The sequence below is a fragment of the Balaenoptera borealis genome, assembly GCF_965194805.1.
Source record: "Balaenoptera borealis genome assembly, chromosome: 3".
In the NCBI taxonomy this organism is placed as follows: Eukaryota; Metazoa; Chordata; class Mammalia; order Artiodactyla; family Balaenopteridae; genus Balaenoptera; species Balaenoptera borealis.
In genome coordinates this window covers 166,587,299-166,731,477 of record NC_138866.1, presented here as the reverse complement: position 1 = coordinate 166,731,477, position 144,179 = coordinate 166,587,299, and the positions used below count along the sequence as shown (strand labels likewise).

At 40.0% G+C, this 144,179-nt stretch overlaps 1 protein-coding gene and 1 pseudogene across 7 annotated transcripts; one reads left to right on the top strand and one right to left on the bottom strand.

Annotated features, from left to right (window-relative positions):
• The first annotated feature begins 9,855 nt into the window (after positions 1-9,855).
• Positions 9,856-11,931, top strand: LOC309626052 (ester hydrolase C11orf54 homolog pseudogene; annotated as a pseudogene). The gene has a single exon. The product of its transcript is annotated as an ester hydrolase C11orf54 homolog pseudogene (transcript).
• A 35,565-nt stretch (positions 11,932-47,496) lies between these two features.
• CUL2 (cullin 2) lies at positions 47,497-130,161 on the bottom strand. Of its 6 annotated transcripts, none has more exons than XM_082385409.1 (22): positions 130,014-130,147; positions 116,902-116,969; positions 112,506-112,646; positions 104,786-104,888; positions 97,366-97,460; positions 91,164-91,269; positions 86,838-86,920; positions 76,089-76,185; positions 75,882-75,992; positions 72,930-73,092; positions 68,319-68,443; positions 66,288-66,395; positions 65,499-65,558; positions 64,306-64,434; positions 64,118-64,204; positions 62,964-63,116; positions 62,603-62,680; positions 57,706-57,772; positions 53,639-53,841; positions 51,243-51,344; positions 48,848-48,964; positions 47,497-48,080 (listed from the first exon to the last, which is right to left on the bottom strand). In XM_082385409.1, exons 3-22 carry the CDS (start codon positions 112,622-112,624, stop codon positions 47,949-47,951), a joined length of 2,238 nt encoding a protein of 745 aa, XP_082241535.1. In that variant the 5' UTR covers positions 112,625-112,646; positions 116,902-116,969; positions 130,014-130,147; the 3' UTR covers positions 47,497-47,948. The 6 variants fall into 6 exon arrangements, with proteins under 6 accessions (XP_082241535.1, XP_082241533.1, XP_082241532.1 ...); XM_082385407.1 differs by lacking the exon at positions 130,014-130,147 and adding an exon at positions 129,744-129,956; XM_082385406.1 differs by lacking the exon at positions 130,014-130,147 and adding an exon at positions 129,799-129,956.
• Between the last annotated feature and the right edge of the window lie 14,018 nt (positions 130,162-144,179).

Genomic DNA, 144,179 nt, shown 5'->3' with positions numbered 1-144,179 from the left:
GGAGCTTCCCCGCCAGGCACAAACCCTGCCCCGACCCCGCCTGACTGCAGAGCCTCCAGGGGCCCTTTCCTTCCCACCAAGTGCACTTGCTCGGAAGCGGCCACCGAAGGCTAGGGCTTGGCTGCAGCGTCATCAGTCAGCATATAGGAAAGAAGGATTCAGGAGATGACGCTGCAAGTGTCACTGTCTTTGACTTGAGTCCTTTTCCTCTGCCATTACTCCCACCTTTTATTCTTTGTGGTTTGCAATGTTGGTCTCTTTCTTGCTCAGGTGTCCCCATGATTTGACAGATGAGGACTCTGAGGCCCAGGCAGGCTCTGTCACTTGCTCAGTCACAGATCCAGCCGATGGTAGACTTTGCCTAGATCCAGGCTCCTGTCTTCAGAGCTTGATCTGATGTCCCAAACCCAAATAAACTCGATGGAGCTGGCCGACGGACTCTGGGGGAGCTTAGAGGTTGTGCGTGTGGCTGGAGTCCCGTCCAGCTCACTGAGGGGGACTCTGTGTCATATATGTATGGTTTGATATGTTCATTTATACATGGGAGAGAGAGAGAGAACCATCTATCGAGTGTCTATCACATGACATTATCTCAAGTGCTTTGCCCGTATTTTCTCGATTTTTACCCAAGCTCATCTCCATCTTGCACAGGAGAAGCTGAAGCTCAGAGGTTAAGTAATATGGTCAAGATCACACATTAATGAGTGGAGAAGCTGAGAATGGGAGCTGGGTTCCTCTCATTCCAAGCCTGTGTTGCTTCCGTATGTGACGCTGGCCCCCGAAATCCAAATTCACAGAGGACTGGCTGTGGCACTGCAGAGTGTTAACGCATTCTCTCCTGTGTATCATGAGCATACTTGTTTCAACCAGTCAGCACTGTTTCTCCCCAGTGGGAAAACACACTACGAAATGCAAAGGAAGGTAAGAACGCTACTTAACTGGATATAAAGACAGAACAAAGGAGACCGGATATCCTTAAAGTATCCCCTTTTCAGGTCCTTATGGCCGTGGCTGTCCGGCTGCAGCCGGAGGACAGAGTCAGCCTGCTGGTGCAGCCGCTTCTGACATATCCCTGGAGTTGCCCAGCAAACCGTATCCTGACTTCTCCTTGTGACCACATTTTCTCAGTTGTGATTCACTCTCCCTCACCCAGTTACAGTTGAAACATGTCACAACTCATGGCTTGTTTGGCATGGGGTACATTTTAGGTTGCCTGCTTCTTATGGAATCTGGGGAGCCTCCTCGCCCCTCTCCAGACAACAGCCAGGAAGCACTGTCTCTGGGAAATGGTGAGCTTTTAAAATCTCATCTACAGTAAGTGCATCAAGTAAATCTCACTGACTTTAGACCTTGCTTGGCTGGCTCCCAGAGCCAAGGGGAATTCTAATTCCCTTCGTTTTGTAGTAGCCACTGTTTATCACTAAAAGCCATTGGTTTTGCTTTCTTGGTTCACTTTTAATGATAGCATGTGCTCATATTAAATCTAACAGTATAAAAGGGCATTTTGTGAAAAGAAACTCTCCTGCCCCCTGACCTCCTGACCTCTGATCCTCAGTTGACTCTACCCAGAGGCAATGGGTCTTTCCCACTGTTGGTACATATTTACACGTAGTTTTTTAAATTAAAAGTAACAGTGTGTGTTTCAAAGAATGGTCATGTGTGTCTAGATTCCATAGACATTTAATAAATGTTAACTGCATTTCAGATCTAAGCCCTGGCTCTGCCTCTGCCACCCAGCTCCTGACTCGGCCTCTGTTAACCTGGACAGCAGGCAGAGCTCAGATCTGTTCGGCTCCCCGACGGTAGATAAATCTAGCAAAGGACTTAGTACAGGAAGACGTTGAATTCATGGACAAAACTGTGATTTTGGATTAAGTTAGGATATTAGGATCTAGAGCTGCTTTGTTCATACAAGAACTCCTGGCACACGTGGCTACTTATATTTAAATTCCTAAAAATTTAATAAAATGAAGCGTTCGGTTCCTCAGTTACATTAGCCTCATTTCAGGTGCTCACTAGCCACATGTGGCTATGGCCGCCACCTTGGACGGACCAGATCTACAGCACTTCCCTCACTGCAGAAGGTTCTATTAGACAGACTGTTCTAGAGGGCCCTGCAGCTTTTTCTTTACCACTGTCCCCCGAGGAGATGGCTCAGGACCCATCCTGAGCTGCTAATGGCTTCTGATTCTCTACACCTGTTTCACCTCCAGCTGCCAAGCCACCCTTTCCTCTGCCTAGAACATTCCACCCACTCCGACCCCACACTCTTTGCCTAACTAACTCCAGTTAAGGTCCCAACTTAGGAGTTATTTCATCCAAGAAAGCATCCCTAACCCCCAAAGTCTAGATTACAGCTGCTCTTCTGGCTGCCCTGTACTTTGCCCCTATCGCAGTATCATACCACTATGTATTATTATTATCTGCTTGTTTGTCAGTATCTCTCATTTATCCATCCACTCATTCATTAATTGAACACTCAGTTATTAAGCTCCAGGCACTGTGTTAGGCATGGGGATTCTCTGACGACAGACATAGCCCTTGTCACAGAGCAAGTGCACTGTGTGAGGCCGGAGCCTCGGTCTTGCCCACAGCTTATTCTAATCTAGGTGCCTAGCACATAGCAGGTGCTCAGTCCATTGCTGTTCATGGGATGAATGGAAAGTTCTTCAGGAATGGGCCCTTATGACTCTTCCATCTGGGTTTGGACTGGGACACAGACAATGGGCAGTAAAATGAAGCCATCAAGACCTATGCTTACCATAGTGAGTTGAATAGTGGTCCCCCAAAATTCGTGTCCACCCAGAACCTCAGAATGTGACCTTATTTGGAAACAGAGTCTTTACAGATGCAATTAGTTAAGAAGATGGACCCCAAATTCAATGTCCTTATAAAAAGAGGAGAAGATGCACAGAGAAGGCCATATGAAGATGGAGGCAGAGACTGGAGTGATGCAGCTGCAGGCCAAGGAACACCAAGGATTTCCTAGAGCCCCCAGAACTGGAAGAGACAAGGAAGGATCCTCCCCCAGAGCCCTGCGGGAGCATGGTCTTGCTGGCACCTTGATTTTGGACTTCTAGACTGCAGAATTGTGAGAGAACAAATTTCTGTGGTTTTAAGCCACCAAGACTGCGGTAATTTTCTTAATGGCAGCCCCAGGAAACTAATACAGCCACCAAATGTTTTCATGATTGCACCCATACTGTGGAATGGTATGCCCTGGTTGAAAAGAATGAGATAGATCAAATATACTGCTAGGAACACCCTCCTGATGCAGTGTTTTTGTTTTGCGTATGTAAGCTACAGCCCTATGTACAAAAGAAAAAGAAAAAAAAAATACCATGTGTATGTTTAATGTGGATTGTGTGTGCACTCACACTTAAAGGACAGGAAAACCTCCAGAAAGGTGCACCAAACCTTTCAACAGTGCTAACAACAGTGTCCCATGTGGACAGTGGGAGTGGAGGGCAAGAAGTATAAAGAAGGATTTCACTTTTTACTCCATACACAACAGCATTATTTTGATTTTTTTAAGCAATAATCTTGTATTTCTTTTGTGATTTTTTAAACCATAAAACCACTGAAAAGCATTTTGATTCGTGGAAGGTCACAGTTCATCTCACCTGTAAGGCAGCTCATTCCTAAGGGGCCTGTGTCTGTCTCATCTACTCTAATGGCCAGGAGCCTGGTCTGGGAAAAACGCTTGGAGCCCCTGATGGGGCACATTTCTCCGTTTGTTTGAACCAGTTAGCTTTTCCCTGGGTGTAGGGGAGGAACAGGACAAACACAAGAAGGCTAGAGCACATCACCCTTCCTGCAATCGCTCCACAAGGAAACCCCTCCAGATCAGACGCGCAGCTTTGCCTAGAGGGACCTGAGCCAACAGGGGAGGGTGACCCCGCCCACCCAGGCCCCGCCCCTCCCAATCCAGGCTCCACCCAGGGCCCACCCTTCCCAGTTCAGGCCCCACCCCTTCCTAGGCCCCACCCAACCCGGGTGGGGACTTCAGGTCCCGCCTACCCTGCCCCACCTCAGGCTCCGCCCAAGTTGAGGCCCCGCCACTCCGAGTTCAGGCCCTACCCAGGACACACCCTTTCCAGCCCAGGCTCCACCTCTCCCCAGGCCCTGCGCCTTCCAGGCTCCTCCTTATCCTGCCGCGGCCCCGCCCCCCAGGTCCAGGCCTGTCTGGAGATGGAAGCTCCTGGATCAGCCAACCTGTGGCCTGGTGGACACTGGGAAGCAGGACAGGGACTTCCGCCCTCTGGAAAGTGAGCCGGGCAGGCCTGCGACGGGCTGAGGGCTGGACCCATGGCCTGCGCTAATGCTTTAGCGACTTCAGAACAGAGGCCGTGCCCGTGCGCCCTGGTGAGACCCACCTAATGAAGGCCCAGTGGCGGTCCCTGCCAGGCCTCCCAGCTTCAAGCAGGGAGAAGAAGCAGAAAGACGTTGCATTGTAGCAGAAGTTACACTTGTGGACAAGCCTACACTTCGGAAACCGCAGATGTGCGCAGTACAAACAGGGTGTCCCCTCTTGCACTGTGTGCACTTCCAGACCCTGCACTTCCTGACTGCAGTGGGGAGAAAAGAAGGTGACGGTCTGTGCACTACGGTCACAGACGCTGCGGGACCTGTTTTCCTCACTCACGGCCTCCGAGGCCTCGTGTCTGAGTAGCCGCAGGCTTCAGGGCCCAAGGCTGTTCCCTTCCTCATCTGTGTGGGAGTGGATCGTGTGTCTGGTAGGAAAGCTGCCAGCCCCGAATGCTCCCGAGGAAGGCTGAAGGCGCGTTGGTCCAGACTAATGGTCGGCATTCATTCGCATTAACTTCCGGGTGGATAGATCAGAAAGATCTGGGAAAATCCTTCAAACAAAAACTGCCGTGCTCATCTTTGTCACCAGGTGCCCAGAGCTTTTGCTCTTTGTCTGGTAGGTGATTGCTGTTCTAAGGCATTCCTTCTCTGAACTGAGCCTCAGCGGACGGCCGGTCAGCTCTCCTTAGGGAACACAGGCAGGTTGGCCCAGGGACCACGACGCAGCCTCCCGCCCCATCCTAACCGAGGCAGACGCTGACGTTCCATTCTGAAGGGCATTAAAGGAAAACCGCACTGTGAATGTCAGACATGCCGTCAACAAGCCATTGCTCTAATATGCATTCTCAGGCTTCCAGCTTTAACTCATTCGCTAATGCATTTCCATGCTATTTCTCACCATTTAGGATTTCACTAACCAAGTGAACAATCACGACTTGCCTCCCCCAGGTGGGAGTCATCACAAACTTCAATAACTGTCCCTCCAGCCCATTAACCTCCTGGTGGACCACGCCACCAGAAGGAAGATATTTGGGGGCAAGCTGGCCTTCCTCAGACCCTTCCAACTGCACAAGACTACATGGGTGGTCTACTCACGAGGTCAGCCCTGCCTGCAAACCTGGAAAAGCACATACATCAGAATAAATTACTCATGTTAGAAACATGTTTTAATTTACCATCACACTCAAATTGTTTTTCATGATAATTAAAGGTGCTAAAAACGAAAAGAAAAACAGGCACTGCATGAATCCATCTATAAGACAGCAGACTCAGCTCAAAGCAGGCTGGGCCCTGGTCCTTCTCCAGGTAAGACGTGACTGAGCCATAGGCCAGTGCAGGGAGGATGGCCTACAGCCCCACAGGCCTCCACCAGAGCGACCATGTGATGCTGCTCCGTTAGGCAGATTGAGGCATCACACTGATGCCTCCAACAGGTATTTATCAAGCGCCTCCTGTAGGCTGGGTACCATTCTAGAGTTGGGGATGCATCAGTGAACAGAACAAAGAAAGATCCCTGCCTTCCAGAATGTACATTCCAGATTAGAGAGAGAACAGACAATAACCATAATAAATAGGCAAGTTCTACCGTTTGCTAAAGGTGATAGATAAGGGCTACGGAAAGAGGAGGAGGAGAGTGGCATGGGGAGATCAGCACTGTCTGGGGGAATGCGTTTGTGACAGGACGGTTTCCCATCCTAAATGGGAGTATTCGCACCAGGCTTCAATAAGAAGGTGAGATTTAGGCCGATACTTGAAGGAGGTGAAGGAACCAGCCAAGTGACTATCCAGGAAGGGAGAGCAAAGGCCTGGAGGCAGGGTGGAGAGGGCAGCGTGGCTGGGGCAGGGTGTGGAGCTGGGGCCGAGGAGTGTGGGCCTGGCTGACCATCGTGGGGACTTTAGCTCTGCCTCTGAGTGAGGTGGGCCATGGCAGGGCTGGGACAGGACAGTGACAAGATCTGACTCATGCTCTAAAAGAGACACTCTGCCTGCTGGGCAGAAAACAGACTGAAAGAGGACCAGGGCAGGGGCAGGAGGCCCAGACAGGAGGACAGTGCCCGAATACGGGGCCTCACTCCAGGATGGCAGGGGAAGCTGTGAGCCCTGGGAAGATTCTGGATATATTCCACAGGTTGAATCAAAAGCACTGTCTGGTGGATTGGGATGTAGAATGTGAGAGGAATCAAAAATGATTCTGAAAGTTTGGCCTCAGCAAGTAGAAGTATGCGGTTGCATCCATTTAGGCTAGAAATTATTCATACAGCATTGTCTATATTCTGTAATAAACAAAGGATGCAGTTCTCCTAAAGATACTTATAACCCGAATCTGCCTGAATCATCATAAAATAGTATATAAAGTATGAACCAATATCACTGATGTGTAGCAAACTGCCAGGACTTTAGAAAAATCGAAATCTGGAGACTATGCCTGACTCTTGAAAGTGTATACTAAGAATATGTGGTGCATAATTTTTTATGAAGTAAATTTCCAGAAATTTCCTTGCACCCAAACCTAGTTATGGAAGCTACTAAAGGAACGGGAAATAAAACGTTAAGAACATTCTCCAGGGTTTAAAGCTACACATAAACAGTGACAACTATCTGCATCTTTTGACCTGATTTTTATAATGTATCCCATTTCCCAAGTGAAAATAGACATTTGCTTTTTATGACAACTGCAGAAAATAAAGTAGATCCCAGATTGCCCCTTTTGTAATTGTCTGTGTCAGTGTGAATACAGAAGGACAGTCATTTTCTATCATGTATATTATATTCTGGGGAATGACAATTCCTTTTTGTTGCTTAGATCTAACTACCCATGGTAAAAATACTGAAATAAGTTAAAAAGTATATAGCCAGATATAGTCAATTTAAAGAGGAAATAAAGTTTTTTCTGAAATATGTTATTCTACCCTAAAGATTTTTTAATTCTATCTTTCAGAGTGAAATATAAAATAATACAACAGTCAGTCCCTGAATTGATAAAGTGAACTTTGATGTACTTATGCAGCGTTAGTTGTGACTCCCTAAAATACAAATAAACTGCCAAATTACAGTAGCATGTGGGTTTATGTGTTGGTTATCTACAGCTGATATGATTGCCAAAATTATTAATCTGCCACACTGTTTCACGTATGGACTGGAAAATTGTATTCAGTACAGTTATACATAGTGCATGTGAATGTCATTCACAACACACATATAATGTGCATTTTTATGTTTTTAACTTTAGTTCATTCTTTAAGCACTCAGTGTACCTGTTGGGCTAGATTTCTGGAGACAGATACGCAAACCCCACTAATTACATCCTAACTCTTTCTGGCTGGTCTCATCAGCCTTTGGAGCTGTTTCTCTGCCCTTGGCCATTTTCTCAATGAGTTGTCCCTCTCCCGAGAGGGGCCCTGAGCCATCCTGCCATGAGGCATCAAAGCCACAAGCAGACAGCACGTCAGCCCCTCAGGGGGGAGTGAACAGGTGGGCCGGCGCTGAGCAGGGTGAGGCCAGAGGTAGGAGTCGAGGAAGAAGCTCTGCTTGCTTCAGCAGAAGGCCTTCTGAACCTCTTTGAATTGTGTTTCTGTGACACATAATGTTTCTCTCAGTTTTTGTCTCATATTTATTTTCTTTAAAACCAAGTTTGCTCTCTGTTCTTCAATTTCCATGGTGTTGCTTTAAAATAAACATCAACCTGTTAGGATGCAGGCAGCCCCACGTAAGCCGACCCTAGTTTCTCTGAACACAACTCAGTTCTAGGAATTCGACCGAGAGGCAGCTCCGCAGGCTGGCAGGGGAGTGAGCTCTGGAAGAAATGGACCCAGATTTCAGTCTGGGCCTTGCTGCTCATGAGCTCATTGCTAACCTGGCCAGCTGCTCACGCTGCTGCCCCGGAACTTCTAGCCTTGCTCGGCCCAGTGGGAAAGCCAGCCCGAAGCTGCCTGCCCTTCCTTCTCTTTGACCGTGACCCCGGGCCCCGCAGAGCCCTGTTTGCCTGGCCCAAGCAATGCCACTGCCGCCCAGGCCTGGGCCACCAGCCTTTTTCCAAACAGCACCTCCACCAGCCGCTGACAGACTGAAACTTCACAGAGGAGCTACATAGCGATCGCTTCGTGCCAGAGGAAGGGCCCGTCTCCGTTCCTACCTCTAGTGCAATGTGGAGGCTAGAACAGTCATCTTTTGTATTAATTCACACGTTTAGTCACTAACCCAGGAATCAGAAAGTGCTCTAAAAGCCGCAAAGCGTTACCCAAATACAAAGTGGTATTTTGATTGCTGTGGCCGGTCTGTTGGAATCAGACTGTTGTTGGATTTCACAATCTCTTTCCCTCTGAAAGTGTGTGCTTGTAACGAGTACAAGGTGTGAGCTTAGTTTAAAGTGCAGGGACTTAAAATCATTTTATTTTTGGAATTTCACGATCGCCCTTGGAATAAAGACACCTGGGGGTGTCCTAAAACCGGGGCTGGGAATCATTGACTTAACCACTTGGAAAGTCGCATAAACAGGGTGGACTTGAAAATCTAGTTTGGATTTTTTTCACAGCTCTCTATCTGTAAGCTGGCCACCGTTGTCACTCTTGTGTTGTTTTTTGCTTTGGGGTCTGGGAAGTAGGGGTGGGTAGGAGTAAAGGGGGAGAGGACGCAGGGGGTTCAATACACATAATTCTCCCCTTTAGTCAGGGTCTCTGGGCAGCTTGACGAGGAGGACCCTGCTGACTCCTTTCCCTCTGAGCATCCAGAGGTGCCCATGGGCTCAATGAGACTATTTTTTTCAAGACTCAGAACTGTGATTGCCCAACTCCCCAGGGCAAAGCCTGACCCCACGGCCCGGCCACGGTGAGTAATCAACCCAGCAGCGTGTGCAGGAAGCACATGTCCGCTCACACTCGGGTCTCCTGTTAGTGTGCTTCTTCCCAGCTCTTTCTCTCTTGAAAAAAGAAACCACCCATCTTTTTTTAGATTTCACACGTGGGTCCCCCGGGCGCTCCCTGGTCAGGCCTCATCCCTGCGTGTTTCTCCTCTTCTCAGCCCCGTCCCGCTCCCAGGGCAGTGTGTGAGGGGCTCCCCGGCCGCATTCCCTAGATGGTGGACGGTGGCGGGCAGTACCTGGGAGCTGGCGTCTCTCTGCCGTGGGTGTCAGTTAATCCAGGCCTGTGACAGGCCCCAGAGGTCTGCATCCGCGTCCCTGGCCTCAAGCGGGACCCGCTCTGCACTGGGTCCCCGCAGGCGGGCAGAGGCCCACTCCCCGCCTCTCCCAGCAGCCTTTTTTCTTCCTTCAGAAAGCGGTTTCGGGGACGTTGGAGCGTGGGGTGGGGCCTAGGCGGGGCAACGTCCAAGCGTGGGGCGGGGCCTCTGCTTAGGACCTGCGCAGAAGGGGAGAGGCAGCACGTGGAAAGGAGGGCCGCTGGAGCCCGAAGTTCCGGAGTTTGGAGTTCAGCAGAAGGGGCTAACGGATAACTTTGCTGATGTCCAGGTGTCTGTAGTTGATTGCCCTAATTGGACTAAGGAGCCATTTACCTTTCCCGTAAAAGGTATCTGTGGGAAAACTAGAATTGCAGAAGTAGGAGGTGTGCCTTACTTATTGCCTCTTATAAATAAAAAAAAAGTTTATGATCTAAATAAAATCGCAGAAGAAATCCAGCTTCCTGGAGCTTTTGTTCTTGGAGCAGGAGCAGGCCCATTTCAGACTCTTGGATTCAATTCTGAGTTTATGCCAGTTGTTCAAACAGAAAGTGAACACAAACCTGCTGTGAATGGAAGTTACTTTGCTCCTGTTAACTCGGCAGAGGGAGGGTGCCTACTAGAGAAATACAGTGAGAAATATCATGATTTGGGGTGTGCATTACTGGCTAATCTTTTTGCCAGTGAAGCCCAACCTGGAAAGGTCATTGAGGTGAAAGCCAAAAGAAGAACTGGAAAACTTAAGTTTGTGACTTGTATGAGACAGACTCTTGAAAAACATTATGGAGATAAGCCTGTAGGAATGGGAGGTGCTTTCGTGATTCAGAAGAGAAAAGTGAAGATTCACATTATGCCGGCAGAATTTTCTTCCTGCCCATTGAACTCTGATGAAGACTTGAATAAATGGTTACGTTTTTATGAGATGAAGCCTCCTTTGGTTTGCCAGTTTTTATCTCCAGAGACCCAGGGTTTGATTTATGGTTGGAGCACACTCATTGTCTCAGTCATCATGAAGAAGGTGGACACTACCATTCTGACACCACCCCAGTTATAGTGGAATATCTTGGATACTTCTTACCTGCAGAGTTTCTCTATTGCATTGATCAACCAACAGAGACCCATTCATTTGGGCGAGATTAAATCAACTGATACTCGTTTGACTGATTAACTCATTAATTGATACTAATATAAAGCCTAATAGAAGTGATCTCACTACTTAAGGCCCATTTTTTTTCGGCCTTTGAAATGAAAGGTATGTCGACACTGTGCTCTGTATTACTTCACAGATCTATCTGAAAGGGATTATTGGGAAAAAAGACACATGATGGAGATGTTCTTCATTCTTTTTATTCTAAAAATCAGTCTTATGTTTATAATTAAATATAAACAGGATTAAGAATCAAGTGATTACTCCTACTAGCTAATAGTAATAATTTACATTTGTATAATAGTATTCAGTTTTTCAAATTAGTCTTACAAACCGCTAAGTGGATGTTTCTAGGTATTAGAAAAATCAGTGTTGGAAATGTTGATAGTTGTTAAATCTTTCTACTGAGTTTTTGAAATCCATTTTAGAAGTCAAAGTACACTTTTTTCATGGAATAAGGTGGTCAGAGGGAGCAACTTTACTCCTTTTGGTGATGTTGAACCATACTCAGAAGTTTGCAATTTGCCTTTAACAAATATTAGCAACCAGACGGTTAGCCATGATTCCTCCTTTGTTTGGACTGTCAATTGGAAGCAGTTTCTGCCTTGTTGGTTATTTGCAAGAAGAGAATTGAAAAGAAACAGCATCAAAATACAACCTCGAAGTGAGTATACTCTAATTTATAAATGAGGCTATTGCTAAATATGACTTCTGTCCTTCATGAAATATAAAATTACACCTTTACCGATTGTAATGGTTGAAATTTTCTTCAGTGTTTTTCTATAATAATCATTAGCCAAAAACAACTCTCTAATCTTGTAATACCAACACTGTTCAGATTTAGGAGCTTTTTAGTACTAAGCATATAATAAATTGTCAAGAAATATTTTTTGTCTTTGGATGTTAACTATAACATATCCTGTGAGTATAAATTCCTAAATATTATTTTTAAATAAACACTAGTTTGTACCAAAAGAAATGAATAAAAATTTTACATTCATTAAAAAAAAAAAAGTGGTTTTTGTAATTTGCAACAATGTTTTTACCACAAAAGCAGTTTTCTCCAATGTTCCATCTCTTTCCAGAAGCGCATTTCAATAGATACAACACAATGTACATCAGTGACAAACTTGCCAATCAGTCAACTTGTGAATAAAGAGTAACTGTGTGAGGTGATGGCTGTTAGCGAAACTTACCACCATGATCATTCCTCAAGACATATATATACATATAGCAAATCATTATGCTGTACACCTCAAACTAAGACAATGTTATATGTCAACTATATCTCAGTAAAACTTGGGGGAAAATACCGTGACTAAATGTGAAGCTCTTTGGAAAGTCCTCCCCTGCCCTGCAGATTTCATCAATGGGTTCCTGCAGCTCCCCTCGGTGTTCCACGATCTAAGCTCCAGCTGGTGAGGAAGCCAGACGTGGGGAGAGACCTCGGGTTGCCGGTGACTAGTCACCTCCCGGGACCTGTGTTCATGGCATCACAGACCTCTGGGCGAGCCGTCTCTTGGGGCTTTCTGTGGCGAGGGGCCTTCCTCCCCACCCCACTCTGCTCCTCGGCACCGTGAGGCTCACTCACCACAGAGGTCCCCACGCCATCGGGTCCGGCCCAGGCTTTGGGAACAGGCTGGTTGTATTTTTAACTCCAACTGCTATAAATACGCCCCTTGGAGTGTCCACTTCCTCCCTCCTCCATGGGCACCTGTCCCTGGCCAGGCTCAGTCAACCATCTGACCTGACACAGTGCGATTTCAGATGACTGCTTTAGGATAATCAAGTTTCACGTGTCGATCATAAGGGGCCTGGGGAAGGGGGGGAGGTCAGGAGCTCGGAACAAAACCGGGGGAGAGGCACTGGCTTTGCAAATGCCTTTCTTTCCTGGGTAAGGACCAGGCTCATGGCCTCCCCTGTACTTGACTACAGCCAGCAAGAGGGCTACACCGCATCCCTTAAGATGAAGTGAGCTAAAAACCAACCTTCAAATAACTTTCCACCTACCACGTGAAAATACCAACTCATCCTGTTAAAAGTACTTGACAAGCCTAGAAGCTGGCTCTACTTCCAGCTCACAAAGCCCTTTTCTTTTTTAGTTTTTTTATTTTCATCAAAGTAATATGTATGCTTGGCTTCAAAAAATAAAATTCGTTTGAACAGTTCCATGTCATAAAAACCCAGCTTCCCAGCAGTGTTTTAGCCTTGCTGGTTCTCAGCACCACTCCGGACCGTGGGAGGTGGGTCCTACCCATTGCCTGACCTCCCACACCTTTGACCTGGAGCCTCGCCTCCTTGGGGCGAGGAGGCTGCCGCTCTCAGCAGGGCAGTGGGCGTGCAGGCAGTGGCCGTTTCTGCAGGCCAGCGTGGAACCACTGTAGAAACCCAGCCTCTTCACATCTCCCCGTGATTCCTGGAGCTCCAGCTAGTCCTTAAACTCCTGTCTTCTTAAGAAAAAAGCTAGAGTGGATTCTGTTGTCTCAACTAAGAACCCTAACAATAAAGGATTATGAGTTCCTAATGAAAAACAGCAGCCCCACCCTAAGCCCCACTCCCAGTGGCAACGCTGGAACCATTTTAGTCGATGATTCTGGTACATATTAACTTTAGAGCCAATGTTTTCACAGGATTTTTGTGAACTTAACGCAACTACCTACTTCTATTTTTTCCTCTTTCTTTCTCCAAATATATTTATATGTTAATGATCCACTTTATATTAACTATGTAAATACTGACTGTTGAGTTAAGCCGTGTACTTCTCATGTGACTTTTATGTCTTAACTGTTTTCCAGTTGTTTAGTTTTCTGAGCAAAAAAAGATCTGTTGTTCTCAGACCCAGGATGAGAATTTTACGCACTTTGCCCAAGATGCCCCAGACAACAGATGATAAAGGTGCAATGCGAACATAGTTTGTGTTCTGAAGGGGCTTGCCATCCTTCGGGTATGCAGATTTACAAAATACACCCCCAAAATTCGTAAGGTCAGCAGTGATACACAGGAGACAAAATCCAAAACTGAATTCTGTTCCAACAAGATGATGGCAGCCAAGCCAACACCACAGACTCTCAACATCTATTGATTTACAACTATTCTCAAAAGATTATAGGACTTCCCTGGTGGCGCAGTGGTTAAGAATCCACCTGCCAATGCAGGCGACACGGATTCGAGCCCTGGTCCAGGAAGATCCCACATGTCGTGGAGCAACTAAGCCCACATGCCACAACTACTGAGCCTGTGCTCTAGAGCCTGGGAGCCACAACTACTGGGCCTGCGTGCCGCAACTACCGAAGCCCACGTGCCTAGAGCCCGTGCTCCGCAACAAGAGAAGCCACCGCAATGAGAAGCCCGCACACCGCAACTAAGAGTAAGCCCAGCTCACCGCAACTAGAGAAAGCCCACGCGCAGCAATGAAGACCCAATGCAGCCAAAAAAAAAAAAAGATTATAAAAGTCAATGACATGGAATAATGCAGTTTTGCTGAGCCTCCATTTCTTTCATTTTCTCTTAGGCTTCAAATATTTATTTGCATGGATGGATCGATCGATTTTAAAATTTTCTTGCTTCTTAAGAACTACAAAGGTAATAAATTGGCCCTGGATCAAAGTTGAATAATCCACAAACAAATAAAGTTAAAGGTGTGTCTTCTTAACTCCCTCCCCACCCTGCTCCCTACCCCCTATAGGAGGGTGTTTCCTCCCAGACTCCCCTGAGTGGGGGGCGTGAGGCAGGTGGTCACCCGGCCAGAGGCTGTGAATAATCAGCTCTGCTGTGAGGGAGCCCGAGTGCAGTCTTGCTCTGCCCTATAGTAGCTGAGTGACCTTGGACAAGCTCCTTGGGCTCTGAGCTCTAGTCACCCCTCTCCAGCACACAGACAGCAATGTGTGCCTCCTAGGCTCATGTGGGTGCATCTCACCCAGTGTGGTCCCAGAACCTTGGGCTTCCCAGGGACCCCACCTTGCTGACCTCCCAGCAGCTGAAACTCAGCGCATTCTTATTGTTCCAACTCATCAGGGATAGAACCTTTAGCTTGTGTATATATAGTACTTAAATCGTTTTTAAAAGATTAGTAGCTTTGTCGAAAATAGCCCTTAAAAAAGCCAAGGGGCTTCCCTGGTGGCGCAGTGGTTGAGAATCTGCCTGCCAACGCAGGGGACACGGGTTCGAGCCCTGGTCTGGGAAGATCCCACATGCCGCGGAGCAACTGGGCCCGTGAGCCACAACTACTGAGCCTGCGCGTCTGGAGCCTGTGCTCCGCAACGAGAGGCCGCGATAGTGAGAGGCCCGTGCACCGCGATGAAGAGTGGGCCCCACTTGCCACAAGTAGAGAAAGCCCTCGCACAGAAACGAAGACCCAACACAGCCATAAAATAAATAAAATAATAAATACTTTAAAAAAAAAAGGAAACTCAGAACCATCTGCTTTAAAGCACCAGTCCCATATCCTTTGTAAATCTCATCTTTAAAAAAAAAAAAAAAAAAAAAGCCAAATGCTCTGTGTCAGTGGTGGAAGTCTTTTAAAAAATTAAGAAAGTGATGGTCCTCAACCAAGAAATTCAAAATTGGGGGTAAACTAAGGAGTGCAATTTTAGCTACGGTGTTGCCTTGGAACAAGGATGTGGACAAATGCCTCCTGCTGTGCTGTATAAACAAAAATGAATGAGGACGGCATTTGTAGAACTCTCCTCAGCAGAGGCTCTAAGGGGTGCAGAATCGTGCAGGTGAGAAATATTCCTGAAAATCAGAGCTCTGATTGCCTCGGGGTCAGGGGCGGCGCAGGGGCGAGGACTGTCCTGGAAACCACGAGAAACCAGATGGAAGTAGGCATGGCTGGAAGTCACAAAAAACACCTCCTTAGCCAAAACGTGTACAGATGATTTAAAAAACTCCAAAATATCCCATGAAAAACCTGTCTGTTGCCCGAGGAAAGTGCCAGAGAAGGAGGGCACCTTGAGAGGCTGGACCGAGGGTGGTGCAGAGGCCGAGGAGTGAGGGCGCTGCTCTGAGCGTCAGCATCAATGCCGGGGCTGCACTGGCAGGGTCTGAGGTCCACTCCGCCCGTGGAGCACCCCCAGGTGCTGAGGGGCTCGGGTCCCCTCATCCCGCCCCAGACAGAGGTGTCCCCTCTCACCTCCGACCTCGAGGGCCCCACCCCGTGTCCCCCAGCTTTCTCTGTGTTTACTCTCACAAAAGGGTACGACGAATTCATTTACACTCGTGTGTGTGAGAAGACAGTCACCTGCACTCTAGCAAAGCTGGCACTGGTCACTGTTACCTACCCAAATCCAGATTTTTGGTGTCAATTTTCCATTTTTATTTATTAGCAACCAATCAGTTTTTGTTAAAAATACATGTCATGGGCAGCATCTGGCGACAGGACACAGGGAGAGGACCAAGTGAAGGGGGAGGGTTGGAGTGATGGGTCTGCAGGCCAAGGAACACCGAGGATGGCCAGCAACCACCAGAAGCTGGGGAGGCCTCCCAGCTGGTGTCAGAGGAAGCCCGGCCCTTCTGGCACCCGGAGTTGGACTTCCAGCCTCCAGAACCGAGAGACAATACACGGTGTGGTACCTCAGTCAGCAGCCCCAGCAGCCAGCACAGATGTGGTATTTCATGGCCTCTGGCTAACACGATGTGGAATGTCCTGTTGGGCCTCACTAAGCCACAAGCAGCATCTTGCACGCCATGTGCTGACCAGCAGGGCTTGATGGCCTCTTTCACACGGCCTCTCATTGGAAGGAAGGTCAGGGCTATGCCAGAAAGCAGTCCAAGTCACAATTGTGCAGAAAGTCACAATTGGGTATAGGTCTCTGGGAGCTAGCAGGGCATCTGGCATCATGAAGTGACTCAGAAGTGAGTTTGAATCCTATTTTCTCAGGTGACACGGTTCCCTCTGAGGACTCCGGCCCAGACTCTACTGGGGATTCACCTACTGGACCAGAATGAAACAGCAGGAAACTCACCCCAATCACCACCTGCCCCACAGCAGATGGTGTTGGGTGGAATTCAGCACGGATACACGTCTACCCCCGCCTCTGGAATCCAATCACATCTTCAGATACAGGGTCTCAGTGGAACTCGGGCCTCTGGACTGATAGCATTTCTACTAGATTCCTCTCCGAGCTGGATCCTCACACCAAGGCAATGGGTGGACCTGTCTGAAGAGGACAGAACAAATCTGGGGAGAGCCTGAGTCATGGGAACCGGAAGAGCGGATCCCATCCTGGACGTGGATCCCAGGCAGGGGGAGGAGAAGTGCTCAGGAGGGCGTGGGGACCAAGTGAGCACGCTGGGCCCGGCCCATTTGGGTTCTGAGCCTGTGGCCTAGGGTGGAGGGCTGCTTTATTTATTTATTTATTTTCACATCTTTATTGGAGTATAATTGCTTTACAATGGTGTGTTAGTTTCTGCTGTACAACAAAGTGAATCAGCTATATGTACACATATATCCCCATATCCCCTCCCTCTTGAGCCTCCCTCCCACCTGGAGGGCTGCTTTTAAGAATAGGACCAGCCTGTGAGCAAGAGCAGTGGCCTCTTGTCTCCCCTGTGGAGCTAAGGCGGATTCGTCTGTGTCCTTCACAGGCAAGGTTGTCAGATAGAATACACGACACCCAGTTACATCTGAATTTCAGATCAACAATGAGTAATTTTTAGTATAAGTATGCAAATATTACACAGGACATCCTTAGACTGCAACAACGAAAAATCTTTAATGTAAGCGTGTCCCAAACATTGCACAGGACATACTAAAAAAAGATTCATTGCTTATCTGGAATTCTGATTTAACCGGTGCCCTGTATTTTTATTTGCCAAATCTGGCAGCCCTATCCCGGGCAACAAAGACAGCAACTCCTTCAGCATCACACTTCTCATCAACACTCAATAAATATCCACATACAGGAGAAAACAATCCACAGGGCTGCAGAGAAACCAGGGATATCTGAACAGGCAGAAACATAGCAAACTAAGCTCCTCTTCCTGCCTCAAACAGCTTGAAGGTCGTGGTGATGACAGCCCTTTAGAAACTCAACCCAAACAGTCCTTTTTTCCAGACCAAATCCTAGTGAGTTGCAGGAGATCTCGATTTCTTTTATGACTCTACCCAAAGGCACCATCTTGAATGTAGCTGGCCATGCCAGGAACGTGGTTTGGGACGGGGCCCAGCTCAGTTTTTCCCAGAGCTATTATAAGGAAGTAGTCATGAAACAAAACGCATCTGTGTGGTTGAAACTGCAGTGCTGACCCAAAATATTTCTGATGTGTGGAACTAGCTGGCAAGCTGAGAACCTGAGAAAACACAAAGAGCTGTCTGGCTGTCTGAGATGCCCAGAGCCTCCAAGGGTGGCTTTTGCTCCATGCTATTAGCTGTTTTCCAACAGGCAGGAAGCCAAGGCAGGCAACTCCGGGGGAGATATGTTGGCAGACACAGTTCGGCCTTGACAGCTTCATCTGGAGGACAAGCAGGGGTGAGAGGGAGGGAGCACTAGGAGATCGGAGGGCAGAGGCCCCAGCCTGCCTCTGGGTGGCGCCCCAGAGCCGGCCGTGCAACCCACTCCCTGCAGACACCCTGTGAAGTGGCATCTGTTTTCTCCACTTCTCAGATGGGGAAAGTGAGGCTCCCTCGGTTACCTGAGGGTTAAAAGTCAAACTCAGTTCTTTGTAATCACACTATTTTTTGCACGTGGTTCAAAATCCAAAAGGTACTTAGGGATACGGAGAAAAGTTTGTCTCCCCAGGCCCTGGCCTCCTAGCTCCCCTCCAAGGAGGTGATTGACATTGTCCATTTATTATATGTCCTTCGAGAGAGATTTTATAAATATATGTTTTTTTCTGCTTTTCTTGTTTTAGACAGTTGCCTGAAACCAAGCTCTTTCAGTCTTTCTAACTAAAAAAAGAAAAAAGGAAAAAAAGAGTATTTCCCCATTACAAAATACGGTCAATTTAAGAAATTAGAGAAAATGAAAAGAATACACTATCACCTCCTGCCCTACTCCTCAGAGGCCACCACTGTTAACCGTTGGGCCTTTCACTCCAGAATTTTCACAGAGGTGTTATTTGTAAACAACTTTACGTGTCCTCTTCCTACTGCACTATAGTTACCTCTTTGGACAGAAAGACAAGGAGAAGAAGAAGAGAAGAAGAAACAGGAGCAAATAATTTGTCCAGAGGGCGTGGGGCTTGTGGGCAGGAGAGGTCAATCGGTCTAGGGAGGAAGTGAACACTTACTCATCCTTCTGAGAACACTTTTTTTTTTTTTTTTTTTGAGCCCCAAGCACCTGCTCTGTGGGAACACAGATCCGATCAAAAATCAGAGACCAGGGGAAAATAATAGATCAACAAGCCATTTCAGTGCTGCGCAGTACGTGTTAAAACAACAGGAAGCTGGGTAGCTGAAGCCAGAGGAGGTGGGAGACAGAGCCAGGTCCCCAGGAGAGGGTCACCGGAGCTGAACCTTGACCCAGAGACCCATGGGGTCAAGCCAGGTGATGAGTGGAGGGGGCATTCCCATGGAGAAAGGGACTGCAGAATTAGAGATCAGTTAGTAAGGCAGCAGGAATGGCAAGAGGCAGGAAGGGACAGGTGGGTCATATGAAAGGAATGTTGGCTTTATCCCAAGGATAACGTGAAGCTCTCGCAAGTCACAAAGCAGGAAATGGGCACAGCTGGATTTGCACTTTGACAATGACCAAGTTGGCTGCTGGGGGAGGAATACATTAGGAGTAGACATGGTGGAGGGGAGTGTGGAGACTGGAAGACTAGTTAGGGCAGTGCTGCGTCAATCCAGGTGAGAGAAGATGGTGGCGTGAACAGAGGCTGTGGTGACCCTACAGATGGAGAGAGAAGGATGAATTCTTAAAGAGGTAACGGATGTAGATATGCTGACTGATTGGGGAAAAGAATGGCTTCCAGACTGAGTCTTGGGCATTTCTCGATTCAAAATTCTTCTCTGGTTTCCCCTCTTCTACAAAAGTTTAAGCTTCTAAGCTTGACCTGAAGACCATCAATGACATCATTTCAACCTTCCTTTGATAATCTCTCTCTGTCTCTGTGTCTCTGTGTCTCTCTTTCTCTCTCAACTTGTACTTGAGCCATAGTGGAATGCTGGTGATTCCCCAAGCACACCCTCCCTTTGCCCAATGTCCTCCTCCACCCATCTGGACTTCCTGAAGCCTTCAAGCCCAGCTCAATGCCACTTCTTCCAAGAAGCCTTCCCAGACCTACCCTCCTCTTTTTCCCTGTACTCATTTGGAACTAACCTCCTCTCGGCTCCAGTAGCACTTTGCTTCTCCATCTGCTGAAACGCCACAACCTACATTTTGATTTTTGTGGAAGTGTCTTATTTTCACTACAAAGTTAAAGGTTCCTTGAAGGCAGAGACTGCAGCTCTCTTGGAAGCTCAAGGAATGTTTGTTGAGTTGAAATGAGCATTCACTGGGGAAACCAAGTTCAGAGCCAAGAAGGTTTGTGAAATAAAGGAGAATCAGGCAGGCCTGGGGTTCAGTGGGGTAAATAGGGTCAAACCTGTGAGAAGACCCTGAGGGCAGGAAGGATCGGCAAAACCATAGTTACTGTTAAGGTCGTGACCTCTGGCCTGGGACAGAGGCTGATGCCCTGAGTTTAGGCTTCCTCCTTCTGTCAAGGAGCAAAGATTCACAGATGCTGGTAGACCCTGAAGAGCAGGACCAGGGACGAGGCCTTGGGAGATGTTTGGAGTCAGACCCCAACCCCATGAACCGAGATGAGAATCCAGACATTTTCATGAATGCTCTGCAGCCATTAGATACCCTCCCATCCCCTCCTGGAATAAGAAACATGCTTCCTTGTCTTACTCTCCTTACCGTCAACTTTTACTACTTGTAGGAGCCTGCAGTGACCACAGGCCAGCCTGGCACTGCCAGAAAGCTCCCATAACTCAGCCTCAAGGCAACTCTTTCTAGTGGAGCATTTCTCTTTCAACATCGGGTTGGAGGCAGTGAGGAAGCGAGCTGCTGACATCCCCAGCCTGAGCAGAGGCCAGCGTTCTGGGCACCGCCTCCTGTGCAGGTTCCCAGAGACCAAGATGTGTCCTTGTCCCCTCCAGATGGCACCTTGTGCCTGGAGAAATGAAGGACCAAACAGGAGAAGAGAGAAGGTCCGCAAGGTCTTCTCTAAAGCACAGGAGAGAAAGCAGTTTCGGGCGCCCCACTGATAAGAGTGAACGCCTTCCAGATAAGGAGTCTGAACGGGCTCCAGGCGCTCACCTGCAGGCCTGGGGAACTGCAGGGCAGTGGGAGAAGCTTGGAAGCTGCCAGGATGGCACTTGGCCACCTCCGTGGCCTCCCGGCCGGAGCCCCGGCTCTGTGTGAGGGGCACTGGGCCGTGAGAAGAAAAGAGGGGAGTGATTAGTAGAAACATTGAGAGGAAGCAGCAAAGGGCAGGAAGGGGTGCTTCAGTGCAGTGGAAGACTGCTCGGCAGTGGAGGGGGATCCAGACATGGAAAGAAGGCCCAGCTCTGTGGTCGCTCGTGGCTGCTCCCTCAGGCAGGTCGGAGGCCAGGCTGAGGGGCGACAGGGACAAAGCCCTCAAGGAGTTCCCCGTCAGCTGTGTGCAAACAGAGAAGCCCACAGACTTACAGAACACAGATGGCTCCCGCACCGCGGAAAAGGGGCATCGGAGGATTTCCAACAAAGAGTTTTCGGCTTTCAGCTTTCAGCTCGGATTGAAGAGATCAGTGGAGATGGCTTTGAAGACGGAGAAGGATGTTGATCTGTAGTGGCTGAGAGGACACTCAGGAGAGTGAGGAGAGTGAGGAGATGAGAAGGAAGGAGATGGTAAGGAGGTGACAGCAACAGTCGGTAAAGAGATGACAGCTGAGAGGCCATGAGAGGAGAGACAGGTGACAGAGACCTTGGGAAGATTCCAGCCTCTTCTGAACTCAAGAGATAGGTGTGGCCTGAGATGGAACTAGAAAAGGTGATAGAAATGGACCTGAGGGTCAGAGGAGGGGGATTCTGGAGTGTCCAGTGCCCTGTAGGAATGTCCTACATTACATGTCCTGTGGTGGCCACTCAGGGGTTAGGAAAGGTACTGCAGACCCCCTGGTCTCCCATCTTCCCCAAGGTTCCAGCGCAGGTGAGGGACCCTCCCTCCAGCCCGCCTGCCCCGGAGGCCCCCCCTGTTCCAGCTCCTCTCGAACTTGGCCACGGGACAGGGCAGACACTGCCATGCACCCCAACTGCCAGCCCCCAACCCTGCCCCTCAGCTCCCCCGGGCCTGTTGATGCCAGCCAGCGGGGAAGGGGGGGGGGTCCTACCCAGTTCCCTAACTTACACTGAGGCCCAGAGAGGCTCAGTCACCTGCTCAAGGCCTCAGAGCCTCAGGAAGTAGAAGCCAGGTTCAGACTCGGGATAGAGGCTGATGCTGGTCCCGGCATGTGTCCCGCGGAGGCAGCCGGGCGAGGGGAAGGCGGGGACCTGACTCACCTTTTCTAAACCTCAGCTCACTCTCCTGTAAAAACCACCTCAGGGGGTTGATTTGAGAATTAAATTATTTTTAAAATAGAGGATGGGGGACTTCCCTGGCAGTCCAGTGGTTAAGATTCCGCACTTCCACTGCAGGGGACATGGGTTCGATCCCTGGTCGGGGCACTGAGATCCTGCATTCCTGCATGGCATGGCCATAAATAAATATTTAAAAAATAAAAGTTTTTTTTAAAAATACAGGGGGCGGTGGGAGGAATTGGGAGATTGGGATTGACATATATACCCTATTGATACTATGTATAAATAGACAACTAATGAGAACCTACTGTAGAGCACAGGGAACTCTACTTAATGCACTGTGATGACCTAAATGGGAAGGCAATCCAAAAAAGAGGGGATATATGTATATATATATAGCTGATTCATTTTGCAGTAGAAGCTAACACAACATTGTAAAGCAACTACACTCCAATAAAAATTAATTGAAAAAAAAAAGAAGCAATCAAGTTTAAATGAGACCATTAGGTGGGTCCCAATCCCATATGACTGTGTTCTTATAAAAAAGGGAAATTTGGACACATAGACAGACACACACAAAGGGAAGATGATGTGAAGACAGTGAATGAAGATGACCATCCACAAGCCAAGGAATGAGGTCTGGAGCAGATTCTCCCTCACAGCCTCAGGCGGAACCAACCCTACTGGCACCTTGATCTCAGACTTCCCACCTCCAGAACAGAAAGACAGTACATTTCTATTGTTTAAGCTGCCCAGTCTCTGTATTTGGTTAAGGCGGCCCCAGCAAACTAATATACTTCCTGATCTGCATAAATAAATAGATAAATAAATAAATGAAATACAGGGGGAAATATGGGAAGCCTATCACAGACGCTGGCACACAGTTTAACTGAGCCGACTCCCCCCTGCCTTCTGCTTCGCATCCCAGCACCTCCTCTGAGAACGAGGTGGAGGAACAAGGGTGGGGAGACTATTCCCCTCTCCATCCACTTCACAGCACTCCAGGTCACAGGTCCTAGGGGCCAGTGCCAAGATCAGAGGGCCATGGAGCTCTGGAGGAGAGCTCATTCACAGGCAAAGAGAGGGGAACCCGGAAAAGAGAAAGGGCCCTGCGAAGCATCACACTGCCAGTCGAGGCAGAGGTGGGACCGTGCAGCCCTCAGACACTGGCCACGGAGCCTCCTCGGTGTGCCCAGGCCCTCCGGACCCCCGCCGCGTGGGGTGGTCCAGGCAGATGTGTACCTTGCCCACAGGGAGCATACACTTCAGCAGGGAGGCAACAGTGACACAGGGCTGCCGAGATAAGGAGACTGGGGGAGGAGGGGGCTCCATCAGGAGGAAGAGTTAAAGATTCAGAAGTGAGGGGGCAGGGGGGCTTCCCTGGTGGCGCAGTGGTTAAGAATCCGCCTGCCAATGCAGGGGACACGGGTTCGAGCCCTGGTCTGGGAAGATCCCACATGCTGTGGAGCACCCAAGCCCGTGCGCCACAACTACTGAGCCTGCGAGCCACGACTACTGAAGCCCATGAGCCACAACTACTGAAGCCCACGCGCCTAGAGCCGGTGCTCTGCAACAAGAGAAGCCACCGCAATGAGAAGCCCGTGCACCGCAACGAAGAGTAGCCCCCACTCGCCGCAACTAGTGAAAGCCCACACGCAGCAACGAAGACCCAATGTAGCCCAAAATTAATTAATTAATTAATTTTTTTTAAAAGTGAGAGGGATCCAGAGCACAGGGCAGATGGGGAAAGAAACGCCCCGTTTACTGCAAGAAGGAGAAGGGGTGGGGGAGGTGGAAGCAGACAGGACTGCAGGTCTGGGGGCGTCTCTGGGGGCACGTTCACGCTTCTGTAGCTCGGGGTCTGCTCCTCCGCATCACTTCGCGGTTACTTGAGCCCCTTCATCCACGTTGTCATCATGGCTTCCAGCGAAAACAATTCTCTTTGCATTTCTTACGCGAATACACCACCACCTACCCATTCTGCTGTTGATGGACACTTGGGTTCTTTTCAGTCTTGGGCTATTTGAAACAATGCTGCTGTGCACATTCGGACACATCTCTGTTAATTCCTAGGAGCATATGTGGGGTGTATAAAGGTAGGAGTAGAATTGCTGGGTCACAGGCTATGTATATGTATTTTCAATTTTAGGAGACAGCCATCAGTTTCCTAAAGTGATTGCTCTAATTTACTGCCACCAGTAATGCATGAATTTTTCAGTAGCTTCACATCCTGGAAGTCAGTTTCTAAAATTTTAGCCATTCTGTAGGTTGGTGGTGGTATATTATTGTGATTTTAATTTTAATTTCCTTGATTACTAAAGCGATTGAGCGTCCTCTCATATGTTTATTAACCCTCTGGATTTCTGTTTTTGTAAAGTTCATTCTCTTGCCAATTTTTCTGCTGGGTTATCTGTCCTTTTCTTATTGATTGGCAGCACATCTTTAAATATTCTAGATAGCAGCTGCTTTGTCAGCTAGACAGGCTGCAAGCATTTTTTCCCAGTCTGTGCTGGCCTTTCTACTCTCCTCCTAGTGTCTTTTCATGAACAGAAGTTCCTAATTTTAATGTAGGCACATGTATTGACCTTTTTTTTAAAAAAAATAGTGTTAATGCAAGGTCAGGAAAATATTCTTCTATGTTATTCATCTTCTAAAAGTTTCATTGTTTTGCCTTTCACATTTAGTGCACAGCCTATCTGGGGTTGACTTTCTGTCTGGATCCAGACAGATGCAGTTCTTTTTCACATATGCAATGTCATTTTTTTAAAATAATATTTTGCTAAAATTTTAAAGTTTGGCTTATCTCCATGAACATAACAGGTATTGTGATTTTACAGTTTCTGTCTAGTAACTGCACCTTAGAGTATCTCTGAGTCTATTCCTAGTGTCTGTTTTTTGTGCTGATTCTCATTTATTTGCCTCAGCGCCTCATGTAGTGGGTTATATTTGATCTTGCGTTGATCACTGCAGTTTTACAATTGTTTATAGAAATAAGCTGTGACCAAGCATAGGTGTTATTTTCCTCCAGAGACGCTTTTCTTAAGTTTCTGCCAAGGTCTTAGGCACACCAACAATCATTATTACCTCAGTATTGTATCAGTTGAGATTTTTCCAGACAATCCAAAGGACTTGAAAGTAGGCTGCAGTTAATATCATGGTTACTTCAGGTTTTCCTTTATTCCTATGGTGCAGCCCTTGAAGACTGCCCACCCCCCGCACCGCCCCGAGCCCATTGCTTGTCCTCCTAGCCCTGGAAGGCTATCCCTGTGCTGCCAGCCACTCACCCACCTCTTCTGGGTCAACAAATGTCCTCTAGGCAAAAGCAGTCCCAATACTGGACTTTGTTCCCTGGATTCCTACCTCATCCCACATCCTGTCCTTGTAACTCTTCACTATCTGTTTAGTTCTTTGATGCTTTTAGGAAGACTATGTTTTTTAAACATATTGTCTGGCTTTTTTGCTGGCTTCAGTAAGGCAATTGGGGTGTTAGGTAGTTCAACTCAGACCTAGTAGAAGCAGGGAGTCATCATTCATTGTTTACTGAAAACAAAGTGTTGATTCTGTGCTGTGGACCATCTGTAGGCTTAGTTCCTACTCTGGAGCATCACTTCCCCCAGGAAGCTGTCTTTGAACACACACTTTCACCTTCCACAATACCCTGTGCATATTTAATTATCAAATTAATACTGTTAGACCGTGAGTTGCTTGAGGGCAAGAACTGCTCCATATTTATTCTTTGTATCCTTAGTGTCAACTATGGTAGTGTCAACCTTGCACATAGGAGGCATTCAAAACAGCTATGTGAGTGAAGGTATGATTAAAAACAGCTTTGTTCTTATTTCTTAAATTTTTGACATTTCCTCTGAAAAGTTGATCTTATCTTTGGGAGCAAGAGTTCAATCTGTTCTTCAAGGACTGAATCTTAAAGGAGACCTAAGAAACATGCCCAGGCTTTTTATGGATGCCTGTCTGTCTTCCTCTTTCTCACAGAACTAATCTCTGCTCCTTGGAGAACTTCCTTTCCAGGTAATCATGTTTCAGCAAGTCAGGAGGGACATGATGAGACATGAATGTAGTGTCAGAAAGAAGTCAGCCTGGAATCACAAAAGAGATTTTTAACAATCCACACACAAACAATTAATTTATTTTAAAACACTGTCATTTTCTCAAAAATATTTTGGTAAGAACAATATGATGTAAATGTGTGTGTGTGTTCATTTAAAATGCACTTAAGAAATCAGTTTCTTTAATCAGAAACTTGCCCTTCAAAAGTGTTCAGCTAATATTTAACCCAAAAGCCACACAGCAGAGTCAGCTACTACAAAGTTTTCACTATAGATAGATAGATAGATAGATAGGTAGACAGATAGATAAGGAGAGTCTTTTTACTGGAAAAATAAATGTCATAAGTAGGTTTTCATTTGAAAAATTAGTGACTTTCTAAACATGATGTATGTCAGAAATGGGCTCTTTCCCATTAAAGAAAACACCAAGCCCAGTTTGTCTTACAGGCAAGTCAACCTATTTGAGGAATAGATTATTCTAATTTTATAAAGACATATCTAGAATAAAGAAAAAAGTTTACTCCTCAATTCATTTCATGAGGCAAGTATAACTTTGATTTTTAAAAAACAGTAGGAATAGTGTCCTATAAAGTCAGAAAGAAGGCAACAATGTCCACTATTACCATGTCCATTCAACATGTCCCAGCCAGCAAAATAAGACAAGAAAAAGAAATTCAAGTCATAAGGACTGAAAGGGAGGAAATAAAATTATAATATTTTATGATGATATGATTGTCTTCATAGGAAACTAAGGGAATTAACAAATAAATTACTAGATATAAAAAGGAGAGAGAGTTTGGCAAGATGATATATATAAACATATAAATGACAGTTTTATTCTACTCACTAGCAACAACCAATTAGAAAATTTCACTTTAAGAAGACACCATTAGGGCTTCCCTGGTGGCGCAGTGGTTGAGAATCTGCTTGCCAATGCAGGGGACACGGGTTCGAGCCCTGGTCTGGGAAGATCCCACATGCCGCGGAGCAACTAGGCCCGTGAGCCACAACTACTGAGCCTGCGTGTCTGGAGCCTGTGCTCCGCGACAAGAGAGGCTGCGACAGTGAGAGGCCCGCGCACCGCGATGAAGAGTGGCCCCCGCTTGCCGCAACTAGAGAAAGCCCACGCACAGAAACGAAGACCCAACACAGCCATAAATAAATAAATAAATAAATTTATATATAAAAAAAAGACACCATTTACTAGTAACAAAAACCTTCATGAACCTAGAAATAAATCTAATAAAAGATATGCAAGCCCTATACACAGTAAGTTGTATACCTTTATTGAAAAACATTAAAGAAGACCCAAATAAAGGGAATGATATTATATGTTGATGGGCAGGAAAGTTTAACCTAAAAGTGTCATAATTCACATAATGATCTATAGCGTTGATGCAACTCCCCTCAAAGTTCACAATAGAGTTTATGTGCTCATTTTTATGAAACATGACAAATGTATGAGAAAGAGCAAAGACTATCCAAGACACTTCTGAAGAAGAAGATGAAAGAGAAAAGACTACCTCTGCTAAACACAAAGACTCAGGATAAAGCTAGAGTAATTAAGGCAACTGTGTTATTGGCAGACAGGCAAAGTGACCAACGGAATGAAATAGCCTGAAACAGAACCATGCAAAAGAGGAACATTAAAATATGACCTAGGGGTCATGGCACGTCCTTGGGGAAAAGAGAAACTGCTCAATGACAAAAAATAGGTTATCTCTATGGAAAAAGAAATGAACATGGATCCTCACTATACAAGTAAATCCTGAATAGATTAAGAACTTGAATGTCAAGAGAAAAAAATTTAACTTTTTTTTTAGAAGAAAACATAGGTGACTTCTTCTAGCCTGCAAGTAAGGATCAATTTTTAAATAAGGCCTTATCTACAAAATACTTGACCACTACTCCTCAAAAGTGTCAGGGCACGAAAAGCAAAGAAAGCCGGAGAAACGGTCCTGGAGCAGGTTAAGAGATGTGACAACCAGATGTACTGTGGTTTCCTGCGTGAGGTCCTGGAACAGAAAAGGCTGTGAATGGAAAAATCAGCAAAATCCAAACAGAGTGTGGAGTTTAGTTAATAGTAATGCACTAGTGTTGGTGTCTTAATTTTAACAATGTCCCATGGTAATGTAGGATAATGTGAGGGAAAATGGAAACTGGTCAGGGGAGACGGGAACTCTGGACTTACCATCCTTGCAACTCTGCCGTAAATCTAAAATTATCCCAAAAGAAAAACTTTATTTTAAAAATAAATAAGACCTTAGAATCCCTAATGATAAAATACCGATAAACTTGACTACCTAAAATTAATAACTTTTTTTCATCAAAAATACCTTCAGTCACTCATTGATAATTGTTAAAAACTGGTGTATTGTTAAAACCCAGGTATCTGGGGATTCATTATATTATACTTTCGACTCTTATGTGTTTGAAATTTTCCATGATAAAAAGTAAAAAATAAAAAAACACAATTTAAAAAACAAACAGAAGACACCCTAAAGAAAGTGAAAAGACAAATTACAAATGGAAGAAGGTATTTGCCGTAAATATCACTGATGAAAGATTACTACCAAATATACATAAAGACCTCCTAGAAATCAATAAGTAAGAAAACACAACCCAATAGAAAATAGGCAAAGGATATGAACAAGCGTTTCAGAGAAAAGGAGCCAGTTCCGACTGAGGAACTGCCATTTCTACTACCCGTCCGGGAAAGCATCCTTACTTTCTGGGACAACAAGATGCTCCACAGTAATTTGGAGAATTGTCTGAGGATGGCCAAGGTGACTGCAGGGCCCCTCTGGCCCACAACTGGGGCCCCGTGATCTCTCGGATCACATTTAAGGAAAATGTATTCAACTGGTTGTTGAAAAGCCACCCAGGCCAAGTTATTTTCTAAAATTCAGTCAGTGTCCATCCTAGATCTGTCAGCTTCTTTGTCTAATCACAAGGAAACCCCAAACCAGCCCCAGTTGGGAGGATCAATCAAAGATGGCCAGCAGCATTAGTCCTGTGTTTGGACAAGCCAGCCTTATTCTTCGTCCTATCAAAGTGTGTCAGGAGGACCTATGGGATTTGGGACAGGTGGTATGGAGGAGGGTTTAAGGGCATGGGCTTTGCTCTGGGTTGGTTACTGTTGAGACACAGGGGTAAGTTACGCCCAGACGTCTTAATCCTGTCTATGGGGAGGGCAGGCTAGAGCAGCTGTCACTTATTAGCCAGAGCGGGTGTCCGGTACTTTGCAGCTTTGGCAATGGTCGTGTCTTCTCTGTGTTGAGACATGATCATAAGGTGGTTTGGTTTTTGTCATGATCCAGCATGGTCACAGAGTGGCCCTGGGGTTCTGTGATATCGCTGGGCTTCAGCAGAACACTGATCCCTTCCTGTGGGTGCCGGCTGCTCAGAGCAGCACCAGGGCCCAACTGGCGGGATCTGCCAGTGCCTGGGTGTCGGGGATGCTTCTCTCCTTCTCAGAGAAATTCTGTAAAACTGCCTCCTGCTCTTCCATAAGCTCACAAAGGACAATGAAATATTGCGAAATGTTTCCACATTGAAATAGACTGAAGAGAAATGATACTGCATGATCTGGGCTTCAATTCCAGATGAGAAAAATATGAAATGTAAATTGGGATTGTTATTAGCTAGTGGTGTTGTATAAATGTCTCCTGCTTCTGACTGCCCTGCGGTTACGCAAGAGAACACACTCAAGTATTTAGGGACAAAAGGGGTACAGGATCAGCAACTTATTCTTAATCAGTTCAGGAAGAAGAATGTTTACATAAATAGAGTAATAGAGTAATTTATTGTTCAAATAAACCAAATTGAGCAAAATGTAAATAATTGGTGCATCTGAGAGGGGGCATAACAGGGTTCTTTGTGCTATGCTTCCAACATTTTTGCATGTTTGAAATTACAAGAAAATGAAAATTCATTCTCCCCCACCCCAAAAGGGCAAACCCTAAACAAAGGATGGTTTTTCTTAATTTTCTTCTTCCAAAATGGCAACAGAAACATAGCCCCACAGCTGGGGCTCCAGAGCCTGTACTTGCCTGGAATGAGGAGGACTCGGGCCCTGGTTTCTCCACGAGGCACAGGGAAGGGAGTGGAGCTGGAAACCGTGGGTCTCTGCATCCTCTGCTGCTCTGACTTGGCGACTTCAGCCAGAAGTGGGTCCATCACCGCGTGGGTCTCAGGCATCACTTAGATCAAGTCTTCTTTTCCAAACGTGAAAAATGAAGCACAGCACCATTAAAGTTTGTTCTCAAACTCGGGCTTCACAGAGTTGTGAGAACAGTGGGATGATGTTTCTGAAAGTGTTTTGACAAAAATGAAGAGTCATGAAAGTGTAAGATATTATCAATAATAGACACAGCTTTTTTCTTAGTTTTTGTTTTGATTTTTGTCCTTCGCTCCAGTGAATCTGGTATAATTATGCACAAGTCATTTTCTTTCATTCTATGCCTATTTTATTTAGAGTTTTTTTTTTAAAATGAATGCTGGGGCTTCCCTGGTGGCGCAGTGGTTGAGAATCTGCCTGCCAATGCAGGGGACACGGGTTCGAGCCCTGGTCTGGGAAGATCCCACATGCCGCGGAGCAACTAGGCCCGTGAGCCACAACTACTGAGCCTGCACGTCTGGAGCCTGTGCTCCGCAACAAGAGAGGCCGCGATAGTGAGAGGCCCGCTCGCCGCAACTAGAGAAAGCCCTCGCACAAAAACGAAGACCCAACACAGCCAAAAATAAATAAATAAAAAAGAAATTAACATGTTTAAAAAAAAAATGAATGCTGATTATTATCAAATGACTCTTCTGCATCTGTTGGTATGATTATAGATAAGGATTTTATTGATATTCTGAATTGTGATTGAATTATATCAATAGATTTCCTGATATTGAATCAACCTTGCATTCCTAATCAGAATTTATCATTTTTTGATATGTTGCTTGAGTCAGTTTGCTAATATTTTACTTAAAATTTTTTGCATCTCTATTTATAAGGGAGATTGATTTATAACTTCATTATTTGATTCATCTATCAGGTTTTGATGTAAATGATGCAGGACTCATAAATGAATGAATGAACTATTTTTATGGCCTGGAATGGTTTAAATAACATTGGAATGAACTGTTCTTTAAAGATTAGATAGGACTCAACTGTGACATTGTGTTAATGGCAGATTCTCAATCAACATTTCACTTTTTTCTACAGTAATTGTTCTATTATTCTTTCATCAATTTTGACAATTGTACAGTTTCTAAGAAATCATCCATTACCTCTAAGTTTTCAAGTTTTGTCAAAGAATTGCAAGTGATATTCTCTTAAAATTATTTTAATATCTATGTAGCTGTGGCTATATCTCCTTTTTCCTTTTTCAACTTGTAATCAGGCTCAGAGGGCTTTTTCTATACTGAGTTATTCAAATAACTCTAGGATTTATTTGTTCTTGTAAAAATATTTTGGTTTTTTATTTCACTGATTTCAGCATTGTTTTAAATTCCTTTTCTTGTACTTTCTTTTAATCTTATTTTTCTTTTTTAAATTTTAAAAATGACTGCTAAGTTATTTTATATTTTTGTTTTTATTCTTTAATTATGAAGGGATTTAAGGCTGTAACTTTTCTTTGGAATATAGCTTTAACTATACCCTGTATATTTTGGCACAGAGTGTTAAAGAAACTTTAATTTTGATTTTTGGTGGGTTTTGTTTTGTTTTTTTGTTCCAAGGGTTATTTTGAAGGATATTTTTCTTTCTTTCTTTCTTTTCAAATTTACATTCAGTAAAATTGACTCTTTTTAATTACAGTTCTATACATTCTGACAAATGCCATCTCACAACCACAACAATAGAGATACTAACAGGTCCATCACACTTCCCCTGCCCCCCACGTTATTCCTCTGTGTTACCACTTTGCAGTCAAACTCTCCACCAAGTCTTAGACACTGGCCATCTCTGATCTGTTCTCCATCCCTGTAGTTTTTCCTTTTCTAGAACATCATATAAATGGAATCCTAGAATTTGAACGTTTTGAGTCTGGCTTCTCTCACTTAACATAATACATTTGAGATTCATGTACACTGCTGCATGTATCAATAGTTCATTTCTTTTTATTGCCAAGCAGTTTCCCATTGTATGCATGTACCAGTTTATCTAGGCAGCAGTTGATGGACATTTGGGTTGTTTTCAGGTCTCAGCAATTATCAATAAAGCTGCTAAAAATATCCCCATAGAGGTTTTTGTGTGAACATAGGTTTTCGTTTTACTTAGGTGAATATCCAGAAGTGGAATTGCTGGGTCATATGGTAGGTTTGTGTTTAACTTTATAAAAACTGTCAAACAGTTTTCCCCAGTGTCTGTACTACTTTGCATTCCCACCAGCAATGTACGAGCATCCCAGTAGCTCCACGTCCTCACCAGCACTTCGTATTATTGGATCATAATGGTGGAGAGTGTTTCTTAACTTTCAAGTTTTAAATATCATTTTGACCATCTTTGTAATGTGTACTTTTATTATCTCTTATCTATCTAATTGAATTGCTATGATCAGATAACATAGCCAGTAAAATTTCTGCTTTTTAAAATTAAGGTTTTCTCTGTCATTGATCTTTTCCATAAATATATATATGTGAAATATACATATATTTAACTTTTACTGAGATATATATAGTTCACATACCATAAAATTCACCATTTAAAGTATATAATTAAGCGGTTTATAATATATTCACAATGTTGTGCAAATATCACCCCTATGAATGGAAGATTTTTATCATTTCAAAAAGAAACTCCATAGCCAGTAGCATTCACTCCACACCCCCCTCTTCCCAGCCCACAGCAACAATTTCTCTACTTTCTGTCTCTATGGATTTGTCTATTCTGGACGTTTCACATAAATAGAATCATACACTATGTGGTCTTACAGGACTGGCTTCTTTCACTTAGCATCATGTATTCAAGGTTCATCCATGTTGTATGTGGCATGTATCAGAATTCCATCCCTTTTTGTGGCTGAATAACATTCCATTGTGTGGATACACTACATTTTATTTTTCCATTCTTCAGATGATGGATATTTGGGTTGTTGCTCCATTTTTTTGGTATTATGAACAATGTGACTATAAATACTTGTATACAACTTTTTGTATGAATATAAGTTTTCAACTCTGCTGAGTATATACCCAAGAGGGAATTGCTGGATCCTATTCTATGTTTACATTTTTGAGGAACTGACACATTTTCCAGGGCAGCTGCACCATTTTATTATCTTCCCACCAGCAAAGGATTCTCATTTCTCCACATCTTTGCTCACACTAGTTCTTACAGCCATCCTAGTGGGTATGAAGTGGTAGCTTGTTGTTGATTTGCATTTCCCTAATGACTAATGATACTGGGCATGTTTTTCATGCACTTATTGACCATTTGTATTTCTTCTTCAGAGAAATGTCTGTTTCTTGGTCATTAGCTGACTCAATTATCAGACTGACTGTCATGGTATCAAAAAGTTTGTATTCTAATAACCCTTATTCTACTTAATATTGACCCCAAAATGCAAGAGGAGTGATGCTGGCAATGAGAATATGCCAAAGAGAAGCTGAAAAGTGCTTCAGTAAGTGAAAAGGCGAAAGTTCTTGACTTAATAAGGAAATAAAATCATATGCTGAGGTTGCTAAGATAATGAATCTTCTATCCATGAAATTGTGAAGAAAAAAATTCATGCTAGTTTTGCTGTTGAAATTCAAACTGCAAAAGTTACAGCCACAATGTGTGATAAGTGCTTAGTTAAGATGGAAAAGGCATTAAATTTGTACAGTAAGGCATTTTGAGAATGAGGGACCACATTTACGTAACTTTTATTATAGTATATTGTTATAATTTTTCTATTTCACTACTGGTTATTGTTATTAGTCTCTTACTGTGTCTAATTTATAAATTAAACTTTATCATAGGTATGTATGTATGTATAGGAGAAAACATAGCATATATAGGGTTTGGCACTGTCCGTGGTTTCAGGCATCCACTGGGAGTCTTGGAATGTATCCCTCACAGATAAAGGGGGACTAGTGTATTTCTTGAATGCAAAGTTCTCTGTATATAAAACTGTGTATCTATTAAACTGTATTCTTTGATTATCTTGTTCAATTTCTCTGTTTTTACATGCCTTTTATCTAATAGGTTGGCCATTCTGAGATTGATACATTAAAATCTCCTATCATAATTGGCACCATGTTGATAATTTTTGAAGCTGGGTGATGAAAACACAGGAGACTTAACACTTTTATAACATAGTGTAATTCTTTCCTCTTCTATGTATGTTTGGAAATTTCCTTTAAAAGAAGTTTATTTCTTAAATCTTCAACTACAATCACACTTTTACGACATTCTCTTTGCCTTCCTAATCATTTTTGCTTTATACATTTAGCTGCTATGTTGTTTGGTGAATACAGATTTATACAGATTATATTTTTTTCATAAAGTCTGCCTTTATTATAAGGCCTCTTTCTATTTTGTTTTGTATTAGTAATCTTAAACACTACTTTGTCTAAGGTTAATATTGCCACTTCTGGGTTTTTTCCTCCCTGTATTTGCCTGGATCACTTTGCCTATGCCTTCATTTTCATCCTATCTTGATTGGTTTAAGTGTGCTTCTTATAAACAACATATAGATTATGATTTCTGTCTTTTAGGGAATTCAGCCTATGCACACTTAGTGTAACAAAGATTATAGATTTTAAACCTTACATACTACTTTGCTTACTATTTACTTTATACTGTTGTTTCTTCTCTTTTCCTTGAGTTTGCCGATGTGATCACATTCTCCTTCCCGTCTCCCTTTTCCTTCTTGTTAGTTAGGAGATTTACAGGCAAGCTGCTTTCCTACTGGAAAGATGGATGCCGAGGGGCCACTCAGGGTGCCTACACACTGACTCTGACTCCCACTCCAGCTCCAGAGACGAGGCCTTGATGGCTCTGAATTGGGCTCAAGAACCAGCAGATCTGCATGTTTGTGTTCACTCCTGAAATGGAAGTATTAGGGTTGTTTGTATAAATTCTCCCTGAACAGAATTGCAAGTCCTAAAAATATAGGACTGTGAAGCAAAGCAGAATTAAGCTTCTCAGATCCAGGATTCCAGCTACACCAAAACACACTTTTCTGCTTCTGTGTGGTCTCTTCAAGTTTCTGTATCCTTAGCCAAGGAAATGGAGACCTTCCAGGATGTGGGGCTGGGGAGTGGCGATGAGACAAGGAGCAGGTGTGGATTTCTGTCAGTCCTTAGCTGACTTGAGAAATGCAAAGTTCTACCATAATTTTCCATTTTCCTAGTGGATACCATCCTACACCTGGCACATAGGGACAAATATTTCTCTACCACTGTATGTGAAAACAAAACACAGAGCAAACAATGTCTCTCCACTATGGCACTCCGTTACCTCATTAATAAGAAGGAAGCTTGAGAACGTTACAACTACCCTGCGGGTTCCTGGACCCAGATGGAACACACAGGCCACTGCACAATCAGGTAGTTTAGTGCTTTTAGTTCCCGGCTATTATTACAGTTTTGCTTGTAGAATCGTTTCTATTCCAAGATCCTTATCTAGCACTTATGTTACACATTCCTGACCACGCTATCATTTTACATATATCACAACACACACACTGCAAAGCTCATTGCCCATCACTCCAATCTTCAGGTCTTTTTTTCTGCTTTATTTGTTGTTTGATTAGAGTCCTCAAGTATAATATTTTCATCAAATGGAAGTAGATTATGATTTATTCTCTGAATCTTTGCATAATGTTGAATGTTTGTCTTTTACCCTAATAGTTGTACAGTAATTTTGGCTGCTTTTCTCTCAGTAGTTTTAAATGTTATTCCACCATTTCTAGCTTTCAGTGTTCTAGAAGACAAATCCAGTGCCACACTGATTGTTTTCCTTTTAGTCCAGAGTATGAAAGATTTTTCTCTTTTCTCTTGGAATTCAGAAATTTTACTAGGATATTCCTTAAGTGGCTGTTTTATTAATCAAGCCTGGGATCTGGTAAATTTATTCACTTTGAGCACTCAAGTCTTTTTTTAGCACACAGGAGTTTTTTATTATTATTATTATTTTTTTAATTATTGCTTCTCCTCTACCTAGTTCATTTACCTTTCTGGGAATTTTACTATCCACATGTAAGGTCTTCTGGATCTAACTTTCAAGTATGTTATCTGTTCCTTTAATATTTCCATCTGTTTGTAATTTTGTTCTACATTTTTTGGGCTGCGTTGGGTCTTCGTTGCTGCGCGTGGGCTTTCCCTAGTTGCGGCTAGCGGGGGCTACTCTTAGTTGCAGTGCGCAGGCTTCTCACTGCGGTGGCTTCTCTTGTCGCAGAGCACGGGCTCTAGGCGTGCGGGCTTCAGTAGTTTTGGCTCGCGGGCTCTAGAGCGCAGGCTCAGTAGTTGTGGTGCACAAGCTTAGTTGCTCCGAGTCATGTAGGATCTTCCCAGACCAGGGCTCGAAACCCATGTCCCCTGCATTGGCAGGTAGAGGCTTAACCACTGCGCCACCAGGGAAGCCCTGTTCTACATTTTGAGACTCTTCTTTTCACTGAATCTTCTGGGCCACTAGTTCAGATCTCAACCATCCTCTACTTTAATTCATCAATTGAAATTTTAAATGCAAGAGTCATGTTTCTTGTTTCCACAAAGTGTTTTTATGCCGTAATTCTCTTCAATTTTACTTTTTATTACTTTGGTTCAAGTGGTGGAATGTCTCTGCTGATTCTTGCTTTTCCACAGCCCAGATCCCTTCTGGCGGGCTGTTCCTTTCCTTTGCTCACTCATGACTCTATATACTCTTGGGGTCCAGACCCACTCAGGGGACACTTTTGCAATCCCAACAGTAGTGAAAGGTCCACCGTTGGCTGCCCTGTGGCAGGTGCTACGGCAGCCGCAGGCTGACAGGGAAGAGGGCACTCTGCTCTCTGGGCTCCCCCGCTGCAGAATGAACCCTCCGCAGACTCAGGGCTGGCGGACCACCGCCTGGGAGACGGGTTAAGCGAACGGGTCTTCCCCAGCTCCTCTCTCTCTCCAGATGCGGAGCACTGGTCATGGCCAAGGGCTCCCTCCTGCTGGTCCCACTCCCCTTCTGCCCAGGAAAGGAAGCTGGGGCAAAGCAGGAGGCCTGCCAGCTTCGCCCGCCTGCTGGCCTCAGCTCCTGCTGCATCTGAAAGGGAGTTGGTGGCTGAAAGGGGTTAGGAAAGAAAGCCTGCCATGAGCTCGCTGTTGTCATCCAGGGGCAAGCAGCCATGATGACGCCCATGAAAGAACTTATTCTTTGGCTGCAGAAAGAAGAGAGAAACATTTAGAGTACTGGTTCTTATTGGTGCTGGTGGCAGGGACATAGTATTTATCAAACACTTAAAATAATGTCAGGCCCAGTGAATGGCACTCAGAGAAGCTGTCTCATTTCATCCTCACAACAATGCTCCAGTTATTTTTCAGCAAGAGATACTACGTAACCTGGTCAGGGTCATTTCAGGCAGCTAGCAAAATTATTATGTTTTTAGATGTCTGCAGTTCAGCTTGGGCTGGAGACAGAGCAGCCTCCTGACAAGTGAGGGCCCAGAGCTTTAGCTCCTGCAGCCTGCGGTGCACGTGCAGGCATGCACACACACACACATGCGCACACATACACATGCACAACACCCACGTACACACGCACATGCACAATACACATACACACGTACGTGTGCAGGAACACGTGTGTACACATGCAGACATGCACACGTCTATACGCGTGTATGCACTCATACACACATACATACATATACACATGCACACACGTGTGCACACGCACCAGTTGTCACATGACAAAGTGTTGCCATCCATGTTACTTCCTAGCAAACCCACTATCTGCCAGGACTCACACCACCAGAGGGGGAGAGAGATCTCCAGGAAGGCACAGTGGGAAACATTTGTTTTCCAAATCCCACTTCCTCCCCGTGGCGCTGCCTTTCCCAGTCTCCTGGGCTGATCCTCCCACTTCCAGGGCCCTTCCGACTGTCTCCTTCCAACCAGACCTCGAGACCTGTGACCCAACCCCTTTGCACAGAAAGGCCTCTTGCTGGTGTATCTGGTGGAAAAGCAGAGGCGTTCGAAACCTGTGAGCCCGCCCAGAACACCAGTTTGCACAACCAAACCCAAAGGAGCCCCAAATAGAGGAATGTTAGCCACTGAGGTCAGGGTCATGTTTGGAAGGAGGTTTGGCCTGAGATGTTCGCAGACCTCTCAGCGCACAGAAGCACAGCGGCCTGTAGGCAGTTTGCCTTCGCAGAGCACATTTTTGTTGCCCCAGCAACTGCAGCCTAGGGTCGGGGAAGATGCCCTCAGTACTCTTCCTTCCAGAAAAAGAGCAGGTAGCCTTTCTTGTCCCTCCAGAGAGCCTGGAGGATCCCCTTACTTGGTCCATGGGAGCACCTAGAACATGGACTTGAGCTGAGAATCGAGGGGCCTCCCTGGGTATTGCTGCTGAGCATGAAGGAATTTCATTTACACCAAAAACATAACTAGGGACTGGACTCAAAAGCAAACCTTTGTCTTACATAGACTCCTCCTTTGCCCAGAGTCCTTAGAGGCAGGTCGTGAGCCTCAGCTCTGAGCACTTGAACACTTAGTCTGGTCCCCACGGGTGGTGCCTCCCAGCAAAGTGCACGCCATCGTGGAGCTCGGTATGGAAACCAGCATAAGTGAGGGTGCTCAGCTTGCAGGAGGGAAGTTGTGAAGAGTTCCCACGCAGCAGGGGATTACTTGTGTCCTCTGCTGCTCCAGAGAACCAAGCTGGAACCAAGAGGGGGACTTGGGCACGAGGCACAAAGAAGCAAGCTCGATAGGGGAGAAGCCTGTGGAGAGTGGTGAACCAGGGAACGGAAAACCGACACGGCAATGGCTTCCAGGGACCCCAAGCCCAGGGCGAGAGAACGCAGGGGACTCGGCATCCTCCGGGCAGTCCCAGGACCAGGCGCTACGGCCCGGCGGGAGAGGCCCCACAGCCAGGGGTGCGAGACAGCATCTCGAAGGTCCTTCCTCCAAGGACCGTACCAGCTCTTGGGGTGGGAGTGGGGGGCAGCAGGGCCGCATTAGCACCCGGGTTCTGGACGAGGCCCAGTCTTAGGAGCAGCTCGGGGGAGGGGAGCAGACCCACCCTTGGTTAAAGCCCAGCCCGAAGGCCTTGGCCAGTGGAATGAGATGCGAGGGTAGAAAGGAGAAGCAAAAGGAGCCATGGTCTGAGGCTGCTCCGCGGGGCCCATGGCCAGCTGGCCCCGGGAGGGTCTGGCAGCGCGTGCGGCCTGGGGATGGAGTGCAGTGTGTGCAGTTGGGGAGACTTGGGAAGCCGGGGAGACAGGAAAGCAGGGGCTGATGGGAGAGGCCACCTGAGGACATGGTGATGCCGTTCACGCTTACAGGGTGAGAAGTTTACCCACTTGACCCTTAGGGCCTAATCCAACTCCAACCGTGGATCCTACTGAGGCCCCTAAGACACAAGGCCTGGAAGCTGATGTCCCTGGCCCTCACCATGCACACTGTCTGGCCTCCTTGCTGGAATCGAATGTTTCAGAAACGGGCCCCCATGGCAATCTCTTCCTCCACCCGCTCTCTCAAAGTCTCTCCAAACCGGGGCCTCTTGACCTCCTTTGCAGGCGCAGCCTCATTCCAGCCTCCAGAGCAGCCCCTGCGGTAGTAGAAGAGGGATCTGGTCCACACTGCTGGCTCGGGCCTGTCTGGTGTCCACGTCTGCTGCGTGAACGTCCTCTTGTTTCTGAGACTCTTGGGTTAAGGAAGGAAGTTGTAAAGAATTACCTCTCGGCAGGGGGTGACATGGGTTCTCCGCCTGCCCCGTGCTCAGATCCCTGTTACGGAAACCCTGTCCTCGGCTTGCACGGTCCAGGCTTGGTGGCCGGGCCCTGATGTCCACCGACTCCTTTCCTGAGGGCAGCGTTTGCTCACCCTCAGCCTGCAGCCATCTCGGGGTGCGGACTGTAGCTACTGCCTGCTGCGTCTCTGCTGCATCCCGTCCTTGTCTCAGGCAACCCGCCTGCCAGACTCTGAATAGGTTCTGAAAGCAGAGCCAACATATGGGCTGTGAAAGAAGAGGTGAGTAAAGAAACCTCCAAGGTTTTGGCCTGAGAAACTGGAAGGAAGGAGTTGCCATCAACTAAGCCAGGCAAGGTTGTAAGTAGCACACGTGCGGGGCAGCTGGAGGAGGCCTGGGAATTCAGCTGTGGATGTGCTCAGTCAGAGACGCCCACTGGCCATCCAGGTATGGAGACTGAGCTGGCCATTGGAGTGTGGGAGAGAGGTCTGGACTCGATGTTATGATTTTGGATGCTGTTGGCATTTAAGCCATTGCACTGGGTGAGATCACCAGCGTTGACAGAGAAAAGAAAGTCTGAGACACTTGTACATTAAGAGATTGGGGAGAAGAGGAAGAACAGCAAGAAGACTTCTTACTGGAAAACTTCTTGCTTTTCTCAGCAGATAACTAGTAATCTGCTGATCCAGATGCTGGGATCTGACCAGAGCTTTTCTTCTTTGTGAGTTTCCTTATCATGCGTTTCGTACTTTACGTGCAGACAAGGCGCTACATACTCACCATTTGCACAGGTCTTCTTGAATAGTTCTGACCGCAGACTTGGGTTGCTCCGAGCCTTCCCCATGTTCTCCTGGTACGTGCGGGATTGGTGGTGAGCACTTGCAGGAAGATGCAGCAGAAATAGAAGCAAAAGCTCTGTCCAGGGAGCAGAGCAGTTTCTGGTGGATTGAATAAGATTTAAGGACAATCTTCTCTCTCCAAATACGCTAACCAATCATACATGCAAGGTGGGCATTTGACTTTTTTGTTCGTGTATATATTCTTCCTCTGGTAAACGGTGATTCTTTGGGAGCTATTTCTCAATGTCTTTTTAAGGAAAAATCAGAAAAATTTGTATTTAGTTGATTTTTATACCAAAGTGTAATCTCCTAATTAAAGTATAAAATACTTAAAATATAAAACCCCACGAAGAAATTGAAGCACACCCATTTTAAAAACGTATAAAGGGAACTGTATACGTTTTCTAGGACTGCCATAACAAAGTACCATAAACCTGGTGGCTTAAAATAGCAAAATTTATTCTCTCACAGTTCTGGAGGCTAATAGCCCAAAACCAAGGTGTCGGCAGAGTTGGCCTCTCTCTGAAGGCTCCAGAGGACCCTTTCTTGCCTCTTCCCAGTCTCTACTGGTTATTTCTGATGCTTGTGGCTACATCACTCCAATCTCTGCCTCTATCTTCACGTGGCTGTCTCTCCTGTGTGTCTGTGTCCAAATCTCCCTTTTCTCATAAGGACCCCATCATTGTATCAGGGCCCACACTAACCCCGTGTGACCTCACCTTAACTTGATTACAACTGCAAAGACCCTATTTCCCAATAAGGTCACATTCACAGGTTCTGGGCGGACATGCAGTTTCGGGGGAACACTATCCAACCTGGGGCAGTAATTGAGAGCAAACTACAATCAATATGTAACTAAATACAGGGTCTTAGACGAGTCTCATTAAAATGAACATACACACTCACTGCGAAACGGTTAAGGAAGTAAGCCCTTCAGGCAGAAGAGGACTGACCCTAATCCTGTGAGTTCACATCACACCTCACATCTCTCAGAAACCACAGCACAGTGCTCCACTAAGCCCCCTGAGCTCCCTGAGTTGGCCCCATCCTTGCCCCTTTATGAGTCACCCCTGGGGGGACTGATGGTCTGGCAGGGGCAAAGATGCATTAGCTAGCTGCCTGGTCCTTTAGCTCTGCTTCCCAGAGAATCCCAGATTGGTCACTTCTGGGAACTCCAACTGGTGCCAGAGCTTTTGGATTGAGTCAGCTGGGATTCAAATGACTGGGTCAGGGGCTTCTCTGGTGGCACAGTGGTTGAGAATCTGCCTGCCAATGCAGGGGACACGGGTTCGAGCCCTGGTCTGGGAAGATCCCACATGCTGCGGAGCCACTAGGCCCGTGAGCCACAACTACTGAGCCTGCGCATCTGGAGCCTGTGCTCCGCAACAAGAGAGGCTGCGACAGTGAAAGGCCCACGCACCGCGATGAAGAGTGAAGAGTGGCCCCCGCTTGCCGCAACTGGAGAAAGCCCTCGCACAGAAACGAAGACCCAACACAGCCAAAAAAAGAAAAAAAAAAAAAAACCCTTCAATGTTTAAAATAAATAAATAAATAAATAAATAAATAAAAATAAATGACTGGGTCAGCAGTGAGCCTGATTGACTTTTCCAGATCAAGGCTGGCCTCATGAAGGAATGCAAACCAGCTCTCTCTGTTTGGACACGGGCTGATGCCAGCGTGGAAGAGGGCAGAGGCGGCGGGGTCAGGCTGTGGACACCTCTTCCTCAGCCTGAGTGCCTCTGGCCCTGCTTCGTGGAGCAGGGCCGGGGTGGCCCCAACCCAGGCGGAGCAGGTGGTGTACAAGCAGAGACGGCATCCCCCCTCCTTCCCCGCCCCCCTTCCCCGTCCCTTCCTACACCACGCATTTCCAGTTTACCGTTTCTCCAGGTGGCTGGAGAGCCACATCTTCCTTGGCTGCCAACATCGAGAGATGGTTATTTTTAAACGTACTGTCTAAACAAGGTGTCTCAGAAATTTCCTCCATGCACGGCACTGATGTGAATTTAGTCGCCTCAGCAGTGTATGACTAAAATGCTAAAACAGCTTTTTTTTTTCTATTCAGCATTCAGCTTTTCCTTTGTCAGAGTACTTCCGTTGCATCAGCGACCTCCTTGAGCCACATGTTAGGTACAGTTTATGTTCAACCAGCTTACTCCTGCTCAAAGTAGATCTTTGCTTCTCTGTGTCTATCCTTTCTTCCCCAGAAGATAAACTAATGAAACCCACCCACTCTGAGAAGGTCAGGCTCTCAGCATAGGATCAAGTGCTGTGCTGGGGCAGTACCACCCTGTAATGATACCTAAACAGGGCGGTTATAGAAGTCACAGAACATTTCCATCGTTTTCCTGCAACACCAAAGTTCTTCCAAGGAAAATACTGATCTGGCCAGAGAACAAAATTAGCAACCCACTCACCTTACCCCTCTCCCCAGGGCTGTGAACCTCAACACAGGCTGCAATTCTTCAATTATTGTAATTATAAATAGTAAACAATGGAGAAAAAGAAAACAATAAACGAAAACTGAAAAACCCCTGCCTTTCTTATTCAAGTTCTTTTCCACAAGTTGGTTCTCAAAGGTTTCTTCCTTTTGCTGAAAAACAGTACCGTTAAAGTTGTCGGGAGAACGCAAAACACGGGTATATTCCTCCCTCCAGGTAAGTGTCTAACACTAACAAAGATTGTGAACATAAGAAATAATCATATGGCACTTTGACTTACGGCTCAATGTTGCTACTTCTACAAACATGTCCTCGCCTCCAAGCAGGGTGACAAAGACCACCGTCTGAAGTTCTAGGAAGACAAACCCTAGAACGTGTATAAACAACTAGATATTCTCATCCCTGTTCATCCTTGTTTTCATGATTTAAGACGTATGTACTATATTCGTGTGGTAGTAAATGTCTGTTACTCTCTAGCTGCATTTATCCTGGACGTTAATTCAAGGGCTAAAGAGTCAGGGGAGTGAGAATGCATTAAGAAGCCTCTAGGATTGGATTCTGAGGTTCAGGATCATAGCATCTACAAGGTGGAGCACCAGGCCCATATGAACAACCGCCAGCTCCACTGGGTTACCTCACAGGCACGACAGGCACGTCACGTGCGAGGTGTCTGCAACCAAGCTCATCCCGCTCCTTCTCCACCCTGACCCCGTCCAGGTCCCCCATCTCACTGGATGGCATCGCCGTAACAGCCAAGAGTCTGGGGTCATCTCACTCACCCCTCTCCTCGCTCACCCAATTCACTGGGAAGTGGTGTCAGCTTTATCCACTGCCCCCTCTAGAGGGCGCCACTGCTCCTCTCCAGGCCTCCTGCGTTCACACGACTTCTGCCCTCTCCAGAGTCCATTCTGCACACGAAAGCAGCGTAGCCATTTCCCACTGAACTTTGCAAATACTCTGAAATAGTTCACGAACACCAAAAATAGAAATATATACACTGCACACCATAATTAAAGGAATATTCATGCACCCACCACCTAAGAAAACATGACCATCATCTTTTTTCTTTTCACGCAAATGGAGTTCACCCATGTAAACACCAGCCGCTCAGGCACACAGGTATTCTGGATCCGCTCGGGATCCATGCTGTTGCCCCTGCACTCTCCTGCCTTTTTCTGCCTTTCAACTTCTCTTACAAGACCTCCTCCGAGAGCCAGGAGTTCCCTTCGCGAGCACTTACACTTGGAATGGCATGTTCACGTCCGACTGTCACAAGTCTAAACGCTCCACGTGGGCACAGACCATATCTTGGCTGCTGATGGTCGCAGCAATGGTACCCACACAAAAGCCGGCCCCAGGGCATGGCTGGTAGGTGACAAAGGAAGGGGGACTGCCTGAACACTGGATGAAAGCTGGGGAGGAAAACCTTTTATTTCCCAGGGGGCACAGTCACAGCAGGTGAAAATCATTCCTGCCCATCAGTGAAGTCCACCTTTAACGAACTCCAACCAATGGGGCTTACGTCTCACCTAGGATTGCCTGATTTAATTGCTTCAGCCTAAAGTATGCTCCATGAACATACCAATCCTCAACCAGTGAGCCTTTCCGTATTAATTTCCACTCATTTAGCTACGGCGCATTTACAACTGCCCTTAGGACTAGTATTTCAAAAGCTCACATCTTTACTCTGACCTTGCTCAACCAAGAATCTGTCCTAGGGACCAAAAATTAAGAGCTCAATAAATTACCCATTGCTACCATAGAGCTCAAAAACTTCTAATTGAAAACAGGCTTGCATTTAATATATGCACTTGAAATAAATGTTCTATACTTGTGCATGTGAATGTAAAATATTACATTCACAAATACTCTCTGCCATGAATCAGTTTTGAGCCAAGTCACTTAACCATGTATATTTACAGCTTAAATAAGTACCTTAAGAAACTAAAATAGAAAGTGTTTATTAAATCACAAATTAACTAGACACAAACTTTTATTCTGAAAAGTCAGGAAAAACTATTCTTCATGTATAACATGAAGTTACTTCTATCTAATTCACAGGCTACTCTATATAAATAGACTGTATTTATTAGGTCCACAGTCTTGCCTGGGTTTTAAATTCAGGTTCTGCAGTTTCTGGCAATGATTCCTGGAAAACACTCTACATTTAGTTTCCTCACCTGTGAAAAGAGAGGAACGCTGCCTATTTAACAGGATTGTCTGAAGATCGAACAAATAAGATGTGGAAGCACCAGCCATAGTCTGCCTTCAATAAAGATTTAAAAACAATTAACAGGAATGTTATAGCATTGTAGCATACACAGGTTATAAAATCCTATCAAGATCGTAAGTTATAAAGTAAAACACAAACCCCAGAGTGTCTATTCTTCTGTTTATATTAAAGCAATTGTCATAAAGTATTGGAGCAAACCCTAGAATAAACCTGCACCTCCAGCAGCAAAGTATCTGGTTTCGAAGGGAAAGAGCAAAGTGTTGGCAAGAGCTGCACATTGTTTGGTTGTAAAATACATCCCTGGCTCACATGTTAACCACCTCAGTATTCAGGATTTCTTTTTTAGCTTCTGAAAGTTGTAATCATATTCCTTTCGTTTTCTAAGGTACAGCGTTGAGAGCCGTTCCTCTCCTCCCTCGCCTTGCCCTTCTGTCGCTCCGACCCCTCCTGCCCACAGCACTGGACACCATGCACAGAGCTGTGTGCCAAGGTCTGGTGCCATGACGTCCACTGCCTGACGCCACCCGACAGCCTCAGCTCTTCCCCAAGCTCCTGCTCCTCCGCAGAAAGTGCGCTAAACCCATTCTACTCACCGCCCCGTCTCGGGAGGGGACTCGGTTAAGGGCATGACAAGCGTGTCTCCAATATGTTTCCTTTCAGGTGAAATGGGGAAAAGGGTGGGACAACAACTCCTGTCAGTCATTTCCGTCGACCTCAGCACAAGTATTTTGTCCATTTTTCAATATATTTTCTTGACAATTAGATATTAGGATAAGACTTAACATTTATAAATATTTAAGAAAAAAAGGAATCAATGTGGAAAACTTTATCAACAAGTTATCAAAACAAAGATTTGTTTTTTGACAGTGGATGTACAATATTATATGGTTTGCCGTTATTTTCTCTCTGGGGGAAAAAAGGGAAAATGAGAAATACAGTATAGAAGTCATTAAAAGCTCAGTAGATTTTTTAAACACTTAAGAGACATGAGTTAGAAAAAGTGCAATCAAACTAACTGAAAAGCCATTTTTGCAACAATAAGAGAAATATGAATATGGACCATATATTAAATGATATGAAGTTATTGTTTATTTGTTAAGTGTAATAAAGTAACTGTGGTTGTGTTTTTTTTTTAAAGGCCTTTTCTGTTAGAGATATAAACTGAAGTATTGTAAATGAAATGATTCATGTAGGATATGCTTTAAAATATCTCCGCTTAAAAAAATTGTATGTGTGTTGTGGTGGGGGAAGGGTAGATAGATAATAAATATGAAAATAGACCAGAGCATTCTAATGGTGCTGTTGATATATATAATAAACAAAATAATGGACTTTCATGTCTATGCAAGTGGCAGCTGGTATAACGCATCACACAGATTAAAAAACAAAAAAAAAGAAAGGTATTTAGATATGCACTGCTAAGAACACCTGTGACGTCGGAGAGTGACCCTAGTGTGAACGTGGTAGGGCGTGGAAGGGTAACAGGCAGGCAGGAGTATGGGAGGAATACACCGGGGCCACAAGATCACCTACAACCCAGAGGAAGGGAGAAGGGAAAGCAGCAGAGGTGGGGCATTAGTCTACATTAGAAATGACATACTGTGGAAACAAAAGTAAGACAACCTTTGAATGACAGCTCTTTCTGAGCCAGATGTGAGGTCACACACATTCCCCTCACTTTTGGTTCTGAGCTGCAGCAGGACACCACCAGAAACTCTTGATGGAATTAAATCCTCACTATTCAAAACGCTCAAATCCAATGTAGTTCTAATCCATAAAAATAAAACATTCTTTATGCTGAATGCATCTTTATGCATTCAAAAACAACAATCTAGACGTTTTTCATGTAGGAGTATAAGTGAATTACACTGTTCAGATACAAATGCAACTAAAGCTGCATGAGCTGCTTTGAAAACTCACAGACATTTATATGTATTATTTTGTGATACTCCATCCACATAAAAAAGGCATTCTATTTCTTTATTTTTTTATTTGACAAGCAGCAATATCATGTTTGTCATTTTAATGTAGATACAATTATTAGGTTATCTGTCATATTACAATATTTAAGTTTTTTATCTTATGTCCTTTAAGATACATTAAAAAAAAAAAAAAACATCAACTGCAAACGTGAAGGGGAGAAAAAGCATGGTACCCAGCCAAATTTCCACATTTCAGCAATACTTCACTCATTCTTTTTTAATAAAGTTTTAAGAAATGTCATAATGACATGAGCTTGAAATATCTCTAGGCATTTTCTCTGACGCTCATGACGTGGCACTGGTGATGTTGTAAACAGCAGAGAAACAGGGGCTGCCAAATGGCCAAATTATGGAGGCACAGGCCTGCTTTCTCCCACAGGACACACCGGATGGCGATGGCAATGACCTTCTCACATCCACACTGGGGGAGCGCGCGTCACGCTACGTAGCTGTACTCATCTGCTGACGCCTGGCTGCGTTCGATGTACTGTTTGTCTATCAGAACTTCAATACACTTCTTAATCATGCTGATACTAGGGTTAAACCGAGCTCTTGACTGGCTAATCACCTGTGGGAGAGACATGGATGTTAAAGTGCTCTTGTCACCAGGAGGGCACTGGAGCAAATAACTTTTTATGCAAACGAAGGAAAAAGCCCAACCTTTATGTTGTGAAGGGATAAAAACTGTGAAGAACACGGATACAGCAAAATCTAATAATAGTCATATATAACTAAATTAAACCATAAACTAATTCATCTATCTAACTACTCATATACACCCCTCAAGCTTCCACTTAACCTCTACTCAACTTTCAGCTCTTAGCTGAAGTAACACCTGCTCAGGAAAGCTTTCAGCCACATCCCCAAGTCAAGACCTTTATACACATTCTCATGCTACTGTATACCTTTTCTTTGTTGCCTGTGAGTGTAATTTTATATTTACTCCCATATTATTTCAATAACGTGTTTCTTCCCTACTAGACTGAACTCCAAAACAGCAGGAGCCACCTCCTGAGCTGCTCTGCACCCCATGGTGACCAGCACAGGGCTCCACACATGGTAGATGCTCGTGTATTCATGGAATGAGTGAGTGTGTGATGTGGTCCACGTCCTTCAATAACTGGACACAAGACTGAATCGGTGAGGCTTAGACCTCTAAATTCAAACACGAATTTAATACTGAAATTTTAAGTGAGTACTGTTCTCATTAAGTAATGAAGCATTTTTTTATGTTATTTGGGAGTCGTATTATTTCTGTAACATCTTCACAAAGAAACATTCCTAATCCTAATACCCTCTGCCCCAAGAAGTCTTGAGGACTTTTCCCCCTTTTACCTCCTGAATAAGGGCATTATGCCGAAGTACTTTCCGTGCTTTCATGATACGAACTATAGCAGCTTGGAGGTACATTTTTCGATCTTCATCTACAGCACTTCTCGTCTGCTCCATTTCCTGTTTTACAAGGACAAAAAAAGCCAATGAGACATGAAGTCACTGCACTTGTTTTTAACTCATTTTATTTGTGAGCTTAAATAAATCTCCAATCAATACTGAGAATCAAATTATACGATTATGTGCCCAATATAACATAACCATTACCAAAAGAATATTTACAGTGAGTTATGTATAATTTCTTAACTTAAAGTTGGAAGGTTATTTTTTAAAAAATGAACACTATTGTACATTGTACTCAGTGTAAGTAGTCAATAAAGGAGAACTTAAGTGACACAGAGTAATAGTTTTCAAGACTGCTGTCCTATCAATGAGTAAAAACTTATACCACAAAGCTTGTAGACTTTAGTAACTGGCTCCAAGTGCACACTGGAGCAGGCTTCAAGGGCAAGAGCTGTGAAGGGCTCCATTTGACTCCAGCAGAGAAGCCAGCAAGGATGGGCCAGAAGGGCCTCTCTGCATGGAGCTCAAGGAAAGACAGTGGAGGAGAGGCACAAGCAGGCAATGCCACATCAGTAGGGATCTCATAACAGCTTTTAAAAGAGAAAATACAATCCATATTACAAATTATTATCATTAGCCTACAGGAAAATGAGATCTTGAACATTTTAGGGTTCAAATTTAACAGCAATTGATTAACATTTGTCTCCCATGGGGGAGTAAGTCCCTGGAGCGGCCTGGCATCTCTGATACCTTCACATCCTGCCCCGAGCCCAAGGTCAGGGTGGCACATAGGAGGCAATCAGGAAACTTCAGTGATATGGATAGGCTTCCCCAGAACAACAACTGCTGCTGAGGTGAAACAAGCAACAGCAGATGTTCACTGTGCAAACTGGCTCACCGGGGTCGGACCCCACTCCAGACCAACAAGCTCACAATTTGAATTTTAACACCATCCCCACGTGGTTCATTTGCACAGGAAAGTTTGAGAAGCATTTTCCACAACTTTTCTTTGAAAAATGTGTTGTAAAACCTTCCATTATTTTACAAATGAAAAATATGAGATTATATTACTATTCAAGGTAGAAATTTTTGGAAAGAATACAAAACAAATCCATATATTTTAATACAGTTTAAGAGCAAATATGACTATGTTCATTGTGGCATTATTTACAATGGCAAAGATATGGAAGCAACCTAAGGCCCATCAATAGATGAATGGATAAAGAAGACGTGATATACATACACAATGGTATATTATTCAGCCATAAAAAAAGAATGAAATCTTGCCATTTGCGACAACATAGATGGGCCTGGAGGGTATTATGCTAAGTGAAATAAGTCACACAAAGACATATACTGTATGATTTCACATATATGTGAAATCTAAAAAACAAAACAAATGAACGAACACAGCAAAACAGAAACAGAATTACAGATACAGAGAATAAACAGGTGGTTGCCAGAAGGAAGAGAGATGAGGGGAAGAGAAAAATAGGTGAGGGAGATTAAGAGGTATAATCTTCCAGTGGCAAAATAAATGAGTCATGGGTATGAAATGTACAGTGTGGGGTAATTTATGTAATATCTTTGCATGGTGACACATTGTAACTAGACCGGTCATGGCGATCATTTTGAAATGTACAGAAATATTGAATCACTATGTTGTGTAACAGGAACTAACACAGTGTCAATTATACTTCAAAAACAAACAAACTCACAGAAAAAGAGATCAGATTTGTGGTTACCAGAGGCAGGGGGTGGGGGTGGGGAGAGGGGAAATTGGATGAAGGGGGTCAGAAGGTACAAACTCCCAATTATAAGATAAATGATGATTAAAGATAGAATGTAAACATGATAAATACAATTAACGCTGCTCTGTGTTACCTATGAAAGCTGTTAAGAGAGGAAATCCTACAAGTTCTCATCACAAGGAAAAGTTTTTTTTCCTATTTATTTACTTTTGCATCTCTATGAGATGATGGTCGCTCACTAAACTTACTGTGATCATCATTTCATGATGTAGGTAAGTCAAATCATTATGCTGTACTGCTTAAACTTATACTGTGCTGTGTGGCAATTATTAAAACTGGGAGAAAAAAACAAAAACAAAAGAGCAAATATGACTAAACTATGACAGCTTTTTCCTAAGATACTCATTATACTACTGTTTTTAAAATCTAAAATACTGTTCATAAGGTTAGTCAATGCAAAAAATAAACCAGAGAAGATGTATCATAATTTTGATATGAAAAGTTTTGCACTGGTCTCAATGTTACCACTTGTAAAGTCCAATGCTTAAATATTTCCAAAAGAAATGACATTAGAAAGCACTTACCTGTGGTGTGTCTTTCTGCATTGATGTAGTAATTTTAAATTTTGTTCTTTTACTGCTAAAGTTCATATTTAATGAAAATGAAGATTCTGCATCAATGTCTTCCTACAATTAAAAATAATTCATTTACATTTATAAAAATAAAATCACTAAATAACAATTGCTGCAAATAATACGCCATGAAATTAAATAATGACCAAGGAAAAAAGACTCAACTCTCATAATCTTTTACATTATAAATATTATTTAAGAGAAAAATAATTGTCTTCTGTCAAATAATGAAGGAAAAAACAATTCTTTCCTAATTTTATGCTTGATAGAATTTTACTCAGCTTAGATTTAGAATAAAGCTATTTTCTGGCCCAACTGTTTAATACATTACCACCAGATAAATCTGACAAGAGTCAAGCTCATTGGCTTAAACAGAATTTTAACATTTTAATTTTTATGAAATAGCGAGGCTCATAATTTTTCCATCAAATTTTGAAAAACCAAACAACCAAATTTTTTTTTTTTTTGAATGCTGCAGTAACAAAATACCAATTAAAAATAACCTGACTAGAGAAGCCAGCTGGTTCCAATGGCACACAAGCATCACTTCCTCAGGACCCCGGTGTGAGTCTGACATCACCCCTCAACGCCCGTTTTATTCACTCTGCCAGAAGCGAGTGGACTTTTCTCAAGTGGAAGTTGTTAAGCCAATTTTTAGCTCTTAAACTCTATTGGGCTTAAGAAACCCACTCATGTCATACGGTGGAATCTGTCCGCCAGCAGGACCACGAAGCACTTGGCAGATGGCACTTTCTCAATAATAACCAAAGAAACTCTATTAAAGAATGCCAGCTTCATAATTAAAATTTAATGTGCAAACAACCTATCAATATTTATTTTGTACATTTCTGGGCAGTAAAAATAACATGCTTTAGAAAAATACTTAACTTTTTAGGCACTTAAGGTTAAAAATTTAAACTTAAAATTTTAAACTTAAAACCTTTTACTTATAATTAATTGCCTTAATTAAAACCTTAATATTAAGAACTTAATATTTTAAGTTTCTGAAGTCAGAAAAATTAATCATTTCTCAAAATTAAGAAAAGCTTGATTTGAATTTTAGCATATATGCCATTTAGAGCTGTTCAATTATAGGCTACAAAAGTCATCATTAGCAAAATGAACTCATGAGAGAAATAAGTCGTAGGCCATGAACCAAAATTAAAACAAGCATCATTTACCAGACTTTTTTCTTATGGGCACAATAATCTGAAGCAGGAGATTTAACCCATATCTGTTGCTTTTTTAACCATTTAAATATCCAAGACATACTTTAAAAACAAAAACATGTTACTAGAAAAAAAAAGTTAAAAAGAAAAAAAGGAATATACTATCAGCTTGCTAATTCTCATGACAGATATTAAAAACATATGGGGAAAAAAAAAAACAACATATGGGGGTTGGACTTCCCTGGTGGTGCAGTGGTTAAGAATCCGCCTGCCAATGTAGGGGACACGCGTTCGAGCCCTGGTCCGGGAAGATCCCACATGCCGCAGAGCAACTAAGCCCGTGCGCCACAACTACTGAGCCTGTGCCCTAGAGCCCGTGAGCCACAACTACTGAGCCCGCGTGCCACGACTACTGAGCCTGCGTGCCACGACTATTGAAGCCCACACACCTAGAGTCCATGCTCCGCAACAAAAGAAGCCACCGCAATGAGAAGCCCCCCGCACCTCAATGAAGAGTAGCTCCTGCTCACCACAACTACAGAAAGCCCACACGCAGCAATGAAGACCCAATGCAGCCAAAAATAAACACATTAATTAAAAATATATATATACACATATATATACATATATATGTATATATATATGTGTATATATATATATATATATATATATATGTGTATATATATAGGGGTTAGTTGAGTCCTGAAATTCAGGGACATGAGAGTGACAGCACCTGAAATGGAGTTACACATACTAAATATGTGTATAAATAGACATCAACAGGCTGTCATTTCCTATCACAGAACCATGTAATTAAATATTAACTAAACATATGGGGGAAGAAACCCCAGCAAGATTTAGGACAGACTACAGTTTTAAAACCTCAATTAACCAGAATCCTTCTGCTGTCAACTCTTTAATAATTTTTCAGTAAACTGTCACAGTATAGGACAAATAAAATCAATCTATAAAGGGCACACGAGTACCAACTTAGACAGCCTTCTCTGTGACACCTCAAGTTCTTGGCCGTAAGGAGCCTGAAGTAACGTAGCTGATTCGAGTGCTTCTCAAAGAACAAAGGGCATTAACAATTATAACCTTACTTTTAAAACTGCAAACATCCCATGAAAAAGCTTTAATATTTATAATGCTTAAATTCCTTGAACTATTACCCCATACCTTTTCTGAATCATGGTTAATCATTTTCACATCGAGTAATGATTTGATTGTTTTTGTCAGTTCCTTTTCGTTCATCTGAGTGCTGTCTTGAAGTTCTTTATAGCTGACGGTTTCACTGTTGTTAAAGGCAAGAAGAACCGCCATTTGGTATGTTGTGACCATAGCTACGTATGGTTTGCCCAAATAGTTCATTTTAACTTCACCTACAATTAAAACAAAATTGTGACAATAAACTCATCATTCAAAGAAGCATTCCAAAATTACCTCAGTAATAACTGTTTATTTCAGATATTTTCTACTGAAAGAGTGAACCAAGAACTCTTGGTTAAACTGTTGCAAAGCTATTCCTGCTAGCAATGTAATCATCTGTTTGCGGGGGGGGGGAGGGGGGGAGGGGATGGAGGGGACAGCTCTTAGTTTTGAGTATGTAGTATAAATCATGGTTAAGCTACCATAACATTACCAGTAAGCTCAAACAATGTCTTTAAATAGTAATAGGAAGGCTAAGACTTGGGCAGAAAAAAAGTAAGAGGAGGTGGAGGTAGGAGGAGAAACAGACAGACAAAGGGAGAGCATGAAAGCCTGCTACCAGCAACGGCCTCCTATGTGTGTATCTGGTCTACCCCAGGGAAGGTTCAAGCATACAGGAGGACACCTGTACTAAAGTGTCTAAACCATAATTTCTGCCGAAATATAACAATGCTATTTTGTTTCATAAATAATGTTTTTCTCCCCAGTAATTTTGTAGGAACAAACACAAATGGGAGGAGAGACAAACAGGCAGATGCATTATTTTGTTGAAATAGTTGATGGAATAACAATGTTCTGGACCCTACACTACCCTGAGAGCTAGAAAGATACATCAGGCTTAGGCCAACTACAGTTCTACCCATCCCAGGGGGCGGCACACTGAAGAGCTTGTTAACAAACAGTGTGTCAAACAGTTATGCACTTTTAACACGTAAAAACAGTTAATGCAAGTCAAAAAACTGCTTCCTAAAGAATAAAGTTGTGGTTTAGTGATTGTATTTCTCTTTCTCTCTCTTACACAAGCACACACACACATCCTGCATTATTTGACTGTTAATGAATTATAAACTATATCAGCATGAGATTTGGTTTTAGGGCTCTATATTTTAACTCAAGGAAGCTGTATTTTACATGAACTTACCCCAGAGGCTGCATTCTCCCTGTTAGTGGTAATTAGCAACTCTGATCAAGATTGTGTGCTTCTTTTATTATTTAATAATATATATTTAATTCATTATGTAGTTAAAGACTTTAAAGGATATAAGTCAATTCTCCAGCTTACTATGACCACACAGATGCTTATTCTAACTTGCACAATGCCTCGACTTATTTTTTTAAAAACTGATATTCAGAAATATTTTTCAAACTTGTTTGGATAGGAACACCTAAAGAAAAAATTCCTAATCTCTGAATTTTCATGAAAGGAAGTTTAGTTAATTGGAATATCCAATTCATGTAGAGTTTAAGTAGACTACAGTCATTAGGACTGTCCTACTAACAATTAGTATAAAGAGCACTTTAAGAGCCTCATCTCAACATTAAAGTTTAGGAAACGTGGTGAGAGGCAAAAAAAAAAAAAAAAAAATCATGTAAACTGCATTACACCATTTGTGTAACGACTGCTTAATCATATCCCAGAAACAAGTATAAAATAATGCCTCAAGCACCTAGATGATTAAGCTAGGACCATCACCTAGCTGTCACAGATGTTGCAATGTACTACCACGGGTTTGGAAACAGAATGAGTCTTTTGCCACAAGAACCCAAAGAGCATTAGGAGACAATGCAAGTAAGGGGTCTAAGTATCATTTACTGATATCAAATCCACTCTGCAACCCTTAAAAACAGGAAAACTTGTTAGTTTTGTTTTATGACTTTTTCTTGCTATTTTTCAATAAATTATTGGTGTCAGGGTACATGGACCTCTTTCCACTTTTTTTCAGCACCATTCTCTTATTACTCAGCTCATGGCTGGAAAGACTGGGGAAAGGGTGGAGGAACATGTGGGGCAAGGAAGGAAATCCCAAATCTGGATGATTCACTTAATTACTGCTGTGTAAACAGAAAAGGAAAATGACAAAGAGGTCATTTAACCTTCAGAATAGGTTGACAGACTTTAAGAAACTCCAAACTAGAATAAAACATTCTAATACATACATTGAAAAATCAGACCACCATAATTGAAGTGGTAATTAACAATTACCAGAAATAAAGAGTAGGCAGAACTCTCACACTACTTTCATCCAAGTTACTCCTCTACTACCTATCAGCAACCGAGTCTCTAAGGGAAAGTTGTTCTTACAGAAGAATGCCAGCTACTAAATGCTGAGTGCATGACAGAGTATCACTGATCTGCAACCAGGAAGAAGATAACTGATTCAAGCAGTGATCACCAGTGGATGCTACAACCATCAGATACAGTTGTTCCTGGAAGACGGTATTCATTTGGGCCCTAAGTGTCACCCCTCAGATCACCTGCTAATTGAAAAGGGGAAACAGTCTCCTCACAACGGAAATATCACCTCAACCAAGTGGCCACTTTACTGTCTCTCACAGTGGGACAGTCTGACACCACGTGCCTTCTGATGTAACGCAACACGAGCACACAGGACCACCGAAGAAGCATTCTCACCAATAATATCTTAATCTGAATATATAACTAGTTGCCAAACACCAAAATAGTAAATCCCTCATTAAAACTACTTTAGGAGACAGACTAATTATTGCTGAGGTAATGCAAAGGAGTTTAAACTCCCCAAGATAGATATTTAGGGGAAGTAAAAGTAAACTTAGTCCACATACATTAAAACACTGGTCCAGCAATGTTTTTTTCCTTAAAATCAATTATATTTACTAAATGAGAATATAAAAAATTCACAATAGATGTAAAATTAAAGGCCAACTACTAAGTGACCACTTACTAAGAATATCAATGAACATCTCTTTATTTCACAAACTACTGAAAAAATTAAAATGCCCAATTTGTTCAATAAAGATAAACTTGTAAAGATATGTATTACTATGTACTAATTATTATGTACTAATATGTATTACTAACAAAATGAGACATCATATTCCAAATATAAAGTAGTCAAATAAATGGTACTTACGAGAAACTACTTAGATGAAATTTCTCTTAGGTGAGTGAATTTCCTAAATAAAGGTATGGCAACTAATCAGATTTTCTTGTACCATTTCTAAGAGACATTAACATACATGGCCATCCTTTCCCTCTTATACAAAGAGAAAGTTGATTCAATGTACTTTTCAAAGCATAGCTTTAGCAAAAGTAGAGAAATTCTGAGTGTTTGCTTTGGCTAACATCTTCAGGCAGCTTAGAGAAACTGAATACAGGCTCCAATCACTCAAAGTATTAATCCTACTTTCCAATTAGTAGACCCCACTGTTCCAGGAAGAAGCTAAGGAAATGATTAGATTTTGATTAAACTTTTCTAAGACTGGAAAGTACTGGAAGTTAATTGGGACATTCTGGAAAAAGCGTTTACTACTGCCGTTCACTACAGTACTACAAATAAAAATCATATGTTTAGGTCTCCTTGTGATGCTATAATAGTTAATGAAATTTTTGAGGATATCTGCCATATCTAGAGAGAAGAGGTTTTTAAGATATCTGTTTCATCAAGTCTGGGTTTCTAAATAAAATTCCTAATATCTATAAAAAGTGGTCTGTTACAGAAATGTAGGAAACCATTGTAAAATTCAGAAACTCTTTATAAGTAGCATAATTATAAAACACTATTAAAAATGCTGCACTTACTTTAACCATATAAAAACATGCTCAACTTTACTCATAATAAAAGGAATGCAAATTAAAAAAAAAAAAGTGCTTCACTTGAACTTCATTATTAGTTGCTTTAATGGTAACCAGAAAGGTAGATGAAGAAGAAAATGTTAAAAACTAAAATTAGGAAAAAAACAACAACTATAATTAGGGCCTATGAAATCGCTTTCCAAATTTTTAACATAATTATATCAGGTAAATTTCATTAAACTAGATATAATTGAATGCATTTTACCTGTACAAAGATAATGTAACCATGTAAGTTTCCTTCCACTGAAATGCTGGCTGTAAAATAATTCAAACTGTAAAAAAGAAAAAGGGAATCAAATTATTTTCAGCTACTACAACCTAACTTACTTGGCTATCACTACACTAAAAAAGTAAAAAAATTCACGTTAGAGAAGACATTAGAGCCCATCTGGTATATTTACTCGTTTTACAGATGAGAAAACACATCTATGCAAGTTCCTGACAAAGATCATATAAGTATCAGGCCAGCTCTTTTCACTTAAAACCCTGTCTGTGGTTCTTTCCACCAAACCACAGCCCTGCAAATTTAACTTTTCGTATAAATTCAGAAATTATCATTTTGAATGATATCAATTTGGACTTTATAAATAAAATCCCTGACCAAAACCACTACCATATACATTTCAACATGAAAATATAAATCAAACCTTCATTTCTAGTCTCCTATTTGCCAACATATACCCTTGCTGAACGGACGGGTTGAATAATATCAGTGGTCACTCCAAAAGTGACATTCCACGATTTAACTTCCACATGCAGTCAAACACTAATACAAGCAAAGCTTCAGAGGCCTGTCTTTGTATCTTTTGTTGACATTATTGTGAAAAATTAAATTTAACATTCTATTAACGTAGCTTTAAAATTTTTTAAATTCCTCCCTCAGATTGAATGTAGGACATCAGTCCAAAAAATAGAGAGTTCATATCTTCTAAAGAGCTAGTACATAATCTACAGCGAGAAAATGATACTGGAATGTAAAAAAGGTAAAAACTCAACTTCCATATAAAACTGAAAAATAAATATATTCATCACATCACAATTCAGAATTGTAGACATACTTTTAGCATGACGAGCCATATGTAACATACCTAAAGCTTTTATCTGTACTTCAAACTTTACTTTCTGTACTTTCAAAATGAAGTTTAAATAAAGCAGTCAGCAACATTTGACCTGTAAGCTGCACTATGCCCACTCCTTACAACAAAAGTTCACAGCTGCCAGCCAGGAGAATTAGTGAATTCTTTTAGCAATTTATTCCAAGATAGTCCTGGGAAGCTGAAACTTGAGCATTTTTTCCCTCCAATGGTGCAGCATTCTCCTCTATGAGCAAATTCACCAGCCCCTTGGCAGGATAAGTAGGAAATGACTGGCACCTGGAATACTTATGATTTTCTGCCTGGTCCTAATCTAGACAAAGAAAAAATCAAAGTATGTCATAAAAGGATCCCAGAGGTATGCTCTGACTAATAATCTCCCTGGGTGTCAATAAAATTCAATTACTACTATACAATTTGTAATTATGAAACATTTATAAGGAATCTATGGACAAAAGCAAAATAAAACATTTTTGAAACTGAGAAAACCAAACTTTAAAATGCTCTTTATAAAATATGTAAGTGCAAAACTAGCTTTAGGATGTATATTCCAAGCTCTGAAAGCACATGCTTTACCTCTTTATAGCCCTAGCAACTAGTACTGTCATTAAAGTTTTATTGATGATGATATCAATATGCCAAAGAAAGCATTCCTTTATCTTTAAATTTAAAATCTGATTATAAAGATTCTCATATCCATAGCTAGTCAAGAGCAAAAAGATTCAGTTCCAAATGAGACTAGTATCAATTCATCTGGTATTAAAAGACAAAAGTTATAACATCTTGCTTAATGATATCATTAAATAACTGTGTTATCCAAGTTTATTAGTAATAAATATACCTTGACTAAACTTCTCATTTTAAAGTCAGGCTTAATAGTTATAATAGTCAGGCTAACAGAGAGCATCTTTCAAATACCATTTGAGGGCATTAATTGAAACTCAAGGGGCCTTAAAAATGAACGTTTCATATTTGATGAGCTTATTCACTTCAAACAGAGAGCTGCACTAATATACACTACCTTATATTTCTTTAGTTATTATTCAGGTTTGTGGACCAGGTACAAAAGTAGATTTAAGATATACTGGTCTAATGTGCAAAATAAATTACTTTTTTTAAGATTTTCTGATGTGGACCATTTTTAAAGTCTTTATTGAACTTGTTACACTATTGCTTCTGTTTTATGTTCTGGTTTTTCTGCCCCAAGGCATGTGGGATCCTAGCTCCCCACCCAGGGATCGACCCGCGTCCCCAGCTGCCCTGACTGGAAGGCAAAGTCTCAACCACTGGACCGCCAGGGAAGTCCCCAAAATAAATTGCTTTTAATTAAAGCTTAATTTCCATAGTTTTAAGATACATGTAAAATGGATGTGATTTCTGATAAACAGCTATATTTAAGGGAAAGATGGGAAATATATAGATGATCATTAAAGCAAGAGGAATTAATTTACATGTGAAAAAATGTACACTATTAAATACACAGATGGATTTTCATTCTTATGTGACTGAAAACTTGGATTTACTAGGAGAAATGTAAGGACAAACTCCCTCTACTGGTAATTAGAGAAAGTCCAAACTGAGAGAATGATATGCTTGGAATCATAATTTATAGTCAGAAAGGAACCCACTTCCTGTTTGTAAATGAGGACACTGGAACCTGGGGGAAGGTCATATGTTAATAAATGAAGTTTAAGGGGTTGATTCCAGTATTCCAATAATTACTGGAAAATAATTATTTCAAGGAGAAAGAGAAGAATAACAAACTTAAAGGAGATTTTAGTTCTGCCAGCCCCCACCCTGTCCCTTAATTTCGATTGGAAAAGCAGGCTCTTAAGAAGAAATAAGGTTTAAGACTGTCAAAGGTGAGGGGTCAGTTTTCTTTCTCTTGCCTGGTCACAAATACATCAAAGTGCCTTACACCTGGTTACCCCATCCCCTGCCCTGGGATCATATTCTGCCCATCCAAACAAATGCTCTTCTTCATGAAGTTTCTAAGATGGTTTGCACTATCATGCCTTTTCAAGGACGCAGAAAGTCCTAAATCAGACTCCTATTCGGAAAGTCCACCTTATGTATGGTATCTTGAAATCTACCTGGCTACTCTGCTATTACCACTACTATCACTATTAACTATTACTTCTACTTTCAGCATTTATTGAGTACTTCTTATATACCAGACTAAGCGCTTTACATATTTCATCTTCATATTAACACTCTGAGTAGCAGTATTATCAGTTAACAAAAAATTCGGAAGTTATTTGCCCAAAGTCACAGAGCACAGTAAACGGAAGAACAGACATTTAAAATCAGGAGTTATGATTCCGGAGCTTACACTGTGTTACTTGATTTATAATCCTTATTTTGAAAGAAGCAAAAATAACATACATACATAATGTAATGATTCAAACTACACACTGTGAACATCTCTAGTAAATAGTGTAATGAAATACCATTTTCATTTTAAACTTCATAAACATATGCATAACTCACTGGTTCACAACCTCAAGTTACTGCCCAAGTAAAAGACTATTAAAAGATAAGCCTCCTTTGGTGAGATAATCAAGAAGGGTCAGTTTCAAGAGAAACGAAAACATGTTCATCCACTCAAAAACTTGTACATGATGTTCATAGCAGCATTACTTACACACCCAAAAGTCAAAACAGCCCAAACGTCCAACAGCTGATGAGTGGATAAATAAAATGTGGTGTCTCCATACAATGGAATATTATTTGGCAATAAAAAGGAATGAACTACTGGCACAGACTCAAACATGGATGGACCTTGACATTCTTCTGCAAAGTGAATGAAGGCAGTCACAAAAGACCACGTGTGACATAGCTCTACATGAGATGTCCAGAACAGGCAAATCTACAGAGAAAGAAAGCAGACTGCCTAGGGCTAGGGAGAGGGGAGGGAATTGGGGAAGGTGAGGAGTGACTACTGATGCGTAGGGGGTTTCTTTTAGGGTAATTTAAATGTTCTAAAATGGTGCTGGTGGTTGCAAAGCTCTGTGAATATACTGAAAACCACTCAAAGTGTACACTTTGAGTGAACTGTATAGTGCTGTGACCTGAATGTTTGTGTCTCCCCGAATTCATGTTGAAATCCTGACGCCCAATGTGATGGTTTTAGAAGGTGGGGCCTTTGGGAGGTGCTTAGATCATGAAGATGGAGCCCTCATCTATGGCATTAGTGCTCTTATAAAAGAGACCCCACAGAGCTCCCTAGCCCCTTCCACCATGTGAGGACACAGCAAGAAGTCTGTCACCTTAGGCCCTCATCCCACCGTGCTGGCACCCTGGCCTCAGACTTCCAGCCTCCAGAACCATAAGAAATCAATCTCTGTCATTCATAAGCCATCCAGGCTGTGGTGTTTGGTTACGGCAGCCTGATACAATGACTACAGGACTACATGACTAAGCCGTATGGTACAAGTTACATCTCAACAGCTGTTAAAGATGTAGTCTCCATAGTCTCTTTAAAAGCTTTGGTAAGAAGTCTATGGTTTCTATTCAGTCACACTTTAAAGCCATTTTTACTTGAATTTTCCAGCTTCAATCTATTTTTTCTAAAATATTTCACATTCTACATATATTTACCTAAATTACAGCCCAGAATAAAAATAACTATTATAAGGGATAAATGAATTATAAAGATGGCTCAATATTCAAATGAAAAATTAGAAAATGATTGTTTTAAGTACTGGATTCTAAACTTTCTTATAATATCAAAATTTTTGTAATTTAGAACTACTTAAGACAGATAACAGGTTTACTAAGAATAAGAGACATGCTCTGACAAAGAACTGACACCCTTAGCATTTTAGTTTTAATATTAGAAACTACAATAATTTACAGTCTTCCTACAAGGCAGAATAACCATAATTTGTGAATATATTTTTATATCACGTGAGCCCTCAAGACTTTGGAGAAATATTTAAAGCGATATAACGTGAAGATAATTATTAAAATTCCTTAGGTCTTCCAATATATTTTCTGCCAACTTGCCATCTGTACACTTTTTTCCAATTCCTGGGGAATCGCAAATGTAGATGAAGGAGCCTGAGTAAGAGGCCATGCACCAGCCTAGAAGGAGAAAAGTCAAATAGTTAAACATCTCACTTGAAAGTAAATGTTTATAAAATGATTTAAGCAACTAAAGCACCTTTTTCTCCTTCCTCAAAATGTTGATAAAACCCACCAGCATTACTATCAAGGCACGGTTCATTCCAGATCAATATAACATATAACTTCAGAAGCTATAATATTCTGATTGAAAGAAAGGTAATCAGGCATCAATCTATTAATCCTTCGTATCAGAGTATTTGAAATGATTAGTAAATGCTCATAATGAAACACATATTCATACCTGTAGAACATATATTTGAAAACTAATTCCCAAATCTATTACTGTGTCTTGATTTTTGATAAAATTGTTGAATTTATTGTTGAGATCCGCACTGACACTCATATCTGTGTACATCCGATGTAGCTTGCTGGTAAATTCATAACCACAGGCTTGCTGTAAAAGAAAGTTTTAAAAAACATATGACTTAAAAACAAAAATAATAAACCATACTGATTATTAAGAATGTTTTGCTACTGCTAGGTCTATGGTCAAAGGTCCTGCTTGTACACTTACACCAAAGGCCTGTATTATTCATGACCCAAAGCAGCTATTCAAAACCTTTCAAAAATTCCTTTTTTATTTTAATGCAGATTAAATAAGTGAATGAAAACAAATATTTATGAAACAAATTTCCCTTTAAATCAAGAACTTTTCTATAAATCTGTATATCATTTCAACACTACAAAATGCTCCATTACTAAATGTAATAAGATACCTTATAAGGTTCACAGATAGTATCAAATATACATGAAAGATAACTGGGAATATTTGTTAAAAAGGAGGGTACTGAGGCAGATTTTTAACACCGTCAACTGAGTAATAAAGAAATCTATTTCTTTGAAATTATTCAAAACTCTGTCATCACCAGGTCAGAAAATTTGGATCTCTAATCTTGGGATATAAAAAGCTTTGTTAACATTACCTCTAAAAATTAAAGGGTAAGTTATTTTTGGTATATTTAAAAAGGACAACATATTCAATGTATACCATACAGGAAAATTATCAACTACTGAATAACCCAGGATAAAAAAAATTAGCAACTGCTTATCTCATCAGTGTGTAAGCTAAAATGACATAAAAGTGAACTGAAATTCAAATGCACTCCACAAAACTTGTATTTAACGGAATATTTTAGGTGTGTTCATTTATAAGTAATACAAGTCTTTTGTAAAGTTAACACTTTATCTTGTGGATGATTCTATATCAACATATAGAGAGACTTTGTCCTTTAATACAGCATTTGCATATCCCACCATGAGACTACACCACTTTACATTTAACCAGTCAACTGTTGATGAATTATTTCCTGTTATTACTCATATTGCTACAATGAACATCTTTGTGTGCTAGTGGAATAATTTCTAGGACATTATCATATCAAAGGCCTACAGTACCTTTAATTTATTGATCATGGCTTCTTCAGAATCCATAGACATGGATAACCCATGAATTAAACGTTTCGCCAGCATTCTTGCGTAGAACTACATTAAAAAATATTGTAAAAGATTACTTCCTTTCTGATGATTTAAAGTTCAAAAATAAATCAAAGCTGACACATAAAACCTCTCGATTCACAACTTACCTTTTGAAAAACATCCTTATCGTCGATATATTTGAAGACAGTAATAAAGCTCGTGAGCTTGTCCTCTACTTCATTCTCTGTCATCCCCTTGGCTGATTTCTTCAGCAAGTTGTCACAGTACTTAGCGAGCTCAAATACAAATTGACAGTAACGCTTACAGAGGGCCCTTCTCAAAGCAGGCACAGTGGCAACAACACAAAATAAGATCACAGTCTTTGCCATCCTCAAACTTATGTTTTAAAAATCATGGACATGCACTAAAGAACTTGAAATATATGTCATCAGGGAAATTTTTAAAAAACCATAAACAGTAAAAAATCTAGGACTTCCCTGGTGGCGCAGTGGTTAAGAATCCGTCTGCCAATGCAGGGGACACGGGTTTGAGCCCTGGTCCGGGAAGATCCCACATGCGGCTGAGCAACTAAGCCCGTGCGCCACAACTACTGAGCCTGCGCTCTAGAGCCCGCGAGCCACAACTAATGAGCCCACGTGCCACAACTACTGAAGCCCGTGCGCCTAGAGCCCGTGCTCTGCAACAAGTGAAACCACTGCAACGAGAAGCCCGCGCACCACAACAAAGAGTAGCCCCCGCTCGCCACAACTGGAGAAAGCCCATGCACAGCAACAAAGCCCCAACGCAGCCAAAAATAAATAAATAAATAATAAAATAAATTTATAAAAAAAAAAATCTAATCAACACTGAATGATCAATACAGCAATGATATAAGTAATTAAGTTTAGATGGAACACCTAGGTGAGTTTTGAGCAGTTCTGTCATTTCTGACATTACATAAGTACTTTTTAAAAATCTCACAACAACCTTGTAAGCAAGTTTCCTTTAAAGGTTATCAAACATTTTTCATCAAATTCCCTTTAGATCTCAGATAAAATAAAATCTCCATGAAAAGTAATGCAAATTATCTTAAAGCAGTCATACTTTCAAACCCAAACATTGTAAAATGGAATATTTTCTCCTTCAATTATTTAAGAAAAGGCTACAGAGATGACCTATTGCATTCCTTAAATAAAAGCCAAATGATATACAGTATTGACACATTTTTATTTTTAATAATTAATTTCAACTACCTTTTAAAAAAATGCTACAAAAACAAATTAATTTGACATTCACCTCAGTTTGCATTTTCTAATGCTGACTTTTCATATGTTTACATTTATGCAACCATCAAACTTACCAACTCAGGTGCTTTGCAAACAGACTTGGGTTCTCTGTAATTTACAACTGATGTAAGGGCCTATATAGAAGACAGACCAGGAATTAGCCACCATTAATAGGGTAAAAACACAGCTGGCTCAATATATGCTATAATCTGTACGTCCAAAAATTACTACCCTACATAAAACATGGCATTTTGGGGGTAGTTTGTTAATACTGTTGTCATATCTAACAAAGGGTAAACTCCTCTCGCTGTGTCCCTCATGGTAATTATATAATGATTATATATAATCCTGTTCCTACTGAAAGATACTCTTTATAACTCATTACTGATATTTGAACACACATAAAATAAAGCAATATTTTTAAAAATCTTACAACAACCATGTAGGCAAATTTAAATTCAAAAATTTGTAAAATATAATATTTACTTTTCTTTCAAATATTATTCATTATAGCCTAAGTATTATATTCAAAGGAAAAATGAGCACTAAAGAATATTAAAATTATACATGTATTTTTCAGAACATACTAGTGTATTAACAAGTCTCCTTTTATAGCATAATCATGGGAAATTCAATTCCCATATAATTCAAGCATTCAATTCAATCATTCAATTACTCACTTAAAAGTTATGTTACACACTTCTATTTTGACTTTCACTATGAAACTGGTTGGTTAAGGTCAATCTCCATCTCCAGATTAGAAATCTCACAATTAGAAGCCCTAATTCTGAAACTACCTTAAAGAATAATGATTAAATGAAGAAAATTATATATAGATAAGGATATATGTATTAAAAAGTTACCTTATCCAACGCACTCATAAAGTGCTGATCACCATTCAAAACAGTGTTGATAAGTTGAACAAATTTACCATGTACTTCCAGAACTGACTCCACAAATAGTGTTGGCATCTAAAAATATGAAATACAAAGTATAAAACCACATTTTAAGAAGTTCAAGGGTATAATTTGGCTTAGTGAAGAGTCGTTTAAGAGTAAAGCTTTCCCTAAGCAAATAATGTTACACACGACACACACCCTCAAAAAATGTTTTTAGCTAGGATGGTCTTAAAAATCTAAAACTTTGATGTTGAAATTAGCTGTCATTCAACACTGGAAATGCAGGACTGTAGTTCCTCTGCCAGAAGAATGCATGGAAAAAACACTTCTCTCTGGTGCTGGAATTCTGCATCTTAAGTGTAACAAGATACAATCTCAGAACTACCAGGCCTATCACTTTCATAGAGGATTATGTAAATAAAAACGGCCTTCAAAGCCACTGAAGGCTGAGAGAGAGAGAAGTTAAAAAGCCATTATCTGTGAAAATTGAGACCCCTAGAGTTGGGCAGTACAGTTCCCCACATCTCAGAGAGAAGAAATACCTAGTAGTGCAAAAGTGAGTTTTCATTCTTAGTGGAGATAACTATGAAGTTAGACCTAAGACTTCTAAGTCAGCTAAAATTATCTGAGTCTCCTACAAACGCATTCTCTTGTATTTGCATCTCCTAGGCCTTGACACCAAACTTTATCTCTCTATGCCCAATGTCATTCCACACCCTGAATCTGTAAAACTAATATAAACTAAGAAACCTAATAAATAATACAGGCTGTTAGATCTAAGCAATATAAATTAATAGTTTTACAAAAAATGGGAAAGTTTATGCATTACTGTGGCAGGACATAACATCTAAGAATTATCTGCCAAAGACAAGTAAATCTACAACCAAGGAGATCAGCATTTAATAAATGCTCCTGAACAATGAGGTCTACACACAGATCACTGCATTACAGGAGGAGCAAACAGCTCTACATAGGAAAGAGAAGTGACATGTGATGTCATGTCTATCTTATTTGTCAACCATCACTAGTATAAACAAAGAAGGTAGTCCAACAAAATTTGACAATAGGAGCACACTTTGATAGGAGACACCTTATTGTAAACAGTAATTTAAATGGCAGGGAACTCTTGAGAAAAGATGGGGATTAGGGATATGAAGGTCACTGCTGGGTATTTTGGGTAGGAAGCATATATTTAGGGAAGATAGTTTTAATCCAAATTTGCTTCCCGGGCTATCAAATCCAGGGCATGTAAAAGGAAATCAAATTGTAAGTTGTCTATATTATCACTGATTGATACCATTACCACTACAACTAACTAAACATTAATGCCAGTTACACAGAAACAAGACTATTTAGAAACAGCAAACAGGGACTTCCATGGCGGCGCAGTGGTTAAGAATCTGCCTGCTAATGCAGGGGACATGGGTTCGAGCCCTGGTCCAGGAATATCCCACATGCCGCGGAGCAACTAAGCCCGTGAGCCACAACTACTGAGCCTGCGCTCTAGAGCCCGCGAGCCACAACTACTGAGCCCATGCGCTGCAACTACTGAAGCCCATACGCCTAGAGCCCGTGTTCTGCAACAAGAGAAGCCACCGCAATGAGAAGCCGGCGCACCGCAACGAAGAGTAGCCCCCGCTCACCGCAACTAGAGAAAGCCCGCACGCAGCAGTGAAGACCCAACGCAGCCAAAAATTAATTATTAATTAAAAAAAAAAGAAACAGCAAACATACTTTTCTGTGAGAAATTAATTAACAATTGCTAAACGAACACGACAGTGTGTAGGAAGAAGTTTATCTTATTCATTGATTTTCTAATAATCGATAATTCCAAAACGTGTCCAACAACTTCTAGGTTTGAACATTTTAATAAAGACGTTTCATTTATTGACATGGTAGGACTTTTCTTTCATGCTTTTAAACAGTAAAGTCAAAAGAAAAACTCCATGATAATCTGATTAAGAGAAAAATTTTCCAGTTCCTTATGTAACTCACATTTTCCTGAGTAAGATTACTGGTTGCTCTAAGGCCCTCATCATGGATATGATTTTGCAGCTCCTGAATCATATGAGGTAAACCAGTGGACACAGCACGGAGTAAGACATACATATTTGCCATGTCTGAGGGGAAAAAGAAATTTATTATTAAATTTCCAAATAGTTTAAAAATGTTTTTAATATAATAGGTAATATATGGTTCCAAATGCAGAATTACAGAAGAGTTTGCAGAGCCAGATCCCACACCTTTCTCCCAATCACCCCATCCTCTTCCCCTGGGAAAGCAATGTTGTGGTTGTTTAGTATCTTCTCAAAGCTGTTTCCTACCCATTCAAGCAAATACACTATTCTTCCCTCTGCCCCTTTTTATACAAATAGTGTAGCGTATTTCATGTACTATAAACAACATCTTGACTTAGAGATCTTTTTACATCAGTACACAAAGCATTTCCTCATATTTTACAACTGCTTAGCACTCCATTTTATGGCTACATTACAACAATTACTTAACAATTGATGGGAATTTGGTTGTTTCCAATCTCTTGATATTACAATGTTACAATTAATAATCCTGCATATGGGCAAGAATATATGCAGTATAAATCCCTAGAAGTGGGACTGCCATGCAAAGCTTAGTCTTGTAGAAGGACCTTCTAGACAGAGCTCCCAGTGGCCAGGAGCTCCCTTGCCAACAAATGTTTTGATCTTTGCACTGAGAGGTGGAAAATGATATCTCAGTGTAGTGGTTTTTATTTTAAACTTTTTACTGAAGTATAACACACATACAGAAAAATGTACAAACCATAAGTGTATATCTCAATGAATTATCATGAGTGAACCCCCCTCCCAAAGTTATCACCACCCACAGTAAGAAACAGACATGACCTCCACTCAGAAGTCCCCTTCATACCTCTTCCCAATCACTACCCCTCCTGTTCTTCTGCAACGGTAATCACTGTCGTGACAGATTAGTTACTTACTAAACTAAACCAAACCACAGGTTCGGTTTGCCTGTTTTGAACCATTTATACAAATGAAATCATACAATTCTTTCATGTTTGGTTTCTTTGGTTCAACATGTTCATAAGGTTCACCTGTGTTGTATGCAGCTATAACATGTTCCTTTTCACTCTCCTATAATATTTCATTGTGTGAATATGCGGTACTTTAATTCATTCTGCTGTTACTGGACATTTGAGCTGTTTCCAGTTTGGAGCTATTACAAACAATGCTGCTGTGAGCATGCTTGTGCATGTCTTTTTGTGCATGTGTGCATGCATTTTGGGTGGGGGGGTTGAACACCTATGAGAGCAACAGCTGGACCGTAAGAGATGTGTTTGTTCAGCATTAGCAGTCACTCACTGGCAGTGTTTCAAGGTGGTTGCGTTGATTTATACTCTAGGTCCAAAGTATAACAGGTTCCTGTTACTCTACACACTTTCACACACTTATTATTTTCAGTCTTTTTCATTTTATATCAAAATGTGATTAAGTACTGATACCTTAGTTTGGTTTTAATTTGCATTCCTCTGTTTTAGTGAGATTGAGAGCCTTTTTATATATTTATTGGCCATTTGGATATCCTCTATTCTGCAGTGCCTGTTCAAACTTCTTGACTATTTTATATTTTGGACATAAACCTTTTTCAGGGATTGCAAATATATAACCCTATGACTGCTCTTTTTTTTTCTTTTTGAGGTATAATTGACATATATTAGTTTCAGGTTTATAACATAATGATATTGGTATATATTGCAGACTGATCACCACAATCAGTCAAGTTAACATCTGTCACCATACATATTTACAACTTTTTTCTTGTGATGAGAATTTTTAAATTTTTATTCTACTTTTTAATTAATTTTTATTGGAGTATGGTTGCTTTACAATGTTGTGTTAGCTTCCACTGCACAAGAAAATGAATCAGCCATACACATACAGATATCCCCTCCCTTTTGGACTTCCCTCCCATTTAGGTTACCACAGTGCATTAGGTAGAGTTCCCTGTGCTATACAGTATGTTCTCATTAATTGTCTATTTTATACATAGTATCAATAATGTATATGTGTCAATCCCAGTCTCCCAATTCCTCCCACCACACCCCTTTCTCCCTTGGTATCCATACCTCTGTGCCTCTATTTCTGCTTTGTAAATAAAATCATCTATACCATTTTTCTAGATTACACATATAAGTGTCATTATACGATATCTGCGAGAACTTTTAAAATCTACTCTTAGCAACTTTCAAATATGCAACATGGTATTATTACCTATAGTCATCATGCTATACATTATTACATCCCCATGACTTATTTTTTTAATAACTAGAAGTTATTAAACCTTTTGACTCCCTTCACCCATCCCCCCTGACTTTGGCAACCACCAAGCTCTTCTCCGTATCCATGAGTTCGTGTGTTTTGTTTTTTAGATTCCATGTATAAGTGAGATCACATGATATTTGTCTTTCTCTGTCTGACTTACTTCACTTAGCACAATGCTCTCGAGGTCGATCCATGTTGTTGCAAAATAGCAGATTTCATTTTTTTTTTAATGGCTGATATTTCTCTGTGTGTGTGTGTGTGTGTGTGTTTATTTTCATCCATTCACCTATCAATGGACACTTAGGTTGTTTCCTTATCTTGGTTATTGTAAATAATGCTGCAATGAACATATATGAACAGGGTTCATATATTTTTTGGGGTTAGTGTTTTTGTTTTCTTTGGATAAATGCCCGGAAGTAGAATTGCGAGATCACATGATAGTTTTATTTTTAATTTTTATCCCACCAACTGTACATGATGGTTCCCTTTTCTTCACATCCTCGTCAACATTTGTTATTTCTAGTCTTTTTGATAACAGCCATGCTAACAGGTGTGAGGTGGTATCTCACCGAGGTTTGGATTTGCATTTCCCTGATGATTAATAATGTTGAGCACCTTTTCATGTACCTGCTGGTCATCTGTAAGTCTTCTTTAGAAAAATGTCTGTTCAGATCTTCTCATTTTTTAATCAGTCTTTTTGCTATTGAGTTGTATGAGTCTTTTATATATTTTGGATATTAACCCCTTATCAGATAAATGATTTGCAAATATTTTCTCCCATTCAGTAGGTCACCTTTTCATTTTGCTGATGGTTTCTTTTGCTGGGCAGAAGCTTTTTAGTTTGATGGAGTCCCACTTGTTTATTTTTGCTTTTGTTGCCTTTGCTTTTGGTGTCAGGTTCAAAAAATCATCACCAAGACGGATGTCAAGGAGTTTATCGCCTTTTTTTCTAGGAGTTTTATGGCTTCAGGTCTTAGGTTCAAGTGTTTAATTCATTTTGAGTTAATTTTTATGTATGATGTAAGACAGTGGTCCAGTTTCATTCTTTTGCATGTGGCTGTCCAGTTTTTTCAAAAACATTCATTAACATGATTCATTAATCATTGTCCTTTCCCCATTGTGTATTCTTGGCTCCTTTGTCCTATGACTGTCATTGTGATGCTATTTTGATGATCCAATGGTCTTAATGGTTTTTTAATGATCCAAAGTTTTTAATGATAAAGTAGTCAACTTGATCAATCTTTCCTTGTGGTTAGTGCTTTCTGTGTCTTATTTAAAATATTCTTCTCTACCTCCAAGGTCATGAAGTTATTCTCCTATATTATCTTCTGGAAGTGTTACTGCTTTACATTGAGATCAAAAGCCCAAAATGAATTGATTGAATTTGTATATGGTGTTTGAGGTAGAGATCAAATTTCGTTTTTTTCCCACATGGATATCCAACGGACCTGGCGCTGTGTGTTCAAAACACTATCCTTCACCCACTGCTCTGCAGGACTGCCTTAGTCTTAAATGAAGTATCTACATATGCATAAGTTATTTCTCGGCTTTTTATTTTATTCCATTGGTCTCTTTGCTTATCCTTGCACCAACGCCTCATATTCCTAATTACTGTGGTTTTTACAAGTCATGTTATCCCGCAAAGTTTTCGCATCATGCTCTTCAAAATTGTCTTGAAGAGTAAGTATAACTTTCAGAGTTTCAGAGTTTAAAAAAAAATCTTGGGTTTTGAGAAGATTGCCCTGGATCTATAAATCAATGTTGCTTTCAACAATGTTTAGTTTTCTGTGTAGGTCTGACACATATCTTGTTACATTTATTCCCTGCTATTTAAAAATCCTTATTGCTTTTTTCTAAAAAATTCCATTTTATTCACTGCTTATTGTTAACATTTCATTGTATTTTCATTTTGTATTTCCCCTATTTTGAGTGAGACTGAGCATCTTCATATATTTAAAATCTATTTATATTTCCTTTTCATGTTCTTTGTCTTTTCTCCTCTTATTTACTAGAAACTCTTAATGTATTCAGGAAATTAGCGCCTGTGATTTTTAAAAATGTGGAAACACATTTTCCCAGTTTTTCTTTTGACTTTAGAATACAGTTTGAAAATATACTTTTCCAAAACAATCTTTTAAAATAGATTATTAATATCTGTAAAAAGGCATATCGAATATTTTAGAGACTATTACTTAAATATGTTTGAAGTCTAAGGTAGCTGGAAGATGATGTAAAAAGTGGGTTTATAATTTAATTTCTATTCACATTGATGTTTGGTATCACTTACCATTTTTTTTCTCTTGTCGGATGATATTATGACATTCTGCATGTAAGAACTGTAAGTGGTCTGCTACCATTCGTTGCTGACATTCATGAATTACTTTAGTATATGAACTTGGATGTAAGTATTTTCGACATCGAATTTCTTCATCTTTTAATCTACCTAGAACCTTTAGAAATATATTCTTACAGTCAGAAACTACTATGAGAAAACACCTGTAATATAAATAAGTAACTTACAGGGCAAAGTAACTTACAAATAAGAATTATATGACTAATTTAAACTCACATTCCATAAGTCATTTCAAAATTTTATTAAGCTACTAGATGTCACATACATTTCAGCACTGTCTTATGAACAGCACGGTCTTATGAAAAGTTAAATGGTCTGCATTTTGTCCTCATTTATTGACCCCAATCATCCTACATATAGACAACCTATATGCAATAGGAAACATGGGTAAAGATCATTAAAAAACAGAATAGGTGGTCACTTCATGAACATTTAACTCTCAAACTAAAAAGTAATTTACATCAACTGGATCATGTAGATTAAGCTAATTACTTTATGTTGATTCATCTTACAAACATAAACAGTATGTACATGATAGTAAACTATCACATTAAAGATTCCATTACATTTTTTTAAAGTAAAAAAAATTTAGTCATAGTCAAATATTTCAATCAAGACCTTTATTAAAGCTTATCCTATAAAAAAGCACTGAGGTACAAACAATACACTGGTTAACATCAACAAGAACCAGATAATAAAGATAATAGCCAGAGAATCTGGCTAATTTCTACCTCAGAAGAAAAACAGACCTAGCCATGTTTAGTATATAAACATGACTTTAACCTGCTTATGGATTAACTAAATAAAAAACGAAAACGAATTAGAATGTGGGTCTGAGGGAGGCAAGGGAGGATGAGAAAAGGAAAAAAATAAAATAATGAAAACGGGGGGCAGTGCGCATATCAATAAAAAGTAGATTAAGTTTGGAGTGCCTCAATGCAGGGCTTCAAATAAACCACCTGTAGCTGGCAGAAAAAGCCAGAACTAGAGGAAAGATACAGAAAGGGAAGTAGGAAGGCCACATGAATTGTCTGTTAATTAAATGACCTATTCTTATAAATGTTATTTTCCAAACATAATCTCCAGTGGCCTTCCTTTTAATAGTTTGAGATCTAGTTTACATATCATATGATTCACCCATTTAAAGTATACAATTCAGTGGTTTTTGGTATATTACATTATTAGTTTTTTAAAATTGTGGTAAAATATATGTAACATAAAATTTGTCATTTTAACCATTTCTAAGTGTACAATTCAGTAGCATTAATTACATTCACAATGTTGTGCAACTGTCTATTTCCAAAACTTTTTCATTACACCAAACAGAAACTGTGTAACCACTAAGCTATAACTCCCTATCCTCCCCTCCCAATAACTTCTAATCTATAATACTTTCTGTCTCTATGACTTTGTCTATTCTAGATATTTTATATAAGTGGACCCATACGATGTTTGTCCTTTTGTGTCTGGCTTATTTCACTCAACATAATATTCTCAAAGTTAATCCATGTTGTAGCGTGTGTCAGAACTTTATTCCTTTTTAAGGCTGAATGACATTCCATTGTATGTATACACATTTTGCCTGTCTTTTCAACTCCTGAAAGGCATTTGGGTTGTTTCCATTGTTTGCCAACAGCCTGTTTTTGAGAGCCAGATATAACGATGAGAGTATGTACCCCTGATATTCTGTGTGCACTTCTCAGGATTGGATCTAGAATCTTTAACAAGAGTCTAAGATGTAAAAAGGGCTAAGTGCTAAGACCCACTGACTTAGTGTAGCCTGCACTTAACGGAGGAAAATATCCTAGATAACTTCCTCAAGATCCCAGAGCTAAAGAGTGACAAAGCATGAAAAGAATTAAACAACTCAGACTTCTGGACCTGGGCTCTGTGGAATATGCACCATTGTATCATATCAGTAAGTACTAATATTTCCTGACCTATGGCCTATGGAAGCCTCACTACAGCTATTCCACTTGAAACATTTTACCTTCTTTTTAATATTTATTTATTTATTTATTTATTTAATTTATTTATTTGGTTGCACTGGGTCGTAGTCGCGGCAGGTGGGCTCCTTAGTTGCAGCATGCGAACTCTTAGTTGCAGCATGCATGTGGGATCTAGTTCCCCGACCAGGGATCGAACCCAGGCCCCCTACATTGGGAGTGTGGAGTCTTAACCACTGCGCCACCAGGGAAGTCCCCATTTTACCTTTCTTAAAGGTAAACAAACTAACAAAAATCATCTGATAATAAAATGCTTGAAATCCAACACTGCCGATGAAAAAATCTAGTTAAAATTTCTAACATATCTTATCTGATGACTGAATTTATAATCTCACTATTCTTTCACTGAGAAAATATACATGGAATTATAAATATGGTTATCAATGTGTTGGTTTAATGAGTAAAATTTCTCGTGGAGGTTTTTCTCAGCCTTCCACAAACTTAACAGACCAAAAAGACCCAGTATCTAGAATTATTATATATTTACTATTTTTTTCCTTCCATTTTAGAGGAAGATAAAAACCCCAACCCCTAGCTTTTGTACTTATCCTATTCCCTTATCTACTAAGCACAAAATAATAGTTTATTTTGCCAAGAATATGAATATATATTAATTTTAAAGACAAGCAAATCCAGCAATCAGGATTTATCAGAAATCATCAACCACAATGAAAACTGGAATAGCACCTTTTCTATGGAAAATGCCATAGCAGGAACAATGATTTATCAATAGGTGTTGTACATTAACTATAACTCAGTGTAATGATCAAAAAAACAGAACTTTTTCCACCAAAAAAATATATTAACTAAGATAACTAATATTAAATAAAACCAGGCCTGATATATACTAGATGATGTAGTTAACATAATGTTTTCTTACCTTTTCCATATACTGTGAGCAGTTTGATTCTTGTAATAAATTTGAAGCTTCTTGTTTGTAATACTCTCCTGTTTCAGTCAGGAAGGGAGACTCAAAGATTTCCTGATAAAACTAAATAAATCAATTAAATCATATTTAAAAAATTAGAACAGGCAACTTAAGAAATTAAAGGTCTAATTATTTATGTTTTTAAAGGAGGCTTTTTACCTTTAAGGGGAATTTTTTCTTATACTGTTCAACATGAACAAAGGAGTTAATAACCCCATGGATTACTTTCTGGTTTGGGTCTTCTCCACCACGATCACTAAAACAAGGTATAACACAAAACATTCTTGAGAATACAAATATCTATGGAAATATACCAAAGTATGCCACAATATGGCTGCTTATTCTATTGGTCTAATCACATTATGTATAAAGCATTTTAAAGGTCAATGCACATGATGCTTAAAAATGATTTTTCATATTGCAGCTGAATTAATATTTATGATAGTTTATGTACACATTAGATGTCATTTCAATAAACAACAGAAAAGCTTAATTGTAAAATTAAAGATACTATGTTGACACTAAGATGATACTTCTTCAATTTTAATAGAGTAGCTATGAGCCCATCAATTCAAGACTTTAAATACCAGTGGTTAAGAATATTTGAATTTCACTCACCACAAACTCTACTACTAGAGGATGTGGTCTGAGAATGCAGTCTTTGAACCATCACAAGTATGCCTACAGTAATCTGATGAGACTCATTCCTCAAAGGTACACTCTAATACAATATATCGCTCATTGAAATGACTAATAACTGTTGTTCTCTCTCTAAGAGGTCTGCTAGAGCCACTGAGTTGCTTTCATTTAAGCACAAAGGTATTTCTCTACTTAGAAATTTAGTGAGATATGTTTTAATATTTCTATATTCTATTACAGTTACAAAGGGATCTAAAATCATCTCAATTATTCATGTGACATTTTGATAAGTTCCTACTTAGTCAAGGGTACTACTGTGATGCAAGTTTTAATCACAATAAGAAATATAGGTGAATTCTGGCTTTTATAATTACAGAAATAGGAAAATGAAATAGGAAAAAAATAAGAGTGGGCCTAAAGCCACAGTAAAACGGTCTGGCTCTATGTTGGAAGTTTCTGACTCCAGTACTAATGCTCAAATCAAACCATTATACAGTCAAAGGTTTACCTTTCCATGGTAATCTTCCACCTCACTTTAAAAGTTTTTTTCTTTGAAGTAATAATTATTTTACAAAGAAAGCAACAGAAAAATATATTATCATCATTTCCTAGTAAAATCTTCTGGTTTTCATACTGGGATATAAAGATTTTCTAACATTTAAGAAAAGTATTGTGGCAATTACCTTTATATATCAGTGTCCCTCCCTGCCTCTGCCTCCCTCTAATCCTCTTTCTGTCTCCCATTAATTATCTGGATATTCTGGGAGAAGTTTGTTGTGCTTGAATTAATATGGCTACAGTCCTTCTGACAGTCACAGAAATGTAGTTACAAAGTCTACATTTTGATATAAGAACTAATAAGAACGATGAGTTCATACAAGGTGACACATGGTGAGCTCCTTTCCTCTGCTGACCTTCCCTCTTAAGCCCAAATTAAATCTGCTGAAATAATGATATAACCTATTCCATTGATTTGGAGCACATCACTTTTTGCCTTTTAACTTTGTCTGGGACCAAATGAAAATCAGTCAAAAGTGAGAAATATCTAAATATTTGGAAAATCAGGTTACCTAAAATTATTTTCATGACCAAATCCTACTGTCCCTGCTCAGCACCAGGAAAACGTCCACTGCTGCTATTCTCAGCACTCCTGCCATTTGTTTCTGACCCCAAAAGGCCCAGAGAAGCTGGAATCAGGTAAGGTAGTGCCTAGAAAGAACATCGACATTCCTACTGCTTAATAACTAAATTGTCCTCTCCTGTAAGAAGAACATCTGAACTCAGAAACTCTTAGGCATAATTATTCAATTCACCATACACTTTGATAACTGCACAAAAGGTACTATAGAAAATCAGTGTAATTTATTTCTATTAGGCTGACAGATAATGAAAATAAACTGAAATGATGCTAAGTTAGTACTATATAAAAGCAATGACTAAGCTGGTTATCTGAATAAGCCCTGGTCTCACCTAAGAACAGTGATCCCAAGAGATGAGCTTTGAGAAAAGAATATGAAGAATTTTTAGAATATGGCTCATTATTTGATCTTGACAGAACTAAGTGGAAAATGCCTACAACAATCATAATGAAATCACTCAGCTGGGAGGATGGGAACGAATAGGAACAGTTTATTGTAGCCCCTAAGACCAGGATTTTGGAGTCAGACTACCTAGGTTCAAGTTCTGGCTGCAGAATATGTCACCTTGTGCAGGTGCTTATTAACCTTTAGTACTCAGAGATGTCCCCTTCTGTAAAGTGGGGGTAAGAAATGTACCTACTCTCACAAGGATATGGTAAAGATTATGCATAATCCAAGAAAGTATGTAGCACACTGCCTGGTACATGAGTAAACCATCAATAAGCTAGTATTTTAAGTACAGATAGGCGCAAAATGGAAGCATTTTCAATAAATTAGAGAGGAGAAGAAAGCTAAGAGACCAAAAAAAGCACTAACTGTGATTTTAAAACCAAGGCATTTTAGAGGGCAGACCAGGTTTGTGATGGTCATTAAAAGTTAGGCTGGAACTCTCAAAAGTCCTGATTCTGATATGTGACAATGGGCAAATTAATCTCTTGGTGAAACTCCCATTCACCCCCTATGATTAAAAGGAGAATATGGTTCCAACAAATTAAACACAGCCTCCTGCTCTCACTCCAAATCTGAGAAGTGACAGGAAGGATACTTTTTAACGCTCCATTGTTGGCTGTAGCCCTTGGACCTGTAGAAATTGAAAAAACAGAATGAAGACTAGATAGCACAGAAAAACAAAATTACGGACCAAAATGCACAAGAGAAAGAACCGCTAAAAGGAGGGGGTGGAAGATAGTGAAGGAGGACGGGCAAGAAGTGGTGTTACTGAAAGCGGGTTAGCACAAAACCAGCGAGGTCATCAGCAGACTAGCTGCTCTGCGTATCCCTGCAGGAGCAGTGAGTGTGGTGCTACGAGGAAGGGAAGCACCTGCGCCCAGACTGCGCCCAGACTGCGCCAGACTGCGCCCAGACTGCGCCAGACTGCGCCCAGACTGCAGCCAGACTGCACCCTGACTGCTCCCAGACTGCACCCTGACTGCGCCCAGACTGCTCCAGACTGCGCCAGACTGCACCCAGACTGCACCCAGACTGAGCCAGACAGCTCCTGACTGCGCCAAACTGCCCCCAGACTGCGCCAGACTGCTCCAGACTGCCCCCAGGCTGTGCCAGACTGCTCCAGACTGCGCCCAGACTGCGCCAGACTGCTCCAGACTGCTCCAGACTGCACCCTGACTGCTGCAGACTGTGCCCAGACTACGCCAGACTGTGCCAGACTGCACCCAGACTGCACCCAGACTGCGCCAGATTGCTCCAGACTGCGCCAGACAGCTGCAGACTGTGCCCAGACCGAGCCAGACTGCACCCTGACTGCTCCCAGACTGCCCCCAGGCTGTGCCAGACTGCTCCAGACTGCGCCCAGACTGCTCCAGACTGCTCCAGACTGCACCCTGACTGCTCCCAGACTGCGCCCAGACTGCACCAAACTGCCCCCAGACTGCGCCCAACTGCCCCCAGACTGCTCCAGACTGCGCCCAGACTGCTCCAGACTGCGCCCAGACTGCTCCAGACTGCTCCAGACTGCGCCAGACTGCACCAAACTGCCCCCAGACTGCGCCCAACTGCCCCCAGACTGCTCCAGACTGCTCCAGACTGCTCCAGACTGCACCCTGACTGCTCCCGACTGCACCCTGACTGCTCCCAGACTGCACCCAAACTGCACCAAACTGCCCCCAGACTGCGCCCAACTGCCCCCAGACTGCTCCAGACTGCGCCCAGACTGCACCCAGACTGCGCCAAACTGCCCCCAAACTGCACCAGACTGCTCCAGACTGCACCCAGGCTGCACCCAGACTGCGCCCAGACTGCCCCAGACTGCTCCAGACTGCACCCAGGCTGCACCCAGACTGCACCCAGACTGCGCCAGACTGTGCCCAGATTGCTTGGCCCCAACCCCAGAGCACCTCAGGAGGCACTGGGAAATCAAGGAAACAGTTCACCTTCAGACTGGCAAGACTTGATGAGTAGTAGAGAAACGGGTTCCCGTACTCTGCCTTTGGAAGAACAGGTACTTTACAGAGGGCAACATTAATTCTAAATGCACATACTCTATGGCTCCAAACATCTGCACCTGTGCATGACAGAACCAAGAGTTGTAGTAATGGAAAAACTGGAAACAACCTAATAGACATTACTAGGAGAAGAGTTTAAAAACTGAGGTAGAGCCATACCAAATATTCTATAGAGTTTAGGAAGAATGAGGAAGATCTCTATGTACAAACATAGAAAAATTATCAAGATATAAAATTGAATTTTAAAAGAAGTACGTCATAAATGATTTTCAGAAGTTAGAAAAAAAGAAAAATTTCTATACTTAAAAAAAGAAAAAACAATATTCTGTATCATATTTATTTCTCTACATAGATATAAAAATTCACAGGAAAAGGTGTGAAAAGACAGCTAACCAGATGATCACAGGGATTACCTCTGTGGAGAGGAAGATTGAGGAAAGGATCTGGAACACTCAAAGTTTTTCAAGAATGCATTTACGTATCATTTGTGTATTTGGAACTAAGTTTTTCACTGAGTAGATGGTACCAGGTCTGGGGAAGAAAATGTACAAGATAAGCCTGGAAATATCCTGACATACTACTAGATAGCAAGAAAGTTATCAATGATGACTAGGGTCACTTCAAAAAGACTCTGGCACCAACTAACCAAAGAGAGGCTATTTAAACTTTAATAAAGTTAGACAATGAATAGGAACAAATCAAATATATTTAAGTCTATAAGTTTCATCACGGTATGTTGAAAAAAAAAAGCTAATTGGCCACTTTTTGAACATGACAGCAAACCAACTCATTATCCTGACAACTGGGTAAAGAAAAGAAAAGAAACAAGAAGTTATTTCACCTTTCCTATATGATAACCAAATAGTTTAGATAAGGGTAAGAATATTTTTGTAAAATGTTTCAAGTTAAAAAATGAAAACCGAATGACAGAATTAAAGTGGTATCGTTTTACAAACCCCAATATACTAAAAGATGTCAGCATTTAGCATCAGTGGCTGCTTACATCAAAAAAAGAGTGAAAAATCAGACATTACCAAAGAATAAAATATCTGTGGTTTTGCCTGCAAGAACCAACCTGAGTCTGAGTAAAACACTGAACTGCCAATTTACAGGAAACAGAGGACAAAGAAACACGTATAAATGGGCCTCATGCATGCAATCAGCAAAATCCAGACGGTGGTAAAGTCTAAAGATCAAATGGCCAGGATTCATGAACAAATAAGTTAAAGGTAAAAAAAAAAAAAAAAGGATGGAGGAGAAACCTATTGATTAAAAGATTTAAAAGATGTATGAAGGTTTTTTTTTAGGATAGACAAGACTAAACTACAGAGTCTAGGAATGCACACATGGGTGAAAAAACCATAAGGAAATAGAAGAAAGTGATTGCCTCAAAAGTTGGGTAGTGGTTACTATGGGAGAAAGGGAGGGGATGGGACACACACAAGGGTCTCAGGGGAGGCTGGCCTGGTTCTAGTCCTTAACTTGTGCAGCAGTAACAAGCACATTCACCTTATAATAATTCATTAAGCTGTACATTTGTGTTGTATGGCCTCCTGTATCTATATTTAATTTTACACGCACACAGCAAAATACCTAAAAGTCCAAAAGAAAACTGTTATAACAATATTAATATGTGACAGAATATGGAAAAAGAGCACAAGATAAAGTTACTACATAACAATAAAAACAATTAACCATGAACAGAATAATCCTGATATTTATTTAACTAACAACAGAGCCTCAAAATTCATAAAACAAAAACTAACAACTGCACGGATGAAAATCCATAAATCTAAAATGAGCTGGGATGGGCTTCCCTGGTGGCACAGTGGTTGAGAATCTGCCTGCCAATGCAGGGGACACGGGTTCGAGCCCTGGTCTGGGAGGATCCCACATGCTGCGGAGCAACTGGGCCCGTGCGCCACAACTACTGAGCCTGCGCGTCTGGAGCCTGTGCTCCCAACAAGAGAGGCCACGACAGTGAGAGGCCCGCGCACCGCGATGAGGAGTGGCCCCCAATTGCCACAACTAGAGAAAGCCCTCGCACATAAACGAAGACCCAACACAGCCAAAAATAAATATAAAAAAATTTTAAAATAAATAAATAAATAAATAAAAATGCAATAAAATTAAAAAAAAATAAAATAAAATAAAATGAGCTGGGAAATTTAAAACATCTCTCAGAAACTGAGATACAAAAGAATAAAAACTACTACATTAAATTTTATTTTTATCCAAGATATTTTTCCTCAATGAAATCTATAATTTCTTAACAGTTGAGAAATAGAATAACAAACATATGAACATGCCAGAGAAAACACAAATCAGCCATAGCAGCCTATGTTATAAATTCTCCTAATTCAAAGGGGAAGAAAGAATTTTATTTAAAGTTTTAAAGTTTTAAAGTTTTTTTTTTTTAAACATCTTTATTGAAGTATAATTGCTTTACAATGGTGTGTTAGTTTCTGCTTTATAACAAAGTGAATCAGTTATACATATCCATATGTTCCCATATCTCTTCCCTCTTGCTAAAGTTTTTATTTTGGGGTTTCCCTGGCGGCACAATGGTTGAGAATCCACCTGCCAATGCAGGGGACATGGGTTCCAGCCCTGGTCGGGGAAAATCCCTCAGGCCGCGGAGCAACTAAGCCCGTGCGCCACAACTACTGAGCCCACGCACCACAACTACTGAAGCCCGCACACCTAGAGCCTGTGCTCCGCAATAAGAGAAGCCACTGCAATGAGAAGCTCGCCCACCGTAACGAAGAGTAGACCCCATTCGCTGCAACTAGAGAGAAAGCCCGTGCACAGCAACTAAGATCCAACACAGACAAAAATAAATAAATAAAATATATATTTTTAAAAATTTTAAAAATTAAAAAATTAAAGTTTCTATTTTTGTTCAAAGACTACTTGACACTAGAAAGTTAACTGCAGAGCTACTGGAAAAAAGGAAAGCAATTCTGAATCCATTTAGCATTAAAAAGTCTGTGTTTTTAACAGTATCTTTAAGCATCTAAGCAATTCCTTTTACCTGCATTTAAAAATGTATCTACTTTCTTCTCTCTAATTTCATATTCTTACACTGTAACATTGAGATCCACAAAGTTACAGCATTTTATTTATTAAAATTAAAAACAATGTTAGGTTGTTACTATGCTGAAAGTCCCAATTGGCAATTCTATTTTATTATAAAAGACAAGTTATTATATGAATAGAATTACTTTTATCTTTCCTTAGTGAAGCAGACACTGTGAAAACATGCAGATACACAACCTATGATTACATCACTTGTTTCTTTCTTCCTAATATAGGAGGAGCACTTTTACTTTTGGATTATCAATTAAATTTTATGTGTACAGATTTCATGATACCATGAAAAAAAAATTAAACAATTGTTTCATTGACTCTCTTAAGCAAACAAAAAAATTCTGCAACCTACATTCCACTTTTAAATCTAGTACTTCACTGAAACAGTTTCTCTAAAATGCACGAAGCTGGGATTATTCCTGTAGCGTTTATATACCTCAGAAGAAGCCACCTTTATAGGATACAATTAATCAAAAAAAGAGCCTGGACCTAGTCTGTACCTTAAAAGCAGAGGATACATGGTTGTTTAGCCTTTTACGTCACTTTATATTGCTGTCTTGTTTTCCTGCCTGTGACCTTTTTAGACCGTCTTTTTTGATCTACAGAAACCCCACTCCACCCAATTACAACTTTTTTCAAAAGTCATGAAATTGTATTACAGTTTACTGAGCATTTCAGCATTCATGCCTAGTAAGAATTTTCACTTAGCAGAACATTTTGATTTCACAAGAAAAAATCCTCCATTAGCTTGACAGATAACTTTACCTCTTTCAAGGCGGAGATGGCCCTCAACCTTCTGAAATCTTCCAAGAAGATCAACACACTACCTGTGAGTTGGGGAATTTTTATGATCTGTATATTTCTCTTACAATAAGAAAATGAAGGACAGTTCTATGTGTGAGTCTATACAAAAACTCCTAGAGATGCAGGTGATGGTGCAGCATAAAATATACCTCTGCACAACCGAAGTTACATTAGGAAGTACTCTTTTCCTAAAGGTGCTAACCAAATTAATTCATCTACTGATGAAGCTAAAAGCACACAGCGAAAAGATGGAGAAAGTATATCACTTGGGTAAAATAAAGAACAATTAACTGAGGTAGGGATTATCTAACCCAAGTTGTAGGAAAAGAGCTGTTATCCTTAGTATCAGATAAGCACCTGAGTGGTGGAAGCAAGCATTTTAGCTAAAGGACAAGTGCTTAAGAATCACAGGGCTAAACAAACTGTAAAACCCTGGGAATAGTTTTAAAGCAGCAGTATCTAAAAAATGTTGATGTCCAAGTGTAAACAGTGTACCAAGTACTAAATGTATTTAAGAACTAGGAAAGACACATGTCTTTTCTTTTAGCAACTCTTGGCTATTATGATAAAAAAATAACCTCTCAGACTACATTAAATAATGTTAGCACTAAGGGAGACCTATCTAGGCAGGAATAAAACCAGGTCTATCTATCAGGGATTGCCGGCATGTCATTTGTCCTTGCTCTGAAATCTTTTCACTGTATAATCCTCTCCACTTCATCTCACCTTTTTCAATCTACTTTTCCCAGTGCTCTGGGCAATTTACCACTCTCTCATCATGCTTTATTGTCACCCTATCTGTCCATGATATCTCACATGACAATGGGTAAATAGATGTTAAAGCAATGTAGCAGAAAGACCCAAACTGGAAGCTTAAAGACAATGGAGTCTCTTTCCTACCTACATCAAGTTCAATAAGTCATTTTTCCTTATTGAAGTTCAATCTGCTTACTTATAAATAAAACCTGCCTGGCCTCCTTGAGATCAAATAAAGAAAATATGTGTGAAAACACTAGAATACTCAAAGCATTATAAAACCAAAATATATTCATCATTAAGCTAAAGTACTGGAGCTAGGAGTGGAAGAAACATTCTGTGGATTGAAATGACAGGCATAATGGATTTAGAGTTAAAAATTCCAGATTTGAATCTCTGGAATTAAGAAGATGGGAGCTGAATAGAGCAACACAACTGTAAAATGGTAAACTGTACCAATCACCTAGGGTGAAGATTAAATGGGATTCACACGTAAAGTTTTTAGATCACTGCTTGGTACACCGTTTCCATATTTTATTATTATTATTAAGCCTTAGTACCCTTAGCTGTAAAATGTTAAGATAATACCTACCTAATAGAGTAGACATAAAAAATAAATGAGATATTAGTAAAGCATGTTGAATAATACTTTAATGGAAACTGATTTTAACAACAAAACCAAAACAAGTTGCCCTAATGTCTCTAAACATATAGTCTCTATGTCTTTTCCAGAATTAGGATCCTACTGTTGTATTATTTTTCTCACAGTTATATTTTCTTTAATTTTTCATAAAATTCATTTTTAACAAGCTAACAATCACACTTAAGGAAAATTTACTAGGTTGGATCAAAATTATATTAAAGAGACATTTCATTAAAAGTGCATTTAGAAAATTATAACAATATTTTCATTATACTTTTAATGTAAAATAGCTGAATTCCAAGTCAAGAAGAAAGCTAACATTTCTTAGCAAAGGAAATTATACTAGAGCCTGTAACTCTTGTTGGAAGTGTTCTTTTAGTCAGTCATAGTTCAGTGGAGAAAGAGGAAGGAAGAAAACTGTTCCACCCTACTGCTTCACTACTGCCTTTCCTCTCTCTCATCACCTTTGGAAACACTGGAATCATGAAAAGCGTGAGTGACAATTTTTAAAAACCAAGTTACTAACTCCTACCACATATTTTCTATTTGGTGTTAACATTAAATATTAAAATAGTCTCTCCTTTTGTGGCTTTTTTTCTTAACCTCTTATTTCTTATTAGGAGCCCCATAGTAAGAACAAAGCTCTGCTTTTTTCCTCACATAAAAAACTCCATATTTGGGTCTTCTTAATGAAAGCAGTTTCAGAGGGAGTGGCCATTATCACACAGCAATTCATTGGTCTACAGAATTCCTTTCACAGTAGTTCCAGTCACCTAAAATTTATCTGTGTGAGCGATTTCAGTTTCTGATTCCCCAGAGCTGAGGTCTAGTAAGAATCTTCTAGGCCAGAGCTGACCAAGAATGTTCTACTCTGGACTCCACAGGATAACTTACTTGGTGCCAAACCTTATTCACACAGCAGTTAGGTAAAGAGTCAACCATTCTGGGCCATGAGGACAGTGGGAAGCCCTTTTCTCATAAATTTACCTCACAAGTTAACTGATTATTAAGGTGACCAACAACTGGAAGAATCTGTTTTCCTGAGTAGGTTATCGTCATCAGGGTTTCAGCTGAGAATACGTTCAAACAACTCAGCACTGCCTACAAGATCCACGACGTTTCAGGATTACAAAACAAGTCACTTCCTTCAGGGACTTATTTATTTACTAAGCATATTAGGTCACAGTGAAATCTGCCCCCCAAAACCAAAAGATTATAAAACGATTTTAAAATATTGGCATTAGAATGGAAAATGAGGCTTGTTACAGTAAAATGAGGCCTACGTGCAGTTGACAGCCATGCAACTGTTCACTATTTTAGACCATTTCAAACAGCAAATTAGAACTGACTCAAGAAGATCAATGTCAGTACTCACTTTTTGATTTCTCGGAGCAGCATTCGGATGAGGATGGTCTGAAGTGGTTCAACCATCAATTTCCTCCACATATCCAATGCTAGCTGCCAGGAAAAATGAAAATCATCAAGGCTGAATTACTTAGTATTTGATTTAAACATTTGTTCAAGACTTCTTTTAAAAGTAAAAACACCCATCAAATGAAGTATTTATAACTATACTTCAAAATTCAAATAAAAATTGAATATAAGGAAAATAAATTTCTAATTTAAAATGACAATGACTATCATATCAGACTTGTACAAAGAACAGAATTAAGCTTTTATCATTAATTGAAAATCTTACAGAAATAACTGATTTTTATAAAACCTTAATTTATTGATTGTTAAATGCCCAATATTAGGAAAGGGCTATAGACGCCAAAACTATAATGGAAACAAAGGAGTTATGTTAAATAAAATAATGTGATTTGGCTGTTGGCTGGTTTTTGAAATTATAACACCTCTCATACAAACATAAAAGAATAAGTCAATTTAAAGAATAATAAAATAAACATCCTTGTATTCAACACCCAATTTAAGAAATATGACTTCACCATTACTGTTGCCCCAAATGTCCTCCTCCTTTCTTTCCCCTCAGAGATTATCACTATCCTGCATTTTGTGTTAAATCATTCCCTTCCTTACAGCTCTACCAAGTGTGTAACCATCCCATACGATATTTCTGAAGTTGACTATTTCTTTTTTTTTTGGCCACACCACGTGGCACGTGGGATCTTAGTTCCCCGACCAAGTATCAAACCCGTGCCCCCTGCAATGGAAGCGCGGAGTCCTAACCACTGGACCGCCAGGGAAGTCCTGAAGTTGACTGTTTCTGACCTTGATAACAAAATCACATTGTATGCTCTTCCATGTATGATTTTTGTTTTGGTTTGTTTTGTTTGTTGTTATTTTTTAATTTTATTTATTTTTTTGTTATTTTTTAATCTTATTTCTTATGTATAATTTTTTAACCGTAACTTTGTTACTGAAATCCAACCAAATTGATGAAGAGTTTATAGTTCAATCGTTGGCATTGCTATATAGTATCCTCTTGTATGAAGACACTATGATCAACTTTTACTTTCTACTGCTGATGACACTGTTTGTGATCCCAGCTTTTGCCACTGAGAACACTGCGGCTGTTCCTGCATTCACCTTCCAGTGGTCATAGGCAAGTGGTTCCCTGACACACACCTACGAGTGGAGACGCTGGCCGACAGGAGCAGGCATGCGTGCAGCTTTACTAAATAAAGCCAAGTGGTTTTCCACTTTACACTTGAAGCCAACATCCTGACAACAACTGCTACTGCCAGGCTCCGGTCAGACTTTGCCAATGTGATGGACATAAAGTGGACCTCCTTCAGGTTTTAACTGGTAATTTCCTGAATAAGGCTGGGCATCTTTTTATGATTTTTGTGCATTTCACTTTTCTTTTTTCTCTGTAAACTGTCCATTCATCTCTTTTGCCCATTATTCCATTAATGTTTGTCTTGTTCTCAATGCGACCTAGTAGTTCTTTATATATCGTGGAAATTAATCCCTTGACAGTTTTACATATCGCACTTTGTCATAGTTTGTGACTTGACTTTTGAATTTCTTTACAGCATTTTTTTAAGTAAAAATATATTCTATTTTAATGTGCTCAAATTTATCAATCTTTTCCTTTATTGTTTGCATTCTTGTGTCTTTTAAGAACTCTTTCGCTCCCTAAGGCCAACCTTAAGGAGATATGCGTGCTCCTATGCTGCCTTCCAAAGTTTTCAAGTTTTGCCTTCACATGAAAGCCTTTAAACTCCAATATGTTTTTCTCATACAGAGTACAAGTTATTCCAGTATCAAAAACTGATTGCTCCTAAAAAAAAAAAAAATTGATTTCTCCTGTTTCCAACGTAGCTGCATCCACACAGGTATGATTCTGTTTTTAGCCTCTCTACTGTTTCCCTAGGATAACTTTATTCTGATCCACTGGTAATTTTATAAAAATAAGTAAAAGCATCTGTTTTCCCACAAGGAACATTCTTCAGGTTTTGCCTTCTTTTTCTTTTTAATTAGCACAAAGAAGATAATACATAAGAAAATGGGATTTTATAGCTGTAGTAGGAGGGCAAACTGGTAAAAGCCTTTGAAAGGCAAGGTGGCAGGGATATCAAAGTTCAGGCTGTGCTTTGACCCAGAAAATCCACTTCCCGGTACTCACTCCATGAAAATTTCTGCTCATGTACAAGCAGATATATACAAAAATGTAACTCCATGATTGTAAGATTTCTGTTTACTTTACTCATTACCATATTCCCAGCATATAGTACAGTGTCTAGCACACAGAGGGATTCAAAAATATTTAATAAGTGAACAAATGAACAATGATGTTCACACAGTATTGTTTGTGACAACAAAAAAATGAAAACTAAGGGGAATAGTTTAATAAATAATTAATAATTATTTGATATCCCTACTTTTTAAACAAAAGGCAAGAAATACAAGTTGCAGAATTTTATGTATGCTCTGATGTCAAAACTATTATGTGTGTATATATATATATTTATATGTAAATGCGCAGGTAAAATTCAGAAAAGACATAAATCTAATTGTTTATAGTGATTTCCTCTGGGAAGAGGAGTGGGCATGACAGTGTTAGTGATAAGGAACAATTATAAAATAAAACATTCACTTATCACCCTACAAACTAAAGCAACTGCTATTAAGATTCTGGTATTTCCCACTCATCTGTTTCTCTACATCCTTTCCCCTCTACAGCTTTATTCCTATTAAACATATAATGTTGTGTCCAAATGTTTTCAAAAACCATTTTCCCCTTTGTTAATGTTTCTATGAACTGTTTTCTACTAATTTATCCCTTTGCCTACTTTTATAACAAAATCATATTGTATATAGTCTTCTATGTGTGATTTTTATTGGATATTGGAAATTTAGACTGTTAGCCCATTAGTCACCCTTATTAATGACTGCAAGGAATGCTTTTAAACATGTAAACCTTTTTTTCCATATTAGTTTTGCAGTACAAATTACCAGACGTGTGATTACCTGGTCAACAGGTATTGAACATTTTAAAGTCTACTGAAAGACACAGATAAATTTCTTTCTAAAAGGGTTATTCTAATTTAAATTTCTACTAATGCTGCATCTTAGTTGTTTATTTCCTTCACTGACACCCATCAAAATTTAACATTAATTTCTTTACTTAGTTGGCAACTGCTTCCCCATGAGGAGAGCAGACCTTCTGTCTGTTCACCATTGTATCCCGAATGTCCAGCTACTCGATAAATATGTACGACATGAATAAAAAAACACTGCACTAGGGCTTCCCTGGTGGCGCAGTGGTTGAGAATCTGCCTGCTAATGCAGGGGACACGGGTTTGAGCCTTGGTCTGGGAAGATCCCACATGCCGCGGAGCAACTAGGCCCGTCAGCCACAACTACTGAGCCTGCGTGTCTGGAGCCTGTGCTCCGCAACAAGAGAGGCCACGGTAGTGAGAGGCCCGTGCACCGCGATGAAGAGTGGCCCCCGCTTGCCGCAATTAGAGAGAGCCCTCGCACAGAAACGAAGACCCAACACAGCCATAAATTAATTAATTAATTAATTAATAATAATTTTAAAAACCACTGCACTAGAGTATTTCTTGCATAGTCAGTATATGTTTTATATATTATTATAATTTTCCACATTTAAATCTGAACTGTACCTCAAAAATTTGAGTGAATTGGTTGAACTGCACACTTTGTTTTACGCTGAATTTCTTTAATTACATTTTAAAGTTAAAATAAATTTGTTGCATCCACAAATTTGTATTTCCTATCTTTTAGGTTCTCTTTTAAGTCCATGTCCTTCACACTTTTCAACCATAAGAGTCTCAACATTTTCTAAATACTTTTTATGAGATTTTTCATACAGCAGAACTATTAACCTTCTGTCATTCATCCATCATTAATTTAACTATTAAAATAATACTCATCACATCTTTTCTGTTCTTCTCATCTATCTGAAGATTCTTAGGAAATCATGACACTATTTCATTTACTTAACATTCAGGATTCTTTTTTTTTCCCCCTTTAGCCACGCAGCTTTCAGGAACTTAGTTCCCTGACAAGGGATCGAACCTTCATCCCCTGCATTGGAAGCACAGAGTCTTAACCACTGGACCGCCAGGGAATTATTCCCTAGGATGTTTTAAATCTTGAAAATTTTAAGATAGTCCACTCAGTGTCCTTAAGAAAAGGACAGTGAATCAAATTTCCTCAGTATATAAAAACACTCTTATGTTTGCCAGTCATTTAAAGAATGTCCTACCTCTCCTATTTCCATAAGTGGTTCATTCATATCTACACCACCATAACCATACTGAAGGTCAGCTTCTGTCAATTTATTCTTTTTAATAAACTGGGTGTTGAGATACCTGAAAAACAAATGTAATATCAATAGACACTATGTCAAAATCAGTAGGAAAACAAGTAACGTGCAACTTTAGAGCAATAATTTTAGGGTTATAATCAACTGCAGAATAGTTCAGTAATACATCCAAAAGAAACTAATTATATATAAATTAGAAATATAATTTTTAAAAAAGATAAAAATTACCAGCCCAACTCCCTTTGCTAGGCCCGAAGAGACAAAGAGTAAGACCTCCAGAGTAGCAAAAAAAAACCTATTACCACAGTCTCACTTAAAAAAACTCAGGGGTATTGTTCTAAAACTTTCCAATACTCTTACAGCCCAACAGCTCCTATCCAAGGGTCAACCCTCTACAGTCTAATTTGCTCATTCCCGGATTCTTCTTGTTAAATAAGCGAAGTTCACTTTGCAAAGAATTTAACAGAAAATGGTTAAAAGATCAAAGTCAAGAAAGTTCTCTATATTTTATCACCATTAAATACGTAACTTTTCACTTTTAAACAAACAAACAAAAAAATCACAATCAGTAGGTGAGAAAACGCAATCGATTGTTACAGACAGTAAGAAGTATGGGCAAAACTGACAGATTCAAGATCACTTTGTCTACCAGGGGTAAACAGCTTTATAAAGAAAGACTAATAACTGTGATGAACTCTAAGAACTACTAAGATGAATAAAGAGTTCTAAGATTAAATAAAATGTGTACAAAGCCATGTAATATTCAAGCATCACTTTTCATCATCCCAGATTTCACCACAAGGCCTTTAATGCTCAACACCTAAAACTATTCGTTTGACAGCTTCTGTCAAGGTGAAAATAGCTATTGACAATACAAGTATTTAGGCAACAACCACAAAATCTCTGTATTAAAACACACACTTTCCCACGTTCACTGAATCAAAATGAAAGGTCTGCTGAATGTTCAGACAACTGAAACTGCTAGCAAAGAAAACAAAAATTTCAACTGCATAACTCCACTGACAATCCTAGCAGACGATGAAAAATAATAAAGCGCTACGGCCACCACCACTTACACAAGTTCCCTCCCACATTCACTCACTTCAAGCTCTGGACTCCAGGGCTTACAACCTTGGTGCTCCATGTGACATTTTAGTCTCTTCTGTCCACTGGTTACAAAGTCGTTTCCTTCAAAATACCATTTAGCTTTCCCTTCCATTCTCACTGTAACCCTCATAATTTCCTGCTGTGCTTCCACCACGCCTTCCAGCTGAGAAAAGGGGAACAGGATTGGGAGACGGAAGCAAGAGCTGGAGAGAAACGGCTGCTTCACCTGAAACAGACTCCCTGGGGTAGGGCGTTTCACCTCTGGCCTCTGTCACTCTGGTCTCGGCTCAAACACACCTCTCTCAGGCCTGACCTGACCCCAAACCAAACTAACCTTCACTTTCCACTCCCAATGAAGTAACTATCTAATACATAACTGTTTTCTTCACAGCACTTGCTACTATGTAAAATAATCCTGTTCTTTTCTTTGTCTACTGGTTTTGTACATCCACCTCCTCTCTAGAATGTGAGGTCTGGCAGACAGTGTCCAGAACAGTGGCAGGCAGATAGGCAGTCCTCGAAAAATACTTCTCCGAATTACGAAATGAATAAATGGGTAACGTTCCAGCAGCACGGATGGCAAAAGCTAACATTAGAACACAAACTTGGAAAAGCAGCCTGGAGCCAGATCATAAAAGCATGAATGTCAGGAAATAAAAGTAATCACTGACACTTATGCAGCGCCTATCGTGTGTCAGAGACAGGCATAAACACTGCAGCTGGCTGAATACTAGGAGGTAGATATATGTGGTACTATTAGGATCCTCATTTTACGTGTAAGAAAATTGCAGCTTAGACAGCTTAAAGAACTCGGCAAAGGTCCATCAGCTACTAAGTGGCAGAGCTGGGCCAGAAAACTCACGAGGTCTCCCACTCTCATTCAGCAAGTACTGACCAAGTGCGTACTGCATGCCAGGTACAACAAGGCACTGAGGATAGAAAAACGAAAAACAAAAATGTAGTCTCTGCCCAGAGAGCTTACCCATCTGGTAGGACATAAAAACACAAACAAATGTAACATTTCAACAGTGAAAAGTGCTGAGTAGGGGGAACTTAGTCATATCTGCACCATTACATGTGCCTTTCTATAAGACCCTTTGCTCCAAACCATTCCTTTTCTGGTCACTGTACCATGGCCATCCCAGTAATCCTACCTAAAACATTAGCATTACTTATCTCATCCTTCCGTTTACCTCCTTTAATCAGCTGGTCCTCCTGTCCTCCTACACTATTCCTCATCTCCTCCCATTATTTTCCTTTTCACTTTCAATGCCATTCGTTGACTCTCTGCTTGGATCATGTGCAACACTCTCATGACTGATCTCTATTTCCCATTTCTGGCATATCCAATTTACCTAAAAATTCTGCTTTCAGGATATCAACTCCCTATTCAGAAGCCTACAGCAGCCCCCTTATTCCTATACAGTAAGTGTAAACTTCTCAGCGTAGGCGTTTGCTGACTCTGAAGAGTAGCTGCTAGATCTGCAGAAGTCTGGATTCACTAGAGATCTGTGTGTATATTCCACAGCCAGTACGCTGTTTTAGTGGAGCTTTATACGTTTTATATCTGATAGGACAAGTCACTATTCTCTTTCCCGCATGGAATAAATTTTAAACTAACTTTCATTATCTATATTCTTCTCATTACAGATTTCTACTCTTGACAGTTTAAGCCTGATAGAGAAGCTTTTAAAATAATTTATAGATATAATTTAAAATGTAAGTAGCATAATTTTTCATTTTGATTCAGACACCATTCTTAATTTCTAAGTCACTGTAGTATTTTACAATCAGATTTATTAACCAAACATTTGTTTTTAAATCAAGATATATATTCTAGGAAATCGTAAAGTAAAATAGCTTTCAATAATTTCTTTAAATAGTCGATACTCTTACCACACAGTCAATACCTGACTGTTCTGCTCAGGTCTAACTCATGCAGTAGTACATGTTTTTATAATTCATTCTGGCCACAAAGTGATTGATAAGTATCCTTTGCTTTTCTGGAGTATTAGCAGTAACACAACAGTATTAACTAACAAGAACTAATAGCCTAAGGTAACTGTGAAGTCTCTAAGAGATCAGGCATTTCAATCTATCTTTAAAAAAATCCATTATAAGAACTGTTCCCATGCTAATACCTACTGGATTTCAAGAGTCGTTAGTCCTCAAGCTAATACTTTAAGTACCCCACTTCAAGGGCCCACAGGGCCTAAACAGATATGTAGGGGCAGGAAAGGTGGGGTAGGAGCACCATTATTTTTCTTTAAAATTGGAACCCTTAAGTCACCTATGCGAATGCATATCCATCTTATAAATCAATCAGAGTAAAGAAAAGGCTAGAAATTACTTCAAAACAATAATACTGAAAAATGCTTTTGAAATAAAACTGATTTTTTTCCTTTACATTTCTTCACACAGATTTCCTTATAGACTAAGATTAATAACAAGAGATAGCTTGGATAAGCTACTACCCAACCAGTAAAGACTATCAAGCAGTTTTTTTTCTAATTACTAACAAATGTGCCCTCTATGAGAAGGATCTCACCACCCAGTCTACCAATATAATTAAATAAATCAGTCACATGAAGCCAACCCCACAGAGGTCAAACAAAACACTCTATAAGTGAATCCCATGAGCCATTGGTTCTAAGTCTTTACTACAGACAGTGGAAAGTTACTAAATGATTTCAGACGGTGATCAAATTTGCACTTGAGAAGTTTACTAAATAGAATAAATTAGAAATCAAAGGCTGGGAGACTGGTTACAGGGATGTTATCAATAATAGTCCAGGTCAGAAACAATAAAAAGCTTGAACTACAATACTATAATAGCACTGCAAAGGAAATAATAAATTTAAGAGACATTTGGAGGATCTGACCAAGAGGGGTCAGGTAGAGAGGATAACCCTAGGTGAAGGATAACTGAGACTTCCGGCATATACATCTGGATGTCCAGGACTACCATCAACCAAAATGAGTATTACTGGGGCAGCGTGTGTGTAAAAGATAACAAGCTCAGTTGTGAACATCTGCAGTAGTAGGATGTACCCACAGAACATCCTGGAGGTACAGGCAGCTAGGTAAGAATATTCCTCTGAAACTTAGACCACCTGCAATAAACATTTATTTTGGTGGTTATCAATATATAGGTTGTAGCTAAAACCAGGAGTAATAGAGATCATCCTAGAAAGAACGCAGAGTGTAGCTAAAGGATGAGAATAGAACCTACGTAAGTGACTACAATGACTCTCTAGAATGAGGCTAGGTAGAATGAAGAAGTTAAATGGATTTATTCAGACTGATCTGGGTTTAAATTCTGCCCTTGTAATTTTTCCAGCTCAGGGACCTTGACCTCTCTGACCCTTAGTTTTCCTCCATTGTAAAAAACCAACTACCTGTTATGGCTTTATATGTATGCACACATATGTGTATATATCATATATATTGCAAAATCTAATAAAAGCTCATCAACAGTACCAATTTAATAGTACTACTTTCAATAATACCAAACTGATTTTGGTAAAGAGAGGTGCAGGAGAACCAAGAGAACGGTGCCCCAGAAAACTAAGAAAGAATAGAAAAACAACTTGAATCTTTACTGAAGTATCTCAGCTAACGAGGGATCCCACTGCATGGCACACAGTCGAAGCACTCTGTTTTGTCATCCATATACCAGTGGCCCCAGCTTCTCAGCAGTGACAAAGACACGCGTGTGCTCTCACTCTGATCCTTAAAACTCCCCCCGCTCTCCCCCACGGTTTAGCTAAGGAATTCTTAAGTTCTATTTATGATTAGGCCACTTTGGTGGATGGAGGGGGGAAATCAAATGTCAGGATGTTTAATGGATGGCAAACATGTTCTGTAAAAGCCAAAGCCACAGTAAACCTTGCCCTTGTTAGCAATTGCTGGTTTCTGGTTTTATTATATTTTGCTCTTCTAAGAGGAAACAGAGGTACCGGCCATTTAGAAGTGAGTTCCAGTTTCTAACCTAGGCAGCTTACATCTAGTGAAGTCCAGTGTTGTTATAAAAACCAAAGGGAATACGAACCAGTAAAGCAAAGAAGGACAGACACACCAAGGTGACCATGCCTCGGCCCCATGTACCTGTGCAGGAAACGCTTTGAGACCTAGCTCTACTCCTCTTCTCCAGCAAGAAACTGAGGCAGGGGTTCACCTGTGGCCCAAGCCACAATGCACAGGGCAAAATTATCACTGCAACCATCACAGGCCAAAAGGCCCAGGTGCTTAACAGCACTATTCCCTATTTATCCAGTGTCCTTCAACAAATGGGTGTCTCTGCCTGTGTACCTAGGTACTGTACTTATTTCCACTGTCTACGTGAATGAGTTAGAGAGGACCAGCCCAGGGTGCCACAGGAACATGCATGAGTGGCAGTTAACACCAAAGATCTAGGCAGGAGACTGAGGCAAGGAGAGGGGAGTTCAGAGCGGGGAATGGGAACTAGTCATTCAGGGAAAGGAAGAAAAGCAATCCAGACAGACAGAATAGCACAAGGAAAGGCGGGATGATATGAGACCACAAGGTATCACAACACTGCCGGTAATTCAGTACGTCTAGAGGAGAGGGCGGGAGAACGTCAAGTGAAAACTGCCAGGTACTTCCATGAAACATAAAATGCTGAATCCTAGAGTCAAACAAGAGCATGCTGGAGGGGGGCACGAGCTTAGATTCACTAGAAGTTTCATCCAAGCTGAAGTTTCACTTCGGATCTGTCAAGATTTAATGTGTGTTACACAGTCCCAGACAACTGAAGAAACAGAGCTATGCCATCAAATACAGTTTTAGTTTTCACAGAATAAGTTTCCGTACACTGCCTGGCTCGCAAATACCCACGTGACCCACACTACAGAGCTTTCCGCGTAGCAGAGAAAAGTCCACACATCAGGTGATGCTTTAGTTCTGCTCATTTTCATGGGTAGTAGGTAGTAAAAACAAACCAACCAAAAACTCCTGCAATTACCACATGCAGGCAGCACTGTTTAGACCGTCGAGAGTCTCAACGTGTACTTACCTATACAAGCAGTCCATATAGTCTGCACCCTTGCTGTATTCCTCCCAGTACCTATGATACATAACAAGTACTTGCTCTTCAGATTCCAGAACTCTCTAGAAAAAGAAGAAAAATATTTTTTACTCAGAAAGCACTAATCATTTTCATTTGTAAGCTATGAAATTTATCAAAAACTAATGTTCTTAAATAAGTGACATAATTCAAGCACTATATATTACATTTACAAATTACATTCTTATTTTTAACTACCTTTAGTAACAATGAAAGAGCTAGAAAAAAAATGTGAATCTTAGATATGAAAGTGCAGCATCCATACTAGAGAGTAAATGTTTCATTCTCAAAGATAAAAAAACAAAATGTAATGGTTTGATGCTGTTCTTTGGGCTAGAATATTAGATGAGATTAAAACAGAATGTAATTCTATTGTATTTCCTCACGTCCATCACTTTTGATCAGCCTGTAGTTATGTCATCACCTCATATTATTCACTTTTGTGAATAAGACTACTTAGGAAAATTGGCACATTTCCCATATTCCCCAAATAAGTTATATTTATTTAATAAAAACCTACTATTTTTTGAAAAATGACAATCAAACTGAAATCTGAGGGCTGATGTTTAAAAAGTTAATTTTAATGGAAATCTAGTCTAACAATAAAAACCCACTGGACAGGACAGACATTCCCGAGGCCACCGCTGCTCTTACTTCGGCTCTTCCATCAGCTGTCCGTGTGACCTTAGGCAAGACATGACCTCAACACTCATCCAATTAACTCTTGAGAAAGTTATGCTTTTAAACTTGTAATTTTTACCAATTAAGTCTCAGGATGATAGGAATAGCCTATAAATAGTATTTTTTTGCCTATCATATGGTAAATAAATTAAAAATCGCAACCACTATTAATAATGCTGGGGAATAGGGCCCACTTAGGAACTACTGCTGCTGGTTGGATAGAATATAAATCTAGGAACAATTTCTTACTACGGTTGTTCCTCAACATCAGTGGGGATTGTTTCCAGGACCCCACCATGGATACCAAAATCCGCAGATGCTCAAGTCCCTAGAGCCGGGCCTCCATATCCACCAATTCGGAACACACAGATATGGAGGGAAATGTTCATGACTTATGACCCAGTAATTCCACGTCTAGGGACTTATCCTATAAAAAAAACTTGGTAAAACAAGAATAACTTAGCTACAAGGATGTTCATGGAAGTATTGTTTATAATCACAACTTTATGAACTGGAAATAATCTATATGCCCAGCAATACAGGAATATTTAAACAAATCACAGTATCTCCACAAAATGAAAAATTTTACAATCATTGCCAGAATTACAAAAGTCTATTTAATGACAAAGAAAGAGACCTACAATATTATTAAAAGCAAAAAGCACATTATAAAGTATATAACATAACTTCATTTTCTAATAAAAATGGAAGTCTACACAAAATAAAAATATGCAAAAGACATGTATCAAATTATATTTTTAATATGTATCAAAAAAAGATATATTTAAAAATAGATATATCAAAAATATTAACAGTGGTTAATTCTGGAGGTATGTTATGGGTTATGTTTATTTTCTTTTTGCTCATCAGTATGTTCTAAATTATCTACAACATAATGCAATAACTTTAGTAATTTAAAAAGTTCTCACAGGTGAAACTGTTTCAGTTCTGTTGGCTATATTAACAATTTACTTTGTCATCTACATATTAGCCAACTTCTTTTTTTGTCACTGGACTTGAGAGAAAATATGGTATACAATTATATAAGTATTCTAAATTTTCATAAAACTACTTCACAATTGTAAGTTTTCAATCACACAATTATACCAATGTTAATTTTTTGGTTTTAATAATTGTACCACTGTTATGCAAGATGTTAATATTAAGAAGCTGGGTAAAAAGTATTTGAGAAGTCTTTGTATTATTTTTGCAACTTTCCTATAAGCTTAAAATTATTTCAAAATAAAAAGTTTTTAAAAATCACACTTTCAACCTATGCTAAAATATAAAATTGCAAAATTTATAAATGCCTCACACAGTTATCTACTATATTATAACCAAAGCTAACCAGCTCACAACAGCAGAACTTTAACTTCAAAACTAACATATGAAAAATGTTAAGACTAAGTTAAATTACTTGTCATTAAAACCACTTTCATAAACTGATAAATGCACATACTAGAACGCTAAAATGTATCTGCCATATATAATAAAAAGTAGAGCATTTCCTGCAAATCAAAACCAGAATGAGCTATAACCTCACACCTGTCAGAATGGCTACCATCAAAAGTCAAGAAATAGGACTTCCCTGGTGGCGCAGTGGTTAAGAATCCACCTGACAATGCAGGGGACACGTGTTCGAGTCCTGGTCCGGGAAGATCCCACTTGCCGTGGAGCAACTAAACCCGTGTGCCACAACTACTGAGCCCACGTGCCACAAATACTGAAGCCCACGCGCCTAGAGCCCGTGCTCCGCAACAAGAGAAGCCACCACAATGAGAAGCCCGCACACCGCAACGAAGAGTAGCCCCCGCTCGCCACAACTAGAGAAAGCCCGTGTGCAGCAACGAAGACCCAACGCAGCCATAAATAAATAAATAAATAAATAAAGTCAAGAAATAGCAAGTGCTGGCAAGGATCTATAGAAAAGGGAACCCTCACGCACTACTGATGGGACTGTAAACTGGTGCAGCCACTATGGAAAACAGGGTGTTCCTCAAAAAATTAAAAACAGAACTACCATATAAGCCAGCAATTCCACTCCGGGGTATTTACCTGAAGAAAAAGAAAACACTAATTCAAAAAGATACATGCACCCCAATGTTCATAGCAGTTCATAGCAGCATTACTTACAATAGCCAAGATACATAAGCAACCTAAGTGTCCAATAATAGACAAATGGATAAAGAAGATGTGGTATATATATATACAATGGGATATTACTCAGCCATATAAAGAATGAAATCTCGCCATTTGCAACAACATGGATGAACCCAGAGGGCATCATGCTAAGTGAAATAAGTCACACAGAGAAAGACAAATACCGCATGATCTCACTCGTATGTGTAATCTGAAAAACAAATGAACTAGCAAAACAAAACAGAAACAGACTCAGAGATACAGAGAACAAACAGGTGGCTGCCAGAGGGGAGAATGCTGGAGTAGGGGGCCAAAAAGGTGAAAGGGATTAAGAGGTACAAACTTCCAGTTAGAAAATAAATAAGTCATGGGGATGTAACATAGAGCACAAGGAATATGGTCAATAATATTGTAATAACTTTGTATAAGGACAGATGGTTACTAGACTTAATTTGGTGATCATTTCATAATGTATGTAAATGTTGAATCACTATGTAGTTCACCTGAAACTAACAAAATATTGTATGTCAACTATATTTCAATGAAAATAAAATAAACAGATAAAATCGGCTCTGAAAAACTGAGCTTACAAAATATTGTATGTCAACTACATTTCAATGAAAACAAAATAAAATAAAATAGATAGATAAAATAGGCTTTGAAGAACTGAGCTTTTCTTCAAATGTTATAAGGGAAATATCACAGGATCAATTGTGCTCTACTTATGGGTTATTACCATTTGAAAAAGATCTACTCCTAGTCATGTACAGGGTTAGACATATTATTACACAGACTGTGTTACTTTATCTCCATTTTACAGATAAAGGAACAAGAAGTTCAATCTACAAGGTAGGTTAGGTGAGTTGCCCAGGGTCACAGGGCTAACAAAAGGTAATCAAGTTTCCACAGACTTAGAGAAAGAACTTATGGTTACCAGGGGGTAAGGACTGGGGGAAGAGATAGTTAGGGAATATGGGATAGACATGTACACACTGATATAATTAAAATGGATAACCTTTGGCTATTCGGGTTCTTTTGTGTTTCCATACAAATTGTAAAATTCTTTGTTCTAATTCTGCGAAGAATGCCATTGGTAGTTTGACAGGGATTGCATTGAATCTGTAGATTGCTTTGGGTCATTTTCACAATACTGATTCTTCCAATCCAAGAATATGGTATACTTTTCCATCTGTTTATGTTATCTTTGATTTCTTTCATCAGTGTTTTATAGTTTTCTGAGTACAAGTCTTTCGCCTCCTTAAGTAGGTTTATTCCTAGGTATTTTATGCTTTTTGTTGCAATGGTAAATGGGATTGTTTCCTTAATTTCTCTTTCTGATTTTTCGTTGTTAGTATATAGGAATGCCAGAGATTTCTGTGCATTCATTTTGTATCCTGCAACCTTACCAAATTCACTGATTAGTTCTAGTAGTTTTCTGGTGGCATCTTTAGGATTTTTTATGTATAGCATCATGTCATCTGCAAACAGTGACAGTTTTTTACTTCTTCTTTTCCAATTTGTATTCCTTTTCTTTCTTTTTCTTCTCTGAGTGCCGTGGCTAGGACTTCCAAAACTATGTTGAATAAGAGTGGCAAGAGTGGACATCCTTGTCTTGTTCCTGATCTCAGTGGAAATGCTTTCCGTTTTTCACCATTGAGCATGATGTTTACTGTGGGTTTGCCATATATGGCCTTTATTATGTTGAGGTAGCTTCCCTCTATGCCCATTTTCTGGAGAGTTTTTATCATAAATGGGTGTTGAATTTTGTCAAAAGCTTTTCCTGCATCTATTGAGATGATCATATGGTTTTTATTCCTTAATTTGTTAATATGGTGTATCATATTGATTGATTTGCATAAACTGAAGAATCCTTGCACTCCTGGGATAAATTCCACTTGATCATGGTGTATGATCCTTTTAATATGTTGTTGGATTCTGTTTGCTAGCATTTTGTTCAGGATTTTTGCATCTATGTTCATCAGTGATATTGGTCTATAATTTCCTTTTTTTGTGATATCTTTTTCTGGTTTTGGTATCAGGGTGATGGTGGCTTCGTATAGCCAAAGCAATCTTGAGAAAGAAAAATGGAGCTGAAGGAATCAGGCTCCCCGACTTCAAACTATACTACAAAGCTACAGTAATCAAGACAGTATGGTACTGGCACAAAAACAGAAATATAGATCAATGGAACAGGATAGAAAGCCCAGAGATGAACACATGCACGTATGGTCACCTAATTTACGACAAAGGAGGCAAGACCATACAATGGAGAAAAGACAGCCTCTTCAATAAGTGGTGCTGGGAAAACTGGACAGCTACATGTAAAAGAATGAAATTAGAATACTACCTAACACCATACACAAAAATAAACTCCAAATGGGTTAAAGACCTAAATGTAAGACCGGATACTATAAAACTCTTAGAGGAAAATACAGGAAAAACACTCTTTGACATAAACCACAGCAAGATCTTTTTTTGACCCACCTCCTAGAGTAATGAAAAAACAAAAATAAACAAATGGGACCTAATTAAAAGCTTTTGCACAGCAAAGGAAACCATAAACAGGACGAAAAGACAACCCTCAGAATGGGAGAAAATATTTGCAAATGAAACAACGGACAAAGGATTAGTCTCCGAACTATACAAACAGCTCATGAAGCTCAATATCAAAAGAGCAAACAACCCAATTAAGAAATGGGCAGAAGACCTAAATAGACATTTCACCAAAGAAGACATACAGATGGCCAAAAGGCACATGAAAAGATGCCCAACATCACTAACTATTAGAGAAATGCAAATCAAAACTACCATGAGGTATCACCTCACACCGGTCAGAATGGCCCTTAACAAAAAATCTAGAAATCATAAATGCTGGAGAGGGTGTGGAGAAAAGGGAACCCTCTTGCACTGTTGGTGGGAATGTAAATTGATACAGCCACTATGGAGAACAGTATGGAGGTTCCTTAAAAAACTAAAAATAGAACAACCATATGACCCAGCAATCCCACTACTGGGCATATACCCTGAGAAAACCATAATTCAAAAAGAGACATGAAAAAAAAAAAAAAAAAAAAGAGACATGTACCCCAATGTTCACTGCAGCACTATTTACAACAGCCAGGACATGAAAGCAACCTAAGTGTCCATCAACAGATGAATGGATAAAGAAGATGTGGCACATATATACAATGGACTACTACTCAGCCATAAAAAGAAATAAAATTGAGTTATTTGTAGTGAGGTGGATGAACCTAGAGCCTGTCATTCAGAGTGAAGTCAGTCAGGAAGAGAAAAACAAATACCGTATGTTAACGCATATATATGGAATTTTTAAAAAAAATGGTACTGATGAACCTAGTGGCAGGGCAGGAATAAAGACACAGACATAGAGAATGGACTTGAGGACACACCATTAGGGGAGGGAGAAGCTGGGGTGAAGCAAGAGTAGCATCAACATATATATACACTACCAAATGTAAAACAGATAGCTAGTGGGAAGCAGCAGCATAGCACAGGGACCTAGAGGGGTGGGATAGGGAGGGTGGGAGGGAGACACAAGAGGGAGGGCATATGGGGATATACGTATGCATATGGCTGATTCACTTTGTTGTACAACAGTAACTAACACAGCATTGTGAAGCAATTATACTCCAATAAAGATGTATAAAAAAAATAAATAAATGGATAACCAACAAGGACCTACTGTATAGTGCAGGGTACTCTACTCAATGTTATATGGCAGCCTGGATGGGAGGGGAGTTTGGGGGAGAATGGATACACGTATATGTATGGCTGAGTCACTTTGCTGTCACCTGAAACTATCACAACATTGTTAATTGGCTATACTCCAATATAAAATAAAAAGTTTAAAAAGATAAAATAAAATACTGGAGGGAAAAGAGAAGGTAGTCACGTTTCTAGTTCAAAGAATAAATGATCTCATCCAATTCCTGATAAGATCAGTAATCCAAAATAAGTTAGAAATGCTGTGTATAGCCAAATACTACAAAATTCATTCACTGCTTATACACAGATCAAGTCGGTGATGTTGCCCTCATGCACATGGCACACTGACCAAAATAACTGGTCACAGAGACTTTCTATCATACTTTTTAATTTACCATTCTCCTTTTTAATTCTAGGTTTTTAAAGACCTTATATAGGATATGAAGAGGCAGCTAAAATGTTGAATATAAAGACAGAGATTCACCAAGAGGTGGGAAGCAACATTAAAAGAAAACTTGGTTCTATAAACACCATCCAGAGGATATGTAAGCACTTGATTTCAAGTTGAACACATCTTGATTTGAAACCCTACTCTTTAACTTACTAGTTGTATTGATCTGGAGCAACTAAACTGACTTCCCTTGGAGAACCTAACAACACAGAGCTTGACCCATAGCTCTTATATACATATTAGAAAAATGCTAATTAGGAAACAAAACAAATAACCTTAACCTGATACAAGTTCTGCACTGGAAAACAGTGAACTAGTCAAATAACTATGTAGCCATAAACACATTTACATCATGTATGTATCAATCCTTACCTTGTGCAAATGCCGTACGTGATTTTCCAAAAAAATCTTAGTTTCTGTATAAAGTCTTTCTCCAAGGGGTTCAGGATAGGCCACACATAAAGCATAGATATCTCTAGTTAAATTGTTAAGGTTTTCATATTCATTGAAGATACTACTTTAAAACAAATGAGATTTAACTCAAGTCTGGCATTAAAAAATGAAAAATCCTTATTTCATTTTAGCAGTTTAGGATTATATAGATACATATACAGAATGAAAGACACTTACCCAACACGTTGGTGGTAGAAGGGAGGTGGGGAATCAACCTCACATGCTCTGACTCTTTACCTTGTATCCTCACCCCAAAAAGAGCAAGCAGCCCTCTTCACGTGATGTCATTGTCTGGGAGGCCTCAGTCAGACTTTCCTATGTTCCCTCCAAATTCTTTCATTGTTTTTTTTTAATTGTAATTAGTAACCAATAAAATATCTCCATGTATCCATGTATATATATTTGTTTGATTACTATTATATTAAATATTTAAAATTTTATTTACATATTTAAAAAACAAACATGGTGAAGCAAAAATATCATCCAAATAGTGTAATATCACTGTGCCAGGTTTCTTTATAGAAAAAAAAGTTACAGTAAGAAACTATTAAGTTATTTTAGGGATCGGGAGGGTGGGAGGGAGACACAAGAGGGAGGAGATATGGGGATATATGTATATGTACAGCTGATTCACTTTGTTATAAAGCAGAAACTAACACACCATTGTAAAGCAATTATACTCCAATAAAGATGTTAAAAAAAAAAGAAACTATTAAGTTATTTTAAATCAACTTAGATATCATAACGAACCTTTATAGACTGGAAGATTAAATAAAATAGTATAGATATAAGAACTATTTTTCAGCAATAACATAAAAAATATTCACCTATATTACAAAGAAAGTAGAGACTTGAATATACACTACCTAAGAAAGAAAAATTTTTTAATTTATCTGGACACAAATTCTATAGAGAATTGACATGGTTTGGTGGAGGGGAGAGGGAACAAGGCATCAATGGAGAAGGAGCTTCAAAGTAAGGTATTACATGAGCTCCCGGATCAGCCTGGGGTCCCTCTAGGTTTCAGCTAAAAATGCCTTTAAAAAAAAAAGTCCTAGTTCATGACATAATTTAAATCTTAACTGATCACAAACCTGTCCTAGTAAAACTAGATGTAAAAGGGTTGTCAGAATTAGGTGTTCTAGAAGCCAGGACAGCAGTTAACTTCAGTGACTGGGGAACAGAGGTCCCTGGTTGTTAGGAGTACTCGATCTACTGGGTACACAGGTGTGCTCACTTTGTGAGAATTCACCTCTACATTCACCAGTCAGTATGTATATCATACTTAAATTTAAATTAAATTTAATTTTTTTTAATTCCTTAGCAGTCCAGTGGTTAAGACTCGGAGTTTTCACTGCCGTGGGCCTGGGTTCAATCCCTGGTCAGGGAACTAAGATCCCACAAGCCACACAGCACTGCCAAAAAAAAAAAAAAGAAAAAACAAAATTTTTTTAAATGACTAAATTTAGCCAGGCTCTAGATCAACAATCAGAAGTGTGATACATGTGTTATCTTTAAGTTCTGAATACCTACTTCCAGAACTTCCATCCAACATGATGATGATATCTGATCCTCTTATCTTCCCTTAAGCCATATACACACATTTCTAGAATACACAACTTACTTGATACTGAAAAATCAGCAATTCAGTATCATGATTTCAAGATGATATGCGAATTATGTGCTCAAATGTTTTACATCAACAAAGTTAATGTCTCAATATAGCCACTGCATGTATATGTAAACAAAAATGACCAGCAAAATTCACCTAATAGGGCTTCCCTTCTCTCTGCTGAGGGAAAGGGATCTGTGCAAGGTAGGAATCCAGGGAGACTTTCCCATTTCACTCCACATACAGGACTTATATATTGTCTGACGCTTCCTCAGTGAGAATGTCCTCACGTATTGTTTTTAGTGGAGTCCCCACCTTAATAAATATTTTACATGAATATTTTAACTCAGCATAGTTTGGAGTCTCACTGCATTAATTTCACTCAACCGCCTAAAAGATATCCCTAAATATGTTCTTTTTCTTTAACCTGTTCAAATACCCAAGCACTCTGGAAATGGTTAGGCCTTGGGAAGGGCACCCAAGAGGAGCACTTTTCAACCCTCTAGCATTCAATTATGATTTGGTTATAGACAAGATACTTTAAAAGACCAAAAATAGGAAATAATGTAGGTGGTCAGATTTAGATTTAAACACTCTCTTCTCCAAGTCATCTTTTCTGGGAGCTGGAATAGAAAGATACCTGTATGTACGAACTTTCCACTTACAAATTCTCAAATTCAGAAACACAATGTGTTCAGGAGCAAGAGCTCTGAACTGTGTTACAACCAAAAGACAGTGCTGGTCAGCAGCAAAATTACTTATTTTAGTTCATTTTCTCTATTAAAAGATGCTTCCTATGCTTGGGCTTAATTTTTAGTTTTAACACTATTAACTCTACTGCATAGTGGGTCAAAAACAATGTTTTGCAATGGGAATAAAAGGAAAGATTACCTTAAAATTGAACATGGTAAAATAATGATCAAAAAAGAACTGACAATACAAAATAAAACTATAAAAAATGAAAAATTTTATTGACATTTCTTAAGAGAAAAAATTAAAATGTGACATGTAAAAAATGCAGTATCTATAAAATCATCAATTAGCAAGCAAGGATAAAAAAAATGACTGATTAAATAAAAGAACTCTGACTTAATTTAGAAGAAGGGAGTGAAACTGTTACTGATGCACCAACCAGGGATGACTACAGATACAACCTTTTCCAATCCACACAATCTAAGAAAGACTGATGGGCTGCTAAGTGTAGATGCCAAGGTTACTAAGAGGTCCTCCTTCTAACACTTGTGAAGATCATCAAGGATGGAGATTTCCCACCTCAACATTTTTCAATGCAGTCAAAATTGTTCTATGTTTGAAAAAGACTCCTCATAGAATATGTATTTGAAATAAGGACAATAGTTTTAGAGCCAGGTTTTCCTATCTGGGAGAATTACATTCAGGGAAGCAATCTTAAATAACCCCTCACTGAGTCACTATGGACTTATACATAAAACCATTTATTCACTAGAATCTATCTTGTCCTTAAGTAGGAGACCATCTATATTACACTGCTGGGGTTCGGGAATTGTCCTAACAGCTACCAAAAGGCAGAAAACCATGAATACAAGTACACTTGTCCCTCAGTATCCACAGAGGACTAGTTCCAGTACCCCCTGTGGATACCAAAACCCGAGGATGCTCAACCCCCTTACAGTCAGCCCTCCACATCCGTAGTTACAGGACCGACAGTATACTTATTGAAAAAAATCTGAGTATGGGCAGACCTGTGCAGTTCAAACCTGTGTTGTTCAAGGGTCAACCGCAAACCAAAAGAACCAAAGAACTCCAACCCAGGGAAGCAAATAGTAAATGTACATCTACACCTAGCCTCTATCATATCATAAGCATTTGATATACCTCTTAAACGGTAAGTCCCAAACGACCCTAGACTGCACCTAAGCTGTCACAGAGCTTCTGTTATAGAGCATCATTATTACTTGTGTTAGGCAGAATTCTAAAAGTGGCCTCTCAAGACTTCCCTCGCTAACCCCTGGGACTGTGAATATAAGAAAGCACACCCAGTTACTTTACATGGCAAGGGGACTTGGCAGCTGCAGTTATGATTACTAATCAGTTGGCTCTAAAATAGGAAGATTATCCTGGACTTTCCTGATGGGCCTAACCTGATCGCATGAGCCCTTCAAAGGCAGATCCCTACCAGCCCCTGCCCCCTGCACCAGCTGCAGAAGGGGAAAGGCTTGACACGCCGCTGCTGGCTGTGAAGATGGAAAGGGGTCACATGCAACAACTGAAGAGTGACCATAAGTCAATGAGAGCAGCTCCCAGCCAAAAGTCAAGTAGGAAAACAGGACCTCAGTCCTATAGCTGCAAGGAATTGAATTCTGCCAAATAACAGGAATGAGCTTAGAAGTGGACCCTGAGCTCTAGGTGAGAACACAGCCAGCCAACCCCGATTTCAGCCTTGTGAGATCCTGCGGAGGGAACCTAGTCACACCATGGACTCTGACCTACAGAACTGGGAGATAATAAGAGAGTGAAACACTAAATTTAAGCCACTGCATTTGTAGTAATTTGTTATGCATCAAAAGAAAACACTGATGTCTTCTATTTACATTACCTATCAACCAGAATGCCTTGCCTACGTAACTGGACCCAGTACATTTATGAAGGATGAGGATTAAGAGCCCTCTTATCAACACAATAAGAGAACTAGCTAAATATTAATGCTACTTCTTTCATCTGTACAGTATGCTTCATGGCATTCAGTTGACAGTAGCTATTCACTCACCAAATATTTGCTAGGTGTCTATATGTACCAGATACTGGGAATACAGCAGTGAACAGGACAGGTATCTGTGCCCTTACAGAGGTTATATTTAGTAAAAATGTTGTAGACAGGGGTTCACTAAGTTCCATACTTACACATGTTAAACACTTTGGCTGGCAGACCAGGCTTCTTTGATACCCACTTCAAGGGTGTAAGGAGACTTGAGCATTTTTATCCCAGCATCTAGCCTACAATATCAGGAAGTCATCTTAACCCTCTTGGGCCACTATATTCTCAACTGTAAAATGGGCTAATAATATATATTTTACAAGGTCGTCCGTAACAAATTAATCACATGCATTATATGTCGAAAGACAAAATTATGACACAAAAGAATGTACACAGTATGATTCCATTTATACAAAGTTCAAAACATAATTAACCAATATTGTTTAAGGCTGTATATTTAAGCAATTATGCTGTTCTTTAAAAAACAAGAGAATAATATGATAGTAGTTACCTCCAAGGGAAAGGAGCAGGCTTGTGAACTGAGAGGGGCAGCTGGTGGGGGAAGGTTGGTGGATGCCAGCAGTGTTCTAGTTCTTAACCTGTGTTGTGATAATGCAGGTGTCTGCCTTATAATTATTTGCTCAACTCTACATGTATATCTTACTTACGTATGTATTATATTTCATACACCTCAAAAAATGCTTTGTAAAAGATCAAGTACTAATATATGGTGGTGAACAATTTGTAGGGAGGGCTTTTTTCCAGTTTCAAAATATTAAAGATTTATAGCCTCTAAAATTTCTACCTAAATCTGAGTATCAGATGTCAACCTTATATTCTAGGGCAAAATAAGAGGGAAAAGGAGGGAATCTGGCTTTAGAACAATTAGGAACATTATTTTACATAATAAATAAATTCATAATAAAATGCTACTTTTTTCACAATAAAATTTAAAATGATATTCCATTCCTTTATTTTTCATAATAAAATTTAAAATGATATTCCACTCCTCAGTTTACTGTTTTTGTAGATACTTTTTATTTCAGGGGAGGAGGAGAAAACTCATGATCAGATCAAGAGTAACTGAACCATCTTAGATGGATCAAACAATAAACATCTTAGAAATATCAGTAACTGAAGGGGCACTTTCAAAGGAAGTCAGCTATCTCAAAACCATTTATAAACCAGCAATTAACTGTATATTCTGTAGAAGAGTAAGAACACATTTAATGACTCTATTTTCTTTATGTTATGCCTATTTTCTCTTTTCTTGTAATCTTCTACGACCAATTCCTTCTCTCCTCTCTCTGCTCATTATTTTAGTTAAAACAGTGTTAAAAGTACCTAAGTACTTGCCTAGCCCAACCTCATTAACACACAAGTAACCTTTAAAGTTTTCTCAGTTTTTATTGATTCCCACCAAAAACAATTCATGATGTTCCACAAAAAAAATTTAAGAGACTAATTCAAAAATAAGCTCTTCAAAGGCAGACTCCATAACAATTATCATCTAGATACAATGGAAAGTACAGGAAATTAGATGTTAGACATCTTGTATGCAAGTCTGGGCTCCTTGAATGACTACCTGCATAACCCGGGGCAAGTCCCTTCACCTCTGAGTATCAGTTTCCTCATCTATTATATCTGCCCCACTGATCTTATAGGCTTGTTTTTATATTAAAAATATAAAAGGTCTTTGCAAACTCTGAAGTCTTCTAGAAATGTTACCATCATTTTCTGTATCTGTAGTGCCTAGAACATAGGTACCCTAACAAATGTTTCTTGCTGACAACTGCAACTGTAATGAATTCAAAGAACTTCACTGTTCTTGCATCAACATTCAGTTTAATATTGACAATTAGGTTAGGCATTGAGAACAAGCTGAATCACTGTCTTATGAAACCCAAGCTTTTCTAGAGAACACACGCCTCGCACAGCGAGGGCAGCCATCCTTCAGCCCCAGGACACTGCTGGGGAGGGTGGCACTGCGCGTGAGCGGACTCGGAACCTCCACGCGCACTCTGGTAATAATACCTTCACGTCTCACCTTCCCCTTGGGGGGAAAGGATCTCTGGTTCCTACAGTGTCCACCCAGTCCGCAAGGCCTCCTTCAGGGCCCTGGGGCACTGCCATGTCACTTAGACCCAGAGACCAGGCCTCGACCCTATGCCCTTTCTTTGCCCTGGAATGTGGCGTGTGTGGTGGTCCCTGTGGTGGAAGACGGAGGCGGGTCAGGAGTGTGCCAGGGCACAGGCCGTCCCCAGGCCCTCCCAGCCGTGGCCCCTGGCAAACACTGGGCAGAGTTGATGATGCTGCCACCCACCACTCTGCTCCATCTACCTGTGGCTGAGGGTTCCTATAGACCCTTTTAACCTCCCCAATACTAAGAAACTACAGTATTGTAATACTGTGGTTTTTTCCTTTGGTGCCAGAGTATATATCCTGGGTGCTGGAGGTTGCACTGTGTTTTTTACATATATAATATATATATATATAATAATATTATTAATAACGTTATAATAATATACATACATTATACATATCATGTACAGTGTGTGTATGTGTGTGCGTATATATATATATGTATTTTTTTTAAAAAAGATTGCTGTCATGTAGGAATGCAGGACAGCAGGTTTCAGACCGTCCTAGGGAAACCACAAATTTATATTTTCATATAAAACCCCTTATTCACAAATGTAGAAAACCCAATTAAGAAACGTTTCCATCTCACAGCCACTGAATTGGCTGTTTGCTCTCTGCTTGGAACACTCCCCCCCAGGTTTCTGTCTGACCTGCTCCCTCCCTGCTCCAGTCTCTGCTCAAGTATCGCCATCCTCAAGGAGGCCTTCCTTGACCACCATCTAGAGAGCCGCGCACACACGCACTCCAACCACGCTCATGCCCTCGCTTTGCTTTACTTCCCCCCATGGGATGTAACCTGTTATTAGAAGCACTGGCATCAGGTTTGTTTTACATCCGTTTAATATCTATTTCCTTTAGTAGAATGAAGGGAAAGTAGTTTGTTTTGTTCACAAATGTACTCCCAAAGCCTAAAGTAGTGCCTGACATATACTAAGTGCTCAGTAAAGTATCTGTTGAGCAAAAGGTTATCAAAGATTGTTGACTGCCACATACAGGCAATGACCTTGGAAAAGTGAACAATAACATATTTGAAAACAGTCACACTGGCATGTTCTTCCACTTAGGAGAGCTTAAACCTGTCGTCCCTTTTCAACAAGCTTATGAACCTAGCATGTCGATCAGTGCAGGCATCCATGCCACCGGAAGGATACGAGAAGCGGTCGTTCCATGTTGCTCTCTCCACGTACTCCAACATGACCACGGCTTTGATTGTCGTGAGGAGTTTGTTCCAGGTTTCATCAAAATCCACTACTCTTGGTTTCAGAGACATTGTGCAAGTTTAGTGTTGAAATCTGTTAATTAAAAACAGCGGTAACGTTAGCATGAATTCTACAAGGTCAGTTACTTGTTTCTAAAAAGCACCACATAACTGGACAGCATGCTGCACGGAAGGGGTGAGACCAGAACCTGGCACGTGGTGAGAACGATAAATGCTGGCTGCCATCTTTTCATGACTGTCCAGACAAGGAATTCCACAGAATACCTGCGTTCACTGCAAACTCTAGGAAATAAAAAGCTTTTAGCACAAATTATTTATAACCCAGGGTGGTCCAAAGATTGAGAAGCCTCATTTAATTTGCTGAGAGAAAGAAGCTGGGACCTAATGAGCCAAAAAGTTAACTTCTATCATGAGAAATGCACAAGAGATACTCAATAAAAAGGTTTTGGCCCCAAATCCTTGTGGTTTGCACTCCTTAAACTGGAGACTGAGGCCATATATGAGAAAACACAAGACAATTAAAGGGTTTATTTTCCTGGAGCATCAGTTTAACTAGATTCCAAATCCTTTTCAATATCACACCAGAAGAACAGAATTAAAAGAGAAATGTCTTAAAGTTAAATTTAATTGCACAAGGGAGCACTTTTCCGGCACATGCCTTCACATCCTCCCCAAAGTTTTCCCTCGTTACTAGGACTGTGAAGCACCAAGCTAGTCTGTAGCCAGGGCCAAACAAGGAGGAAACATTCTTCCTCCTGTGTCCCGCTGTGGGGAAAAAAGGAGGTAGGGAGACAGTGGGGAGAAGGGGGGAATGCATAGAGAGAGGAAAAAAAGAGACAAGAGGAGGAGACCAGCTGCACGGTCCCGGCCCACAAACTGGAGGTGGTCCTGCGCCCTTCTTACGTTTCTGTCCTGTGAAGAAAAGAACTCAAGAGGAGTCCAAGGAGGGGAAGAAAAAGAATCAGAGAAGCCAAACAAAAACCCAAAAGAGGGTGTGCCACACTAAATCACCTCTCTTTCTTCAACAGACCAGGGACTCCACCTACAAGCCTTAAACTTCCTCTAACTACCGAGAATGGATTAGCAGTAGTTCCTGTGTGTGTGTGTGTGTGTGTGTGTGTGTGTGTGTGTGTGTGTGTGTGTGTGTGTGTGTGTGTGTGTGTGTGTGTACTGGGGGAAGGGGGAAACCTAAAGCTCTAGCTCTAGATCAGAAAATTAACCTTAACTCCGTCTCACCCTTATTCACACATCCTATCTAACTGTGTTACTCAATATTTCTTAAATCCATCCATTCCTGTGCAACGCTATGAATGTTCTGAGATCAGGCCCTCAGCAGTTCCAGTTTGTATTAATCTTTATCAAAGAAATGCTAACAATTGTTAATATTTACACAGTACTTACTATAAGCCAAACACAAATCTAAGTGCTTTATATAAATTCACTTAATCCTCCCAACAAACTGATTAAGTAGGGCCCAATGTTCTCCCCGTTTTCTAGATAAGAAAACTGATCACAGAGTGATTAAGAAACTTGCTTAAGGTCATGGAGCTATTCAGACCCGCGCTGTAACCCCTGCCCTCAACTGCCATACACAACTATACTGCCTTACTAACATCCTTAGTGAATACTTAGATACATGCCAGGCGTTGTACTAGGCTGAGGATACAGTGGTCAATAAACAAAGTTCTTGACTTTCAAGAAGGTTAGACTCCTGGATCTGGCACTCAGAAACAAAAATAACCTACGTAAACCACAGAGCTGACCATGTCACGCTGGTACTGAAAGCTGTTTGTGATTGTCCACTATAGACAGCATCCGGTTTAAGCTCACTGGCAACATGGCCCACCAAGCTTCCATGGTTTGACCTTGGACTAAAGCACCTCTCCACCTTGCTCTTCTCATGGGACTCCCTTCCTTGACATCATAATCTGGTAACTTCTCTGCTTAGAGGTCACTGAACACAACAGGCTGATTCACACACCCTGCCTTTTATCCTCATTGTTTTCTGTACCTAAAATTCTTCCCTTCTCCTTGCCTCCCCCTTTCCACTCATTCCCCTAACTCCTACTGATAGTTCAGCCTTGGCCCAGAATATCTGTTTTCAAAAAATTTTCTGGGCCCACTTAAGCTAGGTAAGGTGCCCTCTTAAGAGTTACTTGAGAACTCTATGTTTAACCTCTATTAGAGGATTAAACCATGCTCAACTGTGATTATCTGAGTGTTTCTTCAAGGTAGGGACTATTCTGTAACTGTCTATCAAAAAGCTGTCACTGTCCGCTTCACATTCGTTTCCTCCCCTTATAAAAATGGAATCATACTACACACACTGGTTATAAATTATTTTAATGGTTGCACAGATCACCTTTTAGCTTTATTGAAGTTTTAGCAGAATCAGACTGGCATGGACTTCTCTGCGGAGACCAACAGATTTCTGATAGAATGGGTTTATGTGCAGTGATAATCCATTCTTAGATGGGTGGAAAATGTGGACACCAAGGCGAGAGAAGCCTTCATTTTATTTCAATTGTTTAAATGAGCATTTACTCATGGAGAATTTATGTAAGGATGTGAAAGAGAGAGGGCAAAGAAAGAAACAAGACCACGACCACCCCACTGTTCTTCTCCACTTCCCAAACTGTCAGACAACTCACAAGAATACATATGAGTCTTGTTTTCATTCCTGTGCCACATCATGTCCTACACCTGGTGTCCTGCCAGGACCACTTCCATCCCCAGTCAGTGAGACTATGTCCTACTGAGCACCTGCAAAGTTCAAATCTCACATTACTACAGTTTCCTCTAGCTTTCTTCTGGGCTCATTCATGCAATGTTAGGGTTTTTAACACTTTGGCACACAGGTACTGTGCCTATGGCCCCTAAAAATAAATCATAGGCTCCAAATAAAAAAAAAAATTGAAAAATAAAAATTCATGTTTACTTATGTTTCCAGGTAACATTATGACAATATTTTATGAAAATAACATTTACAAAATTTTCATTACATTTGAAAATGATTCATAGATTAGATTTTCTCACTTACAGCACCATTTCTAAGTATGTATGGCTGTCAATAATAGTAAGTTAAATAATTACAAAAGTGATTTATATAAACATAGAGTTACCATATGACCCAGCAATTCCACTCTATGCAAGAGAAAACATGTCCACACAAAAACCTGGATGCAAATGTTCAGAGCAGCATTATTCATAAAGGTCAAAAAAGTGGAAATAACTCAAATGTCTATCAAGCAATAAATGGATAAATAAAATGTAGTACATCTATACAACAGATTAATATTCTGTAATACAAGAGAATGGAGTACTGATAGATATTACAATACAGATGAACCTTGAAAACACACTATGTGAATAAAGTTGGTCACAAAAGACCACATATTTTAGAATTCCACTTACGTATATGAAATATCCAGAATAGGCAAATCCATAGACACAGGAAGTATTTTAGTGGTTGCATAGGGCTAGAGGACTTGGAGAAAAATGGGAAGTGACTGCTAATTAGGTGATGAAAATGTTCTAGTATTGATTGTCATCATGTTTGTACAACCCTGTGAATGCACTAAAAACCACTGAATTGTACAGTTCAAGAGTACACTGAATGGTATGTGAAGCATAACTCAATAAAGCTGTTAGACATTTAAGGTGAAATAATCGTATCAAAAACTTTGGAGCAATGTAACGTGGAGGGGAGGGGAGAAAAGGTATATTTACATGGTTGCAAATTCTGAAATCTCAGTCTCCCTCTCACTCCCATGCTCTAGTCACCAGCTCCCATCACCAGAGGCATATATTATATGTGTCTGGGGGTATTTTATACATATATATTGTTATTCCCCTTTTTTAACATAAATGAATATAGAGATGGTCTTTTTCCACTTGTTTTACATAAATGGTATTACACTGCTTACTTAACAATATATTCACTTAACAGTATATTTGGGAAAGTATTCCATTTTAATACACAAGGGTTTCTTTAATCTTAATAGCATTTCATTGTTTGGCTGTATCGGGATTCATTCTACTAAGTTTGATATGATATGTGATGAGTCCTCCAAAATTGAAGTGCCTAGTTTAATATCAGTAATTTTAAGTTAAATAGTTTTTTTTTTATGAATTAGTAAGCTCTTTTTACATTGACATTAACAAGGTTTTCTTCTAAAGATACTAATAACACAATTTAAGTTACAACTGCTATACTAGTTGATAAGAGAAGAAAATTACACTATTATCATGATCTTTAACTACTGTTTATTAAATACCTTCTGAATTCCTCCTATGCTATACATATTATATATATAAGCATTACTAACCATCAACCTGCAATTCAGCAAAATCCAGACTGCAGGGAACGACTGGATAATCAGATTTCTTCAATAAACTATGCACACACATAAGAGAAAAAGAGAGAAAAGAAAATGAGAGTGGGAGAGAGATATATGTGGAGTGGAAATTGAACTAAAATAGACTAAAAAGGCACATTCATCTACCACAGTGTGACTGATCTTATTTGGATCTAGATTTAAGCTCTTTTTAAAAATTATATTTATGATAACCCTGGAAATTTATAAACTGATGGGATATTTGATGACTTTAAAAAATAATTTTTATAACAATAATTATGAGAGCTTTAAAACTGAGAGTACTTATCTGTCAGAGACACATGCCAAAATATTTATGGATGTAATAAATGCTGTCTGAGATCTGCTTCAAAATTAAACAGCTTGTTTATGAATTGATAATTGTTGAGAATGAGTGATAAGTACATGAGGGATTATTATAATATGCATTTTCTGTATATGTTTGCAATTTTCCAAAGTAAAGGGTAAAAAAAAATATCTTCACCATCATCATCATTAACAGTTCCACAAATATGGGGGGGAGGGGGAAGCACATAAAAGAAATTAGAAAGCTTAAAAAAAAACATAGTATTAATCCAAAAGGTCTAACATTCAATTAATATGCATTCTAGAAAATTAGAATGAGAGGTAATTATCAAAGAAAAAATATTCCAGAACTAATGAACATTAGTTTTCCAACTTAAAAAGGCATACTGAATACCCAGAATATTTGATTTTAAAAATAAATAACAAGGCACCTCTTTTTGACATATTAAAACACTGGGGGTAAAGCAAAGATTCTATAAGTTTTCAGAAAAGAAAAAACGACTATATAAATTATAAAGTCTTTAGATTTACAAGAGCAACACCGGAAGCTGGAAGGTAATATAAAGCAATGCCTTCAAAATTCTCAGGGAAAATGACTAATTACCTAGAATTCTCTATCAAGAGTGGTATCAAATAATTTACTTCCCATGAAGTCATTTTATTCAGGAATCTATTGGAAGATACCCTCTATCAGGAGGAAATGGAACAAACTAAGAAAGACTTGGGATCCCAGAAACAGAGGGACCTAACACAGGAGAGAGGAACAGAAATTTTTCAGAACAGCAGCTTTACAGATTTTAAAAACAACCTGTCGGGCTTCCCTGGTGGCGCAGTGGTTGAGAATCTGCCTGCCAATGCAGGGGACACGGGTTCGAGCCCTGGTCTGGGAAGATCCCACATGCCGCGGAGCAACTGGGCCCGTGAGCTACAATTACTGAGCCTGCGCGTCTGGAGCCTGTGCTCCGCAACAAGAGAGGCCGCGATAGTGAGAGGTCCGCGCACCGCGATGAAGAGCGGCCCCCACTTGCCACAACTAGAGAAAGCCCTCGCACAGAAACGAAGACCCAACACAGCCATAAATAAATAAATAAATAATTTAAAAAAAAAAAAAAAAAAAAACCTGTCTACACAGACACAGAACAAAGGGCTCCAGGACGGTTCTCTCCAAGAGAAAAAAAGGGTGGGGATACTCTCAAACTCATTTTACAAGACCAGCATTATCAAGATTACCAAAATCAGACAAGGACACCCACAAGAAAAGAAAATTACAGGCCAATATTCCTGATGAACACAGATGCAAAAGTCTTCAAAAAAAATTTAGCAAGCCAAATTCAATGATACACCAGGATCATAAAAGGATCATACACCATGATCAACTGGGATTTATTCCAGGGATGCAAGGTTCACAAATCAATCGACCACATTAATAAAATGAAGAATGAAAATCATATGATCATCTCAACAAATGCAGAAAAAGCATTTGACAAAATTCACCATTCATTTATGACAAAAACTCTCCGCAAAGTGGGTATAGAGGGAATGCACCTCAACATAATAAAGGTCATATGTGACAAGCCCACAGCTAACTGCCTCAACAGTGGAAGCTGAAAGCTTTTCTTCTACGATCAGGAACAAGACAAGGATGCCCACTCTTGCCAAACAGTATTTATTCAATATAGTACTGGAAGTCCTAGCTAGGGCAATTAGGCAAGAAAAAGCAATAAAAGGCATCCAAATTGGAAAGAAAGAAGTAAAGCTGGTAACATGATATTATATAAAGAGAGCCCTAGTTTTTTAACCATAAAACTGTAAAAACTATAATCAAATTCAGTAAAGTTGCAGATACAAAAAATCAATATACAAAAATCTGCTTCATTTCTATACACTAATAACAAACTATCAGAAAGAGAAATTGAGAAAACAATCCCATTTACAACTGCATCAAAAAGAATATGATATCCAGGAATAAATTTAACCAAGGAGGTGAAAGACCTGTACACTGAAAACCATAAGACATTAATGAAGAAAACCGAAGACAACACAAATAAAAGAAAAAAGGAAAGATATCTGTGCTCATGGATTGGAAGAACTATTTTTGTTAAAATGCCCATATTGCCCAAAACAACCTACAGATTCAGTGCAATCCCTATCAAAATTCAAATGGCATTTTTCACAGAAATAGAAAAAACAATGATAAAACTTGCATGGAACAAAACAAAAAACTGAACTCGTAAGTACAGAGAACAGACTGATGAATGCCAGAAGGGAGGGAGTCTGGGGGTGTGTGAAAGGGGTGAAAGAGGTCAAAAGGTATAAACTTCTAGTTATAAAATAAGTCATGGGGATGTAACGTATACAACATGGTGACTACTGTTAATGATACCAAATTGCATATTTGAGCTTGTTAAAAGAGTAAATCTTAAAAGTTTTCATCACAAGAAAAAAAATTTGTAACTATGTATGGTGACAGATATTAACTACATTTACTATAGGCATCATTTGTAATATATACAAATATCGAATCATTACGTTGTCCACCTGAAACTAATATAATGCTATATATCAACTATACCTCAATAAAAAATTTTTAAAAAGAAAAGCCACAGTGTAGGAGAAAATATTTGTAAAATATTTATCTGATACAGGACACACACACACACACACACACACACACACACAAAGGACTGGTACTTAGAATATATAAAGAACTCTCAAAGCTCAATCAAAAGAAAACATACAACTCAACTAATAAATGGCCAAAAGACCCAAATGGAAAGTTCAGAAATACTGATAATAAGTAAGCACATAAAAAGATGCTCAACATCATTAGTCATTAGGGAAAGGCATATTAAAACTTCAACAAGATACCACTATACACTTATTAGAATGGCTCAAAAATTCTGACAGTATCAAATGCAGATGAGGACATGGAGCAACTGAAACTCTCATTTGCTGCAGGTGGGAATTTAAAATGAAATAACCACTTGGGCAGTTTCTATTAAAATTAAGCATACACTTCTCATGTGACCCAGCAATCCCATTCCTGGCTATTTATAGATGAGAAATGAAGACAGACATTTACAGAAAAACCTAAACACAAAATTTTAGAGCACCTTTATTCATAACTACCAAAACCCAGAAACTCAAATGTGCCATCAACTAGTGAATGGAAAACAAAATGTGGTGCTTTCACACAATGGTGTACTATTCAGCATTAAAATGGAACAAATCACTGATATGTGGACAACAATGGATGATTCTCAAAAGCATTATGCTAAGTGAAAGCAGACAGACTCATTAGGCTACGTATTGTATGGTTGCTGAAAAAGGCAAAAATATAAGGACATACATCAGATCACTGGTTGTCAGAGACTCAGGATGGACTACAAAGGAGCAAACAGGAAACTTATGGGGTGATAAAATATTCTATACCTTGATTGTGGTGGTGGTTACGTGACCATATAAATTTGTCAAAATTCGAAGAACTGTGTATCTTTTTAGGGTGAATATTACTATGTGTAAGTTATACCTCAATAAACCTGACCCCTCAAACTCAACATGTCCATCCATTTCCAGTATTTCACATCTTAATAAATATTATCATACATCTAGCTCAAGGTAGAAATTTTATTAATCATTCTTGATTTCTCTCTTACTCTCCTCTTCAAATCAATCAATAAGTCCTGTCAACCCTATCTTCTAACCATTTCTTGAATCCAACCACTACTTCCCATTCCCACTGACATCACCCTAATCCAGACCACCACCTCTCACCCAACTACTGCCTCCTAAATGAGCCACTTGTATCCTCTTTTGGCCCCTTGTTACATTCCAAATACTGTGGCCAATGTAAGCTTTCCAAAAATGCAAGTCTGATAATATCATACCCTCTGCTTACAATTCTTCAAAGACTTTTAACTTACAATCCTTATTATCTATCAATTATCATTTAAGAAAAAATAAAACTTCTCTGTGCTTTCTTAATTTATCACTGACTACCCATGAAAGTCAATAAATACTTTATTACTAATATTCTGACAACAAAGACTTTTAAATCGGTTACCAGTTCTAAGAGAATAGCTAGGTAACCCAAGGTAAAGATGAAAATAAAGAAGCAATCAGGAAAATCAAATTGATAAGCTACCTAGATTTCTGATAGCAATGTTCTAAAATCTCTTTTGCTTTTTAAGTTTTTCTCCTCACACACATACCTCACTCCTCAGAACACTGAAAGGTGATCTGTCACTAACCTTTCCTTTCTCCTGAAAATCTTAACTTTCCAGTGAGTTTTAGGTACCGACGTTGAAAGAGCTCCAAAATAACATGGTACTGCCCCAAAGTATGATGTGTTAACACAGCCTAACAAAATTCCCACCCCAAAAATGTTTAAAAAACAAAGTTACTAGTAATAGCAGAAATACAAAAGATATAACTTTGCAAAGATCAGAAGGATTTTAATTTGGAGTGATACTGTGTAGTTCTTCACTTAGACATTTTTCATACAAAGAAGTGACTTGGATAATTACATTTCAGCAGGTAAAGCAGTAACAGAATCTCAAAACATTCCATTTTAAGTCTAGAACTGACATTGGTGCATAATTATTTTATTTGAAATATAAATTTTAGTAAAATGTATAACCATGTTTAACATACTGATCAGTATGACTACAGCTTAACTACTGATAAACATTTCAGTTGCCTTCCAAAAGTATAATTATCAATAATGTAAATGGCTAAACGCTTCAAGTTGTGAGTCTCTTTTTAGTTAAAAAAAAAAACACAACCAAAAAACTAACAAATGATAATTTTTTATTTCAGTATTGATCAGTACCAGCAATAAAAATTTGGCATTCCAAAAATTACCAAAAAGATATAATACTGGGGCCTAAAAAAATTTCAGGTAAGTCAACATACCATAGTTAGTTTTCAAAATGACATTCAGGGGGCTTATTGAGCAGGTTATATTCTAAATACACAAAATAAGGGAAATACTTAAGACCCAATCAAAGAGCATTATTAACTTTGCAATATTTTCCATTTCAAGGGCTGTCTCTAGTGTACACTGACCAAAAATGCTACCACGATTGCATATGAAAATAAGCTCCAAGAATGCAGCTAAACACTTTCATCTTACTGCACTGAATGTGTGACCCATTAGCTATAGCCAAGAGGTACCTTTGTTAGTTGGAGGCTTAGGGTACAAAGCTTACTGTTGCAATGAGGTTTGACATACACAGCTCCACAGCACAAATGTCATCTCCATCACATGACTTTCCTACTTAAGAATTTCTAGTAGTATGCTTAAAAAAAAAAAAAAAAAAAAAAAAAGGAGGGGGCTTCCCTGGTGGCGCAGTGGTTGAGAATCTGCCTGCCAATGCAGGGGACACGGGTTCAAGCCCTGGTCTGGGAAGATCCCATATGCCGCGGAGCGACTAGGCCCGTGAGCCACAATTGCTGAGCCTGCGCGTCTGGAGCCTGAGCTCCGCAACAAGAGAGGCCGCGATAGTGAGAGGCCCGCGCGCTGCGATGAAGAGTGGCCCCCACTTGCCGCAACTAGAGAAAGCCCTCGCACAGAAACGAAGACCCAACACAGCCATACATAAATAAATAAAATTAAAAAGAAAAAAAAGGATACCTCTTGACAACTTGGTAAAAAAGAAAAAAAAAAAAAGGAGGAAATTGGTGTAAAAAACATTGGTGTAAAGAGAAATACAGCAGTCTGTCATCCCAGTTGGCAAAATGTACAGTGCAGGATGAAAACCTCAGTCTCAAAAAAAGGGAAGGGGGACAGTGGTAAGTAGGGAATGTATTTATAATACAACAAAGAAGTTACAGAAGACATTTGCTTCCAAAATAAAGCTAATTTGACCAGAATTAAAGACCCTTCTCTCCTCAATGAACTTGAGACTCTCCCACACAGGCATTATTTCTTTCCAAGTTTTCACATCGCTCCCATCAGCATGAAGTTTAAAGTCTTCTTCACTTGCTTTCTCACTTTTTTCCATTTTTAACAATCTAGGCAAGGAATCTAAGATACCAACTAGCCTTAAAAAAAAAATTCTTATATATGTATCAGGGATGAGTTAGAGAACCTGAATTTGTCTGAGTCTCTCATGGGTAGGCAAGCCCAGTTTGGCATGCAGGCTAGACAAGGCTATGACCAATAAGCGTTTTCACAAATAATCCAAACATTAAGATTGCATTTTTTTTCTAGGCCTGACCTTCTATCCAAATATTAAAAAGGGTTACTCTAATTATCCTCTCTTTGCACAATCCAATGACTTGCAATATTTGTTATCCTATTCTGAGAGCTAAATTAAGTCACATATATCTAAAAACCTTGGATTCATTATTTTGGTAACTTTATACTACATACATTATTATGACTATTAGAAAAGTATGCTCTATTTCTGTCAGAAAATAGTAGTCATAAATAAAAGGGGACAGCTAGTGTAAATGCTATAGTGCTTGACTGGAATCAGAGTTATCAGTATGAACTCATGGTTTTTAACACACACACAAATATAAAAAGATATAGAAATAAACATAGATGTTTGTGTATGCATGGATTAGTATACACATATAGTTCTAGCTCTGCTCATTGAGCGGGCCTAGGAACAATGACACCCTAGTGGCAATGAACACACAGAGCATCCAGATCTTGGTTTCTAGATACCATTCTCCAACAGAAGGAACCAGAGCTTGGAGAAGTGATTGGTTCCAGGGCTGCAGCAAGGAAAATAGGAGCCTGGACATCTTATGATGCCAGAAAATAGGAAGTGCTTTCCTAAAGAGGATGGGGGATGTCCAAAAGACAAAGAGCCAACCTGAAAGCCACAGTGGAACAATTTGAGCGATAAAATAAATAATGATAGAATTAGATTATAAACCATAGAGTAAAACAAATATCTATGACTCAACACTGATACAAACAAATTACTGAATAAACAAATATGGAGAAGGGACAGTTCTCCCTTATAGAAGAATTCCAATTAATAAGTGTAGAAGGAAATGAGAAAAATATAAAATTGCCATCAGGTGAACACTACTATAATAATTATTACAAGCAAGAACTACCAAAGGATGCTGCAATGAATGGGCAAAAATTTGAGAACAGGATTTCTGCACAGTTTCAATCTCCCCCAAGATATCCAGTAATTACAAAGAGAAAAACAGTAACTTTACAAGCAGAGAAATTTAACAGACATGACCTTAATGAGAGTCAATATCACCTCTAATAGGATATACTGACACCCTGTATCCTGTGATGTGACGCACTGAGTAGGACTCAGTATCACTTCTCTAGTATTCCTGCCAAAAATGTACAACCTCAATCTAACTATGAGAAAACATAAGACAAACCAAAGTTGAGAGACATTCTACAAAATAACTGACCACACTCATCACAAGCATGAAGGTGATGGAAGATGAGAAAAGACTATCACAGATCAGAAGAGCCTAGGGAGACACATGCTAAAGGCTGTGTCTGATCCTGGATTGAATCTTGAAAGAGGTAAAGGACATTACAGGAAAAACTGGTGAGATTCAAATAAGGTCCGTAGTTTAATTAACAGTATTGTACCAGTGTTAATTTTCCTCATTTTGATCATTGTGCTCTGGTTACGTAAGCTGTTAACATTACAAAAAGCTGGGGGAAAAGTATACTTGAGCTCTCTGTACTATTTGTGCAACTTCTCTGCAAGTCTAAAATTACTCCATTTAAAAAAATTGGGGGGACTTCCCTGGTGGTCCAGGGGTTAAGAATCCACACTTCCACTGCAGGGGGCACAGGTTCGAAAATTCCACATGCTGCACAGTGCAGTCAAAACTAAATAAATAAATAAATAAAATTTTAAGTATCCTCTACTTTTTTTCAACTGAAGTAAAACAAAGTTGAGAAATTCAAGAAATATCTATACAGGGTAAATCCAACATTTCACTATTTGAAAAGCAACCAACATTGGAACAGGACTTAAGTCATTGAGTTAATAGATATTTATTAAGTATTTAAAATATTCAGACCTCTCTCTACCAGGTACTAGAGATGCTGCCTTCAAGAAGCATACAGCTGATAAGAGAAACAAAAATGATAAACTATTAGCCTGATTGATGAAAAATTCTGACACATACACAATCAGGCTATAATCCAATGATTAAATAACAACAGTAACATCATTTACAATGTTAAAGTATATAAATGGAAATCCCTTGGATAACTAAAATCTTCAAATAGGACATTAACATCTATACATTTACAGAGTTTAAGCAAGCTTAATACGTTCACCACACGTTTCTTAGTAATTAGTGTCTAATGCTTCAAAAAGAAATATTAAATATTTTCTACCAAAGATTATATTTCTCCAACCTAGAAACTAGCTGCTTACTTATCTCAGACAAAAAAGAAAAAAAAGGACGTAACAGTAACAAAAATAACCACGAGAATCAAACTGAACAAAACAGTTCATGAATCAAGAACAATCTCAGAAAAAAAAGAGGTAGATCAGTTTACATAGGAAGTTATCTGGCTAAAGACAGCTAACTGAAAATCAAAATGCCAACCAATATAAAAAGTATTATAAATTCAGTAGAGAACACAATAAGTCTGGATTTTTTAATTCTTCAAAATAACAAAGCTTAAAGCAACTTACAGAATATTCCATCTCCCCTCCTCCAGGTCAATCAACAGGGTTTAACTGCACCCAAAAGTTGTTGCAGATGCTAATATCATGATCTTAACACTACTCATTGTCTCAAAATTTTTAAGAATCAAAGGAACTTCACTGTTCTAGTATCTCCAACAGGCCTTTCCAAATACACAGTAGTAACATAGTTTGAATCTATATACAGATCTTCTTCAACTTAAGATCAGGTTACATCCCACTAAACCCATCGGAAGTTAAAAATATCGTTAGGTTGAAATGCATTTAATATACCTAACCTACGAACATCATAGCTTAGCTTAGCCTACCTTAAACGTGCTCAGGACACTTACATGAGTCCACGGTTGGGCAAAATCATCTAACACAAAGCCTACTTTATAATAAAGTGTTGAATATCTCATGTAATTTTTTGACTACTGTACTGAAAGTGAAAAACAGAATGGTTGTATGGGCACAGAATGATTGTAAGTATATTGGTTGTTCACCCTCGTAATTGCTAGGCTGACTGGGATCTGAGGCTCACTGCCCAGCATCACAAGATTATCATACTCCATATTGCTAGCCCAAGAAAAGACCAAAATTCAAAATTCAAAGTATGGTTTCTACTGAATGCATATCACTTTTGTACCATGATAAAGTTGAAAAATTGTAAGTCAAACCATCGTAAATCGGGGAAGGTCTGTAATCTTTAAGATAATAACACAAGGATTATGCTAACATCTGCAATGCAATAGAAACATTACTGTTAAGATTCAAACCCAGGCAAAGAGCCAGATCACTCTGAACAGATAGTTTGATTATTAACTGGTTACTGAGAGAGAATTCAGTCATACATCTCAAGTATCAATAACTTCTTATGTCTCATGATAACATTCCAAATTTCTGCTTGTTTTTCTAAGATTTAACATCAGCAAGACAAACTTCAAAATATTAACATTCAAGGGCTTGATCTTGTCATTAATTTACTTGAATTTAACTGACAGTACATATATGAAAACGCTGCTTTCAATCATAATCAAACTTTTTTTTAGCATATAAAGAAAACAGGCAGATAAGGTGAAACACACACACACACAAACAGCGCAAACTTCTATAAAAAGCCTTACAAAAATAACAGCTCTTTAAACAACTCCACATTTGCAGGTTCCAAACTCAAAGAGCGCCGGGACCAAATCATAAAATGTTGCAGTGCCCCATGATTGTCTCCTCTTCTTTCTACATTCTTTCTTTAGGTGGTCTCATACTGCTTCATAACTTCTAAATACTATTTAATACTCTTAAAAATACAAGGTGTCAAAGCAAGGAAAGTATGCTTCCACTTCTGCCGAGTGGGGAGAAGAATCTACACACATTTGCCTACATGTGCACAAAATATATCTTTGGAAAGATGAGTAAGAAACCACTAACATATTTGGCCTTGACAAAAACTGCAGGGAAAGAAATAAGGGAGATTTTCATTCTATATCCCATCAAACATTTCAAATTCTGAATCAGGTGAATGTAGTTTCTATGCAAACATAATTATAATAAACCAACAGATAAAGGCGGATGACTCCCCATCTCTTTCTCTCACTAGAATTTAAATTCGACGAAGGCAGAGATTTTTGTCTATTTTTTCACTACTATACATCCCCACTGCCTAGTCCACAGCTAGTACTTGAAAAATATTTGATGAATGAACGAAGGACTCCCTAACCTCTCCACTAAATTCCAGACGTGTATATCCAATTGCCTGCTTCTCCCCTCCACATGAACATCTAACAGGTCCTATGTAACATGTCCCCTCCAACCCTATCCCCATATAACAACCTGCCTCCCTCACTTCTTCCCCATCTCAATATGTGGCATCACCATGCTCCATGTAAAGCCCCAAACCCAGGAGTCACCCATGTCCCAACCAACTGCATTCCCATCCAACCATGCCAAATCACTACTTTTAACTATAAAATATATCTCAAAATCTTTTTTACTTGACACCAGTCACTACTCAAATCTGCCACAGCCTTCCTCACTGGTATCCCTGCTATTCTCTTATCCAATCTCCTTCACAGTCAGATTGTAAACCAGACCATATCACTCCTAGCTTCACAAAAAGGGAATAGCTTTTCAATGTACTTTAAGAATAAAAGCCAAACAAACTCCTTTGGATAACAGACCTCACATGACCTGACCTCTGGCTACCACCTAACCTCTTCACTCTCATGAGGGTCCCAGCCCACCTTCACTGAGTTTCTTTCAATTTGCCGAACCCAAGCTTGAAACCACCTCTAGGGATTTCCATTTACTGTTCCCTCAGACAGGAACACTCTTCCCTCAGACTTCCAAAGGCTAAATCCTTCCCACTTTTCAGGTATCAGGTCAAAAGTCACCTCAGACAGGTCTTTCCTGACCACAGCATCTGAAGCAGTCTGTCCCGGTCACTACCACAACTCCCTATTTTACTTCCTTTACAGCACTTATGATTCTCTGAAATTGCTTTTATTTCTTAATTACTTTCTGACTTTCCCTTACCTCCCAGAATTGAAGCTCCGGGAAAGCAGAAATTTCACATGTCTTGTTTATGGTTGTATCCCTAATGCTTCCAGTAATGCTTGGCATACGAATCAGGTGCTTAATAAATATTGAACTGTTAGACAAGGCAAAGCTGACTTTAAAGAAGGTCCACAGCATTTAATTTAGTGACAGACTGGTGAAGATAAAAAACATGAATAAACTACCTTTCCACATAAAACACTGAAAAAATCACCAAAGGGTGGAGAGTGAAGTAAGAGTATTTCAGATGCATGTGAACATTCAAAGACACACATACTTCGTGCATGCACACTATAGAGATGTTCCCCCAACTTATAAACAGCATCTGGGGGGGGGGAAGATTAACTCAAAACACTGTGTACGTCTGCTATTTCATCTCTGACTCTTTTGGAAGGGTCTTCCAAACACTATATTTGGGCAAAAGAGGCAAAATATAAATAATTTGTTCAACTGTCTGTCTTGGAAAGAACTGTGAGATTGTAAAAAGGAGGGAGCAGTCTTTTGAGTGTTTTTAAATGCCTATTACGTAGTCGGAAGTAAATGAGAACTAAGTGATTATTTCCCATACCTTACTATGAGTGTAGATTTGGGACAGGTCTAGCTCAAAGATGCTTACACTGTAAAGTCAAACAGTCTGTAGCGAATATTAATAGTTCTTATCTTATTATCAAAATTTTAACTTCCAAGGTACTGTCCTTCAACTGGTAATAGTAATCCCTGGGGAAAGGAGAGGATTTAACTGTAACAACAGCCAGCAACTCGCAAATGTTTTATGTACATGCACGTATTTGCGGGGTGATGGGGAATGGTGCAGACTCCCTGGTGTGTTAACTAAGTGCTCTTAGGAGAGTCTAAGGATCTAATTTCACCAAATCCTAAGTGGTGAGACAGGTCTAGCATGCACATAGGACACTACTCCCCAGAGCTATCAATCTTCGCTGTCTGCGGAAACAAAAGTGAAAATACTCGTAGTAAGGATATAAGAGACTGATGCCGCCCCCCCCACCCCGGCCCCAGCGAACACACAGAGCTCAGTGCCCGCATGAGGACGTAAATAAGCAGAGAACACGCACTCGCACCTTCCCTCCCTAGGAGGAAAATGAGGCCGAGGGAGGGGCGGCCAAGACCGGCTTGGGAGGCCCGGGATGCAGTCCGGGGGCGGCCGGGCTCAGGGGCTGGCGCTCCTGGAGCCGGGGTCACCCACAGGACACCCGGTCCCCAGCCGCCCCTCCATCCCTCCCCTCCCCCTCCGTGCCCCCAACTCCTCTCCCCGCCCCAGCCCCGCCACCCACTAACCGGGAAGGGAAGTTTCCCGGTGCCCGCAGCCGGCTCCGGGCCTTCAGCGGGTTACCTGCTGCAGAGGCGGGACGCGGGGCAGGGGCCAGGGGTGGGAGACAGCCCGAGGGCGCGCAGGACGAAGCCCGGCGAGGAGGGTGGGCGGCGGCGGCTGTCAGCTCCGTCCCTGCTCACCGCGCTGCCATTACTGCGCGCAGGCGCCTCCCCGCCGGCCGCCGCCACCGCCGAGAAGGGGGGGCGCCCGGGCCGGGGCCGCGGCCGGGCGCTCACCTGCCGCCGCGGGAACACTGCAGAGCTCCCGGATGGGACGGCGCGGTGGGAAGCGGAGAGGGGAGAAGGGCGGGCGGGCTATGCGAGCTGTGAAACAACTGTCCTCCGCTGCCTGGCTTTCCCGACACGCCCTCGGGGCTCCTCTTCCGCGGCCTCCGACCCCCCCTGTGCCGGCGATGGTAGAGTCCGCATACGGCGAGTGCCGAGGGCCGCTCTTGTGCGATCGCGGAAGGCCGCGGGACCCGTGCTCCGAGCGGCTGCGAGCAGCGCCCGCTGCCCACGAGCCCTCGCTGTTCGCTGAGCTGGGGACCGGGGACCCCCAAGTTAGGGACTGCTGATAACAGTGTGTCAGAAAAGTGGTCTCAGCACAAGGATTTATCCCTTGAGTTCTTTCAGAACTATGTGAACATTCTGATACACCACCATCTCCTTGCCACCTACTTCTATGGGCTTTTCAAAAGATCAAAATGTATTAGCAAAATTAGTTTCCTCGGACATATTCTTTTTGTAGTAAGTTTTTATCTGTAGCCATTCTGAGACATAAATGTGTATTTTCAGTAGAGGCCCGTCTCTTCACAGCCGTGACCCCAACTCCCCGCCTCCCCGCACCTGTCAGTCCAAGGGTTTCCTCGCATACAATTTCTAAGGGTGATGTTGACAAAAGTGCAGACGCACCCATCACCTCCTAGTACACACAACACCGCAGGGAACAAAAGCCTGGCTTTATTCCTTATCAGCCTTTCGTATCTACAAGATCTCAGAAGTCAGAGTCTAGTCTTCTTTGTGCGTTCTGAGCTAAGCCTTTCCCTTCCAACACTCTTTTCTTCAAACTATTTGGACCAGTCCTTTAAGGCCCACTTAAAATCCTGTCTCCCGACCTGATAAGTCCCACCGGTCTTTCTCCTCTTCTAATCTGCCTCTCGCTGCACTTGAAGTCCGCAGCCCTTCTTTTAAGAAAGTTATTATTATATGCTAAATTCAATTCCATTATATGACCTGTTTTCTCACATGTTCTCCTTCTAATTCAGCAATCCTAAGTGTGATCCCCAGACCTCTGGAAATCTCCAAGAGCTTTTTAGGGGTCCCAATGTTAAAAACAATCTTCGTTGTAAATGACATGTTCTTTGTCTTTTTTTCTGGGTTCACATAACACAGCTGACATCGCCTCAGCAGGGGTCAAGAGGGTGGCACAGGGAATTCCCTGGCGGTCCCATGGTTAGGACTCGGCCCTTTCACTACCGTGGGCCTGCGTTGGATTCCCGGTGGGGGAACTAAGATTCCCCCCAAGCCCGGCGGCGGGACGAGAAAAAAAAAAAGAGGGTAGTACAAAACTATCCCGCTGGTCGTTGCATTGCTCCCACACTCTCCCGGTCTGTTTTTGTTTTTTTAATTTAGGAATATCCTGGATGAAGTAGTAAAAAATATGAGTTTTTTAAAATTCAATCCTGAGTACACGTCTTTCTAACATTGTGAGGGAAAAAACGTGAAGCACACATGCACTCTTGCTGTATACCAAAGTAGCAATGGTCGTCTTAAAGAAAAACACTTGAGCGGCTGACTTGGGAGCTGAACTAGCTGTTTTTCATGGAGTGCCATTTTTCCTTGAAAGAACAGTTGACAGAAAAACTAATGTTACTCTGACTTGGGCATTGACACATTTCTCCAAAATGAATACAGTGAGCCTAACACTTCAAGCAAAACAACTGACAGTATTTGTTGCCAATGATAAAATGTAGCTTCCCAGTGAAATTTGGAAAATTTATGTCAACACTGTCAATGGAAATAATCAATAAACAATCTATAATCGGAATAGAAAAGAGTTTTCTTCCAGCCAAACTGAGAACTATAGTCCGGGAGAAACAGCTTCCAGAAGCACCTGAATTGTGTTCCTCCTGGCTCAAAAATGGGGGAAGCTGATATGGGCAAAACCCACAAAGTTACCTAAGTTGTTTGTGAAGACTTAGGATTGGAACTAGCAAAAAATAAGGATGCTTGTTAGGTAAGAATTGGTTGGGGTCCAAAACGGTTGCAGAGTTCAAACGGGAGAGCTTGAGACCATAAGGTTGCAGCTGTCAGCTGCTAGGTGATATTGTTTTGAGAACTGCTGGTGGTGTCCTTGATTCAGAAAATTCAAGTTCTCAGTGCTGCAATAATATGTCTAAAACCATATCCACAATGGCAACCTGGCTCCATTTTGAATGCCTGAACCACAATTACTCCATTTTGATTTTTTTAATGCATTCTTTTCCTTAATGGTTAAAGCAGATGTACAATGTATGTTTGACTGGTCATAAGACAGGCTGTTCCTTTTTTTTTTTTTTTAAGATTGTAATCTGAGTTTATTTTTTTTAAATATGCATGGCAAAAATACCATAAAAGTAGAAATGACAAACTGTACATATACATTTCTTTTTTTCTTTTGAATTTTTGAATTTTATTTTATTTATTTTTTTATACAGCAGGTTCTTATTAGTTATCCATTTTATACATATTAGTCTATACATGTCAATCGCAGTCTCCCAATTCATCCCACCACCACCCCACCCCTATCCCCCCCGGTGTCCATATGTTTGTTCTCTACATCTGTGTCTATTTCTGCCCTGCAAACCGGTTCATCTGTACCATTTTTCTAGGTTCCACATACATGCATTAATGTACGATATTTGTTTTTCTCTTTCTGACTTACTTCACTCTGTATGACAGTCTCTAGATCCATCCACATCTCTACAAATGACCCAATTTCGTTCCTTTTTATGGCTGAGTAATATTCCATTGTATACATGTAGCACATCTTCTCTATCCATTTGTCTGTTGATGGGCATTTAGGTTGCTTCCATGACCAGGCTATTGTAAATACTGCTACAATGAACATTGGGGTGCATGTGTCTTTTTGAATTATGGTTTTCTCTGGGTATATGCCCAGTAGTGGGATTGCTGGGTCATATGGTAATTCTATTTTTAGTTTTTTAAGGAACCTCCATACTGTTCTCCATAGTGGCTGTATCAATTCACATTCCCACCAACAGTGCAAGAGGGTTCCCTTTTCTCCACACCCTCTCCAGCATTTGTTGTTTGTAGATTTTATGATGATGCCCATTCTAACTGGTGTGAGGTGATACCTCATTGTAGCTTTGATTTGCCTTTCTCTAATAATTAGTGATGTTGAGCAACTTTTCACGTGCTTCTTGGCCATCTGTATGTCTTCTTTGGAGAAATGTCTATTTAGGTCTTCTGCCCATTTTTGGATTGGGTTGTTTGTTTTTTTAATATTGAGCTGCATGAGCTGTTTATATATTTTGGAGATTAATCCTTTGTCCGTTGACTCATTTGCAAATATTTTCTCCCATTCTGAGGGTTGTCTTTTTGTCTTGTTTATGGTTTCTCTTGCTGTGTAAAAGCTTTTAAGTTTCATTAGGTCCCATTTGTTTATTTTTGTTTTTATTTCCATTACTCTAGGAGGTGGATCATAAAAGATCTTGCTGTGATTTATGTCAAACAGTGTTCTTCCTATGTTTTCCTCTAAGAGTTTTATAGTGTCCAGTCTTACATTTAGGTCTCGAATCCATTTTGAGTTTATTTTTGTGTATGGTGTTAGGGAGTGTTATAATTTCATTCTTTTACATGTAGCTGTCCAGTTTTCCCAGCACCACTTATTGAAGAGACTGTATTTTCTCCATTGTATATCCTTGCCTCCTTTGTCATAGATTAGTTGACCACAGGTGCGTGGGTTTATCTCTGAGCTTTCTATCCTGTTCCATTGATCTAGATTTCTGTTTTTGTGCCAGTACCATATTGTCTTGATTACTGTAGCTTTGCAGTATAGTCTAAAGTCAGGGAGTCTGATTCCTCCAGCTCCATTTTTTTCCCTCAAGACTGCTTTGGCTATTTGGGGTCCTTTGTGTCTCCATACAAATTTTAAGATTTTTTTGTTCTAGTTCCGTAAAAAATGCCATTGGTAAATTGATAGGGATTGCATTGAATCTGTAGATTGCTTTGGGCAGTATAGTCATTTTCACAATATTGATTCTTCCAATCCAAGAACATGGTATATCTTTCCATGTGTTTGTATCATCTTTAATTTCTTTCATCAGTGTCTTATAGTTTTCTGCATACAGGTCTTTTGTCTCCCTAGGTAGGTTTATTCCTAGGTATTTTATTCTTTTTCTTGCAATGGTAAATGGGATTGTTTCCTTAATTTCTGTTTCTGATCTTTCATTGTCAGTGTATAGGAATGCAAGAGATTTCTGTGCATTAATTTTGTATCCTGCAACTTTACCAAATTCAATGTTTAGCTCTAGTAGTTTTCTGGTGGCATCTTTAGGATTCTCTACGTATAGTATCATGTCATCTGCAAACAGTGACAGCTTTACTTCTTCTTTTCCGATTTGGATTCCTTTTATTTCTTTTTCTTCTCTGATTGCTGTGGCTAGGACTTCCAAAACTATGTTGAATAATAGTGGTGAGAGTGGACATCCTTGTCTTGTTCCTGATCTTAGAGGAAATGCTTTCAGTTTTTCACCATTTCATTGAGATGATGTTTGCTGTGGGTTTGTCGTATATGGCCTTTATTATGTTAAAGTAGGTTCCCTCTATGCCCACTTTCTGCAGAGGTTTTATCATAAACGTGTGTTGAATTTTGTCAAAAGCTTTTTCTGCATCTATTGAGATGATCATATGGTTTTTCTTCTTCAATTTGTTAATATGGTGTATCACATTGATTGATTTGTGTATATTGAAGAATCCTTGCATCCCTGGGATAAATCCTGCTTGATCATGGTGTATGAACCTTTTAATGTGTTGTTGGATTCTGTTTCCTAGTATTTTGTTGAGGATTTTTGCATCTATATTCATCAGTGATATTGGTCTGTAATTTTCTTTTTTTGTAGTATCTTTGTCTGGTTTTGGTATCAGGGTGATGGTGGCCTCATAGAATGAGTTTGGAAGTGTTCCTTCCTCTGCAATCTTTTGGAAGAGTTTGAGAAGGATGGGTGTTAGCTCTTCTCTAAATGTTTGATAGAATTCACCTGTGAAGCCATCTGGTCCTGGACTTTTGTTGGAAGATTTTTTTATCACAGTTTCAATTTCATTACTTGTGATTGGTCTGTTCATATTTTCTATTTCTTCCTGGTTCAGTCTTGGAAGGTTACACCTTTCTAAGAATTTGTCGATTTCTTCCAGGTTGTCCATTTTATTGGCATAGAGTTGCTTGTAGTAGTCTCTTAGGATGCTTTGTATTTCTGCAGTGTCTGTTGTAACTTCTCCTTTTTCATTTCTAATTTTATTGATTTGAGTCCTCTCCCTCTTTTTCTTGATGAGTCTGGCTAATGTTTATCAATTTTGTTTCTCTTCTCAAAGAACAAGCTTTTAGTTTTATTGATCTTTGCTATTGTTTTCTTTGTTTCTATTTCATTTATTTCTGCTCTGATCTTTATGATTTCTTTCCTTCTGCTAACTTTGGGTTTTGTTTGTTCTTCTTTCTTTAGTTCCTTTAGGTGTAAGGTTAGATTGTTTATTTGAGATATTTGTTGTTTCTTGACGTAGGCTTGTATTGCTATAAACTTCCCTCTTAGAACTGCTTTTGTTGCATCCGTAAGTTTTGGATCGTCGTGTTTTCTTTGTCATTTGTCTCTAGGTATTTTTTGATTTCCTCTTTGATTTCTTCAGTGACCTCTTGGTTATTTAGTAACGTATTGTTTAGCCTCCGTGTGTTTGTGTTTTTTACGGCTTTTTCTCTGTAATTGATTAATAATCTCACAGCGTTGTGGTCAGAAAAGATGCTTAATATGATTTCAATTTTCTTAAATTTACTGAGGCTTGATTTGTGACCCAAGATGTGATCTATCCTGGAGAATGTTCCATGTGCACTTGAGAAGAAAGTGTAATCTTCTGTTTTTGAACGGAATGTCCTATAAATATCAATTAAACCTATCTGGTCTCTTGTGTCATTTAAAGCTTGTGTTTCCTTATTAATTTTCTGTTTGGATGATCTGTCCATTGGTGTAAGTGAGGTGTTAACATCCCCCAGTATTACTGTGTTACTGTTGATTTCCTCTTTTAGAGCTGTTAGCAGTTGCCTTATGTATTGAGGTGCTCCTATGTTCGGTGCATATATATTTATAATTGTTATATCTTCTTCTTGGATTGATCCCTTGATCATTATGTAGTGTCCTTCCTTGTCTCTTGTAACATTCTTTATCTTAAAGTCTATTTTAGGGGCTTCCCTGGTTGTGCAGTGGTAAAGAATCCTCCTGCCAATGCAGGGGACACGGGTTCAAGCCCTGGTGTGGGATGATCCCACATGCCACGGAGCAACTAAGCCCGTGCACCACAACTACTGAGCCTGCACTCTAAAGCCTGTGAGCCACAACTACTGAGCCCACGTGCCACAACTACTGAAGCCCGCATACCCAGGGCCCGTGCTCTGCAACAAGAGAATCCACTGCAATGAGAAGCCCACGCACTGCAATGAAGAGTAGCCCCACTTTCCGCGACTAGAGAAAGCCCATGCACAGCAACAAAGACCAAACACAGCCATAAATAAATAAATAAATAAATAATTAATTATTTAAAAAAAAATAAAAATAAAGTCTATTTTATCAGATATGAGTATTGCTATTCCAGTTTTCTTTTGATTTCCATTTGCATGGAATATCTTTTTCCATCCCCTCACTTTCAGTCTGTATGTGTCCCTAGGTCTGAAGTGGGTCTCTTGTAGACAGCATATATATGGGTCTTGTTTTTGTATCCATTCAGCGAGCCTGTGTCTTTTGGTTGGAGCATTTAATCCATTCACGTTTAAGGTAATTATCGATATGTATGTTCCTATTACCATTTTCTTAATTGTTTTGGATTTGTTTTTGTAGGTCTTTTTCTTCTCTTGTGTTTCCCACTTAGAGAAGTTCCTTTAGCATTTGTTGTAGAACTGGTTTAGTGGTGCTGAATTCTCTTAGCTTTTGCTTGTCTGTAAAGCTTTTGATTTCTCCATCGAATCTAAATGAGATCCTTGCCGGGTAGAGTAATCTTGGTTGTAGGTTCTTCCCTTTCATCACTTTAAGTATATCATGCCACTCCCTTCTGGCTTGGAGAGTTTCTGCTGAGAAATCAGCTGTTAACCTTATGAGAGTTCCCTTGTATGTTTTTTGTCATTTTTCCCTTGCTGCTTTCGATAATTTTTCTTTGTCTTTAATTTTTGCCAATTTGATTACTATGTGTCTCAGCATGTTTCTCCTTGGGTTTATCCTGTATGGGACTCTCTGCACTTCCCGGACTTGGGTGGCAATTTCCTTTCCCATGTTAGGGAAGTTTTCGACTATAATCTCTTCAAATATTTTCTCGGGTCCTTTCTCTCCCTCTTCTCCTTCTGGGACCCCTATAATGCAAATGTTGTTGTGTTTAATGTTGTCCCAGAGGTCTCTTAGGTTGTCTTCATTTCTTTTCATTCTTTTTTCTTTAGTCTGTTCCACGGCAGTGAATTCCACCATTATGTCTTCCAGGTCACTTATCCGTTCTTCTGCCTCAGTTATTCTGTTATTGATTCCTTCTAGTGTATTTTTCATTTCAGTTATTGTGTTGTTCATCTCTGTTTGTTTGTTCTTTAATTCTTCTAGGTCTTTGTTAAATATTTCTTGCATCTTCTTGATCTTTGCCTCCATTCTTTTTCTGAGGTCCTGGATCATCTTCACTATCATTATTCTGAATTCTTTTTCTGGAAGGTTGCCTATCTCCACTTCATTTAGTTGTTTTTCTGGGGTTTTATCTTGTTCCTTCATCCAGGACATAGCCCTCTGCCTTTTCATCTTGTCTATCTTTCTGTGAATGTGGTTTTTGTTCCACAGGCTGCAGGATTGTAGTTCTTCTTGCTTCTGCTGTCTGCCCTCTGGTGGATGAGGCTATCTAAGAGGCTTGTGCAAGTTTCCTGATGGGAGGGACTGGTGGTGGGTAGAGCTGGCTGTTGCTCTGGTGGGCAGAGCTCAGTAAAACTTTAATCCGCTCGACTGCTGATGGGTGGGGCTGGGTTCCCTCCCTGTTGGTTGTTTGGCCTGAAGCAACCCAACACTGGAGCCTATCCAGCTCTTTGGTGAGGCTAATGGCGGACTCTGGGAGGGCTCACACCAAGGAGTACTTCCCAGAACTTCTGCTGCCAGTGTCCTTGTCCCCACGGTGAGACACAACCACCCCCCGCCTTCACAGGAGACCCTCCAACACTAGCAGGTAGGTCTGGTTCAGTCTCCTATGCCGTCACTGCTCCTTCCCCCTGCATCCTGATGCGCACACTACTTTGTGTGTGCATTCCAAGAGTGGAGTCTCTGTTTCCCCCAGTCCTGTCAAAGTCCTGCAATCAAATCCTGCTAGCCTTCAAAGTCTGATTCTCTAGGAATTCCTCCTCCCGTTGCCAGACCCGCAGGTTGGGAAGCCTGACGTGGGGCTCAGAACCTTCACTCCAGTGGGTGGACTTCTGTGGTATAAGTGTTCTCCAGTTTGTGAGTCACCCACCTAGCAGTTATGGGATTTGATTTTATTGTGGTTGCACCCCTCCCACCGTCTCACTGTGGCTTCTCCTTTGTCTTTGGATGTGGGGTATCTTTTTTGGTGAGTTCCAGTGTCTTTCTGTCGATGATTGTTCAGCAGTTAGTTGTGATTCCCAGTGCTCTCGCAATAGGGAATGGGAACATGTCCTTCTACTCCGCCATCTTGAACCAGTCTCCAAGACAGCCTGTTCTAGTTAGCCTAAAGTTCAAGCCAAATCATGTATAAGCCAGAATGTTTTCACCATACCTCAATACGTGAAAATGTCTTCTATCACTGCCATGAGCTTGACATCTTAAAGACTTTTCTGGGGACTTCCCTGGTGGCGCAGTGGTTGAGAGTCTGCCTGCTAATGCAGGGGACACGGGTTCGAGCCCTGGTCTGGGAGGATCCCACATGCCGCAGAGCAACTGGGCCCGTGAGCCACAACTGCTGAGCCTGCGCGTCTGGAGCCTGTGCCCCGCAATGGGAGGGGCCGCGATAGTGAGAGGCCTGCGCACCGCGATGAGGAGTGGCCCCCGCTTGCCGCAACTGGAGAAAGCCCTCACACGAAGCGAAGACCCAACACAGTTAAATATAAATAAATAAATAAATAAATAAATAAATAAATAGAGTAGCTATTAATTAAAAAAAAAGACTCTTCTGATGAGACTGTAGCACTTTTTTTTTTTAATTTTTTATTTTGTTTATTTATTTATGGCTGTGTTGGGTCTTCGTTTCTGTGCGAGGGCTTTCTCTAATTGCAGCAAGTGGGGGCCACTCTTCATCGCAGTGCGCGGGCCTCTCGCTATCGCGGCCTCTCTTGTTGCGGAGCACAGGTTCCAGACATGCAGGCTCAGTAATTGTGGCTCACGGGCCTATTTGCTCCGCGGCATGTGGGATCCTCCCAGACCAGGGCTCGAACCCGTGTCCCCTGCACTGGCAGGCAGATTCTCAACCACTGCGCCACCAGGGAAGCCCTGTAGCACTATTAATGGTCGTGATTTTTTGATACTGTATGATGAGATATCTCAATGTATGGAAGATGTACATGACACAGTGAACCAATATTTTCCAAATGACCAATGCAGGACATTTCAAAATCATGCATGGTTAAAAGATTGATTCAAAGTGAAAGGTAGACCAGTGGATAGACAGGGGTGTGTGTGTCCGTGTTTACACATATATAAAAAACAGAGTACAAAACATTACCTGATATGGTTTCAGATTTTCATTGCAACTAACCTTTAAGAAACGTCCACCTGTCAAATTTTCTGTAGTATCAGAGAAGAATATCCACAATTACCCAAAAAGACTATTAAATTCTTCTCCTAAGACCACCTATTTTCTTCATATACCTCAATCATAGGGAATCTAGCTATCTTTTATTAAGCCAGATTTAAAGAGAAACACAAAAACAGAAAGCAATACAATTCTTCTCACTAAAAGAATGAAAACTCAAAGAATTTCTTTTATTTTGGAAAAGGTGATTATTTTTCATAAAGACATGCAGTTTATGTTAAAATGTGTTGGTTTTTTAAAATTAATAATTAAGTGTTTTTAATTTCTGTTTTGAATTCTAATATGGGAACTAGTGCTAGATATCATCCACATAAACATAGCTCTTTGAGTTCCTCAATAATATTTAAGAGTGTAAAGTGGTCCAGGGACCAGAATTTTGAGAACAGTTGCCCTGAACTCATGAAGCACCTCTGCTCTCACCATTTTCCTTGCAAACTCTAGCTGGAGGTGTGGATTAACACAGAGAGTGCCAAATATGAATCACTGTAACACTCCTCCATTCTAAATGCTAGAGACCTTTCTAGAATTTATATCTTACCCAACCTGGGTAATAGGGAAATTACATTTCTAAAAAAGTTATAGCATATAAAGCCCTAATATTAAGTTGAGATTACTTCGTCATTCCAGAAAAAAAAAAAAAAAGTATCCTTTCTAGTCAACCCTTCAAGACACTGCTTTAAGCAATACTTGGCCTTTACCTCCAAACCAAACCTCAAACCCTAGTTCATCTCTGAGTCCTCTCCTTTAACTTTTTAGCAAAAGCTACATATATTACTTTAAAAATGTATTTTGGCTTTCTGTAATGTTTATTGAATTCCTTTATTTTTTTCCAATTTCAAAAGTAATAAATGCTTTTTTGTAAAAAAAAAAAAAAAAAAAAAAAAAAAAAACCTACCAGTATTACAGAAATAGATAACCATGTTTAGGTTGATAAATATTCCTCAAGATTTTTTAATGAATATGATTAAATATGTTTACACAAATCAGATCATATAACAATAGATATGTTACTTTGTAGCCAGCTCTCTTCACTTCAAAATCTTTCTGATTTTGGTCCTTTTGAGAACACTTAAATAATCCTTAGACAGGTAAAGTAACTTATAAATTAATATTTAAAGAGGTAAATTAATGAAAAACATTTTAAGTAGAATACCTTAAAATGTCATTACATAACTCAGTAAACAAAGTATGTCTATTTCTATTCATTTTCCAATTGTGAGTGGACATAGTTTCCTCTTTCAAAATTTTCCAAGTTCATTTCATAATCTACAAATAGTACCTACTATTTGAGGTGCCCAACCAGAATCATTTTCTGTCCTTCTAAGCTTCCTTTATAGACATGAAACCCAAAGACCCCTGGTTTCTCTGGGACTTATGATTTCAAATAATTTGTCTCATTTTTATAATCTACATACTAAATCTGAATCATTTTTTCTTAAACCTTTATTGGAAATTTGCATTTCATGCTACATCATTTATTAAAACATTTTTCAATCTTTTGTTCCTAGTAAACTAAAAAAGAAAAAGAGATTGAAGAACAGTTTTTTATGTTTGGAATAGCTAATTAAGGAGCTGTTTTGTGCTTATAAAAGTGCAAGGTTCCTCTTTGGAGAAACATCTGACTTAGGGCTAGGGCAGGAAATGTATAAGATGAGCCTGGAACATCTTGTAGTGTAGTGTAAGAAAGTAAGGAAGTGCTCAAAAATAAAAACATCCACACTGATAGGAATATGTCAAAGGGCACAGGAGCCGACCGAAAGAGCTCCCATCAGCCAAAGCTAGAACAATGTGAGCAAGAAAATAAAGGAGTCAAAGATTATAATCCACAGGATACAGTAAATATCCATGGGTCCATACTAATATAAATGAATGACTGAATAAAGTATTACGTGAGAGGGAAGAAACAATCTCGTGCAGGAGAATTCCAAATAAATTATGTAGGTATTCCATCTAAAGAAAGGGAAGCATAAGTCCCCACTGCTTAAGTATAGACCAGGAAAAGTGACTTCCTTCCAAAGAATACAGTACAAAAAGGGAATTTAAAAGAGTAACTTTACAGTGGAGAATCCTGACAAATGTCACATCAAGCAGATGATTAAGGTCAACATTAAAAATGGTAACTCACTGCTGATAGTATGTCCCCTTGATGTGATGTGATGAGGCTGGTACTTTATACCTGTGATCTTCCTCCCCAAAACTTAAAATTCCAGTCTAATCATGAGAAAAATTCCAATAGAGGGGCATTCTACAAAATACCTGACCAGAAGTCCTCAAAACTGTCAAGGTCAACAAAAACAAGATAAGTCCTAGCTCAATAAATCTGAAAGAAAAAAACAAACAGAAAAACAAAAACAAACAAGCAAAAACAAGGTAAGTCTGAGAAACTGTCACAGCCAAGAGGAAACATTACTGCTGAATGTAATATAGGGTTTCTGGAGATGATCCTGGAACAGAAAAAGGACATTAGGGGGACTTCCCTGGCAGTCCAGTGGTTAAGACTCCACGCTTTCAGTGCAGAGGACGCGGGTTCAATCCCTGGTCTGGGAACTAGGATCCAACATGCCACGCGGTGCAGCCAAAAAAAAAAAAAAAAAAGAAAGAAAAAAAAGAAAAAGGACATCAGGTAAAAACTAAGGAAATTTGAAACATATGGATTATATGGATATATAATAATGTATCAAAATACATTCATTAATTGTAACAAATGTGCCCTCTCAATGTAAGATGTCAATAGGGAAAACTGGGGGTGAAGGGAGAGAGGATGAAGGAACTCTATTACCTGCTCAATTTCTGTGTAAATCTAAAACTATTCTAAAAAAGTCTGTTAATTTTAAAAAACGTCATTTAACTGTACACTTAAAAAAAGAAAAAGTCCAGGGTCTCTAATCAGAAGAGCTGAGAGCCCATAAGAGTTTTCCATGTGGGAAGGTGGAACCAGATGCAAAGTTTACATCTATGCCTCTCCTAGACAATTCTGGTTGAAAGCTATTTAAAAAGAAAAGGAAAAGTATCCTCTTGTATTTATTTTATATAAATATATTTATTTACTTATTTATTTTTCACTGCGTTGGGTCTTCGTTGTTGTGCGCAGGCTTTCTCTAGTTGCAGTGAGCAGGGGCTACTCTTCCTTGCGGTGCGCGGGCTTCGCATTGCGGTGGCTTCTCTTGTTGGGGAGCACGGGCTCTAGGGCACTCAGGCTCAGTAGTTGTGGCGCACAGGCTTAGCTGCTCCGTGGCATGTGGGATCTCCCTGGACTAGGGCTCGAACCCATGTCCCCTTCTTTGGCAGGCAGATTCTGAACCACTGCGCCCCCAGGGAGGTCCTCCTCTTTTCAATGAAAAAAAAAAATTACCTATGAATCCTTTATATTTCTTTGCAGTCACATTCAGACAGGTAATTTAAGAAGATCAAAGCTGTGTCGAAAGAGAGCTCATTTCAAAGAAACACCCCACAACATTGTAAATCAACTATACTTCAATAAAATTAAAAAAAAAAAAAAGAAATACCCATAAAGTTCACTATCTGAGACAGTGCATTTAGAAGGTGATTTCCCAGAGTTGGGAAGAGAGAGTGAATCTGAGTAATGGCTTACAATAAATAATATGTGATATATGAAAGAAGGAGAGATGACATTTTTCTCAACCGTCATATATATTAAAAATATGTGTCCATGAAAGGATGTTCAACATCACTAATCATTAGAGAAATGCAAATCAAAACTACAAATGAGGTATCACCTCATACCAGTCAGAATGGCCATCATCAAAAAATCTACAAACAATAAATGCTGGAGAAGGTGTGGAGAAAAGGGAACCCTCTTGCACTGTTGGTGGGAATGTAAACTGATACAGCTATTATGGAGAACAGTATGGAGGTTCCTTAAAAAACAAAAAATAGAACTACCATATGACCCAGCAATCCCACTACTGGGCATATACCCAGAGAAAATCATAATTCAAAAAGAGTCATGTACCACAATGTTCACTGCAGCTCTATTTACAATAGCCAGGACATGGAAGCAACCTAAGTGTCCATCGACAGATGAATGGATAAAGAAGATGTGGCACATATATACAATGGAATATTACTCCGCCATAAAAAGAAACAAAATTGAGTTATTTGTAGTGAGGTGGATGGACCTAGAGTCTGTCATACAGAGTGAAGTAAGTCAGAAAGAGGAAAACAAATACCATATGCTAACACATATATATGGAATCTAAAAAAAAAAAAAAGGTTCTGAAAAACCTAGGGGCAGGACAGGAATAAAGATACAGACGTAGAGAATGGATTTGAAGACATGGGGAGGGGGAAGGGTAAGCTGGGATGAAGTGAGAGAGTGACATGGACATATATACACTA

Excerpts from the sequence above, each read along its gene's own strand:
- CUL2 (XM_082385410.1), bottom strand. The coding sequence starts at position 112,624 with ATGTCTCTGAAACCAAGAGTAGTGGATTTTGATGAAACCTGGAACAAA. Across the intron at positions 97,461-104,785 it reads ACGTACGGCATTTGCACAAG|AGAGTTCTGGAATCTGAAGA; the intron begins GTAAGGATTGAT and ends TTCTTTTTCTAG. Across the intron at positions 75,993-76,088 it reads AGAAAAAATTCCCCTTAAAG|TTTTATCAGGAAATCTTTGA; the intron begins GTAAAAAGCCTC and ends TGATTTATTTAG.